The sequence below is a fragment of the Galleria mellonella genome, unplaced genomic scaffold (genome assembly GCF_026898425.1).
Source record: "Galleria mellonella isolate WM207_F2 unplaced genomic scaffold, CSIRO_AGI_GalMel_v1 utg38, whole genome shotgun sequence".
Lineage (NCBI taxonomy): Eukaryota > Metazoa > Arthropoda > Insecta > Lepidoptera > Pyralidae > Galleria > Galleria mellonella.
The window spans coordinates 7,464,353-7,586,859 of NW_026442090.1; the positions used below are offsets into that span (position 1 = coordinate 7,464,353).

General features: G+C 30.5%; 2 protein-coding genes and 1 long non-coding RNA gene across 4 annotated transcripts; 1 reads left to right on the forward strand and 2 right to left on the reverse strand.

Annotated features, from left to right (window-relative positions):
* The first annotated feature begins 5,138 nt into the window (after window positions 1-5,138).
* Window positions 5,139-98,339, forward strand: LOC113522725 (uncharacterized). Its single transcript, XM_031913930.2, has 3 exons — window positions 5,139-5,657; window positions 44,907-44,953; window positions 91,843-98,339. The coding sequence occupies exon 3, from the start codon at window positions 92,285-92,287 to the stop codon at window positions 93,995-93,997; it is 1,713 nt and encodes a 570-aa protein (XP_031769790.2). The 5' UTR covers window positions 5,139-5,657; window positions 44,907-44,953; window positions 91,843-92,284; the 3' UTR covers window positions 93,998-98,339.
* On the reverse strand, window positions 90,926-100,863 carry LOC128201296 (uncharacterized). 2 transcript variants are annotated; one of them, XR_008253159.1, is made up of 4 exons: window positions 100,629-100,863; window positions 96,743-96,789; window positions 91,990-92,078; window positions 90,926-91,628 (listed from the first exon to the last, which is right to left on the reverse strand). It is a non-coding gene; the product is annotated as an uncharacterized LOC128201296 (long non-coding RNA). The 2 variants fall into 2 exon arrangements; XR_008253160.1 differs by lacking the exon at window positions 91,990-92,078.
* A 695-nt stretch (window positions 100,864-101,558) lies between these two features.
* Window positions 101,559-117,220, reverse strand: LOC113522527 (serine protease inhibitor 88Ea-like). Its single transcript, XM_026908235.3, has 8 exons — window positions 117,001-117,220; window positions 109,023-109,320; window positions 108,332-108,499; window positions 107,580-107,841; window positions 107,063-107,161; window positions 106,145-106,275; window positions 105,294-105,420; window positions 101,559-104,525 (listed from the first exon to the last, which is right to left on the reverse strand). The coding sequence occupies exons 2-8, from the start codon at window positions 109,311-109,313 to the stop codon at window positions 104,365-104,367; spliced, it is 1,239 nt and encodes a 412-aa protein (XP_026764036.1). The 5' UTR covers window positions 109,314-109,320; window positions 117,001-117,220; the 3' UTR covers window positions 101,559-104,364.
* Window positions 117,221-122,507: the final 5,287 nt, after the last annotated feature.

A 122,507-nucleotide genomic window follows, 5' to 3' on the forward strand; every position in this document is an offset into this window, starting at 1 on the left:
TCTTACGTACGGCATTTAGTTCGATTTTTAATTTATTTTGTAAAAGCATTTGCAATGTTATGATATTTATAGAGAACAATTAATAGGATAATGAAGATTAAGGAAGTGTACATATTTTGTTTTAGAATCAAGTGTATTATTATTTACTAAAATCCGTTCTGAGATAATAAAATAATGGTAGATTTGGATATATAACTAGCTATTTATGAAAAGATACTTATTTTTGGCTCTTTCTACGCTGTTTTAAACGATGTGTTAGTTGATGAGTAGTAATAAATCTCTACCATTATTTTACCATATTCTACCATACCCATGTTTTGATTTACGCAAATAATAATTCCGTAAACTACCAGATAGTTCGTGGAAAGACGACAATAAAAAGTGAAATTAAAAATAAGAATTTCTAATAAATTTATTTTAGTTCTTAAATTATTTTACTCTTGACTAAGTCAGTGGAATCATTGAAAATGTGGATAATTATTTTTAGCAAAATAAATATAGGTAGACAATTAAGATTATGCAATCGTGTGAATATAAAGTTTTATTATTATTATCACTGTTTTTTTTTAATGGATGATAATGAAACGGTGAATCCGCTTGTGCTATCGGTATACACCGGCGGGGTATCAGTGAGGATATTATAGATGAGTATGAAAGCAGGTCAATTAGCCCATCGTGACGAATGCAAGAAGTATTAATCACAATGGTTTCCAGGAGGAACCGCGTGGAGGTCGACCTGACGGGTTTGCTAGCAATAGGGCCATTAGTCCACATTACTAACAATCCCTTTCCCCCTATTATTACTGGTTATGTTCGCTGAATATGAAGTTAAATAGGCTTTTAATTTTGTATCCGTTATAATGTTATATTCTACACATTCTTAACAGGAGGGAAGGGATTGTTAATAATATACTCTATTAGGTCGACCTCCACGCGGTTCCCCCTAGAACCATCATGATTAATTATTGTAGAATTCGTTATGATGGGCTGCTTTATCCTCACTTATTATCTATCACTGGTGCCCCGCCAGCGTATATTGATAGTGCAGGCGGGGCTACCATTCCATTGTCATCCATTAAAAAAAAAAATCTCAATATTAGGAAATTACAAATGGTTTTATTAAATTTTATATAGGCATTAGCCAATTTAAAATTACTGTCCAGGGAGAGTCTAGTCCCCTAAAAAAGCCACATCTGTACATTCAGACATGTGTTTGCTAAGGTTGTTACTTAAAAGCGTTTAGTGAATGAATAGCAATAAACTTTGATAATGTGCAGAGTGATTTAGGAATTAAAAATTAGATACTATTATGAATTAGTTCCATATGAGTACGTTATACTACGTCTATGGTTCTATCCTAAGGTTTTTCTTTTGCATGGTTGTAATAGCGTTGCTTATAAAAAAAAATGCATTTCATCATTTAAGGTTTACGATATAATCGTGCTCCATAATAATTATTCTCCGTAATCATTATTTTTGACAATTTGCGAAGCGATCACGCATAGATTATTCTCGAATATAACACTTTACTATTGAAAGCTTCGTAGATTTAGATCGCTAAATACGCTGCATAGTTCATGTACTTTCGTCCAGTTTATATGATGGATGAATGTAGATTTTTAAAGATAAAAACTATGCATTTTAGAACTAAACAATTTTTCTTATATGTCTGCTTTGGACATTTAATATATTAAACATAAAGATGTAGATACTCGTATTGATTGAGTATAATCGTCTCTGCATTCAGTGATCATTTGCATTTACTTAATTTTTTTATGCAATATCGAGTGACTAAGAATGTGACTATCTGATGTAAAGTGATAAACATTGTCTACATATACAAACAAAACCATGATCATCATTAGGTCACACTATGATGGTACCAGTATTGAAAGCTAATGGACACCTGTAGATTACTAAGGATTTACCGAAGTAACTTAATAAGCTTGACACCAGAAACAGGCGAACGTCGTATAAAGTCAAAATTAATCGAATATACCTACATAATACAATGACCTAATATGTTAGGGAGAGGAAGACTTTTGAAAATTATTAATCATCGATTTAAGAACGGGTCGTCGGTCGGGTAGACACGTTGCCATTCATAACGATTAATAGATTATGTTTATATGATTTCACTGCCATATTTTAGCCATAAAAACGAAAAGAAGTGAAAGAAAAACGTTATCTCACTGATCATTGTATGTATTAAGTTTTGCTAAAAATATTTAAATGACTCACTTTATTGTAGATAAAATTGCAACCACTTTTCTGCACTTTGATATTATAAATATTTAGAACATATAAGGAACAAGAAGAAGAGGAAAATCAACCTGATAATGTCGAATTCTTATTAAAAATTAAGATTGAGAGGACCTATAAAAATTGGTTGTTTTGATTTTTCAGAAAACTTTTTCTGCCATAAAAACCTTTGTTGAACTGTAAGTCAATTAACCAAATCGTTCAAGCCTTTTTTAGATAGATATTCAATTACCAACGACATGTATTTCATTGTCATTTAAGTAGGTACATATCTATACAAAATTCAATTATTCTCAGGGCTATTGGTTTACGCTGGCCGGCTACCAGTAAAAAATGATAGGTGAGGATGATGACAGGTTAGTTGGTCCCTTGAGATGCATTCATTACAAACTACTGGTAAAACCCCTTAAGGGGGAGGCTTATGTTCAGCAGTGGACAGTGGCTGATATGAGGAACCTTGAACCTAAAGCACAGCTTTACTAGCACAACTGCTTCAAGGCAGAAACACCGGCGAAAATTAGAACGTCATACTATATTTACAAAAGAGAAAGGGGAAGACCGAAAAATAACTACTTGGGATAAATAAAAGAAACACTAGGTGTCATGTCGCATAGGGAGGCCAAACATATAGTCTGGAATAGAGCTGGCTGTAGGAGAATGCATAAATTAGTTGCCCCGACAAGAGGAAACACTTAAATAAAAAGAGAGACTACATTTATGGATGGGACAGAGGTACCCATATAGACGACTTTTGTACAGTTTCTTTTTGATACTTCTTTTAAATGAAGCAAACTGATACTTTTTTATATTTTTGATATTATAATATCTTAATGATTTAAATTATTAGCTTTTTGCCTGTTATTTTGTACGCGTAGATTTTTGAAGTACGAACATGTACACCCACATTTCAATTTAAACCTTTAGGAATACAATAGTGAAAACCACATAAAATTAGGTGCAATAGTTTTTGCGAAAGAGAAACAGACCGACAAAATTTCTTAAAATTGTTGTTTTGACATTTATTATTCTTATTAAGTCTTCTTACATTATTTTTTCAAATATCCCCCATGTACAGACGTTGTAAATTTACAATTTTATTGTATTAGTAATATTAGGTACAATTATTGTGACGGCCTTGGTGGTCTACCGGTTTAATACACCGTCTCACCTTCCAATGGTCGCGGATTCGGTACTCGCACAATATAAATATTTATATTCACGAGTATATTTGTTTGTCCAATACATTTTAAGCGTTTTCTATTTAGACGTAATATGTATGTATGTATCCTTTCAATATAATAAATGCGAAAGTTTGTACCAATACTATTTCAAAAACTACTATTACTAATAATATATTCTGTCAGATCGACCTCCAAGTGTTCTCCCTAGAAACCATCGTGCTAAGTTACAGATCCATCACGATGGGCTAACTGACCTGCCTTTTCATTCTGACCTATCATCCTTCACTGAAGCCCCGCCAGTGTGTATCGTTAGCGCAGGCTGGTTACCGTTTTATTATCATCCATTAAAAAAACTTAGTAGGTAGGATATTTTATATCTGATTCACGCTGGCGAAGTTGTGGGATACACTTAGTTTAAAAATAGTATTTATTTATTTCTGTATAATTTAAAATGTATAAATAATAAGATATGTAGAATAAAAGACATTTTACCACATTGGGCTATTATTGGGCTACATAAAGTTATCTAAAGAGATGCTCATTCAGAGTCAGATTGTTATGTGTATAATCCTGAAACTAACAGTTCAGTTACGTATGATACAATAGCACTACGAATTTAGTCACAACGTAACGAGAAATAGATAAACTACATAGATTTGATGCCTACTGCCTAATTCATTCATGTCCGCGATGGACAATAATTTCATTAAATTACTTAAAAAAAGTAAGAAGATTTTCGACAAATTTTTTTTTCATTTGTTACTTCATAACTTTGCCATTTATAAATCGATTTCTTCTTTTAGGAATGAATAGGTAGGTAAACTTTTGAATTGTGCCATATAAATTTTATCAAGATCGGTACACTAGTTTAGTTTTTAAATAAATAATAACTTTTTGATTTAAAGGATTGAAGTCGATGTTTTTTTTTTGTGTAACAAAATCTTGAACTATTTATTATGAAAATGAATAGACAATGTAATTAGAAAAAAATTAAAGCATGATCCAGGCAGATTTAAAAGGAAGGTTTTGGATGAATGTGTTTTCATCCATAATACTTTTGAGAGAATGTGGGCGTATTAGGATGGAACCTGATAGAAGTCGATGTTCGATGTCATCAAGTGCAAAATCAGAGTAATTGATATCGAATATTAGGTTTGTAAAGTGAAATAATCGTATGCCGAATATATGGTTTTGGTAAATAGAAGAAATATATCTCCTAGTGAAGTTTATGTCGTAAAAGTAGATTACCATCTAGGTGATTCGATGATAATAAAATATGTCTGATAGTAGCTCCGGCAGAATTCAGGCGTCTTGGAAAACTTGGAGAAATATTTGCTAAAGGATATTTATAGGTTAGTCCAGACTGACGTAGAAGTTATGGAAATTTATAGTATTTCATGATACCTACTCAGTTACAGTCGCGTCTACCCTTTAAATTACTTTGAATATTTTTTACTTATATGTTCCATACAAGCAGTCTTAATTCGCGGCTATTATGTTACCAAGGTAATTTTTTCTAATGTTAGAGAATTCGGTTGTATCTACACTATTTTAATATTTGGCCTAGTTGTAGTTCGCTCGGCACGACGTATGCTGTTGCACAAACACCAAACTAAAATTATTGACTAGATATTACAGAAGTAAAATATAGTCGCGGTGCTACGTGCGGCCGCGCGGCCGTGCATACCGAATCATAAGATCAAAGCACGCATAGGTACTTTACCTACTCTGACACCCACACGGCTGCGCCACGTCGTTGGCTGTGTCGGTGTTGCGGTGCACACTGATGTAGACGGTGTAACACTAATAAAAGTATAATAAATGTTACCAAGACACAAGCACAGCGTACGGTACTATTTGTCTGGAGGGAGGTTGGAGGCACTCGTACAAACGCCGGAGAGGCTGTGTTGTCACGACCCGCCAGTTTACCGTTGCGAGGCGCGTTGTGCGGCCAGACGCAGGAACGCCACCCGCGCGCCGCCGGCACCCCAAAGCTCTTCGCCGCTGCCTACGCTGAAAACCCTGGACTCTGGACTGTTTTCCGGGGTTGCAAGGACTCTATCTATACATTGTGCATCGAAGGGGTGTTCATGAACTAATGATATTGATACTTGTTCTCTAACATAGAGACGAAGTGCTACAACTCGTGCTTATTTCACTGGAGTGTTAATCCGATTTCTTATTGTTTATTGGATCGTTTGTTCTTCGGTGAAGGTAAGTTTGTATTTTATTTTTATATTAGTATAATACTTTTTTTTTAATATTTGTTAGGAGAAATTTCAAATAATAAAATATCAACAAACTTTACGTTTATTATATTTGTCCAGGACGATAATATGTAACTCTCGTAACATAAGATATAATGGACGTTTAGGAATGAATTTAATATATTTAGACCCACCATTAACGTAACTTCGAAACTATTGGCTTAAATACTCACAATTATGGTTCAAACATATAAACAATTAAACAATAGATATACCATGTCGCTACTCCGATAAAGTAGTTGTTTTATAGATAATAAATATATATATATTTTTCAACCCTTTTTAAAGATTTAAGTATTATTTTTTTCTGTAGCTTTGTTTGCGTATAACCATTCAGTTCCTATTCCCGTGGGAATTTGTGGGGAATTCGGCTGTGTTGATTAATCAGTCAGTTTGATTGTCCAATTAACAAAGACCTGCAGTTTTATATGACTTCATAGTTACAATGGAGGGGTCATCTCATGAAGCGTTCAACCGAATCTGATTAACACAGGCACATTTTAATTTAAGTTAGATTAATATTACCCGATTATAAAAGTAAGTGAAATCCGTTCAGGCATTTTCTTTTGATAATGTGACTGACAGACAGACATCAATTCCAGCAATAATTTGGGTTCCTGTGCTTATATATAAATAAATTACTAAATTTTCCCAATCATTATTCCGTATGTACTGTTTATTCTAACTTTATGATTTTATTAAGTATAAGTAAATAGTGAATATGTTTCATATTCTGAGATATTAATAGGTAACTTGTTAAATTAATGAATAGAATCCCGGCATAGAATAGGCCACCGTTTCCTTTCCTATGGGTGTGGTAAGAGGTGACTAAGGGAAGGCGAGGGATGTGCAGACGCGTCCCTCCTAAAACGTCTCCAAAGCTTAACTGCGGTTGCCAATCTGCCTACCAAGCGTGGCAATTGTAAAACCCCCCCAAGGGGGAGGCTTTTGTTCAACAGTGGACAGTTACAGGTTGATATGATGATGGTAGCTATACAATATAAGAATATGTTGTTGGGATTCGAACAACAAATTATTTTGTTGACTCTTATTATCTTTGTTCAACACACATGGATCGTGATTAGCATAATTAGGTATGTTAAAACCTCACCTGTCGGAAAATCAAACGTTATGGCGGTCAACGATTTATTTTCTATGTTATCTATATTTAGCAAATGATAGAATGCTTAATATATATTGTAAATATTTTAGACGTTTAAATATATTATTTGATTCAACTGATAAAGTTTCATGGACATAAAGCAACATTATATTTCCGGACTAGTCGAGCAATAAGCACAACACAGTCCATATAAAACTACAAACATAAAAATAAAGCGACGCACGGATCGATTAAGTGCAGTTTGTTATTTTGCCGTTCCGTACGAGGTCGTAGAATACATTTCATAAGCTAAGCCGATGCGGCAACCGCTTGCTAAACGGGTAGGTAGATGTAATTTATTACAAAAAATCAGTATATTTTGGCCATATTTTCCGCGTAAAGTTTTGTCTTGTACTGTTATTATAGTTCTATTGAATATTTAGCAAATAGTATTACAGGTCGTTTTGACGTATCAATATACGATTGCATTTCTGTGTTGCTGTATAGATCATGTCGAAATTAACATTTTTCATAGCTTTTAAATCTATAGCCTGATGTGTAAAGTAAATTCGAGTCAGTTTTTGTCATCAGAATTGACTGAAATTCGCTGTTAGATATTATGAAATAGTGTTTATCTAAAACCTTATCTGAAGATGAAATTGGATGGTAGTTACAGGATTTCTATAGCCCCCCGATTTTAAACTCTTAATATTGATTTCAACGAGTATTCGATTAATGAAAGATAATGATTAAGGTGCCAGAAGATGACGATCAAAACTGTTAACATTACTAGAGAATCTACGCATGTAAGTTTTTTTTACTAATATTTATTTTAGGTATAATCTAGTTCAATCTTTTTAAGATTAAATATTTATATACCTACTTATTTTTAAAGACAAATATTTCATCGGATTTACATTAAATATAGCATTTTAACTATAGATGTAAAGAAATATTAATGATAAACTGAGAGTGCCTGAGTAGTTCTCAAGTATCTATTAATTATGTTAAATTGTAGAGCCGAGTATGACTACGAATTATTTATGCGTTAAATATAAATAAAGTTTATAACATTATTATGAGTTGAATAAGTTAGTAAATAATAATTATTTTATTGAGTTAGTAAAGAATTAAGAAATCTCCATTTTTTTTAAAGTGGAATTTTAAAGAAATAATTTCTTTAAATATCGAAATATTTTATATTTTGTCAAGACGTTACAATCACTAATAGCTACATATATTTTCATGTAAATAACTAACCAACAATTTGAACTCTGTTAGTAAATAATCAATTATTATATAAGTAAATACTTAATTAATTTGTTTAGATTAGATTCTCTTTTGATTTCTTTGATTAGAAAATAAGTATACAGAGGCATTCGTTAGAATTGTAACTAAGTACATAGTTATGGAGAAATCAGTCATCTTTTATGGAATGTTCATAATGAGAAAGAGAAGAAGCCGTATTCTACAGACTATCATAGGTTGATTTTGTACAAAAATCCCTTGCTTGGGTACCTCTATCTTATTCATCTTCAATCGTGAAGCAGTTGTGTTTTCATGGCTATGTTTCGGTTTTAAGGGTGGGATATAGCAGTGAATTTACAAGGTACAGAGGAATAACACCTGAGTTCTCAGTAATGGAATGCATGTGAATCATATCATCGGCGAAACAGTATACTCCATTATGTCCATAGTTTTGCTCATGTTTATAGGTGATAGTTCCCATTTTTCATTAGGTGGGCCATCAGCTTGTTTGCCATTCTAAATGCATAAATAAATTTCTTAGGAATGGCAACATATGGCGTGTACATAGGCGAAATAGTACTCTGTTATGTCCATGGTACTGCTTATGTGTATAGGCGACGGTTACTGCTTTCCATCAGGTGTTGAAGTTGTTTGTCATTCTATTTTACATAAAAAAAATTGGTTCCTATTGGAAAATAGATGAAATTAAAGCTCAGAGTGTCATCGTATGGTCCTAGTTAAGTTTTGATATTACAATACGATGCTCATGATAGAATTAAAAGCTTCATTGTTCCACTAATTCCATATATTTTCCTGACATACTATAAAATATGACAAAATCATATTGTGCCGTGTTATGGCAAATTATAAAACAGCTCTAATCTTAAATATTACGATTCAATTCGGTATTTAGTAATTTTTTTATTAACATGCTATGTATCACGACCTACTACATTGTAGATACGTTTTGTAACAAGGAAGTGTTTGTTCAATTTTATTTTACTGGTTTAGTGGACATACAAGGGTATATGCATATTAACGCTAGTTCTATAAAATATTATTTAAAATTTTAACCATTCATGCTCGTCTTATTTTAAAAGAAAAGAAAATGATGCGTGTTAGGTTTATAAATCAAAGGTTTCATGCTAAGATGATATGAATAATGATAGAAAATATTACCTATAAACGATCTTTAATTCCTGATAAAATACATTTGACCGCCCAATTTTCTTCTATATAGTACATATAAAGGTATTAGAGAGATTTATTTTGTTTTTTTGGAGATAGAGGCTTAAAATATATGCTTTTCGAATAGATTTAGAATCAAAATTATTACAGATTATAATGTTTTTATAAAAGATTTGGTTACAATTGGAAAATTTAATTGCTGAAGAATGAGCTCGTTGAACTCTTTTATATGATATTCCAAATTTACTTGTACGATACCTCTTTAGTATTTTTTTATTATTACGCTACTTTCAAAACTTTTTTAAGTTCTCAAATCTATGTATTATTGTGTATGTTACGTGATATCTTTGAATAAGTAAATTGGAAATTCTTTTCCGTTCCCTTTAAAGAATAATACTGATTGTCAATTTTGAACTGATTTTGATTTCTAATTTTAATATTGATTCGAATTGTTGTTTATCGTCATAATTTCATTTGAGATGTTTGAAGTCGTCGTTTTATGCTGTATAAAATTCTACATTTTGTTATTTAGCACATTATTATTCAGAAAGTAATATTTTATTATTTATTATTACTATTATAGCTTTTTATTCACTTCAGTGATCCCCAAGGGTAAAAGTCTCTTCCATCTTTTTCCACTTCTCCTTATCTGTAGCAATATTTGTCCAGTTTTTTCCTGCTATCTTAATTATGTCATCAGCTCATCTCTTTGCCTTCCAACATTTCTTTTTCCTGCTGGACCTCGCCATTATGTTGTTTGGAGATTCCACCTTTTATCTTTGTACCTCACTATATGACCTACCCATCTCCACTTCTGTTTCATACTATACTGAAGAGCATCTGTTATTTTGGTTATCTTCCTAATATCAGTGTTTCTTATTTTCTGTATTTTTCTTAACCTTAAGATTTTAATTTATATTATTATTTATAAGTAATATTTTAGGTTCCCGCAAATAAATAACAACTTTCATTGTTCTATTGTGAAAAATCATGACCACCATGAAAGTAAACCCTAATAATTAATTGTAAAAAGAAATTATCAAAAACAGGATATTCTATTAAAGTGAAAATAAAGAATTATATAAAATGTTTTATTTTACTGTCAAGTAAAAGCAAAAAAGTAGGTATAACTTTTTGTTGACATTTGCAGTGAATGAATATTGTTCAAATAAATAAAATAAATGTCCAAATATTTGCAAATGTAAATGATATTTTGTACGAATATGAGAAATTGCATTTTTATTAGGGAATTGAAAGTACTAACAAAGTACTTATATAAAAACAAAATATTAATATTAAACATTAGTGATGCAACTACATTTTAGCGATATTATCCACTTTTTCAGAAATCGGGAATATAAATAAAGCAAAAATGTTTTCGACTTACCCGAATTACAAAACAAATACTGGTATGAAACGTTGAAGCACGTGTACCGAGATCGATCTAACAGCATGTAAAAAACACATGGACCGTTATGCTGGCTATATTTAGCAATGAAACATCTAGAGTAGCTCAACATCCGGTTTTGATGGGGAATATAAGGAAAATAGCAAACATAATATGAAATTTTTACTATTTCAAAATGGTAGTTTCTACCTTCTTGCAGGAGAAGAAGGCTGAAAGAAAGCTAGTATTGTTTTATATTAACGATTGATGATGAGTACTATATATTGCTAGATCTCTGGCACAACGTAATGCTTGAACAGTTTGATACTTATTTGACAGATTTGACAGATATTTTTGAAATGAGGCAGCGTTTGATTGGTAGTTCAAAGAGTATACATTAAATATAGGGAGTATAAACAGGAAAGTTTGAACTTTTATTATCTCATAGCTTAAGCACAATATAAAATTAATAATAATGCAGATAAATTCATACTGTACTAGTATAAAAACGTTAAATATCATATTTGTATGTATAATAATGTATTTTAGAGGTAAACATTGAAATAATAATCTTTATTTTTATGTTTTATTACAATAAAATTGCAACTGGACGGTGTTCTCTACATGAGAGATATATAAGAAAAATTGTTGTGAGGGGAAAACCCCTCTATTAAAAAATAACATCAATAGAAGCCAAATCAATATTTGTTGGAAAATATGTCTATCTGTCTCTCTGTCTGTCTGTTTATATGTTTGTTCCAGCATTATGCAAAAATTACTCAAGAACACTATAGTGAAGCGTTTTTCACAGTTGTGTTCCTTAAGGTGTTTCTATTATATATTTATTCTTATTAAATCTGTTATATATTTATTCTTATTTGATCGATTTTCCTACATCCGAAATCTACGCGTACAAAGTAGTGAGCAAAAAACTAATGTATAATAAAATAACTCTTTCTAAATATTATAAATGTGAAAGTTTGCGAAGATGTCTGTTTCGATGTTATTTTCAAACCGTTCAATGGAATTTGAATTAAATTTTGTATAATAGGTTTACTATAACCTAAATCTACAAACTGGATGTTTTTACTAACATTCTATATAAAAACAGGAAATCAGTATAAGATGGCGCGGGCACAGCCGTATTTCATCATTACGTAATTCAAATGCTCCACCACACGCTGCCATCACATTGCGATACCTATAATCCAAACTACATCACGACTTGTCCTTTTTGTTTCACTGTTGATGTCGACCCAATTTTGATTGAAATCAATGTAAGCAAGAACACAATAACTTATATCTACATAGGTAAAAGGTACAAATTATCATCATCATTTTAGTCATTAACTGTACATTGCTGAACATAGGCCTTCTCTATAAGGGAGCTTTTGTCCCTAGTTGTCTCGCTTGGCAGGCAGGTTGGCAACCACAGTTAGGCTTTTAGTGAAGTTTAAAGAGGGATGCTGCTGCTCATCCTTTGGTCATTAAGTTCCCTTTGTTGCTTCTTATGATACTTATAAAGGAAGGAATGGTTCATTCTATGCTAGGATCACACGGAAACAACAAAATGCTGATGATTATTTCATAAATAGCTATAGACTTATTGCATTTAGGCGTTTAGTCGCAAACTAGCAGAAATTCTACTACTAATACACTGAAAACGCTTATATCAATCGAAATGTCAAGATTCCATGCACTAAATAATGACGCATGTTACTTACAGTCATCACCTTTATTGCACCATTGACCATTAACGTGGAATTCATTTTCACAACGTATAAGTTAAGTATTCATTCATAATCTTTCCATGACTAGAGATGTCATGGAAGGAGTTTTTTCGTAGAGATTAAGGAGTTCTTTAAAAGGAATGCAATGAGGTTTTAAGGCTTCACAACGAGAGCCTGATACCCTTGGTTTTGTAGTTTATAAATATAGACTACGCTAACCGTTTACTTTGTAATCCATCTGATAGTAAACGCTCGTATATATCATAGACATTTAAATAATTTATGATTGTATTCTACAAAAAACCCCACTTCAATTGTAGCAAACCAATTATTTTAATTTAAAAACTAACCTGGTAAATAGATTTTGATAAAATTTCTGTACGAATAATCTATATTTTTTCATAATATAAAGAGAATGAATTTTCCAAATTGTTTTTTACAAAAATAATTAATTCAATTGTAAAAAATACAATTGAATTAGGAAACTTCTTCTGTTTGTAATCGGTTGAAAATACAAACAGGCGTATTAATGCATGCAAATATTTATACTGTACAGGGATCGAACAAGCATCTATTAAACTGTCACACTGCCAAGGTCGTCGATTCGCTTACCATTTCAGAGAATTAATCAAACTTGCTATACTTGGTAAACTTACAAAATAAACAAGAAATACAAGTACGCATCGTTCCTATTTTAATTCATTACCATATAAAGTACGATTATTAATAAAAATATTTGACGTAACGATTAATAACTACCACGAAATGTTCTCATCATTAATTAAGTACCAACTAATGAATTCATCAAAGAACCTTGCATTGGTACAAGAACAGAAGTATGCTCCGCAATAAACAATAACTTTGTAGGGTTCACTAGAAGAGAAACGAACCCAATATGCTATTGTGTATTATGTTAATAGTTCAAATGAATTCACCGTACGAGTATGAGATATTATTAGATTGATGCATTGAAAACACAATAACGAAACGATTTCCTTCCTTATTGGTAAAGGATTGGATGTAACACGCAGGTTTATTTCGGTATAAGAAGATAAAAGTTTACAAACTTTTACATTAATATTTAAGTAGAACTTGTTGTAAAATTGTTCGTTCATTAAAAATTGTTATTAGATTATACTTTATTGATCCTTTTTAACTGTTCTGTATGAAATGATGATGGTATAAATTTACTGACTTATGTATTAACATTATATATAATAGAATTTCATTCTAATTGTAATATTATAATATACAAAGTAAACTATATTCTTATTGGATTTTTATGTAGTTATATTTGACATGTTCTGAAGACAACTCGCTGACTTCAATTCTCTTCGTATTTTGGATAGATTTTAGAAGAATGAGTAGCAGCATATTAAACATATCCAGAGTAAAAGGATATGTTTAATAAGTGTAAAGAGTATATAGAATGGATTATAGTACAGAACCTTGTATTACACCGTTATTACTGTTGTGAATTTTTATTGCCGAAGTAATAGGCAATTAAGGGTAATTACAATCGAATGAGAAATTTAGAGCAAAACGGTCACTGAAGCCTTGACCTCACATTGTAGGTTTGTTAGCGACGAGGTGCTACGCGGAAGCTTCGTGTGCACCGGACCGCGAAACTCCTGCGCAGAAAGTGTTTGTCCTTGCCACAGTACTACGTACAACCTTTGCCCTTGCACAAAAAATAGACGGTTTACTAATTTCTAGCTTTTTTCAATCATAGATTATGTTTGGTAGGTATAATTTGAATAAACGCTAGTTTCATTTTTAGCAACATTCTATAGGTGCTTGAGGGTTCTTGATATTTAGTTTTTCATATGTATTTTCTTAACTATTTTCACTGTACTTTACATCAACAGATTTCTACATAAATATATATATATATATATATATATATATATATATATATATATATATATATATATATATATATATATATATATATATATATTCTGTCGTATATATAAATAACCTTAAACATCCTTATTTAGAAACTTACAACGGTAAAAGCGACAGTGAAAATACTTGCGACGCGACCTATAACCTAAACTGGATTGGAATAAGTGTTAAAAATAATGTTTCCAAGTAATTTATTCTAAAAATAAGGAGGCATAACGTCTTAGTTTCCAGAAATGGCAATGCTTGAAGATTACATTCTTATACTAGTCACAACTTTGTCAAATCGAGTCCTAAATTAAGATAGTACTGTATTTATTAAATTTCATTTTAAGATAAGATAAACTTTTATTGTCATACACGTGTATAATGTTTGTTACAAAAATAATATTATAGAAACAGCAGTTTGCCAATTTCAGACGTACAATACAGACTTTAAGTACAATAAATTTAAAATTACATATCTAACCAATACGTATTAAAATGGGATCAATTTATTTTTATTAAAATATTCATCTAAATTGTAAAGACATTTATCCAATCAGCAATATTGACGATATGGCCGGTTAATACTCAAATTTGTTTTATAAAAGAAATATTTATAAAAGAAATTTTAGTGTACGTGTAAATTAAATATTTCATGTAAAGAATTCATAATGTATTTTGTTTATATTTAAAAAAATTACTTATATATATTTAAAACTGCTCAAATATATATATGTAGGTACTTACTAAATACTCTTCTTCTGTTATACAACAAATACCAGTTTATATCATTTAAAATTATTTAAAGATAGCAACGTAGACGTATTTTTCTTTTTCTTTTATTTTATAATTTCGATTGCACAATATTGATTTCACGTAAATATTACCCAAAAGCTTTTATCTAAATAACTACTTATTATTCATATCATCTAATCTTGACATCGTATGATCATTAATATCGATCTTTAGATATAGTTTTCAGAAGCAATTTTACTTGTGGATACTGATGTATGATTAGATCCAATCAATCAATTTATTGATTACACTGCACAGTTACATACCTATACATACATCTACTGTCAGATAAGTTTTAAAAAACAAAATGATTATAAATAAAGTGTATTAAAATTAATGATACCTATTTTTATAACCTTTTATATCGCCTCACAATCAACTACGTCTATGAAACTAAAAAAGAAGATCTGAAATAGTAAATAGTTACAGACACAACACGATCATAAAATGTGAAATGTGCCGAAATATTGCAGTCTTTTTGAGGAAGTAATTATAATATAATATATCAAGTCGTTCAGAATACCCATTGAAGAAAATAACATTTCGTATGAGCGATTTCATTCCTATTAAATTGCCAACTAGAAAGCAGACTTTAAAATTATTTACGAAATACAGTACGTAATAATGTTATTCTATATTTAACTTCATTTATATTGTTTTATTCTATGAGAATAATACCTTTATTACAATTCAATTGTAAGCATTAGGTGAATTATCACTTTTTTACTTATATTCTTTATGTCTGGGCAATGCGGGCTCGTTTCTTTTAAAGGCCGAGGCGTGACTAATCTGCACATTAAGCTTAATATGTCGAAATACACTCAAGCCAAATATACATGCAAACATTTTCATATCTGTGCATACACATCGTCACACATACACACGGTTGGTTGTTTTTGTCGAATATTAGAGTCGAAGAAACCGCCGAATACCGCTAGCAACACCGTCGGTTATTGCTCTCAGATTCCGCAACAAATTAACATGTATTCAGTACGACTACATTTTATACTCAGTAATTTTACGTTGAATAAGTTTCTATTATGGCAACCTTTTGGAAAAATCTAAACTGTCTAGAATACCTAACTATTTATTATAAACCACTTTAGTGATTTCTTTTCTATACCTACGTATTCTAACACATAAATCAATAGATATATAAACCGTATTATTATTTTTGTATGTATGTCAACAATTACGCTGACGCAGACGAGAGAACGAGGTCGGTCCGTTTTGCATTTTGAACCAACTAACTTTTGTTTATTTTTCACGATGCCAAAGAAAACTACTGTTATATTATGGTACGAATTAGGAATCGTTGATCCTGTTTCAGTGTTTAAAGTTCCCTAAAACTTTCTGAAAAAAATTTTGTCTTTTGAGCTTTATGTTAATCTTATTTAAATAACGTTCAATACGAAATTGGTTTGCTTTTTGTCATTATGTTTGACTAGCGTTTAGTTATGATTTAAAAAATATATATAAGGCAATAATATTTTCTTCTTTCGAAACAATAATTGTAGGTACTTGGGTAGGTATGTACCTAAATACTGTGTTTCTGGTATCAGTTTACTATTACCATTAAAATATTTTTTATTATAGACCTTACATAAATTTTGAAACAGAAGATAAATAGAATCTCATATTATTATTAAGCAATAAATAACGAAGACTGGCAATATACAAATTCATACTACTAGAAAAATTTTATTACGCAAACAGTTTCGTTAGTATATTTGTCAATTTCGTTAACATAATGTTAGATATAGTACTTTATGTAAAAAATATAAAACTTATCTATTTATTTCTATTCTGATAGCTTTGTTACAAATTTTAATAATTAAGACTGTTTTATAAAAAAACCGACTTCAATTGTGGCAAAACTAGTTATTTTGATGTAAAAAACTAAACTACTGTACTTATTTTGATAGAATTTTTATAAAAGAATATTTATTTATTTTTTTATATACACTTTATTGCACCAAGTAAAAAAAGAAATAACAAATACAGTAAATATTAATGAGAAGTGATACAAAAGGCGGCTCTTCGTCTCTTCCAGACAACCTTTGGGTAGAGGACATTGAGAAAACCCCAAATGGCGCACCATTATATAAATATTATCATATACAAACATATATACATACATACATGCACATACATATATAATATATACACAATTAAATATATACATAACATACACATACTTAACAGCACATATACAACAGAAAAAAAAATGACGAAGGAAAACGAAGAGAGAACACAGGAAAATAGTACTAAAGTGAGAGGTAGTAAGATTTATTTAGTGATATTCCAAATCCGTTTAAAACTGACGGACTTATGAGGTAACAAATACAAAAAATACAACTGAATTGAGAATGTCCTTCTTTTAGAAGTTGGTTGAAAAATATCATACATATGTATATACATTTTGTCCTCTTAATCTAGTACTAGTCTGTAAATTAAAAAACTAATATTTTGTTAAAAACTAATGCACAATTACAATTTTTTTATGCAACTTGGAGCGGAATACAAATTAACGGCCCGCCAAATTGAATATAAAATACAAATATAAATACAAATGTCTTTGATGTGGATCTTAGGTCAAATTAAGGTATTACATCAGTTAAATAGTGTCTCCATGTCCTGCTATATAAGCATACAATATATGGAACGTTTATAAATAAAGTACATGCATTATTTAACAGTATATAAAACATAACATTTAAAATTATATAGTGAAACAAAATAAATTAATATGAGACATTATTTTTATATATTTTATTATTATTATTACAATAAATTAATATGAGAATATGGTAATAGTTACCTTATAGACATGAATAGCATCATGAATATAATAATTATAACTAGTTATTCGGCTCGACTGCGCACGGATAGATAGAATTTTCGAAAATATTATATAGCCTATATTACTCGCTGATAACTTAGGTTTTTATATATGAAAGAATTTGAAAAATCGGTTGAGTAGTTTTTGAGTTTATCCATTACAAACAAACAATCAAATATTTTCTCTTTAGTAATGGTATAGATAATAAATCATTATGTTATCAATAAAACGTTTCGGTCAATATCACGCATATGCAGATTTTTATGGTGAACAATTCTACAGCCTATGGTAAAACTTTCCATCAGGGGCACCACACGTCTAATGGCTATCTTCGGTATATAAAATTGTAAATATTAATAACGATTTATTAGTTAACCCAATAGATGTCGTTCTATTAAACAAAAATATGTTAGAATTGAAAACTCGAAATACTTTGTGATAAAACATAAATTAAATTATTCCTTTTTTCCAGAAATTTTTCATTTTTCTCTTGATTAGAATCTATCTAGAACATCAACGAATATTTATAAAAGAACCTCAATTGACCTAGCTGTTCGCGAGGTATGGGCTTAGCAACACATTTAGCGATTAATTTTTATCTGAGATATGCAAGGTTTATTTAAAATAAAAAAAAGAAATGGTACAAATTTACATATTTGATTTTATGAGTATTGGATTATAATTTATCACAGCACGTAATAGCGGGTCATAATGATATTGTGAACGTGCACAGTAAATTAAAAGCATCTCTATACATTTTCTTTTCCTATTATATTGTGACGGCAAAGTTATGCTCAACCGTACTGAGCTACTGTAAATGTTAAAAGCATTTAATGTGTAAGACTTTGCATAATAATATTTGCTTAGTAAGAATGTAAAATTCGTACCAAGTTTCCGAATTTAAAAGTGGATGTCAACAAAGTTGTGATTATATCAGTCATTAACTGTCCACTGCTGAACATAGGGGCTGTCAAGCGTGAAAACTACTAGCAAATTCTTATAAGGGGGGTTTGCTAGGAGTAGCCATGTTTGGCAGGCGGGTTGGCAACCGCAGTTAGCTTTTGATGATGTTTTAAGAAGAACACAGCTGCCCATCCCTGGACCATTAAGTTCCATAAGTCGCCTATTACGACACGGGAAAGAAAAGGGTGGTCCATTCTATGCCGAGACCACACAGAAAATGAGCAGAAACATTTTTAAATAAATATGTAAACGACAGATTTCATTTCTAGAATATTATACATAGCTTTTACTAAAATAATTAATTACAATTCATGACATGGTAGTTGCCTTAATTAAATCAATATGATATTAACATATCATAAGATAAACAAATTAATATTATAGTGTAAGAAATATCGTTAAATTTGTGTCCAAAATCCTAACTAGTTAGTCTCCAAATGGAGAACTGGTTTGTTGTTGGAATATTCGATGATAGAGTGCAAGTGAAAGTCATGATCGACGTATATAAACAGTTCCGGTTTATCTTAGTTTTTATCATTCATTAGCAGGTATTTCTTTTAGGATGTGAGGCAAAAAGCATGGCGTTTTCCTATAGGTACCTTGGACACCATGGTCTGGCCTCTTGTGGGTAACAAAAATGCATGTTTATCGTTGTAGATGGTGGCAGGGCAGTTTCGTAATCATTACACAGGTTATTTATCGTAAAATAAGTTTATTACGTCTTAGTTGTAATCTGCGATTTCTTTTGCGCTAATTAGAATAAAAGAACTATTATTGCTATAAATTATGTTACTTAATATATAGTACATCTGTATACTAAATTTCATCAAAATCCATTCAACCGTTTAGACGTGATTGAAGAATAAATATTCAAACATCTAAGCATTTTTGCAAATTTTCATATTTATAATATTATCAGATATTATAGACAATGGATAAACTCAGAGGTTTGGAACTCCTATAGAAAATAAGAGCATATAAAGTTATGTTCTTCACAATTCATCCTTAGGTAGGTAATGCAAAAGGTACAGATTAAAGTGTTCAAATGATTAATATTAAATATTACAGAATTTAATATTATAGGGATAACCCTATAATATTAAATTCTGTAATATTTAACTAGAAACAATTTCATCCAATTATAATACGATCAAGAAATACCTAAAACTTATTGTAACTATTTTTATATAATTATTATTTTTAATTTAAATTATAATTATTGTTATAAGAAGAAAAAGTTTTAACTTTTAATTGTTTATTAAAATAAATTAAAACTCTGTTCCACTAAAATAACCGATTTTAATTCTGGAGAAATTTTCAAATAATTAAAAAAACTAAATTACTAAACTGATTTTGATTCTGAAAGTCTGAAAAATAGACCAATCTGTAAGTATATCCTTACAGATAAAATTATAAATTTCCTAATCAACTTATAGCTGACGGAGTTATGAGGTAACAAATACAAAAAAAAAAAACAACCTAATAAAGAATCTCATTTTTTGAAGTAATTTGAAAAAAACATTTAATTTTAGGATTTTCTAAAATGTTAAAATTTAAGAATATATGCAGGAGTTTTTTTTTTGTAAACAAGACTGTCCTATCTCTACATTCAATGTTACATTGAATATAGGTTAAAAAGATGAAAATATATTATCTCACAATACATTTGACTGGAATCTTTCATTTGGTGACTTTTTGAAGTAGTCCTTAATAACTATTTTCATTTTTGTTTTTATTGTATTTTGTAGCACTCCTAGTTAATTTTTGAAAAAAAAAAAAACAAAACATGTATTAATAATATAACATTGTCAACTATTTTCAAATAATAAGTAATTTCGAAACAATTTATGATGAAATGTTTTATTGAATATGTAAATTTTATAAAGTTATTACCTACTACGTTTTATTAGATTTTCTTTTGTTTCGTTTATCATTATTGTATATTGTATCTAAATGCGTAATATATAGATGCGAGATTTATTGCAAGAACAGGATAAACAGTTTAGGCAGGCGAAGCCATGGAACACTGCTAGTGCTAATAATAGAATTATTAGTCTGGTATTTAAAGTAGAATAGTGAAAGTTACACACTTAATATGTTTAATTGGAAAGTATTGAGAGCATACTGAAAAAAAAAAAGAAAATGCATTCGTTTTGACAATCTTGGTTCAGTAGCGATTTACATAATGCCTCACCTTTCTGTAGTCGCGGGTTCGATTCTCGCACAATAAAAACATTTGTACATGTATTGAAACTTTCTATATAGTATATGCATGTATTTATAAAACATGTATTTATTTATACATACATAGCAGTTGTTTCAAAATAATGTCAACATAAGTGTGATATATTATAAAGTGCTATATTACATCATAATGAATCATTAATCCTCTGCTGAGCACGACTTTTCCCCATAAAAGATTATTAGCCTATTATTATCACGCTGGTTAGATGGCGTGTAGGGCTTCATTTTGATTTGCTTTTTATTGCCTTAATGTTAGTAAGCTCTGGCTAGTTGTCTCCTAACACATACATGGGACGAAAATTCCCTTGATCTTGATATGACTTGACCTTATGAGAATATTTTTATGAATATATAATTTTCATATAATATACATAATTATATTACATGAAGTAATAAATTGTTATAATACTAGTTATATTCCGAGGCTCTGCCTATGTGAATCAACACATAAGTATTCATCATCATCAGCATTTTATGTGTTAAGTTGGAATATAACTTACCAGTATACTAAACTTTATTCAAACTCGTTCAATAGTTTTTGCGGGAAAGAGTAACAAATATTCGTCTATCTATCATTACAAAGTTTTACATTTATTATATTAAGAGAATAATAGGATTTTAAGTAAAGATTTACTGTTTAAAGAAATAAGCATTTTTTTAATGTTAAAAAATACAATAAATAGTTTTATTTTCCTTCGTAAGCTGAAGTTTAATGGTTGCCTAGACTAGACTGTCTAAAAATATATAAACTAATTACATCATTATAGACAACACGCCGACTGAGATAACGACATTTCAAACGTCCTTCAATGACACTTCGATGCGGAAATTAAACTAGCCATACACTAAATTACTACCTACTTCGATGACCAACTGAATTAAAAATTCCAACGTTTAATATTGGGTAGCAAGTCTTTAATTATTTTAAAATTTTGGCGCTACTATTGCAATTGAACGATTTCTATCTGTAATTTATATTTCGTATTTTGGAATATAATAACAGAGATGTATCTATACAACATTGTCGTGTGGTCCCAGTATAGAGTAGGCTACCCCTTCCTTTCCCGTGGGTATCGTAAGAGGTGCTACGGGAAATTTAATGGTCAAGGAGTAGGTAGCCGGGTCCCTCGTTATAGCGGTTGTCGCTTGGCGGGCGTAGCAACTACTCGCAAATGCTCCCTTATAGGGAGGCATATGTTCAGCAGTGGTCAGTTGGCGACTGATAGGATGGGAATCTGTACAACATAATATAATTTTTTTTTATACAACTTAGAACGGCAAACAAGCTGACGGCCCACCTGATGGAAAGTGGTAATCGTCGCCTATAGACATGAGCAGTACCATAGACATAACAGAGTATATTGTTTCGCCCATGATACCCCCCATGCGTTGCCATTCCTGAGGACTCAGGTGTTATTCCTCCGTACCCTGTAAATTCACGCCATATCCCACCCTTCAAACCGAAACACAGCCATGCAAACACAACTGCTATACGGTTAAAACACGAATGGGACAGAGGTATCCAAGCAATCGACTTTTGTACAAAGTCTCTCTCTGGTAAAAAAATATTATACTATTGCTACTATATATACTACTATAGGTATTAATCTAATAATTATAGAAATGTTAAAAGTTTAATAAAATCCCGCATATAATTAATTACTTTAATAATGTTTATATCGAAATTAAAAAAGACGTGTTGCGCACAGCAATGCTGCTTCTGTTTTTTTTAAAGAAAAATTGCAATAGTAGTCCATGTCTACGCTATTGCTATGATGAAGTCAGGCCAGTCGGCCAATCATGACAAATTCACCAAGAATTATCTACGACATTTACTAAGGAGGACTACAAGGAGGTAGAATATATTAGGTCCTATCGGGATCATATATACTATCAGATATATAATAAATGATTTTGTTCCTCTACTGCTGCATCATTAAGAATCGTACTAAATTCTGAGACATTTTGGTTACTAAAATTAGTACAGATTATACTATGAGAGCAAAAAGAGCTGTTTTATTATTCATATATAATTTTCAAATATTTATGTAGATAAGTATGCAAGTGTAATGTGATGTGAATGAGATGTAAGTATGGTAGAAGACTTAAACAGAATACGATTGATTTAAAACTATCGGATGTTCTTAGAGATTTACTTTTATCTGTACAAAAATGTACGGAAGTAGCTTATATTTAGGTATTAATTTTAAAAATAGTTTTAGGGTTTGAGTAATGTAGTCAAACCAGTAGAAGTAGTTTAAAATACCTATCAGTGTTCGCAATTTTATCAAGGGCGCCGGCCGTTTTAACCGCAAACACGGGGTACAGTCAGGTAGAACGATTACATACGTAGATGGGTATTTCCCGTATCTTAAAGTTTATGGAAGAATTAAACGTTTACATATAAAGCTATGCTAGTTAATACTACCACAAATTAAAATTCGTACGTATTAAGCACAGTTTAAGTGAATAAGAATCTATAACTCAGTGTATCAATGTATTTTTTTTTTGTTTTATAATCAAATTTACAAAGTTACTATTTACAGAAACTACCAATCTGAAATAGTAATATATAAGAGGCATACGATTTTTATATATATAACGTAAAGATAGGATAATAGTGTTTACTGTTAGTGTTTGTTTTTATCTATTTTACTTATTCAAGTTCAATTATTTTTTTTAAGGAAATATTAACAAGAAAATAAATAATACACGTAATAGTGCAATTATATGCTCATTTAATATTAAAGTATAAAAAAATACCTACCACTAACGAACTAGTTTTTTGCCCTATTAGGATACATGTTTTACCCTTACGAAAAAAACCAGTTTCTCGTGATTTTTAAATAAAAATGATAATTATTTGTTGATCGATATATATTTTTAACACTAAAGAGTTTGTGCTCGTTTGTGTTGATTTTATATTTAGTACTATTTATATAAATTTTAATAAGTAAGGGGTCTGACTTGTGCGACCTTCCCTTAATGTTTTACTCGTTGTTGTGCGCAGAATAGGTACAAAAGTGTATCGGTGTTTCGCCACGGAACAAAAACGCTATTAATGTCATTTAATCGGTTTCTCGAGCGTGGGATTACGAACGTAGTTTTAGGTACAAATTAAGTTTTAATTTGTCTTGTACTTTTCCAGTTGTGGACTGACCTTCAGGTTTTAAAGTTAATATCAAAGCATTTGTCGTCTTGGATCCTTATTTATGAAAAGAATGTTAATGTCCGTATACTATGATAAATAATGAAAAATGAAAAAAAAATGGTTTACAAGACTAGAAACAACTAATATATCTACAAAAGCAAATGAACAAAATCATTGATGATAATTTATTTTTCACTCGGAAGTTGCAGATTTTCTATATCTCGCCTTTTGTAAGCACAATCTCTTAAAAATTTTCACTGTTTATTACTTTTAGTGTGCTATAATAAGTTAATATTATTAATGTTACAGAGTTCTTTTTTAAATAACTTCAACTCAGATAATGTAGTTGAGTATAGATAAAAAAAAATCGGTTTAATACTTTTTGAGTTCATCCATTACGAAAAAATCTTTCTTCTTTATTATTATTGGTTTAGAAATAAATTAATATAATAAAAAAAAATTCTTAATTAAAATTTTAGAAACATTTTAAATAGTGGAGATATAAAAAAACTATAAAATTTTTACGCTAAAACTGCAGTTTAGAATAATATAATTATTGGCTGCTATGTAAATAATACAATTTACTAAGCATGGCCTGATATGCTGCGTATAGTTTTTATAAATATAAATTGATTTTATTATTTGTCAATCCTTGATGGAATTTTATTCAATTCTTAGTAACGGGACTAGCGGTTTCTTTGCTAGCAGTACTTGACCTCCACACTTTCTGTTTACCATTGTGATTAATTCCAGGTGAATTAATCCAGATGGGCTAGCTGGTATAATTTTATATTTATTCAAAATTAGTGTTTCTTACAGTTCATAGATTTACTATAAAAAATACATCCTGCGATGCTAAGCACGAATTGTGCATTATATTAATAAATTTTCTGTGGTAATTTATTTGTAACACGAAAAAATGTGTCTCAGACACTTAGATGAATCTGCGAAATGAATAAAACCGCAACGGTGGTATCCAATTAAGTGAACTGCTAATAAAAGTGAAATCGAAGCGAGTGCAGTGGCCGCGCGGCGCGGGCGCACGGGTTGACGAGCCGTCGCGTCCGTGCACAGCTCGTCGCACTATCATAATTATTCGGCTATTAGTCCTTAGTCTCTTCCTTATTATTTATAATTACATAAAAAAATCTTTTTTTAATAAATGTGCAATACATATTTTATATATATAATTTTTTTATCTCATATATAGATATTGATGTGATTTTTAGTTTTAATAACCGATTACAATAAAACTTTTATTAGAGCGATATTTCTTAATAAACTCATCTGTATTTGAAGCCTTATGTAAGTGATCAAAATTACATTGCGACCCAAAAACTTGTATAATTGGCATTAGCGTATTTAAGACTATATTCTAGGATAGGCCTGGCCCCATAAAAAGGCGAATATTGAAAGGCCATAAAGGCACCTTTGTCTATAGCTGAAAGCTCCGCTCCTGATCCCAAGGTCTAGACAATTCTATACGAGCATATATGTAAATATCGTCTAATTACAATTTTATTGTATTAATGAGATTGTATAAAATTGAATCCGCTGCACAAACTATATTGTTTGCAACTAAAACATAATCAAAATTAAATGATGTTTCAAAATTTGACCATTGCAAATTTATTTATTTAATACTTACACACTAATTATACATAAAAATATGACAGAGGTAATCAAATGTACACGAGCTTAACTCTAAAAGAGTTCTCTTCCAAATTAATAAGATTTCAATTGTTATTCAAGCGTGAAATTTTCCTTTAATATCTAGTTTATATTTTATTTACATCTCTAGAGATTTATTATAAGTAGGTGTTTTCTAATTCGCATGGTATTATACACTAGACAATTTACGAGACGTGTCTGTTGTTTTTAATATAGACATTCATCTAATTCTCGAACATGATATCATTGTACTTACAACTTCTGCATTACGCATTATAATTCACAAAATTTACGGACATGCGTGTCTCGAATAAAAAGGGTTTATAAATACTAATGTAAAAAGCAATATGGCGGTGGCATGTGAATAAAAATTTTGTAGATAGTTGATTCACGGTATTTATAATATTTTAATTTCAATATGAATTATTGTTCTGGTTATAGTGGATAATAATCTACGTAAACAAGTCTTTGTTTCTACAAAGGTATCTAAATAAAAATCTTTGTGTTGACAAAACCTTTGTGTGGGAGCCTAATAGAAAATTACACATAACAAGAGTTCAATGCCACATAGTAAATCTAGTCACCGGTTGTCTTCTTGTGATGTAATAAGTATTCCAATATCCTTAGAGAATAGATAAAAGCCGAGATTGTGAGGTGGAGTTCGAGACGCGGGCGCCGCGCCGCTGTGCCACGGTGCCGGCTCACCAGCTTGGCATTATTTATTGCAAACCTAGATCCGGTTTGGCAGAACACCGCCGCTTGCACCCACGCCCTATTTCGTTCTATTATCCTCCAAAATAATCGCTCAGCTTTCCACAATTTACGGACTCATTCTTGTTTTGTTCCCAGTTACGTATTTAGATATAAACTGATAGTTTTCTGCATGACAAAGAAGTACAATCAGTAATGAAAATAATATTACTCTCGACTATTATCTGAGATAAAATAGTCAGATGTTAAATAATCATGCAATTCTCAGATCTAAAATACTATTATAATTCATATTCAATTTTTTTAGTATTTTTTTTATAGTTGTCATTGTTAACTTTAATTAAACTTCATAACATTCATGTTGTGTTAACATGTTTTAGGGTATCAATCTTGTCCAATGTCTTGTATGTCTATAATTATCTATGTAAATTTTTTATTGTTATCTGTTGTGTTTTCCAAATAAAATAAAAAAAAAAAAACAGATGTATTTGACAAAGTTTCCGTATATTTAGGAACATTTCTTGAATTTTAGACGAGTTATGCGAGACGACCGTCGCGGCACAATCGTGGTGGATCGGCGTCGCATAAATAATAAGTTTAAATAAATTTAGGCTTGACCTTTAATTATATTATAAACGTGTTTCATTATTTTATATGACATGCCGAGTTGTAGCTCCTGAATATTTTCTAAAAAGGTAAATTTTAATTAAAAAACAACATTTTTCACGGGTAATCCATTATTCAACACTGAACACTGTTAATGTAACTAAGACTATGACCTCCTGCAGGCTACAAAGGTGTTGTTATTATAGATATTATTATTATGTGTGCAATTAAAAATAATTTATATAGTATTTTCAGTATTGCAAGTTATTTCGTTTAAAATTACCTGAATTTTAATATGAATTTTTAATTTACCTTTTAATATGAATTCAGGTCTATTTTTTCGATAAATTATATATACATGACATATACAACTTTATACATTTGTATTAATAAAATTGTGGCTAAGAATTGGTGAGTTATTTCTTATCCATGGTGCTCTGTCTAGTCTATTCTTTTAAATATAAAAGTGAGAATTTTTAACGTCCGTAATGATAAATTAGTAACTATATTACGATATTTTATAAAAAAAAATTAAACACTAAAACTGTTTAGCAGTGTTTTAAGCATTGGAGCCAATTCATTCTAAAACGCCAATTAAATTAGGTTTAGAACCTATTTATAAAATTAATATTTTAATCTGATAGTTATGTTTAAATGGTATTTTATGAACTATTATAAATAAAATTTTAAATAATTTTTACTTAAATCTATTAGAATTTTAGAACCTTGTGGTCTTTAAAGTTTAGCTACATAAAATTTAAAATGTTAAGTCTAATAGGTTTTGTTTTTAAGTGTAAGAAGATGAAATAGGTTTAAAAACTGGTGTCTCAGAGTCTCCACTTTCCATCAAGTGGGCCGTCAGCTTGTTTGCCATTCTCAGTCGTATAAAAAAAAAAGTTAATCCCATTATTAAGAGGTAAGGGTAACTCTTCACTCTGTTCGCTGACAGCTCGCCGCATGTCGGCGTGTCAGCGACATACCGTCACGCCATGCTCATGCTCTATTGCGGAGCACCACTTGTTTTGTAATCATACACACTATATAGGAATACTGCTTGTTGCACTCAACTCTTGTTGATTTTACGCAATTAAAAGATTTATAATGCTCTACACCAAGAGAAAAAATTAAGTATATCAGCTCCAGGCTGTGCATTTGATACCTATGCGTATATCAAATAAATAAATAATTGTAGGGTAACAGATTTATATACTAATTTAATAACGTAATTGTAACTTTACATGTACATGATATATTCTTTAGCAGTACTTTATACTGCTAAGTTGTAAGCCTCTTGGTAATAAATAGAAATGAAGCACAAATTCTCACAGTTCATTTATTTTAGATATCATACTATTAAATTATATATTTACTTATTTTACTTTGTATATGACATATAACATAAATATCCAACTTCTGTTAATCCTACAATAATTGTGAACTGTTAATAAACAATAATTGTCATATATTTTATATAATGACCACGTGGTTTATTATACTTGTTCACTTTGATACGGCAGGTAGCTTCGCTCTGTTCAATGGTTGAACAAGAAGTGTCTCCCCATCCAAATAATAATCTTTTATATCTACAAGTCAGCGAGATGTGTGTGTTCTTACAATTTTATTACTTTTTATTCAAGTATCATAACAATAAATAATTATAAAATTAATTAAAATATAAATTAGTGTTCTATATACATTACAAGAATAACTTATTACCAAATTTGGTATAATAACAATTAAAAGTTTTATTATATTTAAAGTAGTTAGTCTGATTTTTATTAATAAATGTATGTACACATTTTAACACAAGATGTTTAAGAAAATTAATATAATTTTAAATAAATATGTAACACGCACATAGGTTATTAGATTTGAGTAGTATAATAAAGTTGTTCTTATTGCACTTTGTCAACGTGGATAACGTGGCTAACGTGTGCCAAATTTCGTATAAATAACGATGTATATTGATATTAAATATTTCAATACAATAAGTAATATTCAAAAGAGTTATCAAAATTGAGTGAATTAAGAAAAAAAGGAATATACAAATGTACACATTTATCTATTAAAAAATATAGAAAAATTATATGTAGGTATCTTTTAAAGAAATATAAAGTATCACTTCATACTGTGGCTGTTTTCACGCTGAAAAATCGACCGCTCAGGTAATCTTGGAAGTGAAGTCGTGGCCATCAAACGTGCACCAGCTTTTTTATTAAAGCTCGAGAAGCTGTGGTTAGTCAAGATTTTGTATCCACAAATGAAAGGTTAGGTGTAGACAAAGAAGTCCTTTTTATATTTGCAAGACTATCAATACATATAATAAAATTGTAACTGGTCGCTGTCTGTATATGGAAGATATATATATATATATATATATATATATATATATATATATATATATATATATATATATATATATATATATATATATATATATATATATATATTTTATCTTTTTTATTTTTATGAACGCAATACAACCAAAAAAAAAATTCTTTTTTTGAATTTTTGTCTATTTGTCTGTAGGTTTATGCGCGCTTATCTCAGAAACAGCTCAACCGATTTGAACGCGGTTTTCACTAATATATTGCAGTTTACTCTACTTACATTTAGTGTTTGTTTTATTTCAGTCGGTTCGTAAATAAAAAAGTTATATCAATTTAAAGAATCACAAATAAAATGTTATAAAATAAACGATCAGTTGAATTGGCTGAAAATTTATGAAGGTATTATGTACGTAATTATTATTTAAGTGTATTTTTTTTATACAACTTAGAATGGTAAACAAGCTGACGGCCCACCTGATTGAAAGTGGTAACCGTCGCCTATAGACATGAGCAGTACCATGGACATAACAGAGTATACTGTTTCGCCCATGACACCCCCCATGCGTTGGCATTCCTGAGGATTCAGGTGTTATTCCTCTGTACCCAGTAAATATAAGGACAAAGGGGTATAATACAACATAAAGTTAAATTCATAAAGAGTTCCAATGGGAACGATATACGGGAACTATTGAGTTAGAAGCGAGTAACGCTGCGGGAAACGACTAGTATATTACTAAGATATTTAATGTCTAAATAAAAAAAAAATGTATGTTTTTTATAATATATATTTACAGTGAATTTCTTGTATTCTCTGTACTACGTCGTCATCTGTGGAATCTATAAATTATGCAGTGAGTCATATTAAATCAAATCACAGTCACTCACGTTGGTGGAACGGCAGCCCCGTTGAGCTGATATTGTCAAGTTATGGTATTATGTAGTTAAGTGCATCGCAGGCATTGTGTGCATGTTTCCACTCAGCGCATACCACACTAAGCTCTTACTTACGGACCACGGTAACTATTTGCTTGCATCACACGCAGCAGTCGGCCGATGACGCTGAAAGAGACAACGAAGGAAAGTGACGATAGTCTTATACTAGACGCAGCAAACACGTTCTCGCAATTATCAGACTTGCAGACTATTCGCAGATTTTACGACCAGAGTTATTCTTTATATTTTCTGACGTTATTAGTATATAATTTTTTGTGATCGTACACATCAATCAACGTACGCTAATGTCGATGTGCACTTTCCTATAGTTCCTCCATCGCGACTTGAAGTCGATGGATCGTTATTGATTCGCTAATTGACCTCTGATGTTACATTATTTGTCAGTTGTGTTAAAAATACCACGAAATATTTTTCTTTGAATGATTAGCAGTTTTTTTTTTAAATAAAGAACCAGGATATAAAGACCGAAAGGAACGACTGCTTGTCATTATGATTCAATTACATTGTATACTAAAAAAACTGGGCTATTTATTATTGTACGTTCGACAAAAATAATTGCTGGTAACTATAACACCAATATTATTTCTTTCGCCAAATTACTCAACATAACCAATTATAGTGATTTACTGATATGTATTTAATTAAATTGTTGAATTTACACAATGTCAATCATGATAAGAACCACGTAAAACATGATCGCTGTACTAAAATCGATATGGGCATTATAAATGAGAGATCTCGTACCGTTTGCGAATGAATGAGAGATACTTAGTATGAAAATAAAAGTGAAGGTCATTGGCACGCGACAGTCTCAGCATTGTGGATGGTCCGGTTGTATACAAGTGGTACGCTTGACGTGTGTCGAAGGCTTAGCAGGAAGCTTCAGGCCACGCGCGCTGCAAGAGTTACTAAAATTACTTTCATCGGTACAAATACGAGTACACCGTCCCACTGGTATCATGCATGGTTGTGATCTGTACGGCGAGTTGATTTTTTGAAAACAAAAGTATTGTTATACAAGAATAATATAAAAATGGATTCTGTTATAGGTACTTTATAAAACAAACAATGAATAGACAGGCAATTCGTTTTCATAACACGATTTTCATTATATTTTAACGATTGACGACGCTATAGTGCACACGGAAACCGTAGAAGAGATTTCAAGAGATTTCACATTAATTTATATCCAGTTTAGACGTTTATGTCCGGGAATGCAATAAAATGCATGTAAAACATATTTTGTAAGTTTCACATAAACTTTATGCGTAGATTTGTAACTTTCTAATAGCGAAACATTAAATTTAGTTAACGATCAATAATAGTTCAGTCGTTATTTCTCAGTAATTAAGTTCAAAATCTTCATTAGTCAAACTCGTACAATAATAATAGAGTAAGTGCCTAATGACAAAAACCGGTAAAGCCTAATTATCATCACTTGCGGCCGGTTGGTAAAATTGCAAAGTGGTGCTAGTACTACAGTATATTGCGGGAAGGAGGTCGAAGCGGCTAATATTGGTACCTATCTCTAACGTACACTTAAATTACCTTGCCGAAAAGAAAAAGTGTACCAATTGAGCTGTGTAAGAGCTAGACGTAAATCAAATTGAAGATGCCCGATAAAGTGGATAATAATTAGTGGAAGACGTGAAAGCGTTGGGAGAAAAATTCGTGAGAGTTTGTGTTAGTGTGATTGTGCATTTGGCGAGGGACATCCGGTTGCGAGCGGCGAGGCGCTGCGGCGCGCTTGTGTTTCGGATGCTCGCGAACATGGCGCCAGTGGGTAATATGAGTATAATAACATCACATTTGGTCAGATGGCATCTACCGCAATGCATGGATAAGATATTGTTTCGAAACATTACTCGAAGGAATAATGTTTCTGTATTTAGAGTACTAGTGAGTTGATACTTTAGTCTGTGTTAAAAAGAAAGAAAGGTTAACAAAAAAGTCATATAACTAAGTCATGACAATTGAACAATTCAAGTGAAATAGAGTAAGACAAAATACAGAATTATATATATATATATATATATATATATATATATATATATATATATATATATATATATATATATATATATATATATATATATATATATATATATATATATAAAGGAGCAAAAGGCTGTCTTATCGCTAGAGCAATTTCTTACAGACAAATTTTTATGTGCATAAAATATAAAAACCTATGTTGCACAAAAATATCAAAAATACAATAAAATATCACAAATCCAGTAAAAAATTACAGAAGATTGGAAAAGAGTAACCACAATGAAAGAAAATGTGATTTAACTTGTTTTTTAAACGATACTAAGAGTTGAGCTATTATTAATTTAATATTTTGTTTATGCATGTATTAATTAACATAGCTATACTACAAAAGTTATACTGAGACAATTTTATATTTATCAAAACCTGCAGTTCAATTTGAGGTTATAACATAATATATCACCATAAAATCAATGATACTGCCAATTATTATGGTATATAGGAATCGGAACAAGATAACATACTTATAGTTATATCTTGACCCAATTATAATCATTATGTGGTTGACATAGCTATCAATAAATATACGTGTACTAAAATCTATGTTCTACCAATCAAATTCAGCATTGAATGTTAACAATACTATTTGGTATATAACAAACTATTGTCAGACCATGACTTTACATAGAAAATAGCTTTTTTTTTCTTATATTGCTTTAACAGAGAACTTTAAATAGATTTGCCACTCTCACTTACGATGGAATTTACCATTACAGCGGCGGCGGTCTTGGAGATTCGATGCGATATGCAAAGAAGCTAGTATCTAACGGCCGCCCACGCCGCGCCGCACTACGCTGCGCTTGCGGCCATCTGTGGCCTGTAATAAAACAACTACAAATCATATAATGCTGTAAAACCAGTTTATTCACATGTAATAACGTATTAAAAAGCTATTTCATTTAGGTGATTACATTTTTTTATTAGTTTCAAATAGTGAAACTAAAAGAGTGCACTGAATACTGTGTTCACGTCCGTGTGAGCCTTCCAAGGAGTGATAATTAAACTCATTTTTAAAATATTAATAAGGACTTATAGAGTTATAGATGTCAAAATTGGAGTAAAAATATAACATTTTATATAGGGAATCTATATATTTTTGCCACTGATTTTAAATAAAAAATATCCAATAAAAAGGTAATTATAGAAGAAATATGGTTTAGATTAGTAGGATGTTTTTAGTAATAAAATACAGCCCATATTAGGTGCTAATAATGTAGCTTTCCACAATTGAAAGATTTTTTAAAATCGGTACAATAAACAAAATTGGACACGAAACGCTAGATGGCGTTAGAATCCAGACTTGTGGTTTTTGTTGATTATTTTGCTATAAAAAACTACTTGCCAATTTAGAATATTTACATCACGATTATTATTATGCATATTCTCACATTCGAGAAGTGACAATACGCGATTCCGTATGTATCATTCCATACATTTTTTCGAATGACTTATAACCTACACTATCGTAATATTTTTTGCTAGTACGTTTTATTTTACAAAAATATACAATACAAGAGAATAAAGACAAAAATTATGATAAATCATTACTATGTCGGTAAAAAATAAATAAAACCACTCGTCAATTTAAAAATTTTGCCTGAAATTATCTTAAATAAAAATAATGAACAGAAACATTAAGTCTCGATGTTAGTGCCATCTAGTATTTCGTGTCCAATTGTGTTAGTGACCAACCACCCATATAAGAGAAGAGCTTAGAGCCAGTGATCCAGGGGTAGTTGCCCCCGGAGTTGATACCGGGGCAAAGGGGTCCGCCGAGGCTCCACCTAACCCTCCTAGGAGGGTCAAGATGACCATAACCAACTACTTCAAGTATTTTTTGTGTTTATTTATTACTAATAAAAAAAACCTAATCTTCTTGATAATATTAGTTTAGATTAAATAAAACAACGTTAGTATTCTTATTATTTATAAACGCAGTACGTTGATGTCAAGTTGAGTAAGAAAAGTTATGGATGAAAGACGTTATATTAATAACAGATTAATCCACTTTGACGTATTTATATCGCGTTGCCATGCGCTATTTTACGAGACACGCGGAACTACTTTATATGTCTGTCTTGTCTCGGTTAAATAACAGGTTGTACCTATTTTAACATAATATAAAACAATTTACGTACGTTACAAAAATATGAAATAATTTCCTTGTTGATTATATACCTGCTACGTAGTTCATAATAATGTGCATTATATTAGTTTTGAATGCAGACATATACCTATATAAGTGGAATCATAGCACTTAATAGAAGAAGATAGATAATAAATTTACTTGTGTGTCTTAAAAATAAATAAACATCCACAAAAAAGAATTAATATAAAAAAACAGCACAAATTGAAATCGTGCGTATATTACAGTAATGTAGTATGTAAAAATAAAAAACAATAATGTAAAAATAAAAAAACAAAATGATTACAATCCAGTTTACTACTTTCCCTTCATAGAGCATAACACTGATATTCTGCTGTGGTCAAAATCCAGCCCCGAAGTTCTCCGGTAAAAAGATAATGTGTGTCTATGATAACAATTACGAAATTTAATGTAAGTGAACATAAAAGAATTAAGAAAAAGTAAGTATAAGTTTCTTTTTAAGTATCGCTTATGCTAGTTATTTATCACCATGACGTTTATAGTGGTTTAGTACTCAGATGGATTGAATATGGCTTGTTGATTCATCTAGAAAGATTGTTTATGTATAGAGTGAATATAGATATAAATAGAATAGGCAAGTAAATACAAGTATAAATAATGTAATTAAACATAACTAATAATAATATTGTAATTTAACATTAAAAAATAATAATGAGTTATAAGCATTTAATATTAATGTAAAATTTTATAATAACGTAAGTCGTTAAGTCGAAAAGTTAAATTGCGTCCGGATAAAGTCATGGACAAATTTAGTGTTTAAATGTTTGGAAATATATACAAATTATACATAGAAAACATGCTGTAGGCGATAAAGGAAACCAGAAATCAAAATTGGAAATATTGTATATGTATATTATAAGAAGGAATTGAGAAGACTACGGCCATGAAGAGGAGCCAAAAGGGATGAATAGAAAGATGTGTCAGTTTCGAATTTGGTAAATATTAATATAAAATTACAAATAATATATGTAACCTGTACTCCACACATACAGATCAATACAAATAGACGTATTAACATATATAGGTTTGTATTATGTGAGATCGAATCTGTAAATATTGACAATAAAACTGCTACATCAGGTTCGTCAAACGAAAAATAACAAATAGTCTGGAATATAATTATCTAATTCAAACTATGGCAGTAGTGACAAGGCAAAAGCAGCCACTTGGCAATCTTACGGTATATTATGCAACAAGCCGGACACAGAACAATGATAATGCATAATATCTACTTATATCTATAGCTGATGTTGCACAGCGCTACTCCGTGACTGGACCAGATCCTGACCATGCCCACGTTGGCTACGACAGCCGGTCGCGGATGTATATATAACGTTAATTGCTTACAATAGCTGCATAATCTGTACCGTAATTAGATTTATGTTAAGATACAATACGGTATATTTAGTATCAACATCTGATTATATTTAATATTCTTTATGTATTAGGTAATCGTTGTTTAACAGGAAAAATATGTTATTTATAAAATCCTTTTCGAATTTTTATCTGATGGTCAAAGAATGGAAAGTATTGTTTTGGGTGTAGGGTAATGTCTATATGAATATTTATGGTTGTCCAGAACACACGCTTTACCAGTTTACATTTTCAGAATAATAGTATAGCACTATATTTTGATTGTGTGAATTTTTCTGTCAATAAATTTTCAAAATATCTTTGATATTAATCTAAAAGTTTATAATAACATAAATGGGCAGATTTATTTGTATATAATTACCTACTTAGCAAAGATTACAAATCTTTCAAAATATTTCCATTAATAATATTAATATTTTGTATATCTTATGCACAGTCATAAAAAAGTCTGTGCTATGACTAAGTATTTGATTTAGGTAAACATTTTTGCATTCCGTTGAATTAAACTCTCACAACTTTCAGACAAACACTTTCAGCAATGAAATAGGTTTTAACGAAGCAACAAAAACTATTTGTTTAGTGTGAGTCATTTTCGAAGCACTCGTATATGTAGATGTAGTGTAATTCTTGAAGAGAGTAAGTGAAGTGACCATTGATTTCCCGCTCGAGTAACATCGAGGCATGCGTTGAGTTTTGATGCCGCCGCGTCTGCCGCTGCATACTCGTGCGTTACCGATAGGCGCACGAGTATGCAGCGGTAGAAATTACGGCGAAGCAAACAGGAGAGTTATTTATATATAATATCAGTAATACATACGTTATCTATATTTAATTAAACACACTGTAAATATAATAGACCACCATACCTTCATCACTTACATGAAATAAACTTTCTAAATGTCTCTGCCCACTACTAGTATCACTGTAATCTTTTGGAGGGAAAAATAAAGAACATCTACTTATTTATCTACCATAAATATTAATACTCAATATAATTCTAGATTGACATGCATTGTGCAGTGGTACAATACGGAGTTTGTGTTTTGTTTGACTGATCACGGCTGTTCACACGCAGGTGTGGGTGGCGGCGGTGTTCTTGTGACAGACAAATATTTACAAACCAAACATTTGCTATCTAATACTGGTAGTATTTAAACATAAAAACGTTTATATTTATATAGAAAAGGCAGACTGTTCAATATATAGCGTGTAACAGAAATGGTATAACATATCAAGCTAAGATCCAGCGCTATTATTTATGAAATTAAACAATTTTCCCTAAGCATATATTTTTGGAGTAAAGTTGTTTGGTTTAGTAATTCAAATATCGTGATAAGTTATGAACCATTTCATTTTTTTGTAAATCTAAGATAACAAATTCTTCTCTAGGTATCAAATAAAAACATGGAGAGGTATGTAAACAGTTCTATTCTTATATTCTTTCATTACCATAATCACGTACCATCTGTTTTTTGTTCAAAATAAATACCTTTGAGGTGATAATAAATTCTTGAATCTTAATTATATATCCAAACAAAAAATATGTAACGGTATGTAAATAGTTCTGTTCGCTTATTGTCAGCTTTCCACTGCCATAATTTTATGGTCATAATACGGTGATGGACAACATAAATTAACACCTGTGCGGCAACAATTTTCACAACTAGTTTTCTGTTATTTTTATTGTCAGGTCACTGTAAGGTTTTATAGTCACGATATTGAGTATTTCTTTTGTTTAAAATTCATGTTGTGATATATCATTCTGACTTTATACTTATCTATTCTATTCACAGTATTTGAGATAGAGTTGGGTAGTGTAACACATGTTTTTAGAGGGGAAGGTATTTGTTAGTAATGCGGACTGGCAATATATCCTGTCAGGTCGATCTCCACGTGGTCCCCTTTGGAAACCATCATGTTGAATTTCTGGTGTATTTTTTACAATGGGCTAACTGACCTGCCTTTTCTGATCTCATCTATCACTTACTGGTATCCCGCCAGCGTATAGTGTTAACGCAAGAGGGGTTACTATTCCATTGTTATCCATTAAAAAACATGTTATTATGTGGAAAAATTCTCGATTCCATGCATACCTGTATCCATACTCCTTTCATCCTCATAGATGTGAAGAAATGTGGTCATATAAATCGAGTATTATAGATTCATTGTAAGAATTATACGTATGAATTATATGAATAATAATTATACGAATTATAGAGTACAATAACAGGTTTAATATTTATTATTTTAGCTTTTAACTGGACAAGTAATTAATCTTGTATAAAAATTTAGTACTCTATATTAAGGTTAACAAACACAAACAAATCTCATACCTTATACATAAAGATAACATAATTGTAGTACAGTAAACTTATATTATTTGTACAATTATAATTTTAAGACCAATCCTAATTAGTATTGGTCTTAAAATTAAAATTGCAGAATAAGTCGTAAAAGATGCATCGATAATTACTTTAATATGATCTGTTTCAAAATCGTATGATTGTATAGTGTGAATTCTTAACCTAATTTTTAAAATGCATCTTAAAGAAAATTATGTTGTAATGACGCATGTTAACCCACAAACATTTTGTTTTAATGCAGGATTTGAATGTAAATATCTACCTACAGGTCAAATGGATTATAAATAAGTAGGTCACAAGATTGAAATAAAATGTTTCCACAAAACGTAATTGACATAAATAATAAAAGTTCGAAATCATTTTATAGACCATTACGTTGAAGTACGCGCTTCGCGAGTTGGTAAATCATAAAATACGTTCCGACATTAAATAATTCTAGAAAGGACTCGGAAGTGAAAGGCGTCTCCGTTTTGATTTTCGTTAATTTTGCATGTACATTGTAATTGAGTGGCAGTGCTCTGAAAATATCAGTCAATTGGAATTATGAACACCCACTACAGTTAAAATCACAGAATATTTTACACCGGTGGCGGCGCGGCGGTTGTGGTCTGACGGAATACAAAACTGGAACATTTGTTCAGCAATAATGACCGTAACATTTTTACACGTGAAATAAATGTACTTTGATAATTAAGCTCGAAACTGGCTTACGTCGATGAATGTAAATGTATTTAATGTAATTTGCATATTGTCGGGCGGCTCGCGGAATGCATAGTGTATGGTGTTATTTACATAGTAAATGCGCGTGCGGATAACGCGACTCGTGACGATGATTATAGCTGCATTATGTCGTGCACTTAATGCAACGCTAAACTGCGTAATGCTGTAGACAATGGTTTCGTTCTTGTAGTGAAAACGGTTGTAAGCGAAACGGAATATAAATAAAGTTGGACTTTATATTTATATAGGTATCAAAATAATTTAAGATAGTTCCGTGTGGTTGTGAAATAAAATGTGTAAACAATTTTTTTTTCTATTAGATGTCATAAGGGACGTCATAGGGAATAAAGTTATAAAGCTTTATGTAGATGTTAAATAAGGGGAATTTAAATTTTATATTACTTAATATATCCTATTTCTATCTGTCTGGCCAGCACGTCTTTGGGAAAAGGACTTGTATAGGCTGTCAGAAAATTTACGGCAAGGTAATGTAATATTTAAAATTTTCTAATGTTCTTACATCAATAACATACAGGTTACAGGTAAAGTTGGTTTACTCAAAATATGCATCGGCAATCGAAAGCAGTGGTAGTGGTTGCGCGTGTGTGTCTGGGGCTATTGCGGTCGGTTTCTCCTCGCACTTGTATCTCAAGATCTCGTCGCAGAGGCGTTTCATACGCCTTTTTTGGAATAACTCGAGCAAAATTCGACAGAAACTTTTATTTTACTTCGCGCAAGTTGCACTCGAAAATCAGATTTTTATTTTAATGAGCCAGTTTCGCAGCACTATCTCGCTCGCACTTGTTGTTGCACTGAATAAATAAATGAGTTGCTCTACTTTCTATGAGATTGTTTCTTTGGGCGGTTCGATGAGACTCGCTGTGGTTGCTCTGGCGCGCGGCTGCTTTGTGCTCGCTGTTGTGCTGTCCGACGCCGGCATCTCCCCGCCACCACTACCGCCTGCCCATCAACACCATTGTTCTTTTACGCTCAGTACAATAGCAGTCCTCTGCTATCAGCTGATATATTTTAGTCACGATTCGGGCTACGAAAATGTCTTTTATGCTAGGTTACTTTTATCTCTCTTTCGTGACCAATAAGGCGCTAGAAATATCTACTTGTAAATTGCCATTTTAGACTAACATAAAAACTTTTTCTATCTTCTACTGACACAGAAATTACACGGTCAATATACAAAGCTAAGTTCTTTTTGTAAAAGATATAAGCAAAAAATAAAGTAATCAATACTCAAGTTGTGCACTATGTGAATACCTATTATATTTTTTATAGACTATACTTTTTTGAAGACCTATTAATAAAATTAAATCTTCAAAAGCAAAATAGGTACAATAATATAAAAATGGCTTCAATTACCTTTTATTTTTTGTAGTTTGTCTACAACAATTGAATTTCGTATTTGCTAGTTATAAAAATACTCTTTCATTAAATCCATAATGGGCTTATAGCATGTTACTTTTTGTTTAAATTTGATAAGCTATTACTTGCCTATAGTATTTAATAAACAATACCTTCTTATATTAATACTTTCGCTCTGCTATGCATTGATGTTTTTCATACCACAAATATGTTAAACAAGTATGTCAAAATTATCGATTCTTATGAAATTTTTAGTGCTGCAAATATCTATATTCAGTTATATTAGTCGTCTAATATTTTTATATTTTTTTTTATAAATACTTATATATGTATATAACTGAGTATTTATTATCTTAGTTTAAGTTCAATTATAATTCCATTAATCAGATCTAATTTTAAAATTTGAAAATAATAAAAAATAGTACTCATAGATAAATAAAATTTATAATTATTTGTCAAGTATAAATAAGCAAGGTCATGCTCTTAATTAAAATACACCCAATATAAATTGATTTTTTAGATCATCGTATATAGCGGAAATCGCATCTGAACTGGCGACAGCTAGACTTTGAATGATTATCTAGCCAAATAAACCGAATACCATATATGCTAATAATAATCACTTTAAGATGATAATTTGGTTAAAATTGCCCATTAGCAACATTATAATTCGATTCTCAGCTAAGTAAATATCTAAACATTGTGTATTAACAGACGTGTTTGATAAGTGTAACTCACATCACGTTTCTTGTAACATCTATTTTATAAAGTGACTTCCGAAAGGAATAAGGTCTAAAGTAAGTACATTCGGTAATTCTAATTAGATTTTAATTCCTTTTTTTCCTTTGTCAACAATTATTTATTGACCTATTTTAATATTGTAACATTTTATTCTAATGTGTTATTTTGTTGTTCATTGATGTTTTGTCATATTTGAAATCACTACGTTTTTATATGTCACATTTAATGTTTATAAAATTAGGCACAAAAACAGTTGCACAAGATGAAAGCACATAGGAATAACCTTTCAACTTTGATATGATTGAAGTCAGATTTCTAAATACAATAAACACTCACTTATTATTTGAGTGAATTGTTTGTTTGCTAAGATTTGGAAACTCGTTTTTGAGTAACACTTAAGCGTCTTAACAAGTTTCAATTACATTTGGTACACAATTCGAAACATAGTCACAGGAGCAAAACCGTGGATTATAGCTAGTAATGTAATATATATTCAAATAGGTGCTGTTTAAATAAAAAAGCAACTCATAAGATTGAGCTACCGCGTTACGACTGAGTGCTGTCGATTACTTGTTACCTACCGGACATGGAAAGGACTTGTTATTAGTGCAATGCACTTGCATGCGTCACTGCGTGAAGGACGCGCTTTGTCTGGATCAGGTCAGGTGGTCGCGCGGCAGGTGAGGGGGCGCAGCGGGTGGTGGGCGGGGGTTGCGGGGCGGGGACACTTCGAGGCCGCTTCCTGTCGCAGGACTGGTTTTGTGGTTTGCACCACTTCGCTTTGCACCAGTTTCCAACCATGTAACACGAACGACCTCTTTACACCGAGCCGCTATTATGCTATTAAAGTTTATGTAGGTATCACAGATAGGTATCAATATATTTTTAAAGATATATTTGTGTGGATTTATATAAACGCTTTTATATATCTGTTGTATGTTGGTATAAAAGAACGTATCAAAAGAAAAACAAAAAATACTTCGTTTCATATTTTATTCGTAAACAATACAGTTAAATTGTTAGGAAGATGAAACCTGTGTATTATATATATAAACTCTTTTTCATTTTGTACACATAGTCTCCACGAAACTGACATTACAAAGATTATTTAAACATGTTACAAAGATGCAGCGGACAGTGATATCATTATCAGGTAATTAGTATGAACATACTAACAGTAAATACGATATTAGCGGTGAGATAAATGTACAAGAAGCATCCAAATTTGTAGTGTTGTTAGTTTAGTTAATAATCAATTATAAAACTTAAGTTTAACTTTATATAGCAGAAGTAAGTGTCTATATTAACCGATAAAAAGATATTTTTCTAATCAGACTTATGACCAAAAGGGGGCTTTGTTTTAGAGGAAGAAGGTAGAGACGATCCCAGTGACAATGCATAATGCAATTAGAAGTAAAAATTATGTTAATATATATTATTATTATTATATGTAGTTCTTAGGTATTTAAAAATCTGTAATCTAGCAAATTAGTTAGTTATTGAAATATTTTTTTATGTCACAAATCCCATAAACATGTGCAAAAATAAAATTTTAGTTTTATATTAAAAATAAAATTTAAAGTTTTCCCTGTTGCATTTTTATTATTATGCACACATTATAATACATTCTTAAAAAGCTTTCTACAATTTATTTGTTCCCCCTTCTGGACACAGTTTTCCCCTTTTATGGTATCTATTCATAAGAGGAAGATATATCTTTTTATTACCACAATAGCCGTGCGTCTTGGTTCAGTATAGGGTTTTATTTCGAGTTTTCCTAGTAATCTTATTTAATTACACAAATAAAAAACTTTATAGTGTTCGATCCGAACGCAGTAATCAACTTTTTAACATTGCTTTTTTTTACGATCCTGTATATTAATCTACATTTGTGTAACAGATTTTCTTCAAATACATTCATTTGTATAAAGTATACGTAATAATAAATAACCAGTCATGTAGACATCCAAATCCCTTACACACTTTCATATTTACGAGTATTAATATTTATAAGATTGTCACGTATATATACTATATGCTAATATGTGGTCATTATTTAGATTTTTTATACTAGTATACTACTGATGGAACGGTCAAGTTGACGATCCAATACTTGAAAGCAAGCAGTAACCTTCATCAATAAATGTGAAAATCACTATCTTGTATTTACTAATAACAAGATAGTGTTACCACTGAAATGTAGGTTATCATATGTGAAAGATTTAATGTTTGTGGTCCCGGCATCTCTTTTTTTCTTATGGGTGCCGTAAAAGGCGACTAAGGGATCTTAAAGGTCGAGGTATGGGCAGCAGCGTCCTTCTTAAAACATCTTCATGGCCTAACTACGGTTGCCAACTCGCCTGCCAAATTCCTGATAAATTCATCATGATGGGCTAACTGGCCTGTTTTCATTCTCATCTATAACCCTTCACTGGTGCTCCGCCAGCGTATCCCGTTAGCGCAGGCGGGGTTACCATACCATTTTCACCCATAAAAAAAAAACCCGCCTGCCAAGCGTGATAACTACTAGCAAAACTCGCTTTGTGGAGAAAACTTATGTTCATCAGTGGATAGTTATCAGCTAAAATGATGAATGACGATATGTAAAGGATTGTATTAGCTAACTTACTCTTATGTGGTATGGTATTTAGTTGTATCTGGCAAATACATAAAAATACCGCCAGATTGCTGTTACGCCTAAAGTTTTAGAATATAATACAATATTACGTAAGTAGAATTATTCGTATAATTGATTTGCTGTACACTATGCAAAGTATCCTCATCGTTATTGCAAATAATAATATGTACATGTGACGTGACTTCACGCGACGATTCTGCGTTACGAGCGGCGATCATCTCCGTTTTATCGAGTAATTTACGCACACTTACAGATTTCTCTTGAAACCATCCGCATGTTCATTATACCGTACGACTCACATCATAAACTGTGTATATTTAACTATACAATATGTTTATATACATATAATCTAGCTTTATGAATATGCAACGCATTGTCTCTTGATTTTCGAATGCTTTTAGTTTCCCAGATTTCTGATGACAGATTACCTGTCATTAAACTTTAATACTTCTAGCTTTTAACATCATGTATACCTACAGCTAACATTGTAGTTCGGTTACTATTTGACTTTGTTGTTTGATAATCAACATATTATAAGATTTAACATAGGCGTGTTAAAAATATTAATAATTATTGCCGCGTGTTCGGTAAGGTGAATAACACCAACTCTCCGCTAGTATAATGTTTTGCGATTTTGAATATCTTTATGCAGATTAACTATACCTTTCCTACAGTTATTTTTATTTTGTTTAAATAACAACGATGGCAATCAGGCATGCAGTCCGCTTAATGGGAAGTGGTTACTATGGTGACTTATAAATTATAAAGTAAATGTGTAGGAACTATGATATTAATATATTTTAAATTGTATGTTGTACCTACGTGTACAGATCATATTATTAAAAATATATTAGTTTGTTACATAAAATAGAATAATTTTATTAAATTTTAAATGCTTATATTTAGATCTCAATTAACTTTATTATTAATTTAAAAACGTCATTTATTACAGATACACCCGTGTGCAGCCATCTTTAGACTGCAATTTTAAAATTGAAGGTAAGAACTTTATGTCATTAAATAGAATATATGTATGCTATGTAATTATTCTTCTTCCGTCAATGTATTCAACTTTAAATGCATTGATATAAGAAATTATAATTCTAAAATCACGTTACATTTAATAATGCAAGTGATAATTAATAGATTATAATAATAGAGTGAAATGAGATGGATTTACTCTTATTTATTTTGTTTAAAATATAGTATGACTACTTTTAGAGGCATCCTCTATAAAAGCAACATGTATTATGTTGATATTTATTTCTATGCTATAAGAATAAACATTTAGCAGACAATTATTGATCATAATATAAAAGTTTAGTTTAAGATTTAGTTTATTTAAAATCAAATATAATCGATTTGTTGTATTCGAAAGGCGAGTTAGAACGTAATTAAACTATAAGCATTGATTTGCATTTGAAATAGAAATACGTATTTAGCCATTTATTGTTGCCAATATATGTAGTGTTTTTTTTAACAAATAGTTGATCTGACAGGTGAGTCACTTAAAAAGTGAGAGTGATAAAGAGCGTCTGAATGCACACTCGCCCACTTATTTGTAAATGAAGCCCGTACGGTATGTAATGTAAGGCTTCGCGGTTTTCTACTCAGTACGGACTCTTGTGCTTTTTGCTTAAACCACAGAAACGATATGTACTTACACTTAATTGAACAAATATTGAGAAAGTTATACAGAATATTGCTATTACAGACACTATGCAAAAAATCATGAAATATTTTCAACCGAGTTCAAAAAGAGGGAGGGTCTCAATTCGATCGTCTTTTTTTAATGTTTGTTACCTCATAACTCCGTCAGTTATAAACTAATTGGCAAAAATCTTTCTTTATCTGAAAAGATATACTTACGGATTGAAAGTTTATCAAAATCGGTTTAGTATTTTTTAAATAAAAATAACTAATTTTATCATGGTTGAAGTCGGTTTTTTTGGAACACAAGTTTAAATATATTACTTAAATAACTAAACTGAACAAGAAATTCTAATATCCTAGGCCTAATTATCTCGAGTTAGAGTCGATAATAAGTAATGTTGATTATGTCCTGTTACGCACTTGACTTTAAATTTTCTTTTACTACAGGAAGGGCAAACGAGCTGACAGTGTGTTAAATGGAAAGTAATAGCTGTTGTATATTGATATGAATAATATGATAGTCATCACGGAATATATTGTATTGCAAATTGCATCTTGTTACCATTCTTGAAGTCTAAACCAATTGTACAGGCTTCCCTTACATAACTAAGTAACATGTGGAGATATTCATTATACTTTTGATATATATATATTATTGGCACACACAACTATATATATAATAGCACACATGTAATTCAATAATTCTTAAAAAGTAAAAGATCAAGTGGCTGTAACATGATTACTTGTCGAACATATCAAACGGACATTACAAGTTATAACGTAGTTTGTGTCTATCAGTCATTTCGGTAAGAAATTATTAAGTGCTGATCAATAAAGAGCCTGAGTATTGTGCATTGAGTAGTATGTGTTAAATGTCATACGTTTCTTGAGTGAGATAGCTTCACCTCTGTAATCTGCAGATCATTCAGATAACATTCTGGCCATGATTTGTTGGCGTATACGGCGCGTCGGCTAAAAGTCAAGGGCCTTGCGGGCTCGCATCACAAGTGGTTCGAATACAATTAGGACGACGCGTATTGATCTTAAAACATCAGAACAATGCCATTCATACTAAATAAAACTGCCAATGGAAAAGTTCATTGTATTGAAATACAGTGAAATATGACCAATCAACTAGGGAACTATATGGCTTTTAAATGTGTTTGATATTGCGGACGGCGCCGTTTAATGTATTATTCAATCAAGTGTAATTTGCATTATGGAAATAATATCTTGATTATACAGTAATTTCATAATAATTTAAAAAAGATACTAAACAACTATTCAATAATATACAAAATATACTAAGTGTATATTACTATTAACAAGACAGTGCAATAACCAAACAGAAGCGAAATCATAATAAATTTTTGTATAGCATATTTAATTGCATATTTCCGTACGTGTATATAAAATCTATTTACAGACAAGTACTTCCTTAATTTAAACATACTTGTAGTTTCCTGTAATTTTTGATTCTTTCTATATTACTATCATGTAATAGATACATTATTTTTTATATTAAATGTACGCTATACATATATATTCAATATATATATATATTTCAATATAAGTTTTATTAAATTCAACGGATGTCCGGATTTTTGCAACGTATCGTTAAAAGGATACATATTACAATTATTATTAAGCTCTATGTGGCGTGGGCAAAACCGAAGACGGATTTCCGTTGAGTCTCGTGCTTGAGCAAAAAATATCGGTCGAAACGTCAACTTGTCTGTTATTATTAATACGTATTATGAACACGCTTGCAAACTTTTGGACTACTTAATTTGACACTTCCAAAGCAATCATATAAATATAATTATCATTATATTGGCTCTTAATTGTCCACTGCTGAACATAAGCCTTCCTCATAAGGAGAGTTTTGTCAGTAGTTGCCACGCGTTAGCGTTTAGCAACTGCAGTTAAGCTTTTGGTGTTGTTTTAAGAGGGACGCTGCTGCCCATCCCTCGACTATTAAGTTCCCTTAGTCGCCTCATACGACACCAACAGGAAAGGAAGGGGTGGCATATTCTATGCCAGGACTACACGAATTAATAATATTAAGTACAAATATATTTAATACCTTGAAATAACTCAAGAATTTTTTAAACTTTATGCAAAAATTTTAGTATACAAAGAAAGAACTAGAAAAAGAGCAAATAAATTTACTGTATTTATTATTTTTACAAATGGTGCAATAAAGTGTAAATCAATAAATATTATATTTTTATTGAAATTAATTGTAACTTGTAATCTATGTCATTTTATTAAAGTATTACATGTATTCTGAATTAATTTAAATATAAATTAAAAATAACATAGATATATATATATATATATATATATATATATATATATATATATATATATATATATATATATATATATATATATATATAATGCGGACATGATATTAAAAACGAAGTAATTTATAAGTACGTATCGCTATAACCTATAATTGAATATTCTATCTATGTTAGGATATTTTTAAATAGATAATAATGAAATGTTTTGATACATATTCACGCGAAGGTATTGTGTTGTATTTTGATTGTTTACTGCGCGGCCTCCACTTTTGCAGTTTCCGTGTTTTGGCGAACTAAACTGCCTTGTTCAAACCAGCCACGTCTACGCGACTTATACGTATATAGTCGCATTATGTAAACACGTCAAATCTTATTCGTAAACATAAATATCTCTTTGAAAAGTTTTTATTTTTGTAACAAGTCCATGAAGTAGTTTTTATTATTAAGTTTTCGGGTTAAACTTGTACATGTCGCTATTTGCTTGGGCAGCAGAGAGATATCTGTTGGAATCCTATCGAATCAAGTCGTTCGAACGTTTTTCCACCTTTTATTAAAACTTTACTATTAGTTATAATTTAAAAAAAGAATAAAGCTCTTTTCTGATATTTAAATATTATTAAAATATAAAAATCATGTTCCAATTATTGCGGGACTAAAAAAATTTTAAGCAGGTGGGATTTGATCCCGTATCTTTAATGCTATTTTGTATGTCAATTTATGCCAATGCCAATTTATGTCGCTATTTCTAATACATATTTCGATATTAGGGTTGGTTCATCGAATTTTTTGTATACACAAACTATCGTCATACATGTAAGTTAAGTAAAACTATTGAAAATGAAATATCGTAATTTAAAATTGTGTTCCACAAAAGAACTGACTACATTTGTGGTAAAACCAGTTATTTTGATTTATAAGCTGAACTACAAAACTGATTTGAATAAAATTCCTATGAAATTGATCTGTAAAGTATATCCTTTTATTTAAAAAAAGAATTGTCCAAATCGTTTTATAACTGACGAAATTGAAATGACGACAACAAACATAAAAGAATACAATCGAATTGAGTACCTTCTTCTCTTTGAAGCCAGTTGAAAATGAAACATTCGTAGTTGTCGTGAGCAGACGCAGCTTCATACGGCCTACAAGTGGTGACGGATGAGCCGGCCGTCGTCACATTTACCACCGCCTCGCCACTTGTATGGACATAAACATTACAGTCGCATGAATTATTCAAGCCACCGGTCTACGCTACGACTACATTAATTAAGATTATTTGGCTCACATGACAAACATGGCACTCACGAATTAGTACCATTTATTTCATTACTAGATATATTCTGCGGCTTTTCTTGTGTTTGCATGAATCAGTATTTAAATGTGTACCTATCTACCTACTCATGTACTAAATTTCATACAAACATCTTTCTAAATTTTCATAGATAGATTCCTTATTGTTTCCTCTATAAAATTACAATAGTAAACTTGTTATAAACAAACAAATACAAGAAAATATTACACTAAGAAAACAATGGGTGGCCTTACCGCTAAGAGCGATCTCTTCCAGGCAATCTTTGGATGGAGAAGAGTAATTATAAACAGTTGGACTAGAGGCACGAAACTCTGTTCGTTTTCTAAATACATATAGAGATATGCATACGTACAATAATGTGAATAAATAAACGTTCATTTTGAGTTACTGATAAATTAAAGTAGGATTTTAAAGTTATAATGACTGTATTATATATATAATTTTACTGTACTGCTACAAAGTTTCGCAGAATGGTAACAAATTATGCAGAATTGCATTTTTAATGTTTATTTTTATATTTTTTTTCATTAAAGAATTATTTGTATTATTATAAAGTTCTATTTTTGGTTTGTGACGAGTACATTGGTAAATCTAAGCAAAAATATGTACTTATATTCTAAATAAATGAACAATAAATAAATTATAGTAATAAAGAATTACTATATCAGCTGCTAACTCTATACTGCTGAACATAGGCCTCCCCCTATTGGAGGGATTTTGCCAGTAGTTACCACGCTTGGCAGGTAGATTGGCAACTGCAGTTAGACTCTGATGATACTTCAAGAGGGGCGCTATAATATTAACAAAGGATTATATTCTTATTAATATTAAAAATGGCGCCTTAATAGCTAATCTAATAATCATAAAATTTGATATACATCTGGTATATGTTAATTAGTTTTCTAAATTACTTTTTATTTTGGTCAATCAACATATTATCCCGGTCACGCGGACGAAGCTGCGGCTAAAAAATTACACTTGTATAATTACACGGTCTACGTTTGATGAAAACGGATTATACCATTACATATAACTGGTTGGAATTCTGAAAATGGATCATACTATTTAATATAACTGGTTGGAATACTGAAAATGGATTATACCATTATATATAACTAGTTGAAATTCTAAAAAATGGATTATACCATTACATATAATATAACTGGTCGGGATTCTGAAAATGGATTATACCATTACATATAATGTAACTGGTCGGGATTCTGAAAATGGATTATACCATTACATATAATGTAACTGGTTGGAATTCTGAAAATAGTTTATACCATTACATATAATATAACTGATCGGAATTCTGAAAATAGATTATACTATACATAATGTAACTGGTCAGGATTCCGAATACAAACAAATAATTGCATATTTATTAAGAACATTGACTAAGTAAGGTTTTTTCCAAGTCAGCGCGTTGCAAAACCTGTTCAATTTTAATGTGCTTATAGTATACGTCGCGTGCGACTGTGCATTTTATTTGTTCAGTTCTCTTGGTTTTACCACACTTATACTTTTATGAATGAATCATTACCTACCCTAAACATAGGATAAGAAAGGAACTTCTGAATGTGTATATATCACATAAAATTTAAAATGTTAAAAATCAGGTGTGATGATAAAATTTCACCATAAACAAGTTTCGCTTAAGCTTTAGAAAATATGTGGATCTAATTTTAGAAATTAATTAATTCTATTTATAACATTTTGCAAATATATAACATCATTAGAGATAATGAAGAGACTTTATCGTTTTTTTTAATAAAATGAAGCGAAACAACATGAAATGATATGTAATTTTATAAATAAAATATTAGACATTGACGACGGCTATGCTAGCGTGTACTCTATTTTTACCCATTCCCGGGGAAATTACCATGATTCATTATTCATATGTCCACACTTTATAAAAAAACTTCTTCTAAATTTCAGATAACGTAGATTTACAACGATTTCTCGAGGCGTTTTTTTTTAAATTATTCTGTAGTTCGTACCATATAAATATGCAACGAGTCTACTAGCGCTGTACCTACTTACCTACTTATTACGTATATAACCTCTCCAAGCCTCGAAAATTGCCACTTATATTTTATATCTTGGATTAAATTTCCTCTTTACACGTCTTATGAATACACAGTAATTGCTGCTAATTACCTATTTAGCTTGAACGAGAAAATTCACGCGTTGATGTCTTTTGTTCGACGACCAATTTGCGTGGAGCATGCCTTTTGTACGCGCCCTATTATATTCTTCCTGATATGCTATTTGCATAGTTTATGGTATATTTTATATTTACTATATGCATATATGGTTAATAATTATATATATAAATGTGAATACCAATAGTATCTAGATAATATGTATGTTAAACATTTATAGATGTTTAGTTTATATATTTATTTATTTAAAAGACCAACAGCTTTTTCAACAATAAATATAAATTATAATAGCTAGCCAATAATAGATCTCCAATTTATCTTTAGGTTGAGTGTTTGGAGATATAATTAATATTATGCATTATTTTATTATATAATAATATATATCACCAAAAAGTAGATAAGAATACAATGTAAAATTATGTACTTACTAGCTTTTACATGCGACTTCGTCCGCGTGAAAGAGATACCTTCACTGAACAGGTAAAAAAGTTTATGTTATTCTCCATTCAAATTTCATAATACCTGGTTTAGTCAATTTGAATGAAGATTATGTCTATTCTATTCTATATATAGATAAATATATTTACATACGTTTATATTCTTTAATGAATAACCACTGCTTGTCATTAATTGAAGAGTTTTCTTTATTTAACTTTCGATAGTTGGGAACCTACGGCACTTCGGTGCTTGATTCCTGCATGCACTCGCACTCGTGTTTTATGCACTTCGTAAATCTCTAAGTTTGACATTTACCTCTAGTTGTATTATTTGCGCCTTTGTGGCTCGTTAAGTGGTATTTATTTAATAACATATTATTACACCTACAGCGCCAACACAAAGGCAGTAATACTCAATTAGTGTTTTACTACTTTTGTCTTCATTATATTTGTAATTTGTTATTTGACTAACTTTTCCGGGTGACCGGGATAATAATAATAATAATAATTTGTTTGCTCGAAATGTGGTACAAAGGTCTTAAATGGTAACTGAGCTACACATTTCTCATTATCTAAAGGCATGCAAATTTTGTCTTAGGACATGTTAGTTAGTTTTTAATGGCTAACATTTTAAAGTAAAAATTTATCAATTACGTATGTACAATTAATTATTTTAAATACATATTAATTGTTATACTGAATTAGTTAATTATGTTTGTATGTTTTATGTTTTCTGACCAGAATTAAAAGCCTATATCTATCCATTATACGTATATATTACGTGTATACCAAATTTTATATTAATTGATTAAACTGTTACAAGTATTGCAAAGTAACAAACAAAACAAACTCGCTTTCACATTCATAATATTAGTAAAACTATACTTATTGATTTATTTAAAATTTTATCGCACCAATATGAATTGCATGAATTCTTAAAGGGTTTTCAATAGGTATAGTTAATATAGGAGAAGATTTTATTGTTAGACAATCTCTTCCAGACAACCTTTGGGTTGAATTAATTAAAGACGATAAGAATGAATGGGTGGGTAACATATTAAAAAAATGTAGTTAAGTATAATTATATACATACATAATCTGGCTCATGCACTTTCTGAGTCCATACTCCAGGCAGGTATGCGGCGGGTACATACGGCCAGCGGGCATAATACCATGATTATGCCTCCTGGCCGAGTAATGCCTTAAACCATAATAAAATAAAAGGATTTATTAGTTAATTTCATTGTAGGCGTTCCATAATATGTTGTAAATTGTTATTTATTAAAACAATTTGACTGAAACTGTATAAATTAAAATATAAGAACTATTTTGTGTACATTATAAATTTAAGTAGATATAACACAGGAAGAAATTATTAGCATCTTTCTAAATTTACTTTTTCATATTTAAGCGAAATACTGTACATGTATAAAATGAAATATATGAATTATGTTTTGATTAATTTAACCAACCAATCAATAACGCAATTTCACCTGTAAAGTTAATATGGGAGACTAAAATTTTTGTTATTTTGTGGTCTGTTTTTAGGGTGGAAATCTACAATTTTCTCTTAGAACACTTTCTTGAAATGATCATAAACATTTAATTTAATCTTATCAGATCTCATTATTATCTAAATAATAATAATTGTTTATTATTAAATAAATATATTCAATTTCCAACATAAAAATTACATAAATTTTAATGCTTCGTGCATTTATTTTTGATATGAACTAAAATGTATTTTATAAAACATAAACGTAGGTACAAAGGACGTTATCTGTGTCTCACTGAAACATCACGTCTCTGCAGATTTGAGTTTGTGTGGGCGTTTTATTATCACGTACTTAAAATTTGCATAACACGTGTGTTTGTCTTTACGTGCTGTGACAATCGTACTATTGAAAGTTAAATTTTTTTGTTATTTTTTACTCTACTGCCAAAGGTAGGAAAGCGATGTTTTTCAGCTGTAACATGTATACCTATTTGTTTTATATTTATTACATCTTATTTATATTAATATTTGAAATTTTGTTAAAATACAATCAAAATTAAACGGATGACCGAATTAGGTTCGTATCCTGACTTATATGAAGGTAAATAAAAGCTTACAGTTTATTTACAAAAATAATTGAATCCTTACTATTATTATTATTATAAATACGGAAGGGAACTTGTACATATGTTTATTCCTACTGAATAATAATCAATTCTATGTCGTGTGGTCCCGACATAGAATGAGCTATCCCTTCCTTTTCCATTGGAGGCATTGTAAGAGGCGACTAAGGGAGGGCGAGGGATGGGCGGCAGCGTCCCTCTTCAAACATCTCTAAAGCCTGACTGCGATTGTCAATCCGCCTGCCAAATGTGGCAACTACTGGCAAAACCCCCAAGGGGGATGTTTATGTTCAACAGTAGTAGCAGCAGTTAAATATAATAATTTTCTAGTAGCTAGACGTGACATGCCACATATCTTTTTAAAGATTTAGTTTAATATCATTATTTATATAAATAATATATTTTATTATAAGAAGGAACGTTGCTATATGAGATACATTTACTAAAATATTTACAACGTTGTTTTTTTAAATGATAAACAAAGTATTATAATAATGAATAGCAGTAAGGTGACAAAGTAGTGTAAGTTTAAAAAATAAATTTAAGGACTTTTTTATAAAAAAAGCATTGCTCAAGTCGGAAACTCCATTGGAACGATAATAATATAGTGTCAGTGGTAAAGTGGAACAAGGAACTCGCGTAGTTGGCGATTGGTACGTTGAACCTCCCGTGTGCTGGTGTGTGCGCACACGCTGACACAACACCGTGTGTGTATACATACAGAGACGCTTGTGCGGACAATGTGCGCACGTGGTGTACATGTGTGCGTCTAATGCAAGTGTGTTGGTATATTAATCTGATTCATGGCAGTCGTGATAGGTAGGTAAGGCATGATGTCTGAGCTTACCGGCCTATAGTATTTTGGAATTTGTTCTTATGACACCATTTATTGTTAGTTATGTACACGTTTATAAACACAATAAACCCAAGTATACATAAATATTAGAGTAGAACCCATTACATGAAATTATAGTAATAGTTTATTCTTTACAGAAGTTGAAATGACAAACTATTTTAGGTAAAGATCTGAACAATAGATAGTACATTTCTTAATTTGGTATATTGGGATACCATTACTGCTGAAATTAAATGCAAGCGCAGCTGCTTATTGGTAAAAAATATAAGTGTTCGAGTGTCAGAACAGAAGTATCTACCCGTCAACCAGTGGTTTCATCATAGTTTATTTATAGTAAATATTAAAATAACTTATATTTATATGGTGTAGGGCCCTTTGCTGACTCCTGGGCCCTCACCAACACTATAAGCGAAGTGCATGAAGATAGCGGCCGCGGCGCTTTGGCAGCGCGGCTAACAGTGTTGGTGAGGGCCCAGGAGTCAGCAAAGGGCCCTACACCACATTTATATTATTTATTTAATGAATAAATATAATGTTTTTATTTGTATGGTGTACATGTATTTAGATAGTAAAGTATTTTTGTTGTATATGAATTACATATTTACGAGTATTTATAAGTGGATGCAGGTAGCTCAGGATTGTTTCTTATGGCAGTCTATGGGAGAGGCCTATGTTTAGCAGTGAACAGATAATGATTGATATGGTGACGATCAGTGTATATAAAAAATAACCACAAAGAAAATGTGGTAGAGTGAGTTTTTATTCTTTTTACATAAAATGTTAAAGACTGTATAGAATATAGTAGGATTGTAATTATGCATATTCAAAATAAAGCTAAAAATAACTCTGCTTTCTCAATATTTTGTGTAATTAAAATGCTTTATCACTTGCATTTAAAATCCATCCATATATGCAAGACAGCGTAAAGATGATGATTATGTAAATGAATACATTCTAAAAGTTTTATTCGCAATTAAATTAGGAACACGGTAAAATATAGTAAAATGGCTTAGTTAATTAAAAACTATACCTTCATAGGGAGTGTGCTTTAAATTAAATTAATAAACAAAAATCAGATAAGTAATAAATAAGTAATTAACTGTTCTATTAAATTCTGAATTAGATTTACTTTGGTTTAATTTAGTAAGATGTCTACTGCGACAAACATGTAAAGTTATTTCAAGACAAAAATACGACATGTAGAATGAGTCGTGGGTAATTTTATAGATAATAAAACGTAATATATGTATAAACCAAATCTTATATTTTTATTAGCAGTTATTTGTAAAATTATTTGTTAATCAACATATCTGAGATAGACGAATTAAAATAAAATACTCGTATAACAAGTCTGACCAATTTGCAAATGATTACGGCAATACCGCGTGGTAGTTGCTGTGCCGACGGCGCGGCGGCGCGGTGGCGCGGCGCGGCGCGGCGCTGCTCGGTGAGCGCGGCGCAGGCGGGGCGTGCGGAGTGCGGCGGTGGCGGCGGTGGCGGCGGTGTCGGCGGCCGTCCTTGTTCGCTTGCACAACACTTCATAAGCGCTAATATTGGCATCATCACATTAAAAGCTTTTTGAGTACACAAATAAAAAAATCGAAATAAGAGCAAATAATTAAAGAAGCCGAAATTGTTCCAAGTGCTCGATTGGCGGCGGCGCCGGGCGTTCTTACTAACTAGTCATTACTGACCTTTGTTGGTTACTATTTCGAAATTGTACAGTCAACATTCTTATTTCTTTGCGATTATAAATATAATATTAAAACATACGAGTATGTACAAGAATCGATTGGATTTTGCTAATTTAATAGTAGTTTTATATTGCTATAATAATTTAGTGTATACTAGGGGACATAAATGTATCACCATCAAAATGAGCGACAAACAATTTACACTGAAGTTACTAATCTATTCTAAATCTCCTGTAATTTTGCTATAGACTAAATTACAAGTGTGAATTTCCTGTTATTAAATATACCTAATGAATAAACTTAGATTACAATTCAAATAATTTCTTCTATCTTACAGTTTAATATAAAATATACATATCCACTATACACTATCCACAAAGGGGGGGGGGGTTATTTATATGTATTGTGTATGCCTTACAATATATTATTTTAAATAAAGAACTGTGTAATTAAGCGTAACTATTAAAAATATCGTTTTTGGTAGTAATTAGTATACATATATATTTTCAAACATTTACACAAATATATTAACAAATGGTGTCATTAATAACGTTGCAAAATGTATTTATTATATATGATATTTCATTAATTTTATTAAATATATAAGTGTAAAAATTATACATACAAGAATAAAATAATTCATTGATATTATTATATTATATATTATTAAAATATATAAAAATATTAATTTCTTATTGATGGTATTACAAAAAATAATAAGATGCTATAGACGGCTAATCGTTCGACAATACAATTGTTTTTGTTAACTGTACTTATTGAACACGTAACCTAACGTTATTGTTAACAAACTTATATTGCGTAAGGTCACAATGCAATTTATAGACAAATGTCATTACTGACTTGATAAAAACAGATAGTAATCTAATTCTTTTCAATTGCTACAAAGGAGGGTCACGCAATTTGAACGGTAATTATTTCCTGGAAGAACTTGTTGTAATATTATAGATAATATTAATTAACGTTACCTAGAATGTAAGTAACAATATTTGTAAAAACATTAAACGCATTCTAATGAACTATTATGATATATAAGAAGTGTCTATTAATATACTTTAACACCAGAGGTAGACTTTGTACAAAAGACGTTTGCTTGGGCACCTCTGTCCCATTTGTGTTTCTACCGTGAAGCAGTTGTGTTTGCAGGGCTGTGTTTCGGTTTGAAAGATGGGATATGGCAGTGAATTTATAGGGTACAGAGTAATAACATCTGAGTTCACAGGAATGGCAACGCATGGGGGGTATCATTGGCGAAACAGCATAGTCTATTATGTCCATGATACTGCTCATGTCTATAGACGACGGTTATTACTTTCCATCAGGTGGGTCGTCAGCTTGATTCCCATTCCAAGTTGCATAAAAAAAAATTAAAAAAAAAATTAATTCACAAAATAGCTGACTTTATTGTTAGATAAACACACATATATGAAATAGAAATGTAGTTGATTTGAGAAGTCATTATACGTGAATTCCGTTAAAATATTCAATTAATACTTATAATATATTTGTTTTATATATATATATATATATATATATATATATATATATATATATATATATATATATATATATATATATATTTCAGATTTTAAAAATAATTTAAATTTAATAAAATTATGATAGGTACTCTTATTTGTTTCTTCCATAACATAACATTCATTGAACTTGATTATAAACGCTTACTGGGCCATGTGTAGCAGTGTGTGGGCTGCAGTGGTCACTAAGAGAATAACAAATGAGATCAAACATGTCTGACGCAGTCTCTGGCTAGCTTAAATTACACTTATTACATATATGTTTGGTCTTTATTAAAACCGAGGAAATTAAATATTAATATCCTATTAAAATAATATTGTAAAAACACTGTTTAGTAGTACATTGTTCAATTATTATGTTTAGAAAGAGATAAAGATAAAGTTTGTTAACAATATACATACAGTAGATGATACCATATATGATTTATATTTAGTCAAGTTGAGAGGAGGCCTGCCCTACTTTATGTACAGGTCGATCGTTGTATCAGATCTTCGGTATATATTGGGAACCCAGAGATCTGACTATACGCCTCGAGTTATATCGTGTGGTGTTTAGTGGGCAAGAGATCCACACACCCTTCTTTTCGCCCTCTAGCAGTTGAGACGGTCTTTTGAAGATTTATTACACGATAAAAAAGTACATAAGTACGTAGTAAAGGTTGATGAGTTTCTGACCCTGCAAGCATGCTGATATTTTGTTAGATCCCAAATAGTGTGGTTACTAATATTATAAATATGAAAATGAGTTTCTTTATTTGTTAATTATTGGCACCTTAACAGATCAACTAATTGACATGAAATTTCGTATACAGAAGCAATAAAAGGTTTCATCTTCATTTGACATGGAGAAAGTCTTTTTTCCCCCGGTCAATATTCTAATCATGCGGACTAAAAATTTGTTACACATAAAATAATTTACGTATATATACATAGTTACGTGTAACGATGTATGTGAGGTACTATTTAATCGATATTGATGGCAACAATTAGTGACTTTCTGAAAAGTTACACACACAGAGATTGTCAAATTTTTTTAATAGAAAACGTCATAATATTTAGCGATACTCTGAGTCTTATATACTTATTTATATTTAAATATAGTTTACATATAGATACTTGTTTGTCGTGTTGTAATTATATGAACTATATATGAGAAAGGTCTTAATAATTTTTCGCTATGTTATATTATCAAATATATAGGATCGCATTATATTGGATAGATGAGAGAGTATACCATATCTTAATCGTTTTGTTTATCCCATAAGTAAAGAAGTTGATGAATTAGCAAATTAAATCGTCGTTAACAACATTGCCAGTGTCATAGAACCACTTTCAAATTGAATCATAGAATGCGGAAAGATTATCTGATTTACATAAAAACACCATTTCATTTGAAATGGCAATTTGCTGAAGTGCCTACGTAAGTAACATCTTTTATCTAAATAATTATGTTTATTGGATACTTGAGTTTATTATGTGTTAATAAATAGTTTACATATAGATACTTGTTTGTCGTATTATAATTATATGAACTATATATGAGAAAGGTCTTAATAATTTTACGCTATGTTATATTATCAAATATATAGGATCATATGCATGTTTTAGAAACATAAATATGATACAGTAACAATAAAAATATATCTCGCTTACTAATATATAGAATCAAATATATACAGAAATCCAAGATTCACATTTATATACAAAAGAATACACTTAATGTCAAATTAAATATAAATTAGTTATTACACATAACTTACAACCATAGTCGAATGTTTACCGTAAATAAAAATTTACACTCCTGGGTGTAACATCTTTAAAAATTCTGAAAATAATTTAAACGCTTGATTGCAATCGTTATTGGTTGGTTAGAATTGAATGCAAATTTTGTTAAATTAAATTAAAAAAAAACTCTATGACATCCACTAAAACTATTTATCTATTTTTTTAACGCACCACCTATCTATTTATTCTTTAATTGTTTTTACTCGAAGGTTGTCTAGAAGAGATTGCTTAGCAATAAGACCGCCTTTTGTACTAAACTATACTCGTCTAAAATTCTTCAACAAATCTTGTAATGTAGGTGCCATACAGTGTTAAATGAAATAAATAAAAATAAAAGAGAACACCTATTTTTGTGTTTGTCATAGAGTTTTTTGTATATCAAGTTCTTATTTGACAAAATGATTGTCGTTTCACGTAAGAGTTGGCAAACTTATTTGTACGCAAACATCTATTGTATGAATGTAGTCGTTGACCTATCATCATTTTGCACAATCGGGAAAAAGGTGTAATGTGGGAATGAAGTTCTTCTGAGTACTCCCCATGCAATAGGTAGACAGTAGGGAGGCTACATCTTTCCATTATTGTAATATTAGGCCTGATGACTCATTACTACAGCTTGCTCATTCTTCGAGCTTTATCAGGCATTGGTTCTTTTGCTGATATCCTTATTATAGGATTCTATTACGTAGTGAAACTGCTCTTTATATATCGCTGAGCAATTTGGAGTTTCCATATATGACTGGCAGTATAGAATCATGTTTCAGTTCTTTAAAATTATCACTAGCAATAAGCACTAGTTAAATAGTTCCTTATGCTTTAATTTTATTTTCAAACTTTAAAATATTTTGGGATACTTTAGTATATATTACATACAAGCTACATATTCAAACATATTGTAGGTTTTTTATTACAAATTTAAAATCTATTTTAAGACAAGGCCATTGTTCACACCAAAATTACAAAAAAATAACAGAATATAATGTGGTAGTAAAAAGGTTTAATTTACATAACAATTTATTTATCTTAATGTCAGTTTAAATTTACCAATTTAAATATCAATAGTTACCTACGTCTTGTAATTTTTGTTACCTTTGTAATTAATTTGCTTATTTTTTTGGAAGTTTAATGTATTTAGATACATTATAACGATGAACTGTAATATAATTTTACATAAGGTAATTATTTACCTTACTGAATTCGTTAACTAATTAAATCTTAACGGCCTATAATAAAATAAATATTTAACCGCAAAATATGATAATACGATTGATAAAAAAAAACAATTTTAACAAATGAGTTCTTCTATAAAGTAAATCCTAAAAAAATACATATGATATATTATATTTATTTATTTATTCATTAGTACAAATATGTGTACATGGCGGACTTAATGCTAAAAGCATTCTCTCCCAGTCAACCATAGGGAAGTGTCAGAATACTCGAATGCGGTACTACTAATTATTGATATACATACATACTAAAATTACATATATAAACGAATAAATATATATGAATAACAAATATACTTACACATATATGATGTATACTATATTATACACGAATTTGGGAATAATATAAAGCACTTACTACTCGGATAAAGATAAAAAGTGAGCGTGAACGCTTTTTTTGAAAGACGGTTATATATTATTAATAAAAAAAAAACTGTTTCAATAGTTATTATAATATGCAGAGATTATATATATATATTATTGATATTGAAAAGATTTTAGTCTATTGTATTCATATACACACAAATAATATCATCAAACTTTATTTTTTATTATAGAACTATTCTAAACAAGATTTTGGTTCCTCATTATACACATAACATCCAATAACCAAAACTTCATATTCACTTACTTAAAATACTTATTGGTCAGGAAGCAATTTCTGCAATAATATATGAGATATAAATTACTAAAAAGTCTTACAATTTATGCCTTAAATAAATGTTAATATAAACAAGACATATAACGTTATCGTCATAGTAAAAAATACACCTAAGTCTAAAATTCATAAGGTATTCGTGTCGTGTAATATTTCTTGTTTAAATTTAAAGCATTTATCTAACAAATTCCGTAATATCCGTTAGGAGTAAATTAATGCACACACACACACACACACACGTAGAAACATAGATATGTACAGAGTTGCACACATAGAGGGATGACTAACACAGAGAAACACACGTGCGCAGTGGTACCAACAGCGTGGAACGAGTTCAGACCGACCTGCTGCGCCCGCGCAAGAAAGAACTCAGCCAAGGACGCCGGCGTAACGGTGCACGCGGGACTTGGCGGGCGCGAGCACTGATTGAAGGCGGGGGAAGGGCGGGGTGTCCAACTATGTTAACAACAGATACGCGAGAATCACTGGACCAAGTGTTCTATTACAATATCAAATAATCAATATAACCTCAACATAGTACCTACGATCACATCTGAATTTACTATGTTCGTGATGCGTTCTGAATGACGTTAAAATGTTCCACAATACATAATTTATATATAAAGTATTAGAAAAATACAGACAAAATTAAATATATATATATATAAAACTATTAAATATTAAAGTGACTTAAAAAGAAAGAGTTTTCTAATTAGCTCGGATTTTTTCACACCTATTGCACATGATTCAATCGTCAATAAAGTTATGAACTGATTTTAATAATACATATTTTTTTACAAACGATTCGATTTACTCTCAGCATGGCTCCATATTGATATTGCCATTTCTGAAGTTAATATTTATTTGCAAAGAAACACTTCAAATAATTAAAATAATTTTACATTTGTAAAATAAATTTGACATAATATAAAATTATTATTAATCTCACGTTTAATAGTAGCGCATTACGAAAAACTAAGTATATTATGAAAAATAAATATTACAATTTAAACAAGAAATTGTAAGTAACATATAGAAAATCATTTATTACCTTGCTGTCTATTACAGAAACGCAAGTTACCAGCATTAATCTATACAAAGTTATTGCCGGCATTTGAACCTTCCCGTACGCAACTAGGTACGTAAATTACTCAAAGCTGCTTATATTACCAACCGATATTATTTTACTCGACGCTAAATAATTCTGAAACGTGAGAGAAAATTGGTTCTTGCGTGAAGTGCAAGTTGGGTACATCATGAAATAAGTACAAGTGATAAAAGATTGAATGCTAATTTACGTCCCTGATCAATTCAAATGTGTGCAATCATATAAACGAATATATTTTTCAAATGTTCCGTTAGAGAAATGAAAATTTATTAGAAAACAAACATTTCCAATGTCTGTCTCAATTTGCATCGTTTAATGGTTTAGTCTCACAACCTATGATGAGATCATGATCGGTGTGTCCTAAATTATGCATAATTCTTCAGAAAATCCAATTTTAAGTTCCTTACCTCGGCCATCGACCCTATAAACCTTATCGTCTATCTCGCTCAGACACCCCAAACTCGGTAGTTTCGTCTCACAGTCACGAATACCGCTGCTCTGTCTTTATTTTGTTCCATTACGACCAAGAACAATGACTATTTGTCGATAGGATCGCGTTCTTATACCTATTCTATTCCGACGAGTGCGCAAATCGTGGCCTCGAGCGAGACAACTAGATTTTTGAAGCGTACGCCAATGCAGCATTAAATGTTTCAGATTCTTATTGGGCCGCTGAGTGCTTAAAGATGGCCACTCGAAGACCGTTTTCTTGTTACGATAACCTAATTTTATTCCATTACGTCGGTAGTTGTTCTGCTTAAATTTCAATAAGGCAACTCCATTAAGTTCGAATGTCAGGAGGTAATGCGAGTAAAAAGACACCGACCTCGCGGAGTATGTTCGCACGCCGCGACCGCGCGTTCCCCCTCCCTGGCCCTCCCCCGCCCCGGTTGGTCCCTCACATACACAGCATAGCCACTGCTGACTGTTCCACACCCCTCTCGCGTCAACTGCGAGTGATTCAACTGTGCTCGGAAACGGCGAAGGTTTGCCGGACGTATTTGACACGGAACTACCTTCGGTTTATGCGTATTTCCAGGTATTTTAACATTACATTTAAGTTTAGAGCTGGATAGATAAGTCTGGAGAGCATCTTCCCATGAAAACTATTGATGAAATTAATGATAAAAATATGTCCATTTTATATATATATATATATATATATATATATATATATATATATATATATATATATATATATATATATATATATATATATATATATATATATTAATTGGGCAAGCGTGCTGATAGTACGCTGATATTATCCTCGCGAGTTATATACATATTTTTAAGTACAAAGAGTAACAGTTAATATTATATAATTAGGTGCTGAATTAATTGATTAAATTTGTAATTACGCGTTACATGTACATATATAATTGCTCAGGAAAAAAGTTAACAAATTGTTGCATTGTAGGAGTTACTCGTACGACAAGTTGTATAAAAGACATCAACGCGTTCACTGCGCCTGCGCATCTTAACGCTGTGTTATATTTAAATCGCGTTCGCTCTATTTACCTAAATGTCAATGAATCATTAAACCTTTTGCTATAAGTATTTGATTTATAATAGAAACTTGAAATAACAAACTTATTTCTTTATTTGATTTATGATAATCTGTTTCATAATTAACTTTATTATCTTCCAGACAAACGCTACCGCTTGGTTGAATAATATTACTACTTACATAAATAACTACGTGCTCATTTTACGATCTTATTTAAAATACTCGTAGCCTTCATCCACGTTGTTTACTGTAATTATTTTTTAAATTTAACACACTACAATGGAAAAGAAGGAATAATTATAGACGAACGATCGGAAAATTGGTTTCTTTATACGCTACTTAAAATCATTCAACCCATTCATCAATAAACGATTTAAATGCATAAAATATTGAAACCAGGTAATATTAAGCTATATGAATTGGTAGGTATAAAATAATTTAAACAATAACACTGGGCTTCATTTAATAAACAAAATAGTATTTTCTTATTTTGAATATTTCAATCAGAGATGTTATATAAACAGTATATTTAGTGCGTTAATATATATCTATTAATTTTTATAATTTTCAAATTGCGAGCTAATTTGATAGTAAAGTTTCCTGGTATGATCTATCTGTAAAACATTTATTGAATGCATAGATACATGTGTACTTACTATATGTTAACGACACATTAAAGGTCATCTCCATATAGCGCAGATATAATAATTCTATAGTGAAGTAAATATCTTACGATAGCGCTTTATAAAAAATCAAAGTATTAATGTGAGTAAAGACTTCATATTTCATTTGTAAAGAATAATCTCAAGAAATAGTTAACCGATTTACCAGAAAGAGACTTTGTACAAAAGTCTATTGCTTGGGTACCTCTGTCCCATTCGTGTTTCAACGGTGAAGCAGTTGTGTTTACATGGCTATGTTTCGGTTTGAAGGGTGGGATATGACGTGAATTTACTGGGTACAGACGAATAACACTTGAGTCCTCAGGAATGGCAACGCATGGGGGGTATCATGGGCGAAACCGTATACTCTGTTATGTCCATGGTACTGCTCATGTCTATAGGTGACGGTTACTACTTTCCATCAGGTGAGCCGTCAGCTTGTTTGCCATTCTAAGTTGTATAAAACAAAACGAAGATCGAACCCGCAACCATTCAACTGTGAGTCAGTGTTGAACTGTTACTCCACCAAGATCGTCAATATATATCGTTGTATCAAGTATGTAGACGCAGACACTAACCAATATTAATAGATAAAAAAATACATATGTTTTCGAGTAAGGCACGATTTGTAATTTGATTCCGGTTTATGATTTGGATCAAAATAGAATTGAAATGACAACAACATACTATTTTAAAGCACAATGCAGATAAAGCAACAATAAAGATGCAGACGAATTTTAGCAACGTTTTTTACACGTGTTCACTTGACCTTGAGGTGCATGTCCTCTTTCGTCATTGGCATTTTTCCGCCTAATTACTATGCGGATTTTACTACAAATCCTGTTTAACTTTTTGTCCATTATGGCCACTTGTCTGTGCCAGTTTTGCTATGTTTTTAATTAGAGCAACTTATTTAAATTCTACATTTGAAACAGTTAGCTTGTTAGGATATGGACGTTTCTTATAATTTTATTCTTAATTTAAAATTTTGCAATCTCTACAGTCAAATTTTGCTGGTGTTGAATAATATTTTCTAATTAGATACTATAACTTATTCTATATAGTAACACGTGAAAACACAAATATTCTGTCCAAGAATAGAAATGTATTACGTTTTGAGACCAATGAATGCTAATTGTTAACATCTTGCTAAACTTTCTTCGCTACATCAACATTAATTATCTCTTTTTGACTCTACAAAATTTGCAAATCATCGCAATTAATATGTACGTATTACGTTTACTTATTTTATTTTACTGTTTGATAAGGAATTGTGGTTTATTGAATGAACATTCTAAAGCTCGCCTTTAATTGTACGTCTTAAAAATTTCTCCGACGTGATATTTTATGTATAATAAAGATTAAAAAAAAACCTTTTATATTTATCAGTAGGTAATATATTTTATTAATTTAATCTATATGTATTGTATTATTATATATATATATATATATATATATATATATATATATATATATATATATATATATATATTATATATATAAGTTTATTTTTTTATATTATAAATAATCTCTTGTTATCTCATATCTCATTGGTTAGTAATATTAGAACCATAAGGACTATAAGATGTGAATATTATTCCACTATACCTACTCTAGTCAGGGGTCTAGATGTAAGGCTTCCCTTCCTTTGTAATTTGCACAATGCTAATAATTATATAATATTAATATACCAGGTATAAAAGAGAGTGATATAATGTATTCTTAGTTTGTCCATATAATGATTAATAGGATACCAATAATATTAATATTTTCTTGTGACCTTTGATTAGTAATCGTTTAATATCTAAAAGATCAATCTAACACATTACATTCTCATATATCTGCATTTACGCACAAAGCAGAAACGTCACAGCGACGACGTGTCTATTTATTTACACTAATTTAAACTAGTTTCCACTGCGGTTGGTATGCAATCAGGAAAAGCCTCCAACTAACCAAGAAAGCTGTCGATAATACTGGAAAAGACCTCTACACTTCAATTCCTGTTTTACCACTTACCTTCATGCAGAATATTTGAAATTGGCACGAATATTTTGGCATAAAATGAAATCTGTGTTCCGGCAACTCGAATGTCATTCTAAAAATAATATATATATCCGATTCGTTATTCATATTAAGCCATAATTCCCTAAGTCCTTAAGTAGGGTTACAAGTTTTACAACCACTATCATGAAGGCAAAGCATAAGTAAAACTTACTGTAGCTACATTTATTTAGAGGGTATATAGTTATGGTATCAGTTATGTAATAAATTACTCAGATATGCAGAATGGTATGGACTTACTTCTAAATAAAATAAAAAGCTATTATTCTAAACTAAATTTGTTATTAGTTAATATACATTATTCGGGGGATAAAAGGATTGTTAATAATGGAAATTAGCAGCCACACTGCTAACAAAATACCCCGTTAATCTGACTTCCACGCGATATTTTTATTAGTAATTAATAAACTAAACAACTTAATATTTTTTTAGATATAAATACACCGCATAATCGATTATGTTTTAAATATATTGTATTTCTGTATGTATTTATTAATACAAAAATAGATATTAGATCTAATGCTGTTATAGAATAAATATTATCTAGTGGAGATAATACTAATAATACTAAACGAGATGTTATTACTTGAGCTTTTTAACAAATAATTTCGAAATTATGAAAACAATGACCTTATAAATATGAACTAGCGATAATTTGTCTTTTATTAAATTAGTATACAAATCTGCTAGACATACGAGTATATTATGTACTAATTTTAAATATCAAACATGTCAAACTACGCATGCTTAAGATCGTAAAAACTTTTGTAGTGACCTTAACATTCTTTGCTGTTAACTATTTCGTGTAACGCTAAAAAGCAAGCGAGATTGATTTTCCAGTCAAGTGATCAGCTAACAAATTCCTCAGTGGACTGCGCAGCCACACAAATAACTTACAATGAATAATCAATCTATATAATCAGTTACGTGTATTGAACCAAAAAAAACGGTCATTTATTCTTTTTGATCATGTTTGGATGGAAACTATTTTAATATTTTTCAAGTTTGTTACTAGATACTAAATCAATAAATAGTTTCGTATTTAAATAGGAATGCAAGGAAGATGAAAGAATGTGAATTAGAACAGATAACAAGATAGGGTATCATCGTCTTCCTACCCTTATCCCAATTATTATTTGGGGTCGGCGTAATATGGTTTTATCCATATTACAAAAGGATTTAGCTTATAGTTTTACGACCGGCCGCCTGCCTGATGTCAACCCTCTTTGGGAATAAGAGGATAGGGTATATATGTACCTATTAATAATTACTATCTGTATCTTATAAGATATAGAATAATATTCTATGCATTAATATAAAGTATGGGCTTTCTTTGTACTGAATTTAACCAAAATATGTCTAGGCACATAACCACTGTTGAGTAAACAAAGATCCAATTTCAATAATCTTTATTCATATAGACTTGTTTACAAGCTCAAATCGTCATATTTTATGATTTTATTTAAACATCTTTACGATTTCTAAGTTTAATATTCTCAAAATATTATGTATTTATTCGTGATTTATTATATGAGTTTATTTCTTAATCAATATTTTGTAATTTAAGTATATTATTTATTATTTTTTAAATTAGTTCGAAAAGAAACCTGTCTCATATATTTTTTTTAATTACATATAAATGTTATTTCTCACTGACACAATCTCGTGTTTTGTTACATTACGGGAACTGATCTGACTTAACTGACTTCATATTATATAAAATCGGAAAGAACGACCGATTCACACTGGGCGGTGCGACGTTCGATCTTTGTAGTTGTCGTAACGTAACAAATTAATCATAAGTGAAACTGTACTTACCCACTCATCGTAGTCTATTTTTATGTGCCGCTACCGAACATTTTTCAAAGAGTTTTTGCTAACGCCGACACTTTGGAAAGTAGTCATGAATGATTTGTGTAGATAGGGAATGTAGCTTAGTGTTTGAAGTAAACTTTGATGAATTATTTGATGAAGCTTAATTAATTAAATAATATTAACGCGAAAAAAAAAACAACAGTAACGAAAATATTATGGGACTAAAACGGAAATAAACTCTATTGGATAAGTAGATAGCTCTCCTAAACAAACGGCAAAAGTAGCATTATTTTATTAATATATCTACGGTGGTTATTCTTTTAATGGAATGGTAGCCCCGTCTGCACTAACGGTATAGGTTGGCGGGGCACCAATGAAGGGATGATATGTGAGAATAAAAAAGCAAGTTAGTTAGCCCATCGTAATACATCTGGAATTCAGCACGATGGTTTCCAAGGGAACCACGTGGAGGTCGACCTGACAGAATATGTTGTTAGCAATGGGACTGGTAGTCCGCATTACTAGCAATCCCTTTCCCCTAATGCACGATGGTTTCCTTAGTTAGCTTTTAGTTAGCACCAGTTAGCGAATTAGAAGTGAACTTCGAAATTTCGAACGTGTTATAAATATTAAGAAGTAATTTTTCCTCTTAAATCTTACGTATGCAAGTAAAATGGAAACGATAAATAGACGAGCACATTTCGCGAACTGTAATCTACAAATGATTTATGAGAAACGAAGCACGTTTCGTAAAGTTGATTGCGGAACTTCAAGATTAGTTCTCTACCCTAGTGTACTGTATCAAATTTATCATGAGTATGCATCAAAGTATCAGTGATACAAGACCGTGGCAGCGAGCGATGCGTTTACCGCGGGTTGCAGGTGTCAATCGCATGCATATATTAAAGCAACTCAAATGCGCTGCGCGCGACCCGGCACGCAACCTCCGTCGCAGCTGCAAGGGAGAGTGTATATTACCATAACTTCGCTTACTTGTCCATATTGCCGATTTAGTATTAGATCTTCGTGCTAAACTCAATTAAAAAAAGACTACATTATTTAAAAAAAAATATATTTATTGAAACGTGCGAGCAGAAATTCTGTTTTTATCGACAAGATTTACAAGATCATAAATATCGAAAACAAAAACAGAAATAATCAAAAAAAATATTTTTCGGTAATGTAAACTATGCTTTGTAAATCAGCTCTTTTGAATAAATTTTGAGAATTGTGTTTGTAAATAAAATACATAAAAGCACGTTAAAAAAAATAGAGCGTAAAAGAGGAAGGGAAAACTGAGAGATAACTAGATATGAAAGATATGTAAATGTTGTATAGTGAGGTCAAAAATATGGCCCGAAATAGGACTGGTTGGAAGAGAATATTGACTCGATATTTTTTTTTATGGGTGAAAATGGTATGGTGACCCCGCCTGCGCTAACGGGATATGCTGGCGGGGCACCAGTGAAGGGTGATCGATGAGAATGAAAACAGGCCAGTTAGCCCATCATGATGAATTCATCAGGAATTAAATATGATAGTTTCCAGGGGGAACCGCGAGGAGGTCGACCTGGTTGAGTATATTGCTAGCAATGGGATTCTCAGTCTCCATTACTAACAATCCCTTTCCCCCCATTGACTCAATATTAGGAAACTAATAAAAAATCGTTTCCTTTTATTTCGACAGACCTTAATTCAGGATTGGACTTGGCGCTAAAGGTTAAAGGCATAACACCTTAGTTCTTAGAAATGACAATGAATGGGGGATAATATCATGGGCGAAATTGTGTACTCTGTTATGTCGATGGTACTGCATATGTCTATAAGAGACCATCCGTTACTTTTCTATAGTATTGTGGTATGGTATAATCAGCTTCGTTTATGTGCAGTATAAACAAATATCTAGGTATCGACTACAAATTCTCATTAATATTACAATAAATATACACCTTTCCCTCTTTGGAATCGAACGCCTAATGCCACCTGTTCATTTACCTAACGATCTCCCTTTTAAGATTCCTTTATATAATCAACCTCTGGACATGTTCGGACTATTACAACTTGCAAAATACCTATTTAAAATACAGTTAAATAATTATTGAATAAATTATTGGAGTACAATAGTATAGAAATCGCCCTTAATTGAATTTATTATTAATAATAAGATGTTTTAATTGTTGAAACATATTATATAATATAGTGATAATTCAATTTAAAATTGTTGAGAAATTCAAATTCAAATTATCTTTTATCAAATATTTTTGTTTACAAGCTTTTTAAAATCGTCATCTTTTCGATTCTATTATTTGGTTCGGGATGGTTTTATTTGCTGAGAAGAAGCCACAAGGAAGTCAACAGTTACTCTTTTATATACATTAATTACGTTAAAAGAGTATTATGTATATTTATTTGAATGTATAATGCACGTTTGTCGTTCAAGTAATACTTTAGTGTGTAATAGGCATTGCTTAATAAGTGTTTCTTTATAACAGTTTTAATTTTAAATAAACATGATAAAAAAGTAATCTGGAGTTTTGCTTTATAAGAGCAAGAACGTTCTCAACTGAAACACAATAAATATGATACTAATATGGAAAAATCCCTATCAATTGTAAAATAAATTATCAAAATCGGTTTATAGTTAGAGAAAATATTACGATACGTTACGTTACACAAAATACAGGATTTTTGAAGTTATTATGAAATACTAAAATAATAATGGAAAATAATGATCATGAGTGATGACATATGATGTTCATGATGACATTTATGTGTGTTTATACAACGGGTAGTGTTTTCCACCAGATAGCTCTTAATATCTTTTATTTCTAGTCGGTAAAAAACGCTTTGAAATTATATATTTTTTTTATTTTAAAAGAAATTAAAATAATTATTGCAATAAATATCATCGTACATGAAGCAAGCTATAATCTCTCCCACGCTTAGTGAGAAGTGTAGGTACACGTTGTTCGACGCCCACATCTTCGTGATACGCCAATAATTCGTTTTTCAAATCTAGATCATCGACATGCATATAATATATCAATACATGGAGATAGCTGAAATAAGACAGAAGGTGCAAAGCAGTAGTAATATTTGAAATGATTCATTTGTAATCTTGTTTATGATAAATGTACATAAGCTACAATGCAAACATATTGTGTGTTTCTTTGTTCAGTAATAAGGAATTTAATAAATTATGAGATACATTTTTTATGTCATTATATTACAAAAAAACATAAATCTTTAAAAATAAAATGACTGAAAATCGATGCCCATTTTATGTATACCAGAAGGAGACTTTGCACTAGTATTATTATTTTATTTGTGCTTCTATCACAAAGCAACTTTACATAGTGTACATTTTAGTTTGAATAAGTGAGTAGAATGTAGGTAAGTTTCTATATCACCAAAACATTTTGTAATAAAAATAATAGTGATAATCTCCTCTTTTTTGAAGTCGGTTGAAAAAGAGGTGACATAGAGCGTGAGACCGAGTTCGTGCAAATGTCAATAACTGGAGCACCTTAAAGGAAAGTTATTAAATAATGTACATATATGTTTTCACTTAAAACTTGCGGCAATTACATTGATATGGACAGTCTCACCGAATAAACCTTCAATTAAAACAACGTTAAAACTTACAATTCCGGTTTTGCAATAAGTGTATGTAAACGCGTATTTTTTGTTAAGAAACATAATTCTACTATATTCATTATGAAACGCATTATGTTAATTGTTATAAGCAAATAACAATTGACATACCATTGTTCCAGACGAAAATGACAATATTATAAGCTTAAGATATTTTTTAACGGATGAAAAGTAAAATCATAATTCTGCCTGCACTATCGTTATTTGCTGGTGAAATACCAGTGAGGGATGATAGGTGAAAATAAATTCAGGTTAGTTATGAATTAGCATAGCATAGCAAATGCCGCGGAACGCAGTCTTGTTTTATATCTTAGAACATTGACCCACAAGTAAAGCGTAATCACTTTGGGTTATATTAACTTTGTATCATGGCATCGATGATTTATCCATTACTGTCATTTGTGGTTTGAATTGACTAACACGTCGCCTGTTATTACTGGTAATGGATGTATGCAGGTATAATAAATGATTCGACGACCTCCATAGCACAGAGGCACGTTGCTTTGTGCAAATGAGGTCCTGGGTTTGATTGTTATTTACTTTCAATTATTGCTTGGAAATAGCGATGTAATTTATTAACATAGACGAATAACCCTCTTTCTTTCGGAAATCACTTAACGCACATCTCTATTTATATATATTACGTCCATATCCAGGTATATATATATATATATATATATATATATATATATATATATATATATATATATATATATATATATATATATATATAATATTTATAATTAAATATTTCTTTCTTCGTCTATTAATAAAAACGAATTTATAATAGACAAACATTACAGTTCTGTAAATAACAAAATTTTGTTATGCCATCACTTTAAAATAACTGTGCGTAGTCATTGTAGTCATTGATTCATTTTCAGTACCTTTTCTAACCAAGTTCTCGCCAGCTAAGCCACAGCACCAGCTTGTAAATTTCATAAATTATCAGTGACACTTATCGCATACATTCTAATATTAGAATACTATAAATATATCCGATAACTATCGTCAATTGACTATCTCTGCCAGATTGGATATTATTTTATAAGCCAGTACGTCTAGTAATATCTAAGTGAAAATATATATACAAAAGGTATTTACATTTCAGATCAAATTAATTAATTTAAAAATTATCAATAGTATATATTAATACGACATAACGTTGTGAAAAGACTTTACTAAAAACTTATAATACTTGATAAAAAATTTGTCGACTTTATCACGGAACGGACTGACTGCGAAACTTTTAAAAGAACTGAAGAATCTCAATGTGGCCAATTAAATATACCATTATCGATTAAAAATAACGATCATGTTTATTGATTTAAATTGCAAACGAGCACGTCACAGCGCTGACCGGATTCGGTGGCCGCGTGAGCGTCGGCCGCTGTTAATTGGCTGATGGATGCGATATTTAGCACTGGAAGGATGTGCTGCATTTTGTAGGCTGCTCTGAATTCTCAACATCTAAACGACACGATGTTAAACTAATTGGAATGCGTGATCGTGCGTTGGACATTACAATAAAATTAACAACTTTATAAATGCTCTCATTGATAATAATGAGTAACAGCGAATCAAACCCGTCCTTTTCTATAAGAATCATTAACTTGGAATATAAATCTTAGTCATGATAGTTAAATTAATTAATACCCAGACTCCTTAATCGTGATATGATTACAGTTATATTTGAATTTTGTACTTCTGTATTGTATTGAAGTACATCTATACAATGTGGATCAACACTCGTTAGCTAGACTTGGATATGAACAGACGGCGTTATTATGAACAATGAAGGCACTGCTACAACTGCTAAGCAGTGCTGTATATATAACAGGTTATAAATATAGATAGTCATATAAAATATTTTTTTATAAAGTAGTATAAATAATAACATCTCAATTATGGTAATTTCATTTCAAGTATGTTCGTTCCCATTGAATTAGGCCAAATTGTAAATGCAACTAAGTGCAACACAATAGGTTTAAGTTACTCGTATATAGGCATGAACGTTGAGACGTTGGTGGTCCGTGCACTAAATCTTTTAGTGGCGATCTATGTTAATCGATAGGACATTACAACGGTGTGGCGGTAATGGCCAGTCCTGGCTCTCAAGGCTGCTCAGTGAAAGGACTCGTGAATCTGGATCATCGCAGCATCCGCGGCGAATGTCGAATACAAGAGTACCTATACAGATGTCGATACCAGAATAACCTTCGAATAAAATATATGGGAATTGTCGCTTGCGTATTCTAATGAACTATTAATGTTATATATCTACTTGATAAAGTACATATTATGTGTGTGCTTCTATCCACAAAATCTCTTAATATTTTTTTTGACAATTTCCATGTTTTCGACACTTCAATGCTTCTGTCTCTCGAAAGCGCTAACAAAACCATAGGATAAAAGTAATATAACATAAAAAACTTCTGAATTCAAAAACACCTATTTACAAATATACAAAAGAACTAATTTTATGTGACCCGATAAAAAAGATGGAGCCTTTTTATAGTCATGAATGCTACATAGTACATACCTTTTTTACAGAATACTTTCTTAGAACCTCTTGTTGTTATCACTGAGGTCTATGTTCGCTATTTTATAACCAACTGATCGAATAGGTTATGAGAACAAAAGTTATTCCAATCTTCCATTTCTTGTATAGGTATTAGCAGTATAATTAATTCGTGCTCAATTTTATAGTTTTGAATATACATGTATATTAATTTAACTATGTATAAATGTAAAATTTTGCATAGATTTCTTATTTATAAAATATGAAAACCGTTCCTAAAATCGCCACAGAAATGAGAATACACACAGACGAAGACACAGAATTTGAACATTATATTTTCATATAATGTTCGAATTCTGTATATATTAGTAATTTATATGACGTGTTTTATATCAAGAGGTACATAATCATATATTTTCGTGTTGCTAGTTTTCTTTTTTTATAAATTGATAACAATGTATATTTTCACCTTCAATTTCGGATTTTCATAAGCAGACTTTTCAAACATCTTTTTCTAACCTATGTTATAAAAAGACAATCAGAGATTACTAAGGATTATTAAAAAATTTCGGCTTTGTATTGACGAATACTTATAGAATGATTAACATCTTTATAAATGTAGAAGTTATGTTGTAACATAAAATAAAATTCAATAAAAAAAACTAGGTTTTTTAAAAAAATCGGATATTTTAATTTATTTAATATACCTACCAACCTGCTTTATATGTATGAGCTACCGATAAAGTGACGTTTGGACATGATAAAAATCAGTAGATCAGAAGATTTAACCGCTAAGTGCAGTGAAGCAGACACCGCTCTGTATCGACACCACGGAGTATGCAAATGATGTTAACTGCATGGTTGCGAAATACAACCAGCCGATAGACGAGATAATACCTATAAATAAGGACAAACTATTAATGGCGAAATAAATTGATGCAAGTGAGATCACGACTCGGGAGTTATTACTGGAACCATCTACACCGTGAAAATGGTTAAGCTGTATTCATGATAATCGTTCATCTAATATTATGTGTTACATTAAATTTACGTACAGTTAATGTAACACAAAATATTACATTTATTATTAACACTTAAATATTGGAGTTGTAAAAGCTTCACATTAGACATGAAAAAGATTTAAGCTAAGTACAATGACAGACTTATACCATAGAGGGATCTCTTACCGTCAGTTTTTGTGAAGCTGAAAGTAATCTGTAGAAGAGTGGTTAAAGGTGAAAGTTGTACAGTTAAAGATAAAATTCTGACATACCTACTTGAACAACATTTAGTTTATTTATGAAAACATTATCTAATTAGATTTTGTGCCATTTACTCAGATAAATCACTATTTATTTGAATAAATAAAATGAAAAATATTGCTTATATTTCATCTTAATTATTAAATATAAATAGATCATCATCAGCAATACATAGTATACCAGTAGTAACAAATCTTGTTTGTTTCTTAATACCAATAGGTACCTCACTCAGGGAAAGTGGTATACTTTCATGAGCATAACTCAGAATTTAAACAATCTGTTATGGAATGTCTGTAAGTATTTTGTTTGCTCTATACTCTATACAATGATTTATTAGAATGATATAATGTATATACAGTTTATCACGATAAAATACCTAGTTCAAGTTACGATAAATTTACTTTCGTTTGTAATTCTGACTTCTGATCCATAGTATAATGCACGAGGTAGTAATTATGTGAGAAGACGGCGAGAATTTAGAAAATTTACGACTTTATTGACTTGGCATCACGTATCTTATTCATGGCAGCGTATTAGATGGAAAGTAAAGTACGAAACTGCAAGTTAATTTGCGCTATATCATTTAACGATATATTTGCCTGCTATTAAGTATGCTGTGTAAGATAAATTAAATGTGTGTACATTTATTACTTATCTAATCCATCTATTTTAGTTCCTTGTAAGTATTTGTAAGTACCTTCTAAAAATAATATTCAATATTCGTCTTACAATATATAAATTTATTATTTTAACCTATTAATATAATAAATTCGAAGGTTTGTAACGATGGATGGATGGATGTTTGTTTATCTTTCATGCAAAAATTATTCAATGGGTTTGAAGGAAATTACACAGGTAGGTTATATCCTAATTGGATACATGAATACATGGGATACATTATACACTAATTCATGCGGGTGAAACAAAAACTATATTAGGAGAAACAATAAAGAGTAAATACTCTTTATTGTTTAAGATAGATATCTATCTTTCTATCTATCAATATTAGTGTAGTAATTGTGGGCTAATATTTTGCTTTTATAGTAGAAATCTGTACCAGTAAAATGGCAATGACTTATGGTTGTGATAAATGTTTTTAATCATCTGCTTGTTTTTTTTTTATGTGTTACGTAACCGTATCTGTATGTATGTATTCTTTGAGGGAACAATAAAGATTTTTCATTTATCGTTCATCTTACAATATTTTAATTCCATTTCCTTAAATCGTGCCAACATTTTTACGTTACTTCAGCTTATAAATCTTTAGGCAATATTATTTAAGATTAGATAACAATCGCGGAATATCCATGAAAGTAGTATTAGTAGCTAATGTATAAATTGTTGTTTATTTGCGATTAATCTTTCCATAGCTGCGAGATATCATATGTATCACGTTTCTAATTGCACGTCGTCCTGTAGTTGTCCGCTATATATTGCGATGCCATTTAGAATTTTCATGCTAATGTAATTTTATAATATTCATGATTATGAATATTATAATTTATATTATTACATTAACAAGGTACTTATACATTTTTATTTTTAGACTTTTGCTAAATTGTTAATCTTGTGGAGTTTTGTATTGTTTTAATGTAAATTTAATAATAATGTAATTGGTTATTAGAGGCATTCATATCCATATAAAAACATATTTATAATTTAAACAATATAAGCGATTAGCAACCCAAGTTCTAAGAGAAAAATAAATTAATATACTTAAATCATACTCGTGAAATCATAATAATATGAATGAATACAGGATTTTGTTTGCTTTAATTTGAACTTTAGAACTCATTACTTCTAAAGTTCAAATTTAATGAATATTTTTATTTTAGTCTTAATATATCGCACTGGTATGTAGGTGTAATTACACTTAAGGTATATTTAGACCATTAGTATAAACTTTCTCTAAAATAATTTGACCCAGAGGTGTGTAAAATAAACAAAAATAAATTATATTATATATATTGTGTAGTTCTTGGCCGCGTAATTTTTAATGAGATGACGTTATATTTTTTTAATTTCTAGATGAATAGCCGATTTAGTTCTTAAAAATAATATTCTTCACCTTTCGTAATTGCAACGTGCTGCACGTAGGTATATATCTTACCTGTAGAATGTTAATGCTGTTCCTTCAGTTGTCTTTTATAAAAGTTTGTCTTGACCAATTAGTTACTTTCTTCATATTTCACAAAGTATTATACTTGTGTAGTAGCTTTGTGGTCCCAGCATAGAATGGGCCACCTCTTTCTTTTCCGTGAGTGTCCTAAGAGACGACTAAGGGAATTTAATAGTCGAGGAATGGACAGTAGTGTTCCATTTAAAGCGCCACTATGGTTGTCAACTCGCCAAGCATGGCTACTATTGGCAAAAATCCCCACGGGAGAGACCTATGTTCAATAGTGAACAGTTAACGCCTAATATGATGATGATGATAATGATTTTACTCGTAATTATTTTACATTAAACTACATAGAGTTTATGTTTTAGTGAGCATACACATGATCTTTATTTATTAAGTAATATAAGAAGTTATCTACGTAAAAATAGGTACCTATATAACGTACTATGTAAAGTTTTTGACAACGTCACTAACCTCATTGAATTTTAATGTTCAATAAATAAGTTTTAGTAAACACGTACCATAAACAAGTTGTGCTTATCTTTATTGATAAATTATAATACGTAAGTGACTCTATTTGTTACGTTTCCGCTACTGAACTACAAATAGTACCGGTTTAAATGAAATTTGACAGAGAAATTATGTTATTTATGCTGTGTTAATGTGCTAATGCTCATTTTATTTTCACCGTTCGCAATTTTTAAATGCACAAACTCATTCTAAACGCTGTCGTAAACATATCTTTATACGCTTAAACGAACCTTATTTATATCTTAATTATTATATATATTTTAATTATTACTTACCTAATAGGTTAGCATTTAACCTATTAGGTAAACAGATAATTAAAATAAATACTTATACAATGTAATAAAAATGAATATGGAACATAACTTTGATGCCATTTAATATCTAAATGCAATATAATTGTAGGTGTGAATATTTTGTAGTAGCTTAGTTATCTGTGGGAGTCTAAATCTGAGTCAAAATCTTCTGTAGCTCAATTGCTACTTTGTAGTTGGAAGGGTGATATTAAATTCGTGATTTAAAATTTTATGTTCCAAGAATCGGCAACGTGTGAGCGTTGTCTTTGGAGTTGTAAATATTCATTGCTTGCCGTAACATTGGCGATGACAAACTATTGTTGTATAGATATACCTATACAGGTATGAAAAGTCAAACGCGATAAGTAATAGTTTAAAATTGTGTTCCACAAAAAAAAGAAATCTTTAATCGTGACAAAAATAGTTATTTTAATTTTAAAACCGATCCATTTCGATAAACTTTCTATGGAACCAATCTAAAAGTATATCCTTTCAGATAAAAAATATATTTCTAAATCAGTTTATAACTAACGGAACTATTAGGTAACAAACATAAAAAATTAAAAGTAATAACAACTCATATCCAAATTATAATTCAAACCCATTTAATGCCAGACAACAAGATCTATTTTGTTAGTACTAGACTTTAAATTATGTTAATAAAAAAGGTTATAATTTTATAAACCATATATACCTGTAAATTAAAAATTAGAAGTAAATCTAATTAATTAAATTAATTATTACCTGTACTGTGAATTTTATCTTAATAACATTTTCTGCGTTTGTGAATTTCACACCTATCTTCAAAATACACTTGTACCTACTTTCGATAATTTATTTTTTATAATGATCGATCTTAAATGAGAGCTGGGTGTTGAGTATAATTTATAAAAAATAAACTACAAAATTGAAATAAATTGAATATAATTGCCAAATAGTTTCCGAGCGAAACTAAATTGTCACTAATTCTAAACATGTGTTTGATTTGAACGAACATTTAATGTTTACTTTCATTTTCATATAATAGATTATATACTCACGTACTTATTTTCTAATGTGCCTGTCAAAAAGTTTGATGCCAATTTGCTTCTGTATAGAGCGTGCTTTATTATTTAACATAGATTATGTGTGCGTTACTCGTGTGTTAATCATCCAATTAGCACCTTCCTTTATTTTCTCTATAAAGCCGATGTGTGTTTCATTCGAGGGCATGCACAGCTGTTAAAGCATTATCTCATTAATTCCTTTGACTGAGTCTGCTATAAAAATAATATATCTCTTTAACTTTCTTTTAATCCATACCTAAGATACAAACATATTAAAAGCGTCACACTTTGTAAATTATTCTTATGCTATAGATATATTATTATTTATATTTTTAATAGCCTTCGTCACTCTTAAATAAATATGTGAATATAATATATTATATCATTAAAAAAAATTAATAGGGCCGTAACTTTGATCATTGCGGTATCATGTATGCAAATGAAATAAGTATCTAACATAAATCATTGCGTGTATTTATCACTTTTCTATGAGAAGCACCAACAACTAATTTCGCATATAGTTATAAATAATTTAACATTTACTTGGTTGAAAGAAACTTTAGATAACTAGAAACTTGGTGTCTTTATATAAGTGGATAATATTCCATCTCAAATTGCAATCACAAAATAACGATTGATATCTTCATATACTTCAATTATAACCCACCTGCGTGGTCTCTATATATGGGCATCTCTAAAAACTCATCAGGCGTATCTCTAAAAACCGGATATTGTATATTGTCGATATTTCATTTCCTGTTAATTATTTTGTAAAATTTACAAGTAAGCAATTTGAAGATTTTAATGATCAATATCTATGTAACTTTTAGTGTACTTTGCAAAATCGTCTGCATGTATTAACATAAAAAGCGTCCTATGTATTAATCGAAGTATGAATTAATTGTATACATTTATGTTTTTTTTAACAGCTGTTACCACGTGTTGGAATTACAGAAATTAGACGTAAACAGAAGAGGAAAATATATTATGTCGACTTCAAATAATTACGATAACGACAGGAAGATGTCGAGTGGAATAAGAAGCAGTAAAACTTAAACATCGAAATATTTTTACAAATTTTTATATTTGTAATACGATATAACTTTATGCTATGGCTTTGCATACGTAAATTTTATTATTTAGTTTATTAATTAAGGATGTGATTTGTTTACTAAATTTCATTCTAATACAATCAACCGCATATGTATAAGTGTAGCATTGAAATCTAAATAGTTTAATGAACAGAAATATAAAAAAATAAAACAAACAAATTCACTTTCACATTTATAAGTAAAGATTGTTATGAAAATAAAACGAGGGTGCTGATGTCTTATCAAGTTGTCGTAACTTGTCAGTTCTGACAATTTACTCCCCATGTAAAGTAACATCCTAAATTAGTGACCGTTGACCGCTACGCTGCGTTGTTACCTGACCTCGTGGTGTCAATCAATCATGTTTTTTTTAAATGCCTATTTACTTGTATTACTTTATTTATTTTGTCATAAGAACAATATAACTTTGTGTGATCTATTTCTGTGGGAACTATTAATATCCTCCCATTCTTTATTTATGCAAAAAATATACCAAGAACCTACGCAGACGTGGAATACTTGCTTAGGTACTCTAAGCAAGTTTTAGTATGGGTTTTTTTACTATAAACTTACGTGATATGCAACACATTATGATATTTAAAGTACTCTTTATTAGTATACAAAATAATAGGCTTAAAGAACCTACGGTTTTGCCCGCATCAATTCACGCGGATTGAGCCATTGACGCGCTAAGATGTAACAAACAAAATAATAAACATACACACTTTCACATTTATATTATTAGTAGGAATAAGAATGTATGGACTTTTGGCAGGGCTAGAAGAAAGTAGTATTACAGGGTATATTACAAGTTCAAGTTAGGCCATTGTTTTATTCAATACAACTATAGAATTATTGATGTTTTAATAAAAAAGAAAATTGAGAAGCTAATAATAATATTGACCTTTTGATCATTAATGATTTTAAAATAGCGGCATATAAACAAAGATATTTTATTTTATTGATGTAATAATTTTAATTTTGATGTTTTTACGTAATATTAGTTTAGATTCAAATCTTAGTATTGACACGAAAGATTAATTCGTGCTGCTAAAATAAATCTAAAAACTTGTTTTACATTTTGTTCATAATGAATATGCACAATATGTAATATTGAGCAAAGATTTCGATTTTAATCGAGATAATGTCTGTTAAGGGTTACTTTATAAATAATAGCTTACACCATGAGAGAGTGAAGGCGGTAGGACCCACACGAAACCAGAGCAAACCGGATTCGAAACAGAGGGACCGTTTTCCGTAACTGGAGCACACTGCCACAGTCTCGAATATCGCCCCTTATGTCGATAATAAGATTTTCTTTCGAACACCGCCACAGCGCAGTTTCTCTTTTTTGTGATTGCACCTGCGATGTAGGGCAATCTGGGCTTATTTCGACATGAAATCATGATTGATGCTGATCAGACAAATCATATGTTGCTCATTGCAAATATATATACAATAATATTGCAATATATTTTTAATATATTATCATTATTATATTCAGTTCCTGAAATTAGACTTTCGATTATAGCCTGTATCTATTTGTTGTGCTATGGTGAATCTGTAAATTCTCAGTATAGTGTTTTTATAGTCATATGTATCTACTATAATATTCGATTCAAGTACATACTTACATATTCCAAGTGTCTATTAGTTGAAGCATAATGCATAGAATATTAATTAATAAAATCTTCGAAGTTAAATATATATGGATAACTGAAATACTGGTGGGGGTTTCGTTTTATGTCAAAGGTAGGTTGTTGGAGTTGTAATGTTTATTTATTTTATTGTTTTTCATTGGTTTGGTTAATGATGTGCTACACAACTTACTTTCTATCTGGCAGGACTTGCTGTTTGGTCTCGTGGGAAACTAGCGTGGTGTTCACATAAAATACCAAAGTATATATATTTTACGTCAGTATTCGACACAGTCCAGTTGTAGCACGACGCCAGTTTGACTCGCCAACAAGTGATGACGCAAATTATCTAAACCATTAATGCCACGACTAGATTGTGCATCCTTGCAAAGGCACCGGTCTCCCGGGTGTTATAAATCAGATCGTTAGCTGCAACAGACCTGCATTGGCATTTATACTGGCCTCTATCTGTCCCAGTATCCATTGCGTATGTTTATCATCTGCACTTATGTCAGTAATATTTCTAAAATATTAGCGCTTTATTTGCATTGCAAATATATAAACTAATTACTGATATAGCTACTTTTAATCAATGTCTTAGAGTGTTTAGACGCCTCCAAAAATTTCGTCGATGTTTAATACATATATCTACCTATATAGATAACATTTATCAATTAGCAATAAATTGAATATCAACTAGTTTCTAAGTATTGCTATAAATTTAAATATCAAATTAATCCAAAATCTCATTCAACGAAATGAATATTTTAATAACATTAGTTACGTGTCTTTTACAGGCTATCTCAACACCTTTAATGGCCCGAGCGCAATGAAATTTGTAATTCAAAATTATAATTTCGCTTTTACTATTTGCTATCCAGCCTAAGCTTATAATAATCTAGTATAAAATTGCAAAAGCAAGTTATTCGAGAAAGATCAAAGGCTGCACCAAGCAAACGGCCATCTCCATTGAAATGTCGGAGGTCGCACGGGCGACCGATGCGCCGGCTATATGCCTCGTCTGAGTGTCAGGTATTCATCAGTAGTGCTCCATCGCCGTGCCACTGATGCACTGAACCGCGTTCCCCTTTACGCTCAGCGGATTCTATTACTGACCTACCAAATAAAAACTATCTCTTTGAGCTTCATGCATTATGAACACAATAACTTGACATTGTATAAACGTTTATATACTTTCATCATGTTCAATAATGATTGATGAATCTAAATCGCATTATCGCTTAAAGAGATAGAATTATATATTTTTTTTTATTTACGTAACATAATAAATTGCAATCGAAAAACGTGTAATTAATTTTACATATAATTTTGTGTGAATTAATGTACTGTAAATATTTTGCCAATAGCAAAGTTTTCAAATGACTCGTGAACCTCGGACTTGCCTCCAATTTCCATGCCTCAGAAACACGGAATCGTTCGTTTACATACCATCACGCTATACCATACGATACTCATCTAAAAAATAACCGCACTTAAAATTACTTAAGTAAATCGTCACTACAAAATTTGTGCAATTGACCTTTGTGCGTTATGTAGCACAATAATAATGATTTTTTTGTTCTACTCTTCTCTCTACCTTTTAAGAACTTCGTCTACTCGTAAATGCATTATATATTCTGGTTAAATTACTTTAATTAAAACGTATCAATATATTTACTAATTGACGATATGTCTGATACAACCTTCAGCTACTACATAAATCTATCACGGGGGTTTCTCTAAACCTGTCTTGATAGGTCTGCAGTCGGCGCACCTGCGATGCGACGCGGTCTAAGTTTGAGTAGCGAACGAGCTAAGACAGCGCCAATTAAAATGGTCACATTGTCGTCGAGCTCGTATCTCTGTTGCGATCAAACAGTACCTATAGCTACAGACAGTCATCCGTACCACAATCGCAACCAATATTTTAACTAACTATTATTGTTTTTTTTTTAAACGACTTCCAAAATAAGGCGGTTCTTAATTATATCTGAATTTTTTCGTTTATTTTTAAGATTATGTTACGCGATTGCATCACCAATTCTGAACCGATTGTGATAATTATTTTTGTAATCGGTAAGGTTAACTAAAACGGGAGAGAGATTATTGGTCACAATTTTGTAAGGATAAGAGCTATCACTTTTTTACGGAGTAAAAGCATACTTTTAAATAAAGATAAAGTCTAATTTGTTCTTTTGATGACTCTCAAAGATAAGAGGAGTTGTAATTAATTAATTAACAAATTATGATATGGGGATCATTTGTTAAATTTATCCGTCTGCTGACATTTGCAGTTCAATAATTCTTTTTCCGTGAGTATCGTAAGAGACTAAGAAAACTTATGGTTCAAGAATGGGCAACAGTGTCTCTCTTAAAACATCACCAAAAGCCTAACTGTGGTTGCGAACCCGCTTGCCAAGCGTGGCTATTGACAATACCATCTTTATGGGGGAGAACTATGTTCAGTAATAGACAATTAATGGCTGACTATGATGTGACTTCTTCTGTAATTAAAAATATATTTAGAAATGTATATTATATACTCAATTATACAATGATCGTGTTTTACTCTTAAAGGATAAAATACTTCTTTAAAAGTACTAAAACATGAATCAATTTCCCATGCACTTAGAGTATGCAAATCTTCAAGTCGTGATCGAATTGTGTGTGCGTGTCGTGCGATCCGTGTGAGTATGCCGGCCCTCGGTTGATGAGTATGAGCCTGCGCTCGCGGCGTCGCCGGTGGCACCGAGCACTGACGCCGTGTTGCAACCGCTCGTTAACCCACATGCACTGAATTCGCGTAACTTATCAAATTCACGTATAAAAATCATATACAATGCGAATAACATATTGAGAGAGTTCGCTATATAGAGTGTAAAAAATATATGGTAATAATAAAGTTTGGACACAGCGGCTTTTGGCCCCAAACTAAGGAAATCTTGTATTGTGTGGGAATCTAATCAGTGATCATTGGATAATAATAATATCTAATCATTGATAATAAGTTAAACCGATTCACCACCAAAGTCGTCAAATATACTGTAAACTTTGACTTATAATCGTATAACTATTGTGTAAACTATTGCATAATAAAATTAAAAAAAATATGAAATGCCGAAAATTATAAAAGCTGTTTTTTGCGATAATAAAGATACTGAATTAACTAAAAAAACAATTTCTGTGTACACTTTTCATTTTATAGGCAGTAAGTTACAACTTTTTAGGGAAACCGCCGAAAAACAATATTTATTTACTGTGTAGGAATTTTCCACTACTGATCGGGGTTTTTTTCAACTGCATCCACTTCTCACGTTCTTTAGTTGAATGAAGCGTACCAGTTTTTGTGAAATCGATCGCAATTGTCTCTTTTCATCTCACTGTATACCAACGTGGTCAGCTATGATGCCTTTTTGTATTTGTAGGAAACCATAATTATTTTGAACCAAACATCGATTGGCATCTATCTCACGCATTTTAGCTCCATTTATGTGTTGCTGCTTTATATGTCACTTTTCTTAAACTTATTGACTAGAGCACAGCACGGAATATTGGATCTGATCAGCCAGTTTTAGCCAGTAAAGCAAAATTAATGCGGAAAAAAATTAAAATAGCCTAAATTTAACGGTTATTGATTAATCAGATATTACTAGGTACAGGTAGTCTGTTTCATATAAAAGAAAAAACATGATTCAATGTTGTTGAAGGAAAACCGCTGTGTTGTTACAATAATAACGTTACCGTCGCGTCACCGTCACCGTAGCGAAACGTTTCTGCTCGGTCTTGGATAAAGTATCACTGATTTAACAAATCTCACAAATACGTTCCGCGAATTATTAACTTTTTGCTATTAGATAATAATACAGTTGTAATATTTACGTTTTTAGCAGTTAAAATATATTTACTTTATCATATTTCGAATTATACAAAGATGATATAGATAAAAAAAGACAAAATTGATGTATAAGTGCTCTCTATTAACGAAGCAAAAATAATGTTGATTAAGAGCCTTGAATTTGTGAAAGTAAATATTAAAAAATGGAGTTTTAAAAATCACTTCACATGGTACCCCTTGAATATCCCTAATTCAGCTCTGCTCTGTTTTCAATTACAGAACAGGAGGAATCTAGTTGCAGTCTTTTTAAATGGCAATAAATATTACGTACCTGTATGTAAAGCTCTTAACGTGGACTTAACACACTCATTCTTTTATAAAAACACTGTCTATTGGTTTTAATAATATCAAATGATAATTGGTGAACTAAACTGAATAAGAAATATTTTACGATATGGCCGCCTATTATATCAAAAAACAGCAATGTAAAACTGTTTGTAATTCATATTTTGTATAATACAAGCATTTTTTTAAGAAAACAATAAAGTACTGTGTATATATTAATTTTTTATAATTATAGCCTCCAACTAAAACTCGTAGATCAGTGTTCTGAAGAGAATAAGTTAATAAAAATCAAAAATCATTCTAACATACTTTAATTTAATTTTATAATTACATAACATTTATGTTCATAATAATGAGATGAATAAAAATAATAAGCAATAAACACAACATATGTCGTAAACGATGTGGCCTATGTTAATATATTGCCTGTCTTGTTATTAATATTATAACATAACATTTCATAATCACTTTCAAGGTATAACATGTAGCTATCTATATATAATTATGAAGTGCATGTGAGATTATATTGGGTGAAATAGATTTGGTTGTTTTTAACAATTAAAGAAGATAATTTGTAAAGTACATTTTAAAAATCTATATATGCGTAATTATTACGCATGTGAACATACCTAGTGTTCCACTATTTATAATCTGGGCAGTGAAAAATATATTTGTGATGCAACGAGGTAAAGTACTAATTGAATTTTGAATTTTATGAGCCATAGTGGCTCGCAAGAGAGTAAACATATTAATTTATTGGTCATCAGTCGGTTTCGCCTCATTCTCGTTGCAGTGTAGTAAGTTCTCGCTTAACAAATATTGCTATTAAACGAATAGCTTTAGCTTTCATGTTTAGTCCAGATCGTTTTATATTATTTTTAATCTAAGACGAATTGCTAATTGTTTCTCACGATTCTTTATAAAATGTAAGTTTTGAGGTAAATTGTATGTTATAAATTTATGCCTTCAGCAGAAAATATATTATAAAAATAAATTCTATTAATTTCGGATTATCAACGAGAAAACAAAAATGTAAGTTTATTGGATTAATTGGATTTGATGGAATTTAGCTACAGATAGATCGTACTCTAAATGAATACTAGTAACAATGATTTTTTTAATCATAATTACGAAAAACGCAAAATGATAAGTTGTAAGCTTGTACCTTTTTACTACTACTATATCCTATATATGGTATATATTACTACTTACTAGTGTAGTGAAAACGGACACCTATTTAGCTAATCAACAATTTATCGTTTATGACTCAATAATATTTTACTGTAGTAACTAACCATAAAACATCCGCATGTACTATATTAAGACATGCCAACTCTCTGTTTATTTATTGGGTAGCATTACACGTTGCGATTTAATTAATACTGGACCGCAATCTATACATTCATAAATTACGCAAACAATTACTTGCAGTAAAAGAAACCGCTTGTAAAAACTTTGTAAAATGTTTAATTGTTCATACCGTTATAAATTTATACTAAGTAAATATATATACTGTATCTTGATATATAAATGTTATAATTGAATAATAAGATCACGGAACAACAAACAATGTTCTGTAAAACATTGAATTGGAACAAGGAATATTATTTTCGAATACTGAGGAAATGAAACTTTGTTATTGAGGTTTTGCATACATGGCAGAAGACAGCGGCAGTCTATACTTTCTGTCCGACTCTATATATAAATTAATTATTTGGTTTTTATTACTGAAAGGCTATATATAATGTCTGTTACCATATTAGCTGTTTAATAGCCTACTGCTGAACATAGACCTCCTCCATAAGTTCATTCATAAAGTTCCCTTAGTTGCCTCTTGTGACACTCACGGGAAAAGAAAGGGAGACCCAATCTATACCAGGCCCACACATTGATCATACATGATATTTTTATACATGCAAAATATATGATTATGTAAAATATAATTATATAATTTTGGTATCAATTTTATTTTCTTCTTATGTTGTCAATAAAGTAGACACATATGCACTGCAATTGATATCTGAAGGAAAAAAAAAACTCAAAGAAAAATATTTGTAGATCGAATAACATGTTGTTAATACCAGTCCCGCAAGTAAATAATATTTCGTGAAATATCAACAAGTTAGCATTGTATCAGCTGACAGGTGAAACGTAATACTAGATGTTTCGGTCCCGCGAGTTTGCTCTAATTCATCGTGTCGTTTGACAGACCTTTCTCATTTTACGTCAATAGACATTATATATTATATTTATATATTGAATTATGACAAAAACATGTAACTTACACATGTTATTGTTTACAAAACGAAGTAATAACCAAACTTCTGAGGACTTTATAAATTTTCAGAAAGTTTTCGATGCAAAAGTTTTAGTTTTATACCTATAATTTTGATTAATACTCGACAATTACATTAGTCGTCTGACTTACGGGATAAAAAGGAGCGGCTCATTTTATACTGGGCTATTATATATATATATATATATATATATATATATATATATATATATATATATATATATATATATATATATATATATATATATATATATATAATAAAAATTAGAATATATGAACTCTAAAAACACTACACTTAGGCAATAGGTTAACTTCAAAGAAACAGCTCAGAAATTTCTTCTTCTTCAATTCTGAAAATATAGTATGCACTTCTGAAAATATAGCAATCAAACGGACAAATAGAATAACTTTCACATTTTTAAGACATTAGTGAAAAATAGTACTGATAACATCTTTTATTAATGTACGAGTACAAACAAAGAACATATATTTTAATCACCATCCATTAAATCTCGAAAATAAACAATTATAGCTCTTGAAATTAAATTATAAAGCGTGGTATGACTATTTCTTTACCGTCTTCGTCATAATGAAATAAAAAAAAAAACAACAACAAGTTATTTACAATTCGTCACGCGCACTATTTATGTACATTAGTCTTTTAATTTCAATACCAACTTAATTATTTATTGCTGCCCTATTAAAACATAGAAACTTTACACATGAGCAGTATATGTAATACGGAGACTTGAGAGCCGTAAATTAAATAATGCGTTCATGATGATTGTTATGTGTCTACTTACTATTACTACCATTTATGTTAACTATTTTATAATTAAATTTGTCTAGATCACTAGAAGTCGATTTTTCAAACGACTTTAAAAAGGTTCTTATTTTGCTGTATTTTTTTTAAATTGTATAGAGTTCATGAATAAATGAGTATACTTTATTTGCATTATACAATATAAGTAATAAGTAAGACAATTATTAAATGTAACGATACAATTATATAATTACAGTAAGGATAAATTATTGCTGAAAGCAATACTTTTAAGACAAACTTAGAGCAATGGATTAATTGTTGTATAAGTAGGTATGATAATATTATACAATTAACAAAGATTGAAATAACTACTTTACATAAACTAGCTTAAAACATTAAGTAATTAATAATAAATATATTTATATCAATTTAAAAAAAAACAAAATTTTAATCTGTATACATACATATTTATATATATATATACGTATTTATATACATTAAGTATATATTTAACACTAGAATAAATATATAAATGCATAAATAAAGAATGCTAATTTGTCAAATGAAGTTAAACTAGTTAGATAGAAAGAAGGTAATCTTTCACTTGTCGCTTGAAAGCATGAATAGATTTTGCAGTTCTAATAGCAACAGGTAATGAATTCCATAACTTAACGCTAGAAACGGTGAAGAAATTGTGATAAAATATAGTTAAAATGAGAAAGAGTCATAAGGGAAAGGTTTTCGGAAGTGCGTAGTGTTAAAGTATTAGTAGAAGAGAAAAATTTTAACAACTTCTAAGATACAAAGAAGCACTTGGATTAAAAAGGACATCGTATAATAAAGACAGACTGCAAATTTCTTCGTCGGCAAATGGGAAACCATTTAAGCTGAGAGGGAAAGTGCGATACATGATCAAATTATGTGTATATTTATTTATATAGGATTCATGGGGTAGTTTATTTACGGAGCAAATTATTTAATTATATATATGTGCATAATAATTTATTTATATTGTGTATTAAGTTCATCAGTTTGAAATAGATTTTATTGATTTGTTTTGAAAGAGTTTAATAGTGTGATCTAATTGTGGTGTTTTGAGTTGTGCCCCCTAACGTTCGTTGCCGAGGTGATTGTGTGGCACTTATTAAATTATAATTTTGTATTTATTCAACAAATTCTTAAATTATCGTATTTATGTAGTACTATTAGTTAAGCAAACTGCGGTATACTCGTGGTAGAACTACACCGAGACGGTGCGCAGACAAGCTTGCGCACAGCGCTACGTGATAAATAATAGGCGCGCCTCGCCGCACCGCGTGACTTGTTCGCCCTGGTTTCGTACAGGATCTGTAGACACGAACGATGCAAGTTTTAAAATTAATTATTCATTCTGATATTCTATTTTTATGATGCGCAATCGTTTTAGCGTTTCGTTTCGATTAGAACTAGTAAAAAATCATATATTCTATTACTAAATTATCAACATTATTATTGTATATAAGTTACAGTAGCAGAATTTTTAATATTAATATCTAAAGTATATTATTTTCTTTGTTTTCAGATAGTTCCGGAATCAAGACAAAGGACTTCACTACAGCCATGGCAAAGATATTTACTTATATCGTCTTTGTAAATGCGAACTTAGTAAACTGAGTTCTTGAGATAGAGAAGAAAGGGTTGGGGTGAATAATGGGAAAAAGGAACGTACGGATCAAATTCGCACACTCCATTGGTCCACCGCTTGACTCGAGTACGTTGGGCACGTCCGAGTAGCGCCCCAGCCCACACTTCGCACACCTGCACAATCAGTTACCGACGCTCTAGCGACTGCCAATAAAGTACAAGTCATATCGGGTTTAATTCACTTATTTAAATTTAGATTTATTTACCGTAGTACAAAAACAAACAGAATACAAACACGACAACATTTTACTCGATGTAACAGAACTGATAATAAAACGAACCGAGTAGTCGTCCTCGGTTATTAAATTGAAACGGTAGTCATGACGGCCACTGCCCCAGAACTGTCAAAATCTGATTTCTTTGATTTCGTGACGTCTAATGAAGTTACAGATGCTCAGTATAAGCAACAGATGCGTTCTGTGAACGTGTTCATGGAATCACCAGATTCGAGGTCAAATCCTTTGCTCTCAGAAGAGCCCAAGGAGCAGAATAATAATAATTTATTAAGCGTTACTGGTTCTCAAGTTGCCTCTAATAATAACATGGCTACCGCAACTACTTCCACAACTCTTCAAAGTTTTGACTCAATTTGGAATGTTGATCGTGACCGCGATCGCTTAGATACTGCCATGCTAGAAGATCTCAACAAGTTTTATTGGAATCAAGACAACGAAATAAATGGCACACACCCTTGTACAGACACCACAATTTCTAATAAACTTATCAGTAATACAGATGGACAAATTTACACCTTAACAGTTCTTAATCAAGACATTAATGAATCAAGTACGAATCGTTACTGGCCGAAAGAAGAAGATGTTTCCATGTCTAGTCCTACTGACATGGAACAACCTTCTTCTCTAGATCTTGAATCAATTTTAAATATGAATGGATTTTCTAACGATTTTAATCAAGATTTACCGAAAGTTGATGAATTTACTTATGAAGATGGAGACTCAGAAAGTCAAAATACAGATATGACCTCAAGTAATCTAGTAAAAGTAGAGCCATACTCATATGAAGATAATGATTTCCAAACCAGTGATAAAAAAGATGAAAATTTAAATACAATTGTCAGCAATGCTACAATTTTAGAAACACAAGATGAATTCAATAATAATAATAATGATTGGAAATTAACAGATCATAACACAGAGTCAAATGAATCTTTGTTAAGGAGTGCGTTACAAGGGAAGGCTTTTATTAGATATAGCACTATACAAAAGAATGCTATAAAACTTGAGCCTAGTACAGAGTTAAAAAGATTAATAATAAACAATAACAATAAAGCTGATGTACCATCGATGTATCAAGACAACAAAGATACAGACCCAGCATTACTAATGGCAATTGGACCACCAAATGGAAATGTAAATATTTCGATATTATTAGAAGACACCAATGCGACAGTTATCACTAATGGTGAAAATCCATCATCAACGCAAAGTGTCGATGATATTATACTGTCACAATTAGATAACAATTATCCAGAGGACTATGAAAAGTTAAAACGGATAGCGACAGAACTTGGAGAATCAATACAACCATATTATACTGTAGAACCCATCGACCCAACCCGTAATGTATACAACATACAACATATAAACGGTGAATTAGTTACGATTCCTGCCAGTGAAGTTCAACTACCACAACACTTGCAAATCGTGACCGCATCGCCGACTGTTACTAGCACAAAAACAACGAGCAAAAAGTATAAAAGAATACCGAATAAGAATTCGCCACCAACAACTCAAACGCAGTCCGGCACAGCTATTCAAGCAGCCACGTCGACATCGAATGGTGTTAGAAAGGAAAGGTCCCTCCATTACTGCTCAATTTGTTCAAAAGGGTTCAAAGATAAATACTCTGTGAACGTACACGTGAGGACGCACACGGGAGAGAAACCGTTTTCGTGTTCACTTTGTGGCAAAAGCTTTCGACAAAAAGCACACCTTGCAAAACACTATCAGACGCATATCGCGCAGAAGAGTGCCGCAGCCAATGGCACCGTCAAACCTAACAAGCAGAGGTAACCGCACCGACCGCCGCCACATTTCGGTCATTCACATTCATAGTCAATTGAACTTTATCACAGTGATAATCAATGTAATAATTATATAATTGAATACCTAAAGGCTGAAATATCACACATGAATTTGGTAAGGTGCTAATTAATGTAGTAGTTGTAGAGAAATAAGGCAGTTTTAAAAGAAAAATTCGAAAGTTCTTGAACATTGTCTTAATTGTTAATTTGTATGTAAATCCGTCCGTTACCGAATACTTTTTAGCTTTAGCTAAGTATATAGGTAGTTTTATATATATATGAGATTATGATAAAGTTTACATTCCATATTTATTAGTCATGTTATGTTAATTAAATCTAAAGTCAAACGTATTTCTACGCATTTGTAAACTATATATCGTTCCTGAGAAAATATTAAATAATCCGATATCTAACAGCAGCCATACACATTTATATTTTGTATCAATTATACTTACAAGCTATCTGGGCTCATACTGATATCAATAGTGAAATGAAAAAAGTCATCAGATAAATTCCGCCGACAATGATGAGCAACGTTGGGATTACAGCTCGCCGCCGCCGTAATTTCTCCCGCAGCGCGACCGACTAAACTTTCTAAAAAATAAAATAAAAAACAGAGTAAAAGAACGAGCATTCAGTACCTACCATCTTTCACCGCTCGACTATCGCATCTCTATATAGTGTTGCTCGCTGTTTTGGTCGTTATTTTTTTTCAATGCTCGGCTCATGTATTGCGTACTTACTCACTATCGTTTTCGACAGTATACCTACTGGCATGCTAATAACCGTCGTTACGTAATAAGTTTTAATAATATTGAGTACCTTGTAATGCGATAGATTATTAAATTAAAAATGATTATTGGCATTAGCTTCGTCTTTGAAAGAACAAATAGATAATTATTTAGCCATTCCATCCATATCGGTCAAGACAGTGAACGGTTCTCATTTCCAATATTACATCTTTCTCCTCATACTAGGAGAGGCCTGATTGCTTCCAGATTGCTATAAATTAGAAACACAAGTGCTGTTCCAATAATAGTCTTTAAAATTGTGCTCCCTTTCTCGTCTAATAAATTGGCCTTTCTTTGTTCAGCCCGTGTACTACACAATGCTTCGTCTTAAATTGTTTACACAAAGTAATAGAGGTCTGATAACGTTTTCCTATAATAATATCAAGTTGTCGGCAATCTACAATCAAAAACATGAAGGTGTCCATTATTAGTAAAAGTAGTAAATTGCTACATATTATAGACACTCCGTTTTAATTCATTTCACTATCGTTTTCAGCCACAGATAATGTAATGATTTTTAAACAACGAGCTTTCACAGTTTCTAGTAATTTAAAGATTATTATCATCTATTCACAATTCCAAATCTATTTAATCTGCGCATAACAGCAAAACGACTAACATTATATAAAATTTTCTGTTCATTAATAGATTACACAGCATATAATTTTATAAAAAAGTAAAATGAATTTGATTCGATTCGACCTCCATAGCAGGAAACTAAGTCTTTTTAATGAGTATTGAGTCGTGACACAGCACGTTGTGTGCGGGCGACGCGGGCGTCGGGCGTCGGGGCGCTATTTGGCGCCGCGACTCCGAAACTCGACATCGCACTCTGCCGCACCACGATACCACGTTGCAATAACTGCTGCTTTCTTTAAATAAACATAATACTCAATCTAATCTTTTAATTTTTGTTACGATATTTATTGACATTTTTATGTCACGCAATCGTATTAAGTTCAGGTAGTTTTTCTCAGTACAATAAAATTAATTAATATAGGCAGTGTGTATAAAGCGTAGTAAATACAATCGTCAGTTGCAACAAATAAAATAAGCATTAGGCGATAAGGTCAAATCGGTCAACAATAAGCTTCGACCTCCGCACGTCACAACCACGTCCGCTAGCCGGTTGGTATCACACATTGGCGGGCCCGCAATGTTGTTCAGGCACGACACGCGACCTAGCACGTTTCTTATAAACTATTTCATTAAGTTTGAGGCCGCTAAATAAAGTAATTAAATACATCGACCCTAGATATTTATCATTTTTGTTTAAATAATCATACACTGCGTTATCGTAATATGTTTTATATACCGTTCAAGTTTTAATAGAACTTTATTGATGTTAAAACATTAAAATTTTACTTTTAAATTTAATTTAATATTCAACAAAATTATTACGAAAAATAACTGTAAAACATTAAGGTCCACTCTTTGATAGTTTATCTACAACTCTAATACCTATTATTAGTATATTAAAGATGCTAGTACTGGATCTCGTTATATGTATATAATATCTTGACAGATTAACGTGAATTTTATGATAACATAGATTATATTGACTGAAGTGGGTTTTAAGTAAATACTTATATTTTACATATTTACTGTAACATGATGATATAAAATTTGTTTTATTCTCGTTTTATCGAGAATAGAGTATTCTTTGTGCAATTACGATTTCTCCTTACTTTGTATCTTGCCAATAGAGAGAAAAAATTGATAGAATAAATATAGATGTAACTAAACACTGCCTATATCTACCACTTTCAGATGTCTATCATAAAAAATGTGTATATTAATAATAGTATTGACATAGAACTAGAACCAGAATACATTTATTATTAATTTGACGTTCAAATCTTATTTTTGTACTGTCTGTATAAATAATTGATTTACCATATGAAAAAATCAACCAAATTATTATAAATTATGTATTTACTTACCTGCTGCCGTTACTTGCGATGACATAATCATGCTGCAACATCTGTAACTAAGAAAATATTAAGTATTTAATACACTCTAATATAGTTAAACATATGATACTCTCATTTTATTTTATTTTTTTTTATATTACTAAAAATATACTTATAAACATAATGAAATTTATGTACAAACATTGCTAGAGTCTGTAATTTTAATAATGCACATGAAAAAATTTCGTTTAACTTTTTTATTGCAGACAATAATGTTAAATTAGGGCATATTGTATTATTCAGCAATATTTTGATGTATGTAAATCACAACATCTTCCAATACGTTAATATTATCTATTTTAAATTCACTTTCTCTGTACATTCCTCTATGTATTGTATATATTTATATTTTCTTTTGTTACATATGTGCGTATTGATAGTATACAAATTGACGTCAGATATTTTTTATTTTAGGAGAACTTATAGTTGCTAAATCAGAGAATATACTGTTAACAATACTCATTAATTGTATAATAGTAATAAATGACTTATGAAAACAATAATTTGTGAAGTAAATTTTATATACTCTACCACTCGTATCTCATTAGATGGTATTTTGAAAAGATAGCGAATTTATAGTGTTAATAAGTACTGTAATGTAATATGAAACTTTGAGAGGTTTACCAATTTATTGTAAGATGATAATATGAATACTTCGGTAAGATATGCGTGTGCATAAATGGTTGATAATATATTCTTGTAATATATTATTATTATGTTGATTTTTGAATACATATTTCAAAAAAGTTATATTAATATTGATTGATTTTTATTGCATTTGTTCCTGAGTTAATAATATTAGATTTTATCGATAATTATGTCTTATTTATAAGATATCTATGAGTAATTAATGCATGAGTAATTTAATTTTATTTAGTATATGAGTGTAAATTTAAGGGTGTCGTGGATGACATATCGCAGTAGGAAGATTCACATATTGTAAATAATAACAATCACTTATTTATTTGGGAACGATATCCGAAGTGGACTTCTGGCAATGCTGTATAAGTTAAATTGTTCACGAACATAGAATGTTACGTGCGATTCAAAAGTCGTCTGTGTCACCCTTAAATGACACCTGTTCTGTACAATACTGTCATTATTTATTTATAGAACTATGGTTAAGATGAAAATGAGAAACAAAAACATAATTGTATTTTGATTAACCGGAGCTGTGATTTTTGCTTATCTGTATACCTACTTGTCTTTACCAAACAGTGTTACTTTAACGCTAGACAAAGTGGCACTGTACAATCATTAAAGTCTTCCAAACATAATTATGTAATGTATTTGACTTAATAAGGAATACTTATGAAGTGACTTCAGTGTGACATATATTAAGCTGAGTATTTAACGAAGTGATGCATAGTGCGTTGAGAACCGCACCCGTAGTTGCCTGACAGATATAATCTGGTCACTTTATAATTTTGTATCAGTATCACACCGTTAATTGTAATAGTAAACGTAGCTACCATAATTTTTTTACAACATTTACAGTTTTGTATTGAATTTCTTATATTTTTACTTTCCTACGTTAGTTTGCTAATAAAATGTTTTTATGATATAATTTGTATTTTATTTGTTGTCTTATACCATTAATATATTATATATATATATATATATATATATATATATATATATATATATATGTATATATATGTTTTCTGTGCTTCTGGGCGGAGCTGGGTTGGCTGTACTAGCCACGACTCATACGCAAAACGGTCCAAATGAGAGGCTAAGCGCGGAAAAGAAAGTCCAATCTACATTATATATTTCATATTTAATGTTGAAGTCTGTGCTAATACTTATTAGTAAAATATAAATAAAATCTAAAAAGATAACTTCCTATTTAATCTCGTTGAAGTTCTGAATTACACTAACCAAGTATTACGTAGTTAGATTACTTTTTAATTGAATATTTTATAAACATCATGAAATTAAAAACAGATAAACAGGACTTAGAATACCAGGGCAATGAAGGGAAGTCAAAGGGCCAATATAGGGAACAAAATATAAGCCTTACGGCTTTACCGTATACTGTTAATATGTCCAGTGGTATTTATCTATTATACTTAAAATAATTTATTTTGATTGACTAACAACGCAAGGTCAAAATTACTAAATATAAAAAGCATAAAATTAGAACTTAGGTTTATTTTATAAACAAGAAGGAAAGGATTTTTGTAAAATTCAACTTAAAAGAAAAACACGACATTACGCAAGCAAAACCGCGGGCAACAGCTAGTTTCTTATGTAAAGTTTTTCCTCCCCGTAACGAGGGGATATTAGACTACTATTACTATACTGACTAGGTAACTTGATATATATATATACTTTATACTATGTCTGTGATATAAATAGGTGGGTATTTTTTTTTTTCAAATTGGATTTAATATCATTTCATTTAATAGCTTCCGTACATTTTCGATATAGGTCCAAAACTAATTTTTTACCATTGAAATATGAGAGTGCGATAGTTAGAAGTCCCAGTGGAAAGTTTCGTTATGTAGCTGGTAAAGTAACTGGTACAAACCACATGTAACGTGAGTTTTACTCGTATTTAAAAATGACAGCGGACAATAACAAAAGAATGAACTGACCAAGAAAATATTTGCAGCTATTTTACCTTACGGAAATAATTACAAAAAGTATCTTTCTACAATATTAATCTTGGATATGTCCATGTCCATCTTTGTACCGAATTTTATTGGAATCATTGTGTAAACAATATATATTATAAACACATCTTACAAAAACTAACTGTATAAAAATGTAAAGTGAACAAAATCATTACAGATACGTACTAAGTTAATTTTTCTGAAGTTGTATCAATTAAAAGAATAAACGATGTGGTATATTCTCATTGTGCTGGCTCAAAGACGCGCTAACAAAAAGCACATAATGGCATAAATATAATAACGCAGCAGGGCCGTCCATCTATTGTTTTCAGCGAGTGTTCCGGCGCGCACGAGTCGCCGCGGTGCATACGTGCTAATTAGTTCTATTGTGTCTGTACCGATTCTATCGATGGCCGCAGCCAACTTCCGATGGGTTTATTTATCTGCCTACTGCTTTCCACTCATTGTCTTTTTAATAAATTGAATAATCACCAAAAATTTATATCACGGCCATGCAAGTAATTAGATCTAATTGAATATAGTACCTATTTTATTGATATTTAGAATATTATTTTTAAGGTTACTTACATATATTTACAGTCACAAAATTCTATCGTAGTAAATTAATTGGCTTTTTGCTTATATAACTTACATGAATTTACCTATCTAATTTTGAAATAGGAATGTAACTATCAACATATATCTATCTATGCACCTATAGATGTTCTACAAATATTAACGACCGTTTATGCTTTATTGATTAACCAAGATTCAAACATGTTCAGAGACTTTCTTGTAAGTACTATTAACAATATTGTGTCGAGTCTATAATGAAATATTGATTCAACAATTTTTTGTGTGGCTATCAACGACTGGCTCAATTCTTGAGTTAGTCAGTCAGTTGACTCACAATAAAAGGAATAAACTTTATATTTAGAAAAATAAAGGTAATCAGCCAATATTATTTATGGAGTAACATTATTTTAGTGCGTGCAATGCACAGTTTGTCAAATAAGATATTAATTGCTGAATTAGGTTTATATCAACCACTGTTGCGGTAGAATGATTCAACGATATTGATCATGACCAGACAATATATTGTCATCGCAACTGACAATTATAATAATTAAAAATTATCTTACTATTAAACAACAAACGGAAAATTTTGATAGAAATGGCGAAGGGACACAAAATAATACTAAATTTTTAAATGAATTCATCACAATGGGCCAACTTACCTACATTTATTCTCACTGGTGACCCGCCAGCGTTATCAATAGCGTAGACGGGGTTATCATTCCATTATCATCCCATTAGCATTACTAAAAATAGGTACTAGTGTAATATTATACTATTTGTGATATAGACGACAGTTGACACTTTCCATCGGGTTAGCTGTCAACTTGTTTGTCATTTTTAGTTGAATAATAAAAAACAAATACCTAATATAAAACACGTAACCTACCAGAGGGAGACTTTGTACAAAAGTCGTATGCTTCTCCACCTCTACCCCATTCGTGTTTCTACCGTGAAGCAGTTGTGTTTGTATAGCTGTGTTTCGGTTTGAAGGGTAGGAAATGGCAGTGAATTTACAGGGTACAGAGGAATAACATCTGACTTCTCAGGAATGGCAACACATGAGAGGTATTATGGGCGAAACAGTATAGTCTGTTATGTCCATGGTACTGCTCATTTGTATAGGCGACGGTTAACACTTTCCATTAGGTGGGCTGTCAGCCTATTTGCCATTTTAAGTTGCATGAAAAAAGAACATAATATTTAATTTATTACTTCTTTGCAATGCAATTAAAATTTTAAATCGATTATATTAGTAAACTTGTTATAATGGAGTCACTATCGACAGAACGAACGAAGAATTTTAATACTTTTTAATAAACACAAATGTACATATACCTATTATATATTCTACTTGTTTGAGTATATATATTTTAGATTCTCATGATTTTTAATATTTACCTACACTATTACCGTACCATACTTACCTTGTTAGAGTAAAAAAAATAAATCCACAGGTTCTTGCATATCAAAAGATAACTTAGTAACATTGTAACATGGTTAATATAAATAGACATGTGAATACTGTGAAGCACTCGAACTTTCTCCCGCTGCGCGCTGATGGGCCGTCAATCATCATAAATTAAAGGCGATTTTCCAGTTATCACTTTAATATAAGTTCATATCATACCTACATCAATGTTTGGAATATTTTATTTATTAGACGTTAAGAGAACTTTCGAAAGTTTTTGGCAAACAGAGCACGTAAAAATGCAATATTAAAAAATGAAATTTAAGTACGTCTATCAAATGTCTAGTGCTCTAAGTTCAAGATCTCGTTTATAAGATGACGTTACATGCCCAAAGCTATTTTAACTTATCCATATATACATATTTTATGTAAAAGTAAAAAAATTAAATGTAAGATACTACACGTACCTATATAAATATTATAAAGAGGAAAAACTTGATCGTTTGTTTGTAATGGTAAATGTAGTGTAAACTCAAAAACTACTAAATCAATATTAATAATGATTTCATTTATAGAAAGCTCAATTATCAATGAAAAAGGTAGGCTATATATTATTTTTCGAAAATTCTATCTACTTATGTGAAGCCAGGTAAGATTTCTAATAATACATTTGTTTGTAAACTTATTTTTTACGTAGATATGATCTATTCATTGTCATTCGCCACTATTTAGGTCTAAGATATAGTGTTAAATTAGGATATAATGCATTTTGTGTTAAAAATCGTTTTATGTATATTTATATTTGATTCTGTAAAAAAAAAACAGATTTTTTTTATTTAATAGAATAAAAGAAGAAAAATTCGTAAAGAAAATTAGTATTTAGCAGAAAAGCGCAGTTTCTTAAGCAATGCTTTAGGATTTTTACTGTCTCTCAGTCTCATCTGTGATTTTGTGACTTCATTATTACAACAGTGATAATTAAAAAGAAATTTGATTTCATCTATATGCATATTCGAGTACTCTGAATACTTATTCTGTTCACTTTCTAATACCAAGTGCTGCCCGATGTCGGGCATGGATTGGGTTTATTTGTATTGAAGTGTCAAATATTTCTAATAATATTGCAAATAATACAGTAGTATAAATAAATATACTACTGGATCAATTTCATTTAGATATTTTTTCTAATTTGCAGAGGGCAAACAAAACAAAATAAGAAAATATTTTTATTATGTTATCTATAATATTAAGTATATCTAATAGAAAGGTTATGGCATATTTAAGATTTTCCAGAGGGATTGGAAGTAAGCACTAGACAATTCTGGGATGAGCGAGGTCCATCCGCTTTCCTTTTCAGTCTAGAAGAAATATGTAACAATGATGCTGAAAGTAAACGTTAATACAAAAAAAATATATAGAACAGACAACGTTATCTCCACTTATCTCTGCTGGTTATGTAGGTATTTCAAACTTTTATAAAAACTTAGTATAACCAAGCTGACCGGATGGCTTGACTTATATTTTTCAGTTTTTCTTTTCGTGCATTGGCGTATTGTTCCATGTTCCTATATAATTTCTAATAATGTCTTATGGATGAATACTAAGAGCATTATCCAAAGTAACAACTCTGTCACCATATAGTAAAAAACATATTTAAATAATCAAGATCGAATCTCCGCTTTTGTTACTATCTATTTATCTAGTAATAATTAAATTGCATTTAATTACCTTTCTGAAATGTTTATAACGCTAGGTAGTGTAAGTAAGTTCGTAGATTGTATACAGAACGGTTATTTTGAGTTATACAAAGACTTACATTATGTCTGAGTTTACTGGAAATATAGCTAACTATGCGTAAATTAAAATTGAAGTAAACGTGAATACAGTCATAATGTAAATCTACATATGTACAGCTTACGCTAACTACTAAGAATAACTCTGGAAAATAACCTTAAGTACGGCAATGAAAATGCATATTATTTATTTCATTTCATACTTTTTGGCTGGATAAATAAGTATGTTTCTTTCTATAAATTAAAAACTAAATTGTATCCATATGAGTCAGATAAAATTAGATACAAAAACTTAATTTATTGTACAAAATTTATCTATCAATTAATTATAATCTGTGTATTAGATCATACCCGTTCATCAGTCCTCTACCTATTTCATTCCTAGTTATTGTTCTTAGATAATATAGGTCTTTGTATGTTAAATAGATAAAAGAAGTAAATGAGTACAAATAAAAAATAAGTGTATGTTTATCCTTCGGCAAATTGACGAAAGTTGATATAATAATAAATCACAAAATATAATCTTTTAAATTTAATGTTAACTTATAACTAATTATTCATATTTTAATAAAAAATTAGAATATCGGTATTTGTTTACAATTTATAATTAAATAAATTATATAATAATATTTATTATTGAAAAAAAAAAGTAAAACTGTGTCCATTAATGATGCTCAGTTTTGGTAATTTTGATAGCGAATACGTCAACAAAAATAAATTAACTAAAATAAAAAAAAGAATGTCTATAAATAATGCATTTAAAAAAAATATGTGAAATTATATCCAAACCACATATATACTATTAGATTAGGTAAAGATGTAGTTTTATATAACTTCACAATAGTCCATAATTATATCTACATGAAAAATAAATAATAAGCAATTATACAAGTCTACTTCTTAAAATACCTAATTACAATAAACATTTTCTATATTTCTAAAATAAAATAACAGCCACTGCATATCTGTCCACGCTACTAAAAATACAATTTTAGTAAACTTTAAAAAATTATTTATGTGGATATTTTAAAAATTAAAGCAATCAAAAACGTGTTTTGTCTCTTGCCTCTTGCCCTATTACATACTAATACACACACAGCAGGACTTATGGACGGAATCTACCTCGGCTCTGACGATCCCTTTTAAAGTATCTTTATATTAAAATTATAATAAAAATGTGCAAATTAAAGAAATCTATTTTTTAGGATCCCTGTAAACACCCATGAAGAGAACAGAATTGGTGGGGCGCTCATAAATCAGATAGACGAAGGGGAAGTTAGCAACAAAACGCGTTGGCTCGAGCGGCCGCGACGAGCGGAAACCGAACAAAGCCGTTGCCGCTGCAGCTACTGTGCCTGAAAATATAATATATTAGGTGTTGATTTCATTATTCTACTAGAAATAGCAAACATGATTTAAAGTGGCAATCATTGACCAATAAACATGAACGGCACTATGGATATCAGACTAATAACTGAGGTGGCTAAAGTATTATACCACCATATCCTGTCATTTTACTGTCACAACCCGTCGTTCAAACCAAAATATAGCCTGCGTGGCTATATTTTGGCACCACAGCTGTTTGACTATAGAAATACGAGTGACATAGAAATGTTTTTAAGTAGCTGAAGATGGAATATGCAATAACGAGGCACCGGTGAAGGATGAAACTCTAGGAACAAATGGAGGTTGAATTAATAGGGTTTATTATCAGCAACGGGAGCTAACCACCTTATTACTGACAATTCCTACTCCCGTTGAGACAGAGATAACCATGCATACGACTTTGTATAGTTTTCCTCTGATAAACTTGGAATGGAAAGCACATACTTGACGGAAACTATAGATCTGTGCGTATACACCTGATTTTTTTAAGATTAAGGTGAAATATAATTTGCTTCCTCCCAGTAATTTCACAAATATATCTCAAACTGTTCGATTCATTGTATATTTCAGAACATAAGTGTCTCTTAATCTCAAGCTTTAAGATCCAACGGTTAATTCACATTTTTGTATTTGATTATAAGTTACCATAAGTATGCACAAATAAAGACTACTTTCAGCTGCTAAAGAATATTCATTAATACGATTAATTAAATAATTATTTAACTATTGGAAATTACCTTCTTCATCAAGTTGAATTTTTGATTTATGTACGGCATCGTCAAAAAGAATCCCTTTCTGTTCTGTTAGCGTACTGAAGTCTGCAGTCGCGTTGAAGACATCGCCAACTCCTAAGTCTTCCAAAATCTGAAAAATTACGGTAAGTATAATAAATATTCTAAGCATTAATAAACACCAGAAAAATGAAGATTACTATTCAGTTTATAAACTTTCTATTTTATTGTATAAACAATGGTATATAATATTTAATAGGCGAATGCTAAAAACCTTTATCAGTTTCTAGCACTTTTAAAACTCGTCTCATATATAGGTACTTAAGACTTGTATCGGAGACTTGTCTTCTTTATCATTCTTAATTGATTTATTATTATAGTATAAATAGAATAATTCAATAAGATTTTGCAGTTCAAATGGACATAGTTAATTATAAATTTTGAGTTGTTGACACGTATTTTAAATGCGTTTTTGGAATTAAGCGACTGTAGGTAGTAAAATAGTATTTGCAGTTGAAGGTTCTGTCATGACCACGACGAAGGAAATGTCGATCACGAAAGTGATCGACATTTCCTTCTAGCAGCCCGTGCATTTTCTTAGACCACCCACCCTCACATTATTGCTTTTATTGTCTACATCCACTCTATACGCTTCGAAACGTCGTGGCGTCAGCAATAAAAATTAGTTATGTAGGTACTACTTATAGCTGGTAAGTAGATATATATACAATTATTACTGTTTTACAGTATCTTTCTTATCATAAATTTTAAGAAAAACACCGTTACCGTCTTTCATACCGTTGTAACATTCATTCAGATTTGGATTATATGTCCACATAAAAAGTATAGTTACTTACCCCTCTTAGTGGAAGATTTCTTTCCATAGTGAATTTGGGTATTTCAACGATGACTTCGCGCCCCATGTAGCTCTCTTCAACAACAGCTGCCAGACGTTCAGGTGTCAAGTTTGCAATTATATTAGTTACTCCTGCAATTTTCATAAATATGATTTAAATACTTATTTAAATTACTACTTCTAACAATCGTGTTGAGTTTAGGGAGTAAGTACTTCTTATAATTTTTGATACTGTCTTAGAATTAATTGATACATTCAGCATAAACAATAATATTATTGTAATATTGTGACTAAAAGACATTCTACATGAATTCTAAGATATAATCCATGCATTAACTTAATTTCATACAAATTTGCCAAACTATTTAAGCGCGTATTTACACAATCCATGATCATCTATCACCTATTTATTTTATTTATACGTTATTGTACACACTAAGACAATATAAAGAAATATGATAGTATAAAGCAAATGTATAAAGGCGAGCTTAATTCTATAAAAGTTTTCTTCTAGCAAACCTAAAGTGGAAAGGAGCATCAATGGTATACAATACTGTCACAATTTTCAAACAAAAGAACATACTATAAATGCAACTATTACAGGCAACCCAATGGAAAATAGATAAAAAAAGAGCCCGTGCCTAGCAGTGAATTGCTTTGGATTGATTAGATAAAATATTATATAATAACACACATAAAATCTATTTAATTCGTCTTCCACTGATACCATTACATGTCTAAATAGTATAAAATATTATTGCTGTTCCTGTCTGTTTTTCTACTAACTTCTTCTAAACCATGCAAAGGATTTTGATACGTATGTCATTGTTATTTAGATATATTATTTACGATTAGTTTGTATGTTCAATTTTAATCTGTACAAAGCCAAACCAAGTTACTAGTAAAAAATAAATCTTACCTTCTTTCATTGAGTAAGGAGGGAGTAAGATATACATGCTGATGTCATTGCCCTTGTACGGGAGCTCTAATATCTGCGCTCCTAGTTCATCACTAACCACTGCAAATAAAAAAATATAACTAGTGTTTATAATAAAATTATAAAACACGATCTACTATTTTAAGTCTATTAGTGGAAAATCAAAAACAATAAAATATTTCAGTTTCTAATTCATATTACTTTAATTGTAATATACCTTCCTCCTTGTTTATAATGAATTCTAAAAAAATTGTGCTTTTAAAATAATTACAGATTCAGCAATTATAAAATTTTTAAATAAAGTTATTTCATGTGCATGGAATAATTTTATGAGTGAGTATATGAATCCAAGCACAGCGGTCGAAAGAAATAACAGTGAGTTAATCCGCTCCACTACCAAGGTGTTTCGACAAAGATATCTGTGATATTCAAAATCGTTAATATCGATGGTGTAAATTTTAAAAATATTCCAAATATTTAATATACTAAAAATACTTACTGTAGTGGAAGGTACCTTTCTGTTTCATGAAAGGTACCAGAGTTTGACGCGTTTCAGATACAAAGAATGCTTCCTTTTTTGTCCTCTCAGCGGGGAACTTAGATGCCCAAACACCTTTGAAGTATGCTGCGTTGGCAAGTACTAATTTAGTATTTTCTGTTATACCATCTATGGGCAATAAGTCTTTGATGTTATTTTTGGTGACACGAGAAACCCACTCATTGATGTATTCACGGGACATAACAGGATTTTCGTGGAAATTCTGCAATCGTCAAATTTGGTAATAAGTGTAAATAAATTAAATATTTATCGATAGAAAGCATGAAGAGAAGAGATGTAATAGCAAAATATTATATTTTGCTATTACATCTCTAAAATATTATAAAATTTAATGAAATGCAGGGTCCGGGATTTCAAAATTTAGATTAGTTCATTCAGAATAAGTTAATCATGTTTTTATTGTATCCATGCCATTATTGTTAGACATTTTATAACTAAAAAACTGAGTTCCCTTCAATTAAGAGTTTGTGAAAGCCTTATTGTAATATAACCATAAAAAGACCTAGGGTCTAGGTCTAAGGACCGTAATAAAGTATTTATCGAAGATATATAAAATTTAATCACTATATTTAGGTTCATATCTCGTTTGTTATAAAATTTTTTAATCACTCAATAATTATTGAAATATGTTTCATTTTTTATTATCATTTCTTAATTACTAAGCTATGTTGTATAAAAAGATAAATGCTTACAAGTTTTTCCAATTCTTCTCCAAACAGGTCAAGTAGACACTGACGAGCTTCAAGTTGGTTGTCGAGGAATAATTTGTTGGCGCTTACAAACTCATAACTTTCGCTGTTGTTATTAGTCAACCGGGATCGTTTATCCACTTTGTATGCTGTCATCAAGTTTATTTTATCCTGGAATGAAAAAATAATATTATTTAGATATATTTTCAGTGAAACTAAACTATTTTCGAAGAGAAACATAATTTTAAACCGATTTCCAAAATAAGGAGGTCCTCAATTCTGTTGTATTTTTTTATGTTTGTTACTTCATAACTCCGTCAGTTATAAACCAATTTGGAAGATTCTTTTTTATCTGAAAATATGTACTTACAGATTGGTCTCAAGAAATTTTTATCAAAATCGTTTCTGTAGTTTAGTTTTGAAATCAAAATAACTGTTTTTGCCACAATTGAAGTCAGTTTTTTCTATAGAACACACTATTTATTTTTTTTTTATTTTATTTTGATACCATATAAATAGATAGCTGAAGATGTCGTGATAACTTGGCCGGTTCAAAATTTTTTATGGTCCTACACTCCCTTTAAGATACTAATGATTTTGATTTTATCCTGTATTGAAAATCTCACGGAGCAAAAAAATAGTTTGCACCGACATTAATATGAAACAATAAGTCAATCATTGAATCTAAACTCACCAGATGCTCGTCTATTTGTAACGATTGCTTCAACGACTTTTCTGTGTGTCCACCGGCGGAGAAGTAAGCGAGTAATAGTGCGTGATACACCGAAAACGGGGAAAAGAAGATGTTGTCATCTGGTACTTGCTTGTTGATCTTATTGAACAGGTTCAGTGTGAACTCTAATTGTCCTCTATATAACGAAGTCCGTGCGGCAGGGTCTAATTTCTTAGAAGAATCGTCTTTATAGAAGCATTGACTGTTCACAGTCGCCGCAATTAGTAGAACCAACGCAAATAACTTCATCATGTTTAATCTGCAACAAGAGATTTCACGTTAATTGTGTAGTTACGTTATTTCCTCTGCCGTACTTGGTAATCGTTGCGTGTAAATAGTAAATTGTTACAGGTATTACTCATCGACAAGGACATTTTTATATAATAACGCTTTTTAACGGAAGTTGTTAAAATAACTATTTTTAAATAGTGAGAACCATATTAAACGTATCTATAATGATGTGAAAATACATAAATATAGCAATTTCAATAATAGATATATACATATTTACATACCTATATAAAAGTACATAATAAGTTATAAGTACGAGTATGTATGTAAATTACAATCATGTCGTTGCTTTTAAGATTAGCACATATTTTATAATTCTCAGGGTAATACATGCCATGATATCTATAATACCATTCTTGTCTATAGGTAACGGTACCAATTTCCATTTAGTGGTCATCGCCATGTTTATTATTTCAAGTTGCATAAAAAAAATAAAAACAAAGCCAATCTAACCAGATTCAATGTTGCACTCACTTTTGAATCCATAGGAACTCATCGAATGAGTTCTTATTGTATAAGAACATCTTTCTTATTCATTATCCTACAAAGTCAAATAACGAAAGAGAGCACTTAGCAAGTACACTAAACCAAAGTCGGAAAAGTAAGGGAAACATTATATTAATGCTATTTATCTGAGTGAAATGAAGTTAACTTTTTTTTATTTAGTATCAGATTTTAATGCATACAAAACCACTGTTTTCTCCAATACAGAGGAAAAGGTACAGAAAACCGCTACTTATTTAGTTTTCCCACTGACACTTCTACAGTAGAATAAACAAGACTTTATATTTTCAGTAGCAAAAAATATTACATATTTACGAGTATATACTTCTATACTATTGAATATTTTCCCATAGGTCCTATTGAATGGGCTTTCAACGGAAGCAAATTTACTCATCTATTTCACTTCGGCTAAAAAAATTGTTTCAGACTGGAGATATGAGTAAAGAGGTAATGCTGCCAGTATTTTGGGTACGCTGCCTCGATGTGGTGCGTTGGCGAATTACTTATAATTAGTATTAGTATTTAAGGAATTTTATATTAACTTTAATTTATTGCTGTATTGTTTTTATATAATAAGATTTACATAAATATACATGTGAAACATATATAAAAAATATATATGAAAATAAAAGATAGGCAGATATGAATTAGAGTTATCACTTTTTATCACACTTATTATAATTAATTTATGAATCTCTAAAATTTATACATTTTAGAAGTATCCAAGTGAAGAGAATAAGATTTCATTGGTCCCATTGTCGGCCCAGAAAAGTAGCATGACTGGATTTGTGACCTCGCCGGTCACATCATTTTAAATGGACGCATCGAGATTCGTCACGAGTGCAGACTCAGCGGTTAACCCTGATTGAATTGAGCACATACACAGCCTGACTAAACAAATCCATTCATCTTAGTTATCTTTTGTGAATATCATACATTGCTTTAATAAAATATTTTCTTAAGTGGCACAAATACAAACAAAATAATCAAGTACCAATATATGAGTATGTTTGTTTTACATGTACTTTTTTTTAGAATTTACAGGCAATGTATATTAGGTAGATCTTTATATATTATTTACATAAGTATTGATTTATTTTTTATTGTTGTATTAAAATCATCCCTCTTTTTTTCTTTATTTTTATCTAACAAACTAGGGAATTTTATTATCAATTTGACTCATAGATATATATTTAAATTACATGACAATAGTAAACAATTTCAATAAAAAAAGAAGAGCGCAAATCAGAAAAGAAATATGCAGAAAATCGTATACGGTATACATAGATAGAAAGACGTCATGCGAAAAAAAAACTTCCTTTTTTAGCGAATAAAAAATTAGCAACATTAACTGAGTATATATATGGTTCTAGTTCATTAGAATAGTCACTGTATATAAATATTACCCTATTATTATTTTTAAACGTATTACCTTAATTTATCTTTAGTATAATAATTTTCTTTATATTTCTAACTAATAAATTATTATAAGTAAAGATTTTAATCTAAGTACAGTTAAAATGTATACTTTTGTAAACCAATATCAATGCCCATAATAAGTATATTTATATCCCAATAATATTTATCTTAATATATTGGAATGAATAAAATACGTACTTACCTATATGAAACCTTCAAAGTATCGTCATCAAATATACGGCAAGTATAAATGTCCTACTCTCGGGTTTTATGTACCCACGTCATGGGAAAACCCAATCTGTAACCCGATAATGCAACCGGTCGCGGTCATTGTCGAGAATACGCTCAACTCGCAACATTTCTCATATCACATAGCATGGATTTCCCTACGAAACAATATGCCAGAGACAACTGGGCCTCGGCGAAAGTAAACACACGTCATCGCGTTTCATCATTACACAACCGGATCGCAAAAGCGTGTCAATATGATGAGTTACCTATTATCATAGTTATATTAGGAAAGATCTGTTTGCCACTGTTTACGTCTATAAATCCATAAAAATTGGCCAGGTTTCATTTTTGCACAAATAATATAGGAATATTTTGGTAAGGTCCAGATAATAAATATCAGTGTTCTTTGATAGATCTTATTTTTTTTATGCAACTTAGAACGGCAAACAAGCTGACGACCCACCTGATGGAAAGTGGAAACCGTCGCCTATAGACATGAGCAGTACCATGAACATAACAGAGTATACTGTTTCGCCCATGATACCTCCCATCCGTTGCCATTTCTGAGGACACAGGTGTTATTCCTCTGTATCCTATAAATTCACTACCATATCTCACCCTTCAAACCAAAACATAGCCATGCAAACACAACTGCTTCATGGTAGAAACACGAATGGGGTAGAAGTACCCAAGCAAACGACTTTTGTACAAAGTCTCCCTCTTGTATCTAGATCTTATATGAAATAAATACAAATCAGACACCTATAGATACTTTTTCAGTTACGATTTTATATCTATATATTATAGATAGATCGATATCTAAAGAGAAAATCGACTGAAGTACTATACCTATATAAATGAAAAACAGTCGAAATCAATATTAGCTAATTATTAATAGTTTCTTGAAGTCTTGAATGCTTTTAGTTTCTTTTTTTTTTTTTGTTAAATTTACTTTTTAAGTTCTATGGATAAAAAACAGGATTTTTAAAAATCATGTTTTTTTTTATCGATATCAGTTTTGTATGATTTTTAAAAAAGAAATCTTTTACATAGGCAATAATCTCATCCGTCACTTCAACATTCTAAGCGACTTTAATATTTTAAGAATGATAAATTTTAACGACTATTCAGTCGTTTTTAAAATTGATCTGAATATAATTCTAAAATAAAATAAATTATAATATGATATAATATTATAATAGACAAATTTGACAATTATAAAACAAGTGTTGGTTATTTATAATGTAATGTTCTTCGGTACATTATGATGCCTACCGATAATATTGTACAGCATTGAAACACGGGATTTCCAGCGGCATTCACTACATTGGCTTGCATCTCTCCGAACCGGATGCTTGCCGACATATTGTATAAAGGAACATACGTACGTGATGTATACTTTAGTTAATTGAACATTAATAAAGTATAGAAGCAAAAATAATATATTTGTTATCAAAATTCCTTCCCATAAGTTTTGAAAACGTATTTTTTGTTAAACCACTTTCACATTTTATAAAAACATCTTTCAAGTAAATAATTAAAAAAGCTTCTCAAAACATGTAAATAATTCTTTTTCACAACAGTAAATAAATTAAAATAAGACTACCCGCATATTTATCAAAGTAGAATTAGCTACTAGCACTCGAGTTTATGGAAGTACGTAACTTACACAATAGATTTTGCATTCTGTGGATAAAAAAATTACTCGTTTATTGTTAAACTTCTTAAGCCAAAACAATACACGCACTTTTTTGCGACAGAAATCAGTAAAACGAATGTGAAATTAGTCGTAAAATAATAGGCATACCTACTTATTAATTCAATTAACTGAGTTGTGACCATTTTGTGTTACTATGCCAGGAAGGAAGAAAACTGTTACTTGTTTTATATATTTTGCTTTTTTTTTGTATAAGCATTTTTTTATCTCTTTTTACTGTATATGTTTGTTGTTATTTGTGTTGTAAGTAATGCAAATAAATTATCTATCTTTCTATCTATTTATTTTGACATAAAAATACTGGATATGTAGATAGGACTAGAGGCAGACTTTGTACAAAAGTCTTTTGCATACCTTTGCCTCATTAATGTTTCTGTCGCCGAGTAGCTATACTTGCATGCCTATACGCCTATACTTTGCTTTGAAAGGTCGAATCTGACAGTAAAAGTAAAATACAACCCAGATTACATATTTTTTACATATTTACATATGTAGAATAAGTAAAGTATATTTTTGTCTTAAAATATATACGACCTATTTATTATTACTAATTATATGAAATTATATACCTATTATACGTACATAGATCCATTACGAAAGTAATTACAGTTCGACCATCATTAATTTAATATTTGTAACGGATATTTATATTAATAAAAACGAATACTTAAATGTGTTGCTAATCACAAAACTCAAGAATGGCTGGACCAAATTGGCTATTTTTTTTAAATATTCATTAAAGACCAAAGAAGATTTTTGAACAGATAAAAATTTTAAAAATGGAAGAATTTCAAAACCCCATTTCTCTTATTCTTATAAAATTTGTTTCTAGATGCTAATTCAACCCATTTCAATCAAATATTGTCGTCTTAACTTTTAACAGAAAGAAATCTATCGAATCAACTAGATATACTTATAATTATAAATTTAACCTTTACACTCTTTCTTCATATAAACTTTAATTATGTCAAATTTAATACTATTTTGTGCATGCAATGTGCTTAAAAAAGGTACATAGTTTTTTTCACGCATTAATAAGTGTATAAATTATTCATTTTATACCAACACAAATACCAATAATACCTAGTATTTGTTATTGTGTAAACTACAATTCTTTACATAAATTTGACAATATAAAATGACAATACAATACCTGCTATTTATGATTCTAAAGTTATTTAAATATATTTTTTCTTTCGGCCTCAATGTGGCCTCGGTATTTCTGACGAGTAACCAACCAATTGGTTACTCATCAAAAACATCGAGGCTATACAAATTTAGTGGTAATGCCATAAAACAAAACAATAATTTATGTTAACGTGACCTCTACTTTGTTCCTGTAAGGCAGACAACACCTGTTGTACCTATCACCTAAAAAGGCATGTACGTAATATTTGCGTAAGACCCTTGCTCGCAGTGGTTCTCGACGTAGCTAGAATACCAATTTACCTACTTCAAAAACCGTTAGTGTGCATACTACACTTTTGAAATGTTGGAACGAACCATTTCCAAATGTTTGAATGCATTTACCGTTCATGCCTTTACCTCTGATAATATTTGAACTAACAAATATTTAGATAATAAACAGTAAATATAAGCTTTTGTGTATTATTAAATTAGCCATTTCAAATCAATGGCCTCATTTTTGAAATTTGTGTTTAAGTACCTAAAAAGCTATTGCAGATTATATGCTATAGACTCCGTATATGTTTATGTAAAAGACACAAACCGTAAATGTTATATTTTTTTTATATAATTAATTTAATAACAAACAAGCTAATAGCGCACTGTATGGAAAGCGATAATCGTCGCCAGTGAACAATAAGTGTCATGGGTTTCACTAGACTACATCTTCATAAAATTTGCAATAAAGAACCTCCTTTTGCCTATTTATTTTATTTTTATGCAATGTATAACTAAAGAAATAAACAGATTTCATAATTCTATTTTTGGTATTAATTGTTGGCATTTAGCAGTAACATTTTAGTTTATGTATCTTATAATAACTTATTTGTCATAAATCATTGTAAATACTTTTTTTAATCAAAATTAGAAACTTCCATATTCATTTCATATATTTTACAAAATTGAAAATTTATTAATTTTGTGTTTAATAGTAGATTCCTGTAATATAAGGCTTGAGCTCAGTATAAGAATTGCTGTTAAAGTATGTTACCTTAACCAAGTATGTAAAATGAATAAATAAATAAATTTCTTTCGCAGATATATTTTTAAATCATACTTGCCTTCAAAGTGGCGCAACCTTCACAAAGCATTTTGTAAATTTCCCTGTACTTCAAAGTTAGATTAAAAAATAGAACTTATATGTGATTTACTAGTTACATAGTATCTATTTTAATATACAGTGCCACCCTTCTACATGAATTGACGACTTGAATTGTGTTGCAGGATGAACGTGGTTTACACGTTCCTTCACAATCTATGAATGAGCTCTATTAGCAGTGAACTTTTAATTGGTTAACATGAAGATGATATGACAATAGTAAGAGCCTTTAGACAATGCTAGTATAATGACAATAATAAACAGATAGATACGCCAAAAGTACTTTCATACTAATTACTTTGTAGTAATAGAACTAGAAACAATATACAATTACTTTATTACAATATTGCTTGATGGAAAATGATAACTACCACTTGTACCATGATAATCGATAAATAACATTGGCGTATATAATAATAATATGGTTGTAATCATGACTACTCGCATTTGAGGGGGAAGAAATCGTTAGTAGCGGGAACTAGGATCCTCATTGCTAACAACCTGCTTTATATAGTAGAGCCCCACGCGGGTCTTCTTTGAAACCACCATGGTTATTTTTTTATTAAATCTGTTATGATAAGCTACCTTATCTGCTTTCATCCTCACCTATCAATTCTCATTGGTGCCCCCACAGGGGTTACCATTCTATTATCATTAATTAAAAAATATGTATCTCTTCTGTTGCTGTTATGATTCTTGTATATAAATATTAGATGATTAGCACTCTTATGAGTGCTGGCATTTCTATAAAACGCAACAATGAACAAATTGTTGTTGCATGACAAATGTAGCTTATAAGTAGAAGTTAACCGAATAATTTAAATGTTTTTGGAAAACCCGAACACAAGTGCGTAGTGCATCGAATCACAATGGTACGGATATTTGAGTTCACTATACAGTTGCGAAAATTCGTCATAGTAAATTAGAAAGCGTGCATGATAGACTGTTACCGGTCATAAACGCTACGCGACGCGCTGGGACGCAGCAAGATTACGTGCGTTAACACAGTATGCAACATTTATACAATATGTAAAAAAAATAATATAAAACATATATTTATATAATTTTAATATAAAAACTATAAAGAATTGTATATTATTACCTAAATTGTACGCGTATAATGACTTACATACTTAAATAAAAATGGGTATAGCAAAGTGAACATTACGTATACTCATGGAAATAGAAGTATGATTAAAAAGAGGCAACTACAAAGGAGGCAACAACAAGTACTAGTATATTTATGAATAGTTCAATCGACTCTTTAATGCAACAGTAAATGTGTTTATCAACTTAGTGTTTTGTTTGAATATGAAATTAGTTGTTTACCAGTTTATAATCTCGTATTAATAGTAAATTGTATTAACAGTGTATCTGGTGAAAAGAAAAATAACTGTCAGTTTTAATAAATTTACATAATACTAACTATTTTAATGAAAGAATATATACAATAATCATTTATGAAGTTTATATAAAATTTCACATCAACTTACCACTCGCGATGCGACCTTACTTATGCACACATATAATTTTTATTCTCAAAAAACATTAAACTTTAAAGCTAAAATAAACTTATACGTGATTATAATTCAACATCACGTTTTCACAGAAAATCAATAAAAATATAAGGGTACTCCTTAAATCTTTACTGATTTAAATGCTACAGAAAAAGCAGCTCGCAGCGTAGCGTTATTCCGAGGTTCAAACACGGACTGAGTCAATGAGAGCCGTTTGCTATCCCCTTTATGTCACTACAGTAAACTGGTATGCGTTAGCGCACCAACTGGTATAGCAGATGGAGGTAAATTAAAAAATACATATACACTTTTTATTTATTCGCCCACACAATACGCGGCCGAATTAAAAGCGTGTTAACTGAGATAGAATCTTAAAATAATTCATTATAATGGCGTTCACTGTTCAAATCGCATGGTCGCATAACTGTTGCTAAGAATTCAGGTAAGTAGTTGTGTATTCTTTTTTAATAATGAAAGTAGTCAACAAACATTCAGCACGCCTGATAAACGGTTACCATAGCTTATTTATCGGTCAAAATAATTGCTAATTGCCGACAACGCAACATCCCTAGGAGAGCTATAATAAAAACGTTACCTACCCAACACAAACATACAGTGCTATTATTATTATATCACTCTGTGACCGTGCACTGCTAAACATAGGCCTTCCCTACAAGGGGAGTTTTGCCAGTAGTTGCCATACTAGCCAGGCGGGTTGGCAACCGCCTATTCCTCAACCATTAATTTCCCTTAACCGCCTCTTACGATACTTACGGGAGAGGAAGGGGGTGGGCTATTCTATGTTAAGACCGTGCGGCAAATCTTAATAAACACAATGCTAATAAAAATATAAATAAAATAAGGCAAAAAAATATTTATCGGAAAATTTAGTTCCTCGACTTATCAATACTCATAAACGTATGATCCTCCACAATATCTAACAAAAACAATATTTTGTACAACGATATTTTTCTCGTTTCTCAAAAATTTTCAAATTCTACTACAAAGTATTTAACATTTCATGAATACTCAAACTTATTTAAGTTTTAATTTGCATTTGTCACCTTTTTAGCCTAGGCCTCCTCCCTTTCCTTCCACATAACCCTAATATGGGCTGTCTTCATTCACATTGGTCCTTTTTCCATCACTAGCGCATCTGCCGCCGTCTATTTGGTCGATCTCTTTTCTAGTTCTTTTCTCGTGGTAACCATTCATTACTTTACTTTTTCATTATTTTTTATTCCATTATTTTTTCGTCTACCTACAGATATGTCTGGTCTATTTCCATTTTAAAGATTCTATGTGTACTAACCATAAATATTCAGTTGAAATTTCTGAATAACATTTCTAAAACAGATGTAACAATTTTTTAAGAAGGTGAATCACCTTGTCATACTTCTTTTTCTATCGAAAATTCATGACCTTACCTTTCACGTTTTATTTTTGCTCAATTCTTTTTATATCTACAGGTATATTGTTTTATGCTTAATTGCCACCTTTTTCAGTCTCAGCTATCTAAACTGAAGCTATTGAGAAAATACAATCAGTTTCCAATCATTTCAATGTGTTTTAAGTATCTAGCGCTAGCCAATGCTAGATACCTATTATACCATTTTTAATAATTCACATTTTGGAAAATAATTCGTGACTTGTCGATTGAAAATATAATACGTGCCTACCCAAGAGTGCCTGTGGCTAAGTAGTAGATAACTGAATATCATCCTCAGCAATCATCCCTCACTGGTATCTTCCAACAGTGAGCAGTACCATGAACATAACAGAGTATACTGTTTCATCTATGATACCCTCCATGCGTTGCCATTCCTGAGGATTTAGATGTTATTTCTCTGTGCCCTGTAAAGTTACTGTAATTCAATTATCAAAAAAATTTCCAACCACTTATTTGTTGTCTTATCTAGTAAAAAGTAAAGGCAATATTCAATTTCAGAGGAAAATTCAAAAATAAAACATAACTCGTCAATATCTAAATTGTAGCGTCATAATATTTTCCAAGTCCACTTGGTGAGCAATATTCAAAGAAATTCTTACGGAAAATGTTAAATCAAACACTTGTTCGGAATTAATCTATCATTGCAATAAAATTTTAATAACAAACGTATATAATTACTTTATATAAACATATAAAAAAGTATCTATAAATTATTATCAGTAAAATTGCTTAAAATCTAAGAAAAGAGTAAAAATATTGTCAATAACCAGTAAGCCAATATCTCCCTGTTATGGGGAGATATCGTGTCGAGTACAGGAACGTTGTAGTAGATCAAAGATAAATAAAACTGGGCGAAAGCAATAGTTTCACCTTCTATCACTTTGGATTACAATATAAAATTGGACCTAAGGCCTGGGGACCCACGTGAGACGTAATCTTACTAATCCCACATCCTCGCAGCGCAGTTTTTTCTTTAGTTAGTGCCTACGGATAACCGTATCAATATTAGACATCTTTATTTCTATAATAATTATAATGACAACAATTTCTTGGCAACATATTCAACTAATAAAATAATTTATTCTTAAATGCACTGCTTAAATTTACTTAGTAATGGATTAATAAATTTTGTATTAGAATATTCTTTTATAATTATAAACAAGTAAATAAAGATGTATAACACCAATCTTACTCATATACTAACTAGACGATTATTTGTACCTATATGGGAGATATTTAAGAAAAAATTTTGTGAGGAATCTAATAAAAGACAAAACAGTATTTTTAGAAATTTTGTCTGTCTAAATGTTTGTTTAGGTATTATACAAAAACTGCTGCGCCAAGTTAGATGCAATTTTCACGGTTGTATTTCTAAAGGTCTAAATTAACATTTGGGGTATGTTTTATCTTGATACGCCATTTAGAAGTGGTCTAGTTGATTTTTTTACTTCAGAAATACACGTACGAAGTAGTGAGCAAAAATCTAGTATCTATATTAATATATATAATAAATTTGCAACTAAGAAAAATTTATATACATTTTATATTAGAGGCTTCAATAAGAGTAATTAAAGCCGAAACAATAATCTTTAGTATTTTTTCTCTATGTAAGTTACAACATAACTTTGAAAACTAGGTACACTATATTTAGTGCAGTTTTTACAGTTAAGTTCCTGATGCTCAAATTGAAAATCATATTTAATCTTAAAATCCACGTATACGAAATCGCGGCAGTAAGTCGAATAACAAACATCCATCCATCTATTCGTCCTTACAAACTTTAGCATTTATAATATTAATAAAATTTATAATGTCGCTGGACTTATATATTGATCCCGTTTATAAAATAGGGAAAAAGAATTTTTATCTCTTATACCTTCTAAGTTAAGCCATAGGTACATGGGATTCCCTGATAAGCGGGACTACCCATCTAACTTTATTACATCCACAATATAAGAATTAGAAGTAAACCCCCTTATTGTTAGTATTGGGGACTAGTAACCTCATCGCTGTTAATATAACCTATCAGGTCAACCACCTCTCGGCTCCCCTAGAAACTATCGTGTTTAATTTCAGTTTTATCATCTATATCTATCATCCCTAACAGGTCAGCATATACTGTTGGTACGTACGTACCATTCCATTATCGCCAATCAAAAAAACCACTAAGATGTGAGGGATTTATTTTATATTTGCATCCTAATTCATTAAAACAACAAGGTGATAGACTTAAATCACTTCTCTATCAGAATATTGCACACATATATGGATAATAGATAAAGTTCTCAATAGGCAAATGTCAATGAGAAGACTGGACCATTAGTATTATAATATCAGTAGTAGAGAGAACGAGATACCAATAAACTTGCATCCATAATATACATATACGTTATATTGTGGCAGAGGTATAAATACATTCAGCAAAATAACATATCCCAATTATATATTTACTAATTATATTTTACCAAAAAAACAATAGAGGTCATTTAAAGATTTCTAAGATCGAATAACATAACAATACAATAGCCAAACGTAGCTCAGAATATCAGTAAAATATCTCAGACTTTCACGGTGAACGGCGATGTTCCACATTGTGCCGAATTGAATATTTTGTATAACATTCACCTCACTAACGAGGTCGTCTCGTGAACTTACTGTCACTCACTTTCTGCTATCAGTTATGGCTATCAGTAAACATGGGTTAATGTAAATACCCAACTACGCAGAAGAAAGAGATAGGAATTTGATTGATTTATATAAGTAATAATTATTTACAATAATTTAGTGCGTGAGTAAAATGTTCACCATTTGCGTAGGGCTTTTAGAGTAGGTATCATCACCATCCTATCAGCCATTAACTTTTTACTGCTGAACATAGGCCTCCCGCTCAGGGAATTTTGTATTGTGTTATTAGTTGCCATGCTTGGCAGGCAGGTTGGTAACTGCATCTAAAGATGCTGCTGCCCTTCCCTCTTAAAATTTTTTTTAATTAAATTTAGAGTAAGTATGCCTATAACAAAATATAATCACAAAGAACCTAGATTTTAAAATTTTTTGCGAGCATTTTGCCAATCGCAGTCGTTTCAGCGACCATTCTATAGAATGAAATGGACAAAACCTCATTTCGTGGTTTTCAACTGGTTTCAAAATAAGTGTGTCCCACAAAAAAAAACTGTTATTTTGGTCTAAAAATAAACTACTGAACCGATTTAAATAAAATTTCTATTAGACCAATCTGTAAGTATATGCTTTCAGATAAAAAAATACAAATCGGTTTGGAACTGGCGCGCACTACGAAGTAAAAAACATAACCGAATTGAGACCCCTTCTTTTAGAAGTCGTTAAAAAGTGACCTAATTATACTGTATTGTGTATATATAATATGCACCATCTTATCATTATTATCAACATTTCTACATTTGTGTCGAGCACTATTGAACAAAGGTCTTCATCATATTTTGGCACAGATTACGATGTCTTTCGCTTGCATCTATCAACTGCTTGCAACACTTGACATTGGAATTCAAGAACCTTTCTTCCCCTTTAATTATCGATTATTCGACCGGTCCAACATCGTAAAATTTTGACGATTTAGCTTCGTAGTAGTTACTTCTAGCGCGAGCGGTATAGTCGATTTTAGTCGCGACTAATGTCGCCAAAATATACTTTATATTAGCTGTATCCCGCGAGTTCATTGTGTAAATCAATAGGTGCATAAAATATCCTGTGATAAATTAGAATATAACCTACATATACGTGTATCAAATTCCATTTAAATCTGTCGAGTAGTTTTTATGTGAAAGAGTATCAGACATCTATCTTTACAATCTTTCGCATTTATAATATCAATAGGATTGGGTTTTTTAAATATTTCTGACTAGGTATGACCGACAATTTTATAATTAAAAATTGTGTTCAACAAAAAATCCGACTTCAATTGCGAAAACATTTATTTTTATTTAAAAACTATTGAACCGTTTTTGATAATTATTTTGTGGGACCAATCTGTAAGTATATCCTTTCAGATAAGAGT

Excerpts from the sequence above, each read along its gene's own strand:
- LOC113522527 (XM_026908235.3), bottom strand. The coding sequence starts at position 109,313 with ATGATGAAGTTATTTGCGTTGGTTCTACTAATTGCGGCGACTGTGAAC. Across the intron at positions 107,842-108,331 it reads GAGAAGAATTGGAAAAACTT|AATTTCCACGAAAATCCTGT; the intron begins GTAAGCATTTAT and ends TGACGATTGCAG. Across the intron at positions 106,276-107,062 it reads TCCTTACTCAATGAAAGAAG|GAGTAACTAATATAATTGCA; the intron begins GTAAGATTTATT and ends TGAAAATTGCAG.
- LOC113522725 (XM_031913930.2), top strand. The coding sequence starts at position 92,285 with ATGACGGCCACTGCCCCAGAACTGTCAAAATCTGATTTCTTTGATTTC.